Below are 132743 nucleotides of genomic sequence, written 5' to 3'. Positions count from 1 at the left end.
GGGTCTTCACACTCTGTGCATCTATGCAGCACTTCTCCGCAAACTACAGTGGCGAGGACTGAGGAGACTTGATGGCAGAACTTATACAGAAAGATCACAACTAGTCAGTACATACTGTATACACCAATACATACAAGCCTTTGACAGTGTCCTCGTAAAGATAAAGTCCACATTTTGGCTACATGTAAAAATGGGTTCTGCGGACAGATTAGCATTAAGCAGAGGAAGCACTAATAACAGTGACTTCTTGAATTATTTACACTTGAGATGATGGTTATAGTGCAAAGGGACAGGTCCTGTCCTGCCAGGTAAACACTAATAAGAACATAAGAACTATACAAACGAGAGGAGGCCATTCGGCCCATCAAGCTCGCTTGGGGAGAACTTAACTAATAGCTCAGTTGTTAAAATCTTATCTAGCTCTGATTTAAAGGAACCCAAGGATTCAGCTTGCACTATGTTATCAGGAAAACTATTCCATACTCTGACTACACGCTGTGTAAAGAAGTGCTTCCTTAAATCCAGTTTGAACCACGAGTTCTTGTATTTGAACTAATGCTGAAGTAACTATTTGGTTGAACAACATCCAAACCTGTTAGAATCTTATACACCTGGATCATGTCCCCCCTCAGTCTCCTTTGCTTGAGGCTGAACAGATTTAGGTCAACTAACCTTTCCTCGTATGACATTCCTCTAAGACCAGGAATCATTCTTGTGGCCCTACGCTGCACCTTTTCTAAGGCCGCAATGTCCTTTTTAAGATATGGTGACCAAACCTGCACACAATATTCTAGGTGAGGTCTCACCAAGGAAATGTATAATCTTAGCATTACCTCCCTTGACTTAAACTCCACACACCTGGAGATATACCCCAACATCCTATTGTCCTTTTTTATTGCTTCCCCGCACTGGTGAGAATGAGACATGGAAGCATCAACATACACACCAAGGTCTTTCTCATAATCAGCTACCTTTATTTCAGTAGGTCCCATAAAATACCTGTCTCTCTCTAATGGTTTCCCCTGCACTTAGTCTTGATGCATACAGTCCTGGCCAAAAGTTGTGAGTTTGAGAGAAATATTAATTTTCACAAAGTCTGCTGCCTCAGTTTTTATGATGGCAAATAGCATATACAGTAAAACCTCAGATTGCGAGCATAATTCGTTCCAGAAACGTGCTCGTAATCCAAAGAACTTGTATATCAAAGTGAATTTTCCCATTAGAAATAATGAAGAAACAGACGATTCGTTCCACAACCCAAAAATATTAATAAAAAATTATTAATACAAAATATTAAGTAAAAATACATAAAACAAATTAACCTGCCCTTTACCTTTGAAAAGAATCATGGAGGGTTATTTTATAGGACGACAATCACTATAACTATCTGTTGGCTCACTAGAATCTTTTTCTTTTTGTGTGACTTTAACAAGGAACCTATCCAATGACAGCCGCTTTTGCCTCCTTTTCGATTTTGCGGAAATGTGGACATTGCATTGTCATTAAACAGATTAATCGCTCGCACTGCTACACCCTTATTCGGGTAGTGCTTTTCTACAAAATTTTGACTATACGAGTGAGGCACTCCGACAGACCGAGCATGAGAAACGATTACCCACAATCCTGCAGCGAGAGAGAGAGAAGAACCATTGACTCAGTTGTGATTATGTGACACTAGGCAGACAAAGCGTATTCATAATACTCGTATTGCAAGCCCTCGCTGGTTTATCAAGTTAAAATTTATTTAAAATTTTTGCTCGTCTTGCAAAACACTCGCAAACCAAGTTACTCGCAATCCAAGGTTTGACTGTACTCCAGAATGTTATGAAGAGTAATCAGATGAATTGCAGTTAATTGCAAAGTCCCTCTTTGCCATGAAAATGAACTTAATCCCAAAAAACCCATTTCCTCTGCATTTCTGCCTTGCCACAGAAGGTCCTGCTGACATCATTTCAGTGATTCTCTCATTAAAACAAGTGAGAGTGTTGACAAGGACAAGGCTGGAGATCACTCTCATGCTGATTAAGTTAGAATAGCAGGCTGGATACTTTAAAAGGAGGGTGGTGCCTGAAATCATTGTTATTCCTCTGTTAACCATGGTTACCTGAAAGGAAACGTGCAGTCATCACTGCTTTGAACAAAAAGGGCTTCACAGGCAAGGATATTGCTGCAAGTAAAATTGCACCTATCAAATCAATCATTTATTGGGTCATGAAGAACTTCAGGGAGTGAGGTTCAGTTGTTGTGAAGAAGGCTTCAGGGTGCCCCAGAAAGTACAGCAAGAGCCAGGACTGTTTCCTAAAGTTGATTCAGCTGTGGGATTGGGACCCCACCAGTGCAGAGCTTGCTCAGGAATGGCAGCACGCAGGTGTGCGTGTATCTGCACGCACAGTGAGGTGAAGATTTTTGGAAGAGGCCTGGTGTCAAGAAGAGCAGCAAAGAAGCCACTTTTATCCAAGACAATCATCAAGGACAGACTGATATTCTGCAAAAGGTACAGGGATTGGACTGCTGAGGACTGGGGTAAAGAAATTTTCTCTGAATACCCTTTCCGATTGTTTGGGGCATCCGGAATGAGATTGTCCAGAGAAGAAAAGGTGAGAGCTACCGTCAGTCCTGTGTCATGCCAACAGTAAAGCATCCTGAGACCATTCATGTGTAGGATTGCTTCTCAGCCAAGGAAGTGGGCTCACTAATAATTTTGCCTAAGAACACAGCCATGAATAAAAAATGGTACCAAAACATCCTCTGAGAGCAACTTCTACCAACCATGCAAGAAGAGTTTGGTGACAAACAATGCCTTTTCCAGCCTGATCGAGCACTGTGCCATAAGGCAAAAGCGATAACTAAGTGGCTTGGGGAAAAAACATCAACATTTTGGGTCCATGACCAGGAAAATCCCCAGACCTTAATCCCATTGAGAACTTTTGGTCAATCCTCAGGTGGGTGGACAAACAAAAACCCACAAATTCTGGCAAGCTCCAAGCATTGATTATCCAAGAATGGGCTGCCATCAGTCAGGATTTGGCCCAGAAGTTGAGTGACAGCATGCCAGGGTGAATTTCAGAGGTCTTGAAAAAGAAGGGCCAACACTGCAAATATTGACTATTTGCATAAACTTAATGTAATTGTCAATAAAATGCTTTTAATTATATTTCAGTATACCACAAAAACTTCTGACAAAAAGATCTGCAAACACTGAAGCAGTGAACTTTGTGAAAACCAAAACTTGTGTCATTTTCAAAACTTTTGGCCACGACTGTCCATTTTTTGGCACAAAACTCTGCTAAATTTCAAATTTTATTGTCATGTCCTTCGAAGAACACAGTGAAATTCTTATGCTACAGTTGCAGGGTAGGACAATCAGCATTGGAATACAAACAGTGCAATATTGGAATGAGTAAGAACAAAGTAAAGAATATGTGCTACGTGGCAAATGCACCACAGTATAGAAGAATAAGGATAAGGTGCAGATAATGTGCAGGTTGAATTTTAACAATGGAAATATAATGCAGTGGGTATAGATGTGGGATATTGGCTTGGAGAAAGAAGCTGTCCCTGAACCAGATGGTGGGGTTGTTGCATTTCAGAGGGCAGGAGTCAGAAGAGGGGGTGAGCTTGGTAGCTGGTGTCCCTGATGATGGACATTGCCCTATTCCGGCAGAAGAAGAGGTTAATTGATTGGAGCTGTGGAAGACCTGTGTTGATTATCCTTGAAGCTGTCTAGACAGTCCTTCACAGTAATCTGAGGTCCTGAGCAGATAGGTTACTTGAGCAGATACCGTGATGCATCCAGTCTGGATTCTCTCAATGATGCAGCAGTATAAGTTCACCAGGGATTTGGTTCCAAACTCAAAGCTCTTTAGCTTCCTCAGGAAGAGCAGCCTCTGCTGGGCCTTCATGGGGATGCAGCTGGTGTTTAGAGACCATCAGAGAGAGTTGGTGATCTGGACAACCAGGAACCTGAAGCTGTTGTCTGTCTCAACTAGAGATCCATTGATGACAACTAGGGATCTCCAATGCTCATGTAGTATCCTATCCACCAGGAATATCCCTTCACCTCCATTCACTGAAACTTGACCCAAGTGACATAGGATCTTTCAAGATCACCCAACACATGAACCCAGTAACCTACAGCATTCAGCTGCCTCCACAGTATTGAATCTCCATAACCTTTCATGTTTCTTAGATGAATCTCGTCTACTATAGTCCTATGCATCCTTTCACTTCCATCTGTTTAGCATGATAAGCCACTGGAGGTTGCTGGGGAGCCTCTTAATTTAGCTGCTGGATTCTAGACAAAGGGGAGGTCAGCTAAAATACCTGGAGCATTGTGTGAATACAGCACAGATAAGCAGTCCTGGGTGCCAATGAGAGATATCTCAAATCTTTCCCTTAAGAGTCCTTTCCCTTAAGTTTCCCTATGTGTACTTGGATCATCTTACTCCAAGCTATGAAACTGGCCCCAAGGAGGAGGCTATGGGCATCGGTTGTGGTATGAGGGACATAGATACATTGGTGGAATCCAGGTCCGCTATCCAGCCCAGGACTTCCACTGTGCCCAGCTCAGCTCTCCTGTCCTCTGCCTCCGCTAAATACTGAAAGCACCTGTTCCTAATTATACAAGCATATAAACACTCTTCCTCTCCTTGAACATTGTGACGTATTGTGTGCTGTTTTGCTTGTCTGCCTGGTTGCTGATCTGTTTCTGTTGACCAGTTCCTATTTTGGATGTTGGTCCAAACCCTGTTTTGCCAGCCTTTTTTCTGATTTGGCCCCTGCTTTTCGGAGAACTTTATCATTAAAGATTCCTTTATCCAGTCTCTTCATCACAGTGTCTCTATTACTAGAGGGTGTAGTATTATAGAGTCCTTAGTCAATTATTTGTTCTATGTTCCAGCATGCACTTTTGTTTGGTTACTTATGGTTAGGGTTGTCATAGTTAGGAATAGGACTATGCTCATAAATATTGATGGTGAGTTCCCACAAGGATAATGTGTGTGTTTGTGTGTGTGTGTGTGCACGTATGTGTGTGTCTGATGCCCACCTATTATGTTATTTAAGATGGAGACATAACTACAGCTTCACGACTACACAGCTTGCTGTGGATCCTGTCCCTTAAGCATAGTCGCACACCAACGATTTGTCCTCTTTCCAGCTATGTCTCCCATTATGTTGGATGGATGGCAATAGTTTCTGTACAGCTGTGCTGTTGCTCTGCTAATTTAACCTTCACATTCTGTTCTTACTGATGTGTCAGTGAAGACTGACCACCAGGCCGCGCATATATAGGCATAAATCCTCAAACACTATTGGCCAGTGTTTCAGTTTCATTGTCTAACCCCTTTATTACTTCTATCATGAAATTGGTTTTCTGTGATGGAAGAAAAGGATTACATGTCAGAGGTCAACAAATGGAAACTTATATGTGACCCAGAAGAGCGCTCTGCCTTACCTCGATTGAAACTGCAAGTACATCCTCAACGGACAGCTTATAGGGTCCAGTGATGAACCTGAGCCAAGCTTGTACTTTCGCTTCACAGAACAACTGCTACTCAGACCAGAGCAACTGTAGGAAAGCACCAGTTGAAGCAAACTAAGGGTATGACCCTAATTCAAGGTCATTGTATATTTAATTATCAGACCCATTAAGACTATGCAACATATTACAGAGAAAGCCGGGTCAGCTAGTCCCTAGAGCAAGGGTGCTCAAATGATGGACTCTGGTTTGTATCTGGACCAACATACCCCTAAGTAGATTTTTAATTGTATTTTTAGCTGCCCGCAGTGGAGCCGAGGGGAGTGAACGAGTGCTCAGAGAGATGTAATGACGAATCCCTTATTGCTCCTGCAGTGTCATCAATACAGTTTGTTTGATCAGATATAGGGTGAAAACTGGTAAGTGGGACAAAAAGGTCAAATTTGATACTTTGATGTTTTACACTCTACATCTTTAGGTTTGTAGGCTCTATTAACTTAATCTCAGTTTTTGAGCTTTCAATAATATTTTTATCTTTTAATAATATTTTTTTCTTTTAATATTTATACTTAGCATCATATTTTTAAAGTGAGAGAGTAAAATCTCAAAAATCGACCTATTTTACCAATATAAACCCTAGTCAACTTGCCAAAGGTGGTTTTTTGGATCACCATCTGGCCACCAGATGTCACTGTAATGCGACGTTTTGGGCCTTTTATTAGAATCGGCCATTTCTAGTTGTTTTTCTCTCAAAATCCCGATGTATGATATCACGGGGGTCAGGTGACGATTCAAACTGCTAAGATAATTAAGAAAAATCAGAACATCATGGACAGCGAAGCACAGGGCAACCAAATTGATGGAAATTTGATGGAAATGAATAATCTGTACATCATAAGTTTGTTAAACCATTAAACAGATAATAAAATACATGTTATTCTCATGTGTAGAGCAATTGACATTACCTAAATTTTTTAGGTATATAAAACTTGTCATTTGTTGTTCTGATTTGATTTTCGTTACCATTTTCTCAAAATAGGAAGCCAAAAATTGCAAAACTAGATAAAATGTTTTAAAAATCAACATTATTGCATGTAACCAGGGGTGAAAGTAAGCCGGTACGCTCCTGTACGATGTACCGTTATAAGATTTACAGCCGGTACGTAGTACTGGTAAGAGTAGAGGTTCTATGCGGTCTAAAAAAACACATTTACAATGAGTAACGTCCGCTGTTTAAGTTGAAAATACATCTACCCACAAAATGTAATTTGAGACATGCATTCGATGAAGAGAATAGCGTTTAGGCTACTCGAAATAGCTATTAGTCTGTGGTGCACTTGCACGCGTCTGCTGCAGACAGGTCTTTTATTTGCGCTCTGTCGGATTTTGGCAGGGCGTTTGGTGTGAAGAATTCCCTCGATAAAAATGTGTTCCTCTTGTGGTGATTTGTGTTTATTCCGACATCACAGAGCGCTGCACAGGTGTTTTCTGTCAGACAAACTATTGTCATGACTTAAATGTTTCCTATGCGCGCATATTAGGCTACTTTGAAGGGGTGCGCTGCAGGGACGCTCTAATTCATTATACGAGGATTTCACACTACAAATTTTATTACAGTAGGGCCTGGACTTAAAAAGAAGGCTAAAAGGTACCAATTGTTTTTTAAAAGGTTGACAAAGCCAGCACTATGATCAATAGCTTTTAATAATTTCTGCAAATGTCTACTTTGCTCTTTCTGTCGGTGCGTTTTTGGAACTCCCCAGTCACCTCTCTAAAGTCTCGAGCTTGCGCTGCATCTTCCGCAGTTATTCAGCCAATAAAGTCTTTGTCTTTTATAAAAAACGTGTAAATTATATAATTGTTTAATTGGCATCTTTATTTCAAACGACCTGACCGACCGCGACCCGAATATTATTAAAAAATATATTTTTTTAGTGATTGCAAGTAAAACATTTTTGTCATTTCACGTAAGCCCACTTAAATATGAAAGTTTTTTTTCAGGAGCGACTGAAGAGAGATATAAAACGATAAAGTGATTAAAAGATTGTAGTACCTGCAAGAAATGAAAACTACTTTCACCCCTGCATGTAACCCATAATCCATCCATCCATCCATCCATCATCTACCGCTTATCTGGGTCGGGTCGTGGGGGCAGCAGTCTAAGCAGGGAAACCCACACTTCCCTCTCCCTCTGGGAGAATCCCAAGGCGTTCCCAGGCCAGTCGGGAGACATAGTCTCTCCAGCGTGTCCTGGGTCTTCCCCGGGGCCGCCTCCCACTGGGACATGCCCGGAACACCTCACCAGGGAGGCGTTCAGGAGGCATCCTAATCAGATGCCCGAGCCACCTCATCTGACTCCTCTCAATGCGGAGGAGCAGTGGCTCTACTCTGAGTCTCTTCCGAATGACCGAGCTCCTCACCCTATCTCTAAGGGAGAGCCCAGCCACCCTGCGGAGGAAACTCATTTCGGCCACTTGCACTGACGATCTCGTTCTTTTGGTCACTACCCACAGCTCGTGACCATAGGTGAGGGTAAGAAGGTAGATTGACTGGTAAATCGAGAGCTTTGCCTTTTGGCTCAGCTCTTTCTTTACCATGACAGACTGATGCAGCGCCCACATCACTGCGGATGCCGCATCGATCCGCCTGTTGATCTCCCGCTCCATCGTCCCTTCACTCGTGAACAAGACCCCGAGACACTTAAACTCCTCCACTTGGGGGAGGACCCCATCCCCGACCCGGAAAGAGCATTCTACCCTTTTCCAGCTGAGGACCATGGTCTCGGATTTGGAGGTGCTGATTCTCATCCCAGCCGCTTCACACTTGGCTGCGAACTGTCCAAGTGACAGCTGAAGGTCAAGGTCCAATGAGGCCAACAGAATCACATCATCTGCAAAAAGCAGAGACCTAATCCTGAGATCACCAAACCGGACACCCTCAACGCCCTGGCTGCGCCTAGAAATTCTGTCATAAAAACTATGAACAGAATCTGTGACAAAGGGCAGCACTGGCGTAGTCCTACCCTCACTGGAAACAATGCGGACCAGGCTCTGGCACCAGTCATATGGGGACGAACAGCCCTTAAAAGGAAGCCCGGCACCCCATACTCCCGGAGCACACCCCACAGGATTCCCTGAGGGACACGGTCAAATACCTTCTCCAAGTCCACAAAACACATGTAGACTGGTTGGGCAAACTCCCATGAACCCTCCAAAACCCTGCGGAGAGTATAGAGCTGGTCCACTGTTCCACGGCCAGGGTGAAAACCACACTGCTCCTACTGAATCCGAGGTTCGACAATCCGGCGGACCCTCCACTCCAGAACCCCCGAATAGACCTTACCAGGGAGGCTGAGGAGTGTGATCCCCCCTATAGTTGGAGCTTTTTAACCACCTCAGCGACCTCTGCCCCAGAGATAGGGGAGTCCACACCCAAGGCCCCATACTCTGCTTCCACGTTGGAAGGCATGTCGGTGGGATTGAGGAGGTCTTCGAAGTACTCCCTCCACCGACCCAAAAGGTCCAGAGTTGAGGTCAGTAGCACCCCATCCCTACCATAAACAGTGTTGATGTTGCACCACTTTCCCGCCCGGAGCCGCCGGATGGTGGACCAGAATCGCCTCGAAGCCGTCCGGATGTCGTTTTCCATGGCCTCGCCAAACTCCTCTCACACCCATGTTTTTGCCTCAGCGACCGCCGAAGCTGCATCCCGCTTGGCCTGCCGAGAGCTGTCAGCTGCCTCTGGAGTCCCACAGGCTAAAAAGGCCCGATAGGACTCCTTCTTCAGCTTGACGGCATCCCTCACCACCGGTTTCCACCAGCGGGTTCGGGGATTGCCGCCGCAACAGGTACCGATCACCTTACAGCCACAGCTCCGGTCAGCCGCCTCCACAATGGAGGCGCGGAACATGGTCCATTTGGACTCAATGTCCCCCGCCTCCCCCGGGACATGGGCGAAGTTCTGCCAGAGGTAGGAGTTGAAACTCCTCCTGACAGGGGATTCCGCCAGACGTTCCCAGCAGACCCTCACTATACGCTTTGGCCTGCCAGGCCTGGCCGGCTTCTTCCCCCACCAGCGGAGCCAACCCATCACCAGGTAGTGATCAGTTGACAGCTCCGCCCCTCTCTTCACCTGAGTGTCCAAGACATGCGGCTGCAAGTCCTATGACACGACTACAAAGTCGATCATCGAACTGCGGCCTAGGGTGTCCTGATGCCAAGTGCACATATTGACACCCTTATGCCTGAACATGGTGTTCACTATGGACAATCCGTGACGAGCACAGAAGTCCAACAACAAAGCACCCCAGCAGAACAAGAGAGTCCTCAGGCGGAGTGCTCTCCAACACCCCTTCCAAGGACTCCGCTTCGTGCATAAGTGCAAACAACAGTCAGGACCCGTCCCCCCACCCGAAGGCGAAGGAAGGCTACCCTCTCGTCCACTGCAGTAAACCCCAATGTACAGGCGCCCAGCCAGGGGGCAATAAGTATGCCCACCCCCGCTCGGTGCCTCTCCCCGCGGGCAACTCCAGGGTGGAAGAGGGTCCAACCCCCCTCAAGGAGACTGGTTCCAGAGCCCAAGCCGTTCGTCGAGGTGAGCCCGACTATATCTAGCCGGAACTTCACAACCTCGCACACCAGCTCAGGCTCCTTCCCCATCAGAGAGGTGACATTCCATGTCCCTACAGCTAGCTTCTGCAGCCGAGGATCGGACAGTCAAGGTCCCCGCCTTTAGCTACTGCCCAGCTCACATCGCACCCGACCCCTATGGCCCCTCCTATTGGTGGTGAGCCCATTGGAGGGGGGACCCATGTGCCTTCTTCGAGCTGTGCCCGACCAGGCCCCATGAGTACAGGCCTGGCCACCAGGCGCTCACCATCGAGCCCCACCCCCAGGCCTGGCTTCGGGGGTGGGGGGGGGGGGGGGGCGGTGACCCGCGTCCGGGCAAGGGGAACCGTGTTTCCAATATTTTGTTCATCATTAGGGGTCTTGTGAGCCGCACTTCGTCTGGTTCCTCACCCAGGACCTGTTTGCCTTGGGTGACCCTACCAGGGGAATAAAGCCCCGGGCAACTTAGCTCCTGGGATAATTGGGACACACAAACCCCTCCACCACGATAAGGTGTCGGCTCCAGGAGAGGTGTTACTGTCAATCATTGTCTAAATGTATTTTTACTGTCTAAATATATGTATTCAGCTAGTGTAAACATGCACGATGCTATCACAGCGAATGCGAGGCTGAGACTGAAGCTTTACCCTTTGTTTCCACTGAGAGATGTGCTGCATGACTCATTTCCCCACGTGTACAAGTTTTCTTAGGTCGGCGTTCACGGTTTGACTTCTGAGATCTAGGTTATTTTTTTTCGAATTGGTTGGTTCAAATTTTAAGAAAGTTCTAATGAGTTTGAGAACTGAGGTACCACTGTAAATACATTTTCCCCAACCAGCCTCGATTCCATTAATAAGTAATCAGCAGAACTTACTTTTTCCTACAGCAATGTAACAGACTGCTATCATGTAAAGCACCCTGCAGAAAAGACAAAAAGTTAATATACAGTCACTCTTCATAGTCAGCTTTGTAATGATAAAGCTCATCATAACCTTTTGCTAAGACTAACTTACTGTAAATTAACTCCAAAAGCCATCATTCAGCTGCAATGATCAAAACTACTGGGCATGGGCAAAACCAATTGCATTGCCTTTGGTATTATGCTGTCTATCTTCACTAAGCATTCACACGCAGAATACTTCACAGTACTGCCATTCCAGCCTTTAACTTTCCTGCCTCATGCAGTCTAATTAGAAGCAGCTGGTAACTGTGGCAACCAGCATGAGGCAAATGATCACCCTCAGGCCTAACAAATACTGAGAAAAATGTGATCTGGAAATGGAAGTTACTAATACAGTGGTACCTCAGTACTTGAACTCATTAGAACTCGAATTTCTTAAAAGTCGAACCAATGAGTTCGAAAAAAAATTACCTAGAGTTTGATCTGAATCTCAGAAGTCAAACCGTGAACGCCGACCTAAGATAATTTGTACACGCAGGGAAATGAGTCACGTGGCATGTCTCTCAGCGGAAACAAAGGGTAACGCTTCAGTCTCAGCCTTGCATTAGCTGTGATAGTTGGTGTGCACATGCACGGTGCTGAATACATATATTTAGACAGTAAAAATACATTTAGACAATGATAAACAGTAACAGTAATTATTATATAATACATTTAAAAAGAAAGGTTTCTTATTCATTATTTTAATATTAATAATACACCATTAATACATTTAATTATAATAATATTGTTGTGCCGAGCGGGGACGGAAAGGAGACAAAGGTGCAGATGTCAGGGTATCGGGGAATACGGGGTTTAATTACAGGTAAGGCAGGCAAAACGCAGACGGACAATACAATGACTGGACTGGGGAAACAAACTGAAACGCGGACGAAATACAGAGGACTAATGACAACAACCAGAAACAGCTGATCACATGGGGATTCCACACGGGGTTAACGAGGGGGCGTGGCACACGGAAGGAGCGGACGATCGGGGCAGGACACATTGTTTTTTTTTATGTTGCACATTGTTTGGATACATTTATTTTCTTACTTTACAAATGACTGTTTTGTGCTTAGATGTGTTTAGTACAGTATATGCTCTTCTTGTTTTATCCGGTTCATTTTGTGTTTAAATGCTAAAAAAAAAACATATTTAGGTGTAATTTTTTGGGGCCGGGAACCAATTAATTGGTTTTCCATTATTTCTTATGGGGAAAATTCGATCACAACTGGAACTTTTTAGGATTCGATCCGGAGTTCTGAACGGATTAAATTCGAGTTCTGAGGTACCACTGTATATTGAAGCAATGGTCTCAAAATGGGATATGCGAATGAAAGAGAAGATTTAAGTGACGGATTCATTCCATGAAAAAGAAAATGCTGAAGAACAGCACACTGTATCTCTAGACCTACTCAGTTTCCTGTCATCTGCCTATTCTACCAGAGCTGTGGTCTGTCTTTTACATCAGCATAGCTAATTTTAAGCTCCTTTGTAGTCCGTGTGACATTGAAAATCTAGACTTTACCACCCCATCCTCTCCTCTGGCTTTAGCTGCTGACGATGCAATGAAATCCACATTACTTTAATATTCAGGGTCTGGACATTGAAACGGTGGAAGAGTACAAATACCTGGGTGTTCACCTCAACAACAAACTGGACTGGTCTACAAACACTGAGGCAGTTTACAAAAAGGGTCTAAGTCATCTTCACCTGCTAAGGCGGCTAAGATCCTTTGGGGTGAACAGGACTCTCTTAAGGACCTTCTATGACACTGTGGTAGCATCTGCTATCTTTTATGCTGTGGTCTGCTGGTGTGGTGGAATTTCAGAGAGGAACAGGGGGAAACTGAACAAACTGGTGAAGAGGGCCAGCTCTGTCCTGGGCTGTCCACTGAAATCCATCGAGCAGGTTGGGGAAGAGAGGATGCTGTCTAAGCTGACATCCATTATGGACAACACCCCCCACCCCCTGCATGAAACTGTACGAGCTCTGAGCAGCTCGTTCAGCAATAGACTTCTACACCCACAGTGTAGGAAGGAGCGCTACCGCAGGTCATTCTTACCAGCAGCTGTCAGACTTTATAACACAGTTTTAGCGTGAGTATTTTCTACTCATATACTGTCTAACGGACATATCATATGTCTTTAACTGCTGTTACCGATTTGCAGCTTGAGTGTACATTGTATATTCACCAGGATCATTCACACCCCACCCCACCCCCACACTTGTGTACATGTCTCTGTACATTTTGTACATATCTCTGTACATCTTTATTTATTTCTAAATCTTTGGTTGTGTGTATAGACAACTGACCTACCTGCTCTTGTTGTTCTACATTACTTTTGTATAAGAGCTCTGTAACACCTACTGTAAATTTCTCATTCGTGGGATAATAAAGGTTTATTCTATTCTATTCTATTACTGTGGTTGTGCATTCTGTAGGAAATCAGGGAGAAAATGAAGACACTAAACTGCTGCAGCTGGTTTGTCAACACCTTCGCCAGATTCTGCTCGCAAAAGTATTTATTTTCCATTTGTGTGCTAGGTTAAAGACGTACTAAATAGATATGAAACTTAAGATGTCTCATTATTGTGCCATCTGGCAGAGATTTGTGTTTGAATCTGTAGAAATGATTTAACTTCATATCATAAAAAAAAAAAATGATAAAAATCTTTTTTTCAATCAAAGCTTCAGCTATTAGCACTCAAGGTTGCTGTTAAATAAAGAAAAGAAAACTGGGCACATATAATTTTTCTGGCTTCGGACAGTCAGATGTTTCTCACACTATTCATGTCCTTCCCCGGGCAACTGCTGTCCCATTTCTGCTCCACTGCAAACCAGCCATACCCCTGTTTCCAGCTCCTGTACTTAACTGTGAGCTCTGGATAATCCTGGTTGGTGCTTCTTATATTAAATGCCCAAGTAACAGTTACCGATTACATTCTAATCCATTTCTGTGTTGACGCATTTTTTTGCATTTTACATGATGTGCCCTAATATAGCATATGTGGCTTCTTGAAAGGAGTATTAAAGTGGATCTTCCAATGGGAGGTTAAGCATCTGTTGTGACGCTTGTGAATATCATGTGTATCATGTGTCTTCTTGGATGGGAGCGGCGGATATATGTAGGGTTAGGAGGAAGGAGGCCAGTCACTGGACAGAAACCCTAGACGTCAAACACACCATGACTGCAAATTGATTTTTTTTATTCCTCAGCTGGGCCTTGAACCATAACACTGCCTAGAATTCCTTTACCCAGGATAGTCGCCAGTAGCGGAAGAGGCAAAATTTCACTGAGTGGTACCCTACCCCTACCATGTGACCCCCCTCCCCACCCCTGATCATGACTAAGCATCTTCATCCAGTGTGTGGATCACTCCCTCAAATCCCCATGAACCCAAATAAGTGAGCCACATTGTTTTAGATGGTGTGCTGCTTGCTGAATGTTATGTTCACTCTGCGTCTGTAGCGGTACAGTAAGCTGATTGTGGTTAAAAGGAAAAAAAAACTTACATTGATCCCAAATGTTATCTGAGAGCTTGTATGCACAGTCAGAATCAGAATCCTTTTATTCCCCATGTATGTGGGATTTGTTTTGGTGGAGGCACGGGAATACAATAAAAAAACAAAACAAAAATAGAATTAACAAATACACAGATTCATAAAAGGCTGGATGTGTCACGCCCCGCTCCGTCCGCTCCCGATGTGTGCCACGCCCACCTCGTTACCTCGTGTGATTCCCTGATTGTCTCTTACTTGTGATTCGTTACCCTTAGCCTGTGTCTTGTATTTAGTCCGTGTCTAAGTCAGTGTACCCCAGATCTGTCATTGTAGTGTCCGTACCTGTCAGTCTGCGTGCAATAAACCCCGTTACCCTGACTTCCTGGCTGCTTTCGCCTGCTTCCCTGCTCGCCTTAAGCCCGAACGTGACAGAATGACAGATCTCTGTAGCAACACGACGCGGGAGACCGAGCACCACCGGCTCGGTCTCCTGCAAGACTTCGTGTTTTGGCGCTCCCAACCAACAGTACTGGAGGATCCTGTAGCCCTGGAGCTGGCCACCCGGGGCGCGGACCTCCTCGCGGAAGAGCGCCCGCCAGGACAGCAGTACCCGCTCGAGCGGGCACGCAAGCTCCTACGCCGTCTCAGCAAGCGCCTCGCACGGCTGAGAGGCGAACGCGTCGCCCGGAGCCAGGACGAAGCGTTCGCGGTGGCTCCGCTTTCTCCTGCCAGCGGCAAGAAGCGGCGGAACAGAGTGCAGCAGGAGGAGGCTCCGTCGCTCTTCCTGGGGGCTTGCACTCTGCTCCCCGCCTGGGAGTTAGCCAGGGAGCATGATGGCTCACCGCTGCCCTGGGATGACTTCGCCGCTACCCGCCTGCTCGGCGTACCTGGTGAGCTGCCGCCACCGCGGGAGGCATATCCGTACCGGCCGGAACGCCTGCACGGAAAAGGGATCAGCCCGGTGAGAGACGCGATTCCCCGGGTCTCTTGAGCCGGTGTGCCCGCGGCTGCGCTGCCGGCTGCAGCTGCCGCCGCTCTGCCCGCGGCACCGCCTGTCCTGCCTGTCCTGCCTGTCCTGCCTGACCCGCCTGTCCTGCCTGACCCGCCTGTCCTGCCTGACCCGCCTGTCCCATCTGACCCGCCTGTCCTGCCTGGCTTGCCTGCAGTCCCGGTGGCTGGCCGCGTGGAGGCTGCGCCCGCCGAGGCGCCCCCTGCTGGCCGCGTGGAGGCTGCGCCCGCCGAGGCGCCCCCTGCTGGCCGCGTGCTGGTGGCGCCCGCCGAGGCGCCCCCTGCTGGTCGCGGGGTGGCGACGCCCTCCAAGACGCCCCCTGCTGACCACGGGACGGCGGCGCCCGTCCTGCCGGCACCTGAACTGCCTGTCCTGCCGGCACCTGAACTGCCTGTCCTGCCGGCACCTGAACTGCCTGTCCTGCCGGCACCTGAACTGCCCGTCCTGCCGGCACCTGAACTGCCCGTCTTGCCTGTCCTGCCCGGCCAGCCCTGCTCCTGCTCGCCTGTCCTGCCGGCGCCTAAACTGCCTGAGGTGGCCGCGGTTGCGCCCCCTGCTGGCCACGTGATGGCGGCGCCCGCCGAGGCGCCCCCTGCTGGCCGCGTGCTGGTGGCGCCCGCCGAGGCGCCTGCAGTGGCCCCTGCTCTGCCTGCAGCGCCCCCTGCTGGTCGCGTGCTGGCGGCGCCCGCTGAGGCGCCCCCTGCTGACCTTACGCCCGCTGAGGCACTTCCTGCTGGTCGCGTGATGGCGGCGCCCCCTGTTGGCCGCGTGATGGCGGCGCCCCCTGCGGCGCCCCCTGCTGGCCGCGTGATGGCGGCGCCCCCTGCTGGCCGCGTGATGGCGGCGCCCCCTGCTGGCCGCGTGATGGCGGCGCCCGCCGAGGCGCCCCCTGCTGGCCGCACGAGGGAGGCACCCGTCCTGCCGGCACCGGAACTGCCCGTCTCGCCTGTCCTGTCCGGCCAGCCCTGCTCGCCGGTTCTGCCCGTCTCGCCTGTCCTGTCCGGCCAGCCCTGCTCGCCTGTCCAGCCGGCCCAGCCCTGCTCGCCTGTCCAGCCGGCCCAGCCCTGCTCGCCTGTCCAGCCGGCCCAGCCCTGCTCGCCAGTCCAGCCGGCCCAGCCCTGCTCGCCAGTCCAGCCGGCCCAGCCCTGCTCGCCTGTCCAGCCGGCCCAGCCCTGCTCGCCTGTCCAGCCGGTCCCGCCCGCGGCCCCGCCTGAGGCCGCCGCTCTGCCCGCGGCCCCGCCTGAGGCCGCCGCTCTGCCCGCGGCCCCGCCTGAGGCCACGCCCGCGGCTCTGGCTGTCCTGCCCGCGGCTCTGACTGTCCCGCCTGCGGCCACGCCCGCGGCTCTGACTGCCCTGCCTGTTGCCTCTGTGAAGGCCTTGACTCCCTCACCCTTACCCCGGCAAAGCCGACGCCCTTTAGGACCCCGCCTGTCAGTGTCCCGAAAGGGACGGGGCCATAGGCGTGGGGCCCGGTTCCCGCCCGCCCTGCCCCCTGGCTCGCCCTCGCTCGCCTTGGCTGGGGCTCCGGGGCCGCCTGCGGTTCCTCCGGCTCGGGGTCGGCGGTTGCCTCCGGGTCCCCCCCTGGATCCTCGGTGCCGGTCCTCGGTCCCGCCTCCGGCTCCATGTCGGTCGCCTCCGGGCCCCCCTGCTCCGGCTGGGCGTCGGACGGCGCCTTCGCCGGCTCCGGCTGCGCCTCCGCCTGCCGCGGCTTCCCCCTCCTGCCCGCCTGCACTGGTGTTCCCTCCTGCTCCCTCCGTGTCCCCTCCGTCACTCCCTCGTCCCGTTCCCTTGGCCCCTGGGTGGTCCCCTTCAGCTCCCTTCTCCCTCCCGCCTGCGGCCCCTCCGGCCGCTGCCCGTCGCCCGCCTGGGCTCCCTCGTGCTCCCCTTGTTCCTCCTCCCTTTCCGTTTGTCCCGCCTGTATCTGCTCCTCGTCCCTTTGTTCCTCCTCCGTTCACTCCTGGCCCTTTTGTTCCGCCTGTCTCCCCTTCTGTGTCTCCCTTCCAGGTCTGTCTGTCCGCTTTCCCTGTTCTTTGTCGGGTTCTGTCTTTCTTTTCGTCCCTGTTCCTGTTTTGTGTCTCGGTCTTGTTCCCTGTTTTTGGTTGATGTTTTGCTTTGTCTTCCAGGTCCTGTTCCCCGATTTCGTCCCGTCCGTCGCCTCCTCTCGGGCGCGCCCGGTGTGCGCGCCTTTGGGGGGGGGTTATGTCACGCCCCGCTCCGTCCGCTCCCGATGTGTGCCACGCCCACCTCGTTACCTCGTGTGATTCCCTGATTGTCTCTTACTTGTGATTCGTTACCCTTAGCCTGTGTCTTGTATTTAGTCCGTGTCTAAGTCAGTGTACCCCAGATCTGTCATTGTAGTGTCCGTACCTGTCAGTCTGCGTGCAATAAACCCCGTTACCCTGACTTCCTGGCTGCTTTCGCCTGCTTCCCTGCTCGCCTTAAGCCCGAACGTGACAGGATGGTCCATTGTAGCACTTATATAAGAATCTTTTCAAATAAGACAATATATTTCAATATTGATTTCGTTAAAAGGATGTTCGGGTAATAATCTTATTCTGACGTTGACAAAACCTTTGTTGAAATGTAGAATATGGAAATAGGGTTCCATTAATGTTGCAGTGAGAAAATTCCAGGCCAACTTTGAGAAGACCATTATATACCTGTAATGACCTAGGTTCTGGGAATGGTCCCTGTAAGCTGGGTAGGCATATAAATAAGGGTTAAAAGGGTTAGATGTGTGGGACACTATGAGGCACAGTGGGGGAAGTGTGGAAAGGTCCCGTCCCATGGGACTCTGTTTAGGGGGGCAATAGCCTGGGGGAAGAAGCTGTTCAGGTACTGAATCATCCTTGTTCTCAGACTCTGACTCAGAAGCGAGATGCCGGAAGAGGGGATGACAAGGTGAAAGTTATTATTGTTATTATTTTTTAGCCCTGTTCCGCCTACTTGAGTACAGGACTTCAAATGGAGGGAGTTGGCAGTCATTCATCTTCTCTGCACATCATACAGTTCACACAATTCAGGGCAGGCTCTAGCTACAAGTAGAATGGTTGCCTAGGACCCCTGCCTCACCTGCTTTATGGAAGAAGTGAAATGATCAGCACTTTTCTTGGTAGGGGAGCCTCCCAAGTAAAGCTTTTGCACAGTTCTTAATGCTGGGAAGTAATTAATAAAATCCATTATTGTAGTGTATCCAGGCCTTCGGTCAGATACATCAGACTTGCAAAGACTGCACTCTGTATGCATACATTGTACGATCAGAGCTGTATCTCTTCAATACACACTGTGTGTTGTTGCAAACTTGGCCTAAAATTTTACTAAAATGTAAATCCCTCCACAGGCTGGAGGGAAACACATGTAAGGGTTGAGAAGAATGTATGTAAAAAAAAAAGTAAAACAGAAGGAGATTTGTGAAGTCTAATAAAGGTTGTGATTGTTATATCTAGGTAGTCTCACACAAGAAAAGTAATTCTGCTGATATGTTTCCTAAGTAGGTTTGGAGGACATGTTGGAACCAGTTTGATGTTCCGAGCAGCTGGCTGTGAAGCCTACAATCAAAGATAACCCAGCCTTGATTGTGCCCCGTTAAAGACAATCCAGTCCCTAAAAAGCAACAACATGACCATGTCACGCACTGAGAAAGTTTAAAGAAACCCAAATTATTTGCCATTTCCAATGTTTAACACTCAAGCTCACCCGTTTCTTGTATTCTGAATCTGTCAGGACAGGAGCTTGTCATATGTCACCTACAGTAGCCATGGATATTGTCCAGGTGCAAGCAGAATATCAGAATCTAGGGACTGGAGAAAGCCGTTGCAGGGTGTGCAACACAAAGTTCTTCATTAGCTGCACAAACACAGTCAGGCAGGGAGAAGTGAGTGCAGGATCTCTGCCAGAAGAAAAAAAAGAAAGAGTAAAGCAGGACTGAAGTGGGTGTGGCGCCAGGAGTTGCAGCCATAGGAGCCTTTGGGGCATCTCAGTGCGTCGGTGATTGCGTCGAGGGGGTGGGGGTCGTCGGCTTGGCAACCATGGGAGGAAGTGGTGCGTGTGCACTCGGCAATCCTTGCTGCAGCCACATCATGGACTTTCTGATCAGGGGAAGAGCGATTGACAAGTTTGGCTCGGACTCACCTGCTTCCTCTCCTCCCCTACCTATTCCCCCCCCTTGCAGTTTAAATGTCCTCGGCAGTGAAACACGGGGGCAGGGAATCATAGCCAGCTGATTGCTATCCATGCAGCCGGCACTTGTTTCCTCCCTGCACACATCTGGCTGCAGTGGTTTGTGGGGCAGTAGTTCTGGGAGGAGCCGGTGGATAAGTGCTGATATGTTGGAGTCAGTAGGGCCTTACTCAGAATCAGTCTGCTCATGACACTGGCCTGGTCTAACACAGTGATTAAAATTGAATCTCAACATGAGCTCCAGCTTAAAGTCTTTCCCTTCTGAAATGTGAGTGAGCTCAGAACATTCAGCAGATTCAGCCCAGATACAATTTAAGGGTACATTTAAACTATCCAATCGTCAACACAATCAACTAAACAGGTATACACTCAGGGGTAAACTGAATACATACAACACGTAGAGAGGGTCAAAAGTGTGAATGGTAAAGGGACACACCAAATACAGCCTTCTAGGAATGGAAGGGCTGCAGTATGTCATACCCATTTCAGTTCTTCTTGTAATATCAACCACAAAGCAGACAGAACACCTCCAAAGTTATAAATGCCTAATAATTTGTATGAATGCTTTCCTAAAACACATACATAAAACAAATCTATCTCACGTGTCTGTGGAAGCACAGGTCCCTTCACTGCCACATAAGTAGCAGGCTGGGAACTTTTCTTATAAACTACTGCCCTCTGAATTATCAGAATTGAGAGCAAGGCTTTTAAAACATTTTTTAATATATTTTTTTACATTTTTATAAGCGTTTCTCTCAAAGTGTAGTGGTGCTTTTCTGTGATAAAATCAAGTGTGTTTAAGTTGGAGCACCTCCCACATTCTCTGTGTTCACAATAGAAATAGTTTCTGTTAACTATTACGGAAAGATCTTAAAACTCTGGGACTCTTGAAAGTTCTGTAACTTGCCCATTCTCCACTGGTTAGCATCCTAGCATTCATGCTATGCATTTTGGTGAAGATGGTACTGGAATCCATATCTAGCTAAATAAAACTGAACCATTTAATTAATGTGTGCAAAGACCAGCTGTCCAATCAAAGAAAGGAGAACAATGATGGGAGAAACAAGATTCTAAACCCACAATGTGTGGGGTTCCTGTGTGCTGCCAATCTAACCTCTTGACCAGCTCTATGTGCTGTATGTTATCAGTTGCAGCCATTTGTTTCTATAAGTAGACTCTTTGTGTTAACAAGCAGACGTATCTAATAAACTGGCCACTGAGTGTAGTGCAGAATGAATTATTGCCTTTTTAATACAAATGAAATAAAGTAGTTATTCACACAATACATATGTTCAGTAATCATATTTAATGCACCACTCAGGTTTTCCTTGGCAAATCTATACGATGGCAGTAAATATATTTTTCTGTGGTGTGCTTCACCTAATGTCTTGCTAAATGTCTCCTGATAAGTCTCAGAGGGTTCTGAAAGCTGATGTAAACAATGTGTTGCTCAAATACTGTGCCCTATATTCACGTTATCACAATATCTAGTGCAAAGGACAAATCTGCTAATCTGGGCTTGGATAATATGGCAACACACGTCACAATGTGCAGAGAGGAACCTGATGTTAAACAAGGTGCTGAGAAGTTCCAGAGCAGCAGGAGTGGGGTATGTTTACAAGTTATCTGCAGTGGCTCAGCTCCTTTGAGGGATCAGGGCTGTCCTTGATGTTATTCACCAATGCAATAACTGTCTTACAGACTTTTCTATAAGGAGTTTTAATACAAATCCTAAATCAATAACATTCATAACATGAAAATTCATATCTGTTAATTAATTAAAATATGTAAAAGATTTTCAATCAATCCATTCTCCATGGTCAGGGGTTTCTCTTCCTGCCTTGTTTACAATATTCTCTCCAACAAAAATATGTCGTTTTGTAGTTTTGGTGTTTCTAAATTGCCCACAGTGTAAGTTTGTATGGGTGAGTGTGTGCCCTGCTATAGACGGGTATCATCTCCGAGGTGTAATCTGCCCTGCGTTTCCTGAGATACACACCAGGCCATGCACTAGGTACCCACTAATGTCAAATACATGGCTGGACCTACCTAATCCAAACTACATGTGAAATTCTGTCAGATACGAGAGCTGAGTTTTTTTATTCAGCCAGTAGCTGTTCTAGGTGGCTGCTGTACTGGTGTCTGTTGCTTTTGTCCACCTACTGAGAGCAGTCTAATGTTGCCTGTTTCGTAGTAGCTTCATATATTTCCCCACGTACTCCAACAAACACGACAAATTAATTTACACACTTGTCTTTTATTGGTTTTAGTTACATGCTAATGCAGAGAACCCACTTCTGGCAAAAAAACTATAGAATCTAAAGTTCTTTCTTTTTCCTCCTAATATAATCTTACTTTTAAAGTGAGTAATTCATAGTTAGATTTAGGATTACCACCTAATCCATGTCAAGGAGGACACTTTTAGTTTTACAAACTATTTTAAAACTGAAAGGCTCCTGTGCTTGGCTAAATAGTTCAGTTCTTGTTCTTTGGCTGGTTTGTTCCTTTGATTAAAAGACTCATCCAGTTGTTTTACATTAACATTAGTGACACACACATGATTATTGGAGACTGACCAATCATCACACAGCAAGTACTCAGTGCTTAAGTGAAATCGGGGTCCTTTTAATTGAAATGAGAGAGCTGTAAGGAGCAGGTGCTGATACAGTATGTTGTCGCACCCACCACACGACAAACCACCTCAGGGATGAGAACCCGAGTGCAGCCATGCAGTGGGTGATACCTCAGCACCACACTAGTGCAAATGGACCAGTGTGAGATTTTCCCGGTAGATGGAGTACCAATCCTGCCACCAACCCCCAAATTCTCCCTGGAAGTTGGAGGACCTGCTTGCAGGGCTGGATGTAGGTCAACTCTTTCAACCCTATCCATTTTTGAGTGTTTTTCTATCTCTTTTAAGTTTATTATATGGTATATACATGTGTTAGCCACATATGCTGTATGTTTTTGTTTTGACATTCTGGGCTACTCAGATATGTCATAATTTGATGTGTAAATGCTGTCTTGAAATCATCTTTTTTATGAGAAAAAAAACTACTCGCACCTATTGAAATTTAGTCTCATCTAATACAAAAATTTGCAGGCACTATTTTTTACAGTATATACCTTATAAATGTATAAATGTTGAGATTAGAGTCTGTATGATGTGGGAATGCGGGGCTTCACTGGGGGCCTTTGTACGACTTAGAGAGGTGAAGGAATACATGGTTAGTGCCAGGCGGAAATTAACATCTTTTATTTAGCATCCATTTGGGAACTGCTTGTTGACATTGCCTGATAGACAGCAATGCCTTTATATATACTATATATAAATATATATATATAAATTTAGTCTCAATCAACAAACCAGTGCTGTGGCACCTCATTGTGTTTACATGTGGGAGGTGTTCCAGTTACACGATGGGTGCGTCCATTTCAACTGGTTTGATGGAGCTCGGCATTAAACATACATATACAAAATTTTGTGAATAAATATTACGAAAATATCAAGTAACTATTCCTAATAAATAGAAAGCTGTGTTGGTATAGGGCCAATCCAACTTCAAAAAGAGAAACTCTCCAGGTATGTCATCTTCTAAAATCTAGTCTATCAATGCTCTTGCTAAGCAACAAAAGCCTGGAACAGGCATTAGAAGAATTTCTCTGGTTACACTGAGAGGAGATAATCTGCATGATTTTCACAATGAATGTATTGTGTCCTACTATGCCCACAAAAATTGTCCTTTTGTGTCACCATAAAACCCTTTCCTGCTATAGTACAGAAACAAAAGTCAGTTGTCATGATAGTATATGTAGAGTTTTCTGTTCAAAATGTGCCTTTCCAAAATACAGAAGCAACTTTATACATTGCCATTATTTAAATCACTGTAGAGTTGATTTACTTCCTTAGTGAACGGGAGAAAAAGGGCATTACTTTTTTTTACTTAAAGTGTAACTGTGTAACAGTGAACAGTACTGTGAAACCTGCAGCACACAGCGATAACAATACAATACATTTTGGTTTGTCAATTACAACAAAACGAAGGAAGAAAGTTTGCCATACGGAGAGTATGCTTGTTCAAAAAAGCCTGTGGAGGTTCTTCATTTTGAAGCATATTTTGTTTTAGTTGTGTGTTATGCCATGGATGAATAGTTACATTATGCTGTATTATAACTACTCTTTATTGGTTCAGTATCAGGGTCTGTTCCAAACATAGGGCATAAGGCAAACATCATTCTATTTTAAGAAACTCAAACAGTGACACACAAGTGTGCCATGGAAACAAACATCATGTCGTCAGACTGCAGGAGAGTACTGAAGTACCCAGAGAAAACACAGAGGAACCAGGGAAAGACTGGAGCAGAATCCAGATATGAACACATGGACCCAGATACAAGAGTCACAATGCTGGCTGTAAATTATAGGTACTTACCTGTTTGATTGATCACTTTCTCTGTCAGCTATACAGAATGCATCACCGTTTATTTAAATGTCATCTACTTCTGATTTCATCCTCTGTCTATGCAAACATTTGTGAATATTAGCCATGTCCTGTTTGACTGACATTCAGTGACTTTTTCATGCAACACTGTAACCTTTTTTTATATACAATACATCTGATCACTAGAGATGTAGTAGCATTACAGACAAAATGCTTTTTGAAAATACATTTTCCCTTGAACTCCTGTAATCATTTCCGAGTTATTTGCAAGTCAGTGCCTGAGTTTAAGATGTTAACCTGCGTTGCAATCATGTTAAATAGCTTGGGTTCTGTATATGGAAATACAGCATATCACAGTGCTTGGTTCCAAGAATGCAAGCTAAGAACGATTTTCATATTTGCATATTCATTACTTAAAATCTTTCAGAAGATAATATTTGGGGGAGGGGTCTCTGATGACAAAATATGGAACACATTGGGCGAGGGGGACACAGCATTTTATTTTTCAATATAGGACAGGTGGCAAATCTATCTATGTCTGTGTGGGTTTTCACAAAGGCATCTGAATTAGGTGAGTTGCCCATGGTGTGTAATGTGTATAATAAGCAATCTATAATCCACAGATAACATTAACTGCTATTACTCACCAGCTCTATAGCTGTGAAGTATTGATATTCTTACCATGTTATACTATATGGAGTGAGAGAGAACCGGGACAGCCAATCCCAAGTGATCTGCTTCAGCGAGAGCTGACTCAGTCAGAAGCAGCTGGGCTCAGGCCTTGTGGAACAGATGTTCATGCTGGGAGGAAAAAAATGAGCTGCTTTGGGTCATATCTCAAGCACAGGGTCAAGTTCTGTTGGAAATTAGCGGTAACCAGCGTGTTTACACTACGGGACTGAGTTCTTCAGGCAGTATGAGTACAGCAGATGACGGATGACGTTCCATCCAACGTCAGGACCTGCAGTGAGATTCACATCTTTTCAAACTAGACCATCACAAACGATTCACACAGATACCTTATACATACTTACTGTTTACAGAGCTGTCTTAGCCAATGCTGAAAACCATGTTGCAGCTGCTCGAGGAGTAGATCCACCAGGTCCCAATATCGACCTGATTTATGGATGATAGGAGAAAATGTTCCAGAGACTGTAGGCATTCCAACAAATACACAGGGTGAGCCAAAAGTAGGTACAGTATACAGTTTTTATTTTGCAAAGTACATTTTCTATTTCACACAGTAAAGTTTTTATTTTCGAAAGTTACTTTTAAAAGTATGTATAGGTTTTATTTTAGAGTACTCTTAGGGGTTTGAAATGTCCTCCGTCAATGTTGATACATTCCTGGAGCCTGTCCCTGACACTCTTTAGCTACCCTAACAGCTGCATAGCAGAATTAGCTTGCCACCACGTTCACCCGACCTAACACCCATGGACTTTGTTTGGGGGGCATAGTAGAGATGATCTTGAGAGGAAGGCCCACACAGAGGATGAATTGAAGGAGTTCATCTTGCAAGCATTTGTGGACATTGATATTAACTGGGATTTGTGTGCTAAGATGAGTCACAGTGTCAGGGACAGGCACCAGGAATGTATCAACCTTGACGAAAGACATTTTGAACACCTAAGAGACAAAACATGACCCAATCAGTTCTGTCAAATAAAAACTGTGTACTTACTTTTGGCCCACCCTGTATAACTATGGGTCTGGATGTTTGATATGTACTGTATTTCCAACTCCTTAGAGACAGCACTGAAAGACAAATCCCTGCATTGGGGAAGTTGTCTGCATCGTAATCATCGTCAAAACTCATATACTAGTAAAGCTTAACTAAATGTAATTGCACTCAGTCTATGTATATAATTGCTTTTACATCAAGTGAACTGTCAGTGGCTCCATAACTTAGTTAACTTTGGCACTTTGTTGTCACTGATACAGTAGCAACAGAAACATCTGATAGGTCTCAAGCATTCCAGTTTAAGCCATCTGTGAGCAGAACAGCCTAAAAAGAAGTTTATAAAAATCCTTTTAACAAAGAAAATAAATCATAAAAGATAGGTCTTGAGAAATCTATATCCTTCTTAGCTTATAAATAAGAACAATGGATGATTTCTCTTTGATATAAACATGAGAATGAGTCCTCTGTGACAAAAGCCCTGCGATCCATAACAGAATTTCTAGGCTGCCGGGTCCCCTGCCAAAACTACTGCACTAAGAAGTCCGGAAGATTCATGCCGAACCCAAGCGTCAGACTATAAAAGGAAATAAAACATCGTCTTGGTTAACTGCTTCATTGCAGTGACTAAACTCTGCAAGTGATTTTTTTTAGCACACCTTACTTTTGTCTTTTAATGCATCATTAGTTGTACGCGGTCAGCATCGTACACTGCATAACAATTGTGCAATAGAGTAAAGTTTGTTGGGTGGTATGTGTCTCTGCAGGTTAGGACATTGATGGGAGGGTAGCTGGTGCAGCTCCTGTGGTTGGCAAAGTTGCTGCAACACTATTGTGTACTTGTGCAGGATGGTAAACCCCGAAAAATGCTCCAGGGTTATTAGATAAAAAGCCTGACCCTGCAGTCGACCTCAAACTTCATTCTCACTTGTATAAGTGTACGCCTAAAAGGGGCGTAAGATGGGATATGTGAAAACAAAAGCATTCATATGTCATTGTACTGATACAAATGGCCAGGAAAGTACTACAGCATCTTCTCACACATATGACAACAAGGACACTGCTTTTAGTGTATTCACATCATTGTCTGAACTGACAGTGGACATCTTCTCTAAATCAACATTATATTCATGTATGATATCCTGCAGTATAGATAATAATATTTTATTAATCCCCATGGGGAAATTCTCTTCTTTTTGCTTACTCCATCTTGCTCATACACTAAATGGACAAAAGTATTCTGACACACCTCTTAATCATTGAATTCAGTTGTTTCATTCAGACCCAATACCACAGGTCTATAAAATCAAGCAAGCTCAATGAATTGAAGTGTGGTACTGTCATAGGATGCCACCTTTCCAATGTCAGGTTGTGAAATTTCTTCACTGTTAGATATTCCACTGTAAGTGGTATTACTGCAAAACGTAAGTGTTTAAGAACAACAGAAACACAGCCATGAGGTGGAAGACCATGTGAAGTAACAGATCGAGATCGCTGAGGTGCATAGTGCGTAAAAGCAGCCAACTCTCTGTTGACTCGGTAACTGCAGGGTTCCAAACTTCCTCTGGCATTGACTCAAGCAAAAACTGTGCTGGGAGCTTCATGGAATGGGCTTCCATGTCTGAGCAGCTGCATACAAGCCTCACATCTCCAAGTGCAATGCCAAGCGTCAGATGGAATGGTGTAAAGCTCTGGACTCCGGAGCAGTGGAAATGTGTTCTGTGGAGTGACAAATTAGGCTTCTCTGCCTGGCCATCTGATGGATGAGTCTGGGTATGACAAATGAGACATGGGACAATTTTACACAAAAAATAAAATAAATTAAGAGAAATTAAGATAAATCACAACCAAAGGCCAGAGAGTATAAGTAGGTTTTTAAATTAAATTTAAAAGTATTGGTGATAATCTCACATGCAAAGGCATGGTCGCCTTATGATTTCAAGTGCGCTCATGGAATAAACAAGAATTGCTGACTGGCAGCTCTAAGATTCCAAGAAGCAGTGTAAGGTTGAATAAACTCTGAGATGTACTGAGGACCTGTGCTGTGTATTGCCATCAAAACAAACAAGTAAACTCTAAAGTTAACAGTAGCCAATGCAAGTAGTAAAGTAACGGATCCTGGGTCCTGAAGGATCAACATGAAGATATAGTTCCTGGGAATTCACCTGACACTTCTGCAACACTCTCTCACTAAACCTGATAGAGTTACCCTAAACATTACAGCCACAAAGTCTGGTAAACAGGCCAATATTCTGAAACTAATAATTTACACGATTGATGAATCATAGTTGTGATTAGTTGATGAGTAACAGGCTTATTTTTGGTTTTCTGACATTACTTGTGTAATTATAACTAAAATGCATTTTTAGAACAGTCTGCCCCCTCCCAGCCTAAGACTGGATCTGTTAAAGGGACTAATAACTCTGGACTCACAACTCTCAATATTAATCTGTTGATTTCACGTTCTGCTCCACGTCAAACTTTAGCATTAAGTTTGCATAATCCTTCCCCACCAATCTCATTGTCTATGTCGTAAAATGTCATATTTATATAATGTTTATATGTCTCAGTATTTGCACTATGACCAAAGAGAGTGATATTTCACCTCAGTGTATGATTCCAGCATCTGAATTCAATAAAAGATACTTTGAGGTTTCTAAGCACGTTGCATTGCTATTCCAGAAGTATGAAAACATGTGAACGTGCATGTATGTATGGTATACATTGGACAGCAGTTCTAGCACTGCACAAATCTGCTGTCCTATGGGACCAGGGTAGTGCTAACAGGAAAAACATGTGGGATCTAATCATAGCTATGGGATGACATCATGCCAAGAGAGACAGTGGGCAATTCAGCACACCCCTGAAAGACACAAAAACACGTTGCCCACTGCATGGAAATACAACCAAAGACCTTAGTTTCCTCTTTCCTACAAAGAAGAACACAATACATTCTTCCAGTCATTGTTGAGTCTGCACAGCAGCAGGCTTTGGTTGCCGCTGTACAGCCATTTCCTACCGTTGCCAAAGGAAATTCAGCTCCGCAACATGGCCATTTTTATATACTAATAAAAATTGGCTTTCTTATTTCAGACTGCATGCATAGGTGATACTTAGGGCTTCCAGGACTAACATAAATTTCGGTATGAAACGCTATTTTTCTATAATTATATTTCCATGTATATCCACAGAAATCTGATGGTTAAAATGCACGTGTCTGAATGTCCATATTTTCTGATGTGGAAAATACACTATAGAAAATACACAGGATGCATGGGCATCCCCACCATTAAATGTGAGGGGGACGTGTCCCCCTCACATTTAGCATAAAATATTAGTTCACCCAGCGCTGTTTACCAGTGTGTCCCCCCCACTTTCAAAATGCTTCTGATGACCCTGACAGGATGTCTTATAAAACAACAGCCACCCACAAATACAGCTTCATGCCAGAGCATGCTTCCGATTAACCAGGGTACATCGTAAAACTGTTAAGCATGTTTTCCGAAAACCAGACAGATACATTTGACCCCTGTGAAACTCCCTGCTTATTTGCAGACCACCCCATCTCCCTCAAAGCACTGGAATCTGAGCGTAGGAGTGTGGGGGACGTTAATGCCAAAGGTAATGAATTCACCTTGTTTAAACTGTTATCCTGTTTTCTATTGTATAACTACTGCTTCCATTGTCATTGTATCAGTCTAGTTTACAGAACCTGTTCTGAATGAGTAATATGCAACACAGACATTTTCCTTATATTGTGTTTTGTTTCTGTATACATCTTAAGTGCATGCAGACCATTGAGTGATGAACCATTGTCCAATATGGTCTAAGATTGTCTAACAAACGTGATAACATATCTACTGTGGATACAGACATGGCATAGACTAATGTTGCACAGAACCTTCTGTCATCTAAAAAGAGACTTATATGGAAGACAGACCTTTATTATGCATATATATGCATGTAGAATTTTTTTTTAATAATGCACAAAAGTAACAACATAATATTAACACACTGTAACGCTTATATATAACTATTATATATTTGTGGGGACATCAAAACTCTTGATTTTACTACCTGGCTGCATGATATCTGCTGTAATACTTTTAACATTTATCTTATATACCCTCATATGGATAAATTATGGGCTGGAGACCTGAAAATATAAGAACAAAAAACTACATTACAGTAAAGTATGGTGACAAAAACCCATTCAAAATGAAATTATACAGGATCCCTAATATAGGATGTTCCTTAAGCTTTTTACTGTCATCCTCTTCTGTTGCAACTGATTTTTATTTTCCAGTTTGATCCAAGGTGAAGTTTTCACCATTTTATAAGGCAAGTTAACTGGCAGGCCAAATTTGGGTTACATACCTGCCCTCCTATGTACTCCAGAAGAGACCTTCCATGAGTCCAACCTTAACCACTACACTACATACATTCATGCTTTTGTCTGCAATTATTGTGAGATGTTGCAATTTCTATTTAAAAGTAGTTATTCACTTAAAAATAACAACTCCCAAAACCTCACATTCTAAACACATAATTGGCACAGCACTGAGCATGGCAGATGGTGTCACAAGATTGTTATCAGAGAGGCCTCAGATTGGAGCCTTCAAATCAGAATTTACAAAGAAGAAGTTCTTAGCTTAATTCACCTCTTGTAGTGCATCATGCATTTATTTACATGTGGTTTTAATACTATTCAGGAAACAAATGTCTTCAAATGGAGGCTGCCAGACCATGATGTTTGCAAAATTAGAACAAACAATCTTACCTCATGTGAATAAAACTACGGAAGTCTGCTACAAGCTTCTCCACATAATTGCCTTTATCCTGAGATGAAAGCAGATTTTCTGTTTTCTTAGCCCAACTTTTATCAGTGGCAATTAAGTGATGACACAGAATAGCAGTAAGTGATACTTTAATATAAAAATCTTACTAGAAGATCTTACTTTTAAATAATGATACCGTCCATCAAAATAAAAGATATACAGCTCTGGATAAAAATTAAGAGACCACAGAAAAATTTTCATTGTGTCACTTCTTTTTCAATTTAGGAGTATGTGCCTGTGTTCTGGTCCTTCCCTGCTTCTCATTAATGAAGGGCTGCTTCCTTGCTTTATGGGTCTTCACTCCCGCTTCTAGGAGCCTGATATGAACTGTCCTAGCAGTGCACTTCACACCTGCACTTAATGTTTCCCATCCCTTTTGGAGGTCACTTGATGTCATGTGTCGCTGTCGGATAAGTTGACGAGCATCTCTGGCATTAGAGAGATGCTTCTGCCCTTTACCTGGCTGGTACTTGGCCATTCCAAGTGTCTCCTGCTTTATCTTGTTCTTATGTACTGCTGCCTTAGAAACGTGTACTTGAGCTGTACATCTATTATTGTTAAGGAGACTATCACTATTTAAAAGGCATTTTCTTCTAGTTAGATTTTTATTCTAGTTAGAATTTATTGATGGATAAAATTAGGAACCAGAACCTAAAAATAGGCAAGCAGTCAATAAGCAAAATACATGCACAGGTGTAACAAGAATAACAAACTGTAAGTAAATATGATGATGATGATGATGATGGTTATATACTTGCCATATTTTTTCCCACTGTCCAGCTTGCATTGTCTAGTCCGATGCCACTTTTGTTTTTAATAATAATGCTCCTGTGTACTTTGCCCTTTGCTGTACATGGTGACGTACGATATGTATGTTACACATTAATTTATGCAAGAAAATAAGTAAAAACTGCCACCATTATACAACGTAGTGTGGTTTAAATCTATATCCACGTCAGTGGGTATCCATGAACATCATTTGTAATCGTTGAAAATATTTAATTAGGATCCACATCACAATTGTAGTGATTTCCTACTAGAAAGCTGCATCTGACTTTGCTTTAAGCATTATAGACAACCTTGCCTTAAAAGATTAAGGGCAAAAACGATAGACAGCATTATTTATAAAGATATGTTAAATATCAAACGATAGCAATTAAAGATAATTATTAAATATTAAAGTAGAGATTTGCAAATGCTGTTTCCCAATGAAGCAACAGGTTTCTTTTCAGATTAATGAAAAATCCAAACGTGGAAAAACAAACAGACAAACAAGCAAACGTTTTAACACAGAAAGCATGCTCGGAATCGGACAACATAAAGACGATGCTGTCCCTTAAATATCAAGAGAAGAAAGTAATAGCTGCACAAGGTGGTCCTTCTGGGCTAAAAAATGGGTGGTCAGTCTTGCAACGGGGGGTGGAGTAAGCAAAAGAACTAGCAGGGTGGAACAATAAGTCTCAACGGCGCGACAAGAGCCAAAATGAGCGCAAGATGTGTGTCAGTAAATTAAATTATGTAACAAAAGAAGAGACAAAGAAATTATCAACAGCGTGAACTTTTGAGCGTTTTGCGCATTTTTAGACAAAGGGGTTAAGAGCGTCTCCCAGAATGTTCTCCAACAGCGCCTTGATTCTTGTGCTGGTCATGTTTTTCACGCATGAAGCGAGAGCTGAGGTAAGTTAATTCATTATCGTTTTTGTCACTATCTATTATTCAGCTCCAAATTGTCCAGTCTTTGGATCAGTTTAGAGGGACACTTCTGCCGGCAACTTTCGGTGTTGCTCAAAATGCTACACAGAAGATTCACAAAGTACAGTTTTAAGACAACATGCGCGTTGATTTTTTTCCATATATTAAATAAAGTGTGTCACGCCATTGTTTATGCAGTGGGGCGATGAAGTTGACATAAAAGTGATTGTTTATTCGTGAAGTGCGAAGAGAGGAAGAGGAGGTGAAACAATTGGAAAAAAATCAGGAAAATAATCCATACAAAGAAAAGGTTGCTTTATCGCATAGTATTGAACTTTATTCCAGTCTTGCGATTTTTAGTTAGTAGCCTATGTATGGGCTCTAAGATTGAAGTCACCCCGCCCAGCCATTGCATCCTCCCACGTGCCCCTAAACTGCATAGTCTGCATGTGCTCCACTGTCCAATGAGAAATAAATAAATAAAACACACAAACAATTAAAATAAATAAACAGCCGATCAGTCTATTCGAAGATAACTACGTAGTGGTGGATGTAATTTCTCAAAATAAACAAACAAAAAAATGTGATTAATTTAAAAAACACACACACGAGATTTACATATTCTCCTTAACTGAATGCGGGGTAATGTTCTTACTGTATATTTACTTAAAAAAAATTAATAGTCACAGGCTGCGTGTCCATTTTACCATACAATGTGTCCAGATGGTTATTTTGCACATATGTTTATATGAATAGGCATTTTGCATGAATTTTATATGAATAGGGATTTCTGGGATGTGTGTGTCTAAACAGTGGAGTTAGAGAACATGGTTGAACCCATATCCAAATGGTGGATAGTACACAGCTTGGGGTGCCCTCATAAAGTTGAAGCATTATGGGAATTTTAGGGAAGTGAGGCATCTGTCTCCTGTTCAATACAGTATGCCAAAGACAGGAAGTTCTGTAAATTACAGCTCAGTGATGGCTTTAAGAAAAAGAAACTTTCCCCAGGATGTGACATGTGTTTTCATGGTTAGGCCAAAGGCTCATGTATATCCTTTAAGGTAATATTCCTTAATGCAAATGTTCAAATTCAGCACTTTGACAAACTCCGGCACATTTCAACTGATGTCTCATGAAACAACCTAAAACAACTGAAGCCTTTACCTCTCCACTTTATACGTTCAAAAAGCTGCTGAAAAGAAGACTATAAGCACACAAAATATAATGAACTCATAACTTTATGGAAAAATTTCAGGTATGATGGATGAATTAATTGTAAAATTATATTTTATATATAATATCCGGTCCACACGATAACACTCTACACTATGCAGGGTTAAAATTTGAGTCTTGTTTCAGAACAAAATGTGTTAGATAGGGTACACATCATAACATTTTATGCATAATTTGGACAGATGAGCTTTTCTATATGAGTAAATTTGATGAACGGTATTTGTTCTTTGCTTGATTATCAGCATTTGGATATATTTTGGAAGTTGACATAAAAGTGATTGTTTATTCGTGAAGTGCGAAGAGAGGAAGAGGAGGTGAAACAATTGGAAAAAAATCAGGAAAATAATCCATACAAAGAAAAGGTTGCTTTATCGCATTGTATTGAACTTTATTCCAGTCTTGCGATTTTTAGTTAGTAGCCTATGTATGTTAGAACAGAATTTAGTGATACATGTAAGAGCACGAGGCTTTAATGGATAGTCAGGAGAGTATCATTTTATTCTCAAAGTCATTGTTTCAAAACAAATGATGCACTGAGTGAGCATATTTTAATTATATGCATCACTAAACTATTTTTTGTAAAGTTTTTTTTTTTTTTATTCCTACAGTATAGTGTCTCATCTAAGGCGTTAAACTGAATGTTGTTTCTGAACAGCCAATCCACACTATACATTCTAATTTAATGTACACTCTTTTATTTCTTTGATGTCATTGACATGACCCCTGCAGCTGTGTTTGAAGCTATGATGGGTCTACATACAGTAGGTGATGACTTTTAGTCTACTAAAAAACATCTAAAAGTTTGAAGTGTTTTCTGAACTACAAAGGTCAGCAGAAAGTGTGATAACTTGAAGCCTGTGCATTTTGATGACAGCGCTAAACTCTACTTTGCATGATATACTGTATCTCCCTGTCTGGTTCACAGCACATGTCCCTCACACGCATCAAATTCTAAACATTAGCTTGTGTTGCCATGCAGTGTGAATGACATGCAAAGAACTGTGTCTCTGAGTGTGTAGCTTAACAAACTAGCTAGCATACCTCATAGAATTTGTGGTCTTAAATAACGGTTTTTGCGCTTCTTCCATGGTTACTTTTGAATAACTGGTCAATGTTTTATTTTCTTCTTATGTTCTTTGTTGTCTTAACCTCTGTACTCTGTTTTAGGAGAAAAGCTACAACCCCTCTAGCCTATTTTGCAGGGTTTTGATTTTTTCCAGCCTGTTTCACATCCCTTATATGACTCCTGGGAGAAGCTACTTGAAACGTCTGGGGAAAATATTGAGCTTTTTGGGCTGTTTCTTTTAGAAATAAATCCAAATGTTGTTGCTAAAGCATATCACAGTAGTTTTAAAGCTGGTTGTTAATTTATTTGTTATATCCTGATTTAGGCCCAGCCAATGATAGTGTCAAATGGCAGTGAGAAATTCTTCTTGTTATGAATGACTCATAGCTACAGGAAGAAACACAGACATTCAGACATTCACTAAAAAGCTTTCATGGCAGGAATTGGGATAATGTCAACACAGCTAACCAGCATCATACTTAGAACAGAATACATAGAACTACATGTTTCAATGCACATCAAGGTTGAACTTCATCTGAAATGGACTGCAGTGGATCCCTAGACAAAAGGTTATGCTACTTTTGATGCATGGTTTTAATATTTTATCTTATTTGTATTTTTTTGTTTGAATGTTTGAATAAGCACAATAGGCTCGAGGAAGGGTTTTAAGGGTTTAGGTACGGATATGTGAACATTATGACAGAAGTTGTAATGGAAAAACTAACTTAAGTCACTAAACTCTACAGAGGTATGTTTGTATGACACAAGGCCTCTCTCCAAGTGGCAGTTTTATTACCAACATTGCAGTGCATTTGCGACCAGTCCCACTGGCTAATGTTGCGCCACAGACCCTGTCGATGCCACCCCAAGCCTTGTATGGTTCCAATGCCCATTATCGGCCACCTTTACAAGGAGATTGGCAGGGATCTGGTAAGGCCTTTTCTCCAGTCAGCTACAGGTCAAAAATACATGCTAGTGATCGCCAACCATGCCACCCAGTACCCAAAAGTAGTAAAATTCCAGAAGGCGATTTCCAAATCGGTAGTGAAAGAGCTCTTTCTGCTGTTCAGTCATGTCTTTGTGTGTGTGTATGTGTGGGGGGGTTTCCATAGGAAATTCTAATGGCCTCATGAACTCCTGTCTTGTCTTGGCTAATGGGAAGTTTCTGTGAAGTGCTGGACATTCAACATCTAGGTTCATAAGAACATAAGAACTATACAAACGAGAGGAGGCCATTCGGCCCATCGAGCTCGCTTGGGGAGAACTTAACTAATAGCTCAGAGTTGTTAAAATCTTATCTAGCTCTGATTTAAAGGAACTCAAGGATTCAGCTTGCACTACGTTATCAGGAAGACTATTCCATACTCTGACTACACGCTGTGTAAAGAAGTGCTTCCTTAAATCCAGTTTGAAATGTTCTCCTGCTAATTTCCACCTATGGCCACGAGTTCTTGTATTTGAACTAATGCTGAAGTACTGTAACTATTTGGTTGAACAGCATCCAAACCTGTTAGAATCTTATAGACCTGGATCATGTCCCCCCTCAGTCTCCTTTGCTTGAGGCTGAACAGATTTAGCTCAACTAACCTTTCCTCGTATGACATTCCTCTAAGACCAATCCAGGTTGCTACAGTTCCTAAAATACCTGTCGCTTTGAGCTTAAGTAAGAGCCTCTTGTGGGGGACAACATCAAAAGCCTTTTGGAAATCTAAGTAGATGACATCATAGGCCTTCTTATCATCAACTTCCTGAGTAGCTTCCTCAAAAAACTCCAACAGATTTGTTAAACAGGATCTACCTCTCCTAAAACCATGCTGGCTATCCCTCAAAATCTTATCTGAGTCCAGGTAATCTACCATTTTCTATTTCATTATAGCCTCCATAACTTTACCAGTTATACAAATTAGACTGTTTGGCCTATAGTTTGACAAATTACTTCTATCCCCTTTTTTGAAAATGGGAGTTATGTTGGCATGCTACCACACCTTCAGATAAGGTTCCTCAGTTTACCACCTTCAAATGATACTTAAATCAGACTCACCAAGGGCCCCATGCTTAAATAAACAAATACTCAAGGGTATTGACCACAGATGGTTGGAACTGGGACCTGCTGCTTCCTAATGTCCTGTTTGGAGTATGGGGGAGTGCCCTAAGCCTCCACTGGCTTCATGCCTTTCCAGTTGCTATACAGATGACAGCTCAAGGGTCTGGGAACAGCAGCCATGACCTACCTACATCACTATTAAACATGTCTAACAGATGATCGACCCGGTGATGTCAGCAGTGTGGGAGGACATGGAGCAAGACCAGTGTGCCCAGCAGAGAGCCAACACTTGCCCAGCAAAGCTCATAGAATTTCCACCATGTGACTGTCTGTTGGTTAGAGAAAGTAGGACGTGTCACCTGCAGAATAAATCAACCAGGATGCAGGAACCTTGAACAGCTATATCATATCAACCTGTAATAATGACATATAAACTTCTTTTACATACAAACTTGTATTTTCCATTTGTACTGGATGCCATCAAGCAGGCCAGCCTGACAGCCAGCCCCAGTATACGCCACCATCACCTCTCTGAAGTTCCCAATACCTGCACTACATAATCAGCCAGAGTCAGTCGTGGCCTTACAGAACTACCCAGGCCTTGTGTCTAAAACCGAGGAATGTGCTTTGTGCTACACTTCTCACTCACAGCTGCTCTTCATTTGGACCTGACCTGCAAGGGACAGTTAGATCGTTGCTGCTGAGATGGCCTTGCTGAAGATAAAGAAAACACTGACATAAATCACACGGAGCAATAAAAACGGCAGCACACCTGTCCAAAACAGCTGCAATTTGACATTAGATATACAGATGACTAATTTATTTAGACCAAAGGACAAAGCAAAGCTAAACAGTGAGATAATGGATGCAGCAGGCAATCCCTCATACTGTATGAAAGCTATGGACTGTACTGTACAGAGCGGGGATGTTTATGTGATTGTTGCCATGGAGATGAATTGGAATTTGCTGACAGGATTGAATCACAGATGAACATCCTGACACACAGGACTATGTTATATGCACCTACTTACTCAATGTGAAAAAGAACAGAAGATGGTCTTCATTCAAACACAATAAAGGAACTGTCTGTAGTCACACATATGTGTAGGACAATAACTTTTTTTTGTATGTTATTCGTGGTGTGATGGAAGAGAGAAAGCACCTTTATGTAGCAAATATGGGTACAGTCATGTACAGTATAATGCATTATAGATACCTTCATAATGCATTATAATCTAGCCATAAAATATTGTAAAGGGAATATAATATAATGGCTATAACTATTTAGAAAAAAAACATTTTAAGCCTGGTATAACACATTATAACCATGTTTATTATTCATTATGACATTATACCTTCATAATGCAGTACAAAGCATCCTTAATCCTAATACTGACTGTCATTAAGGTATCTATAGTGCATTATAGATGAGAGCTTCATAGAGCATTCATAATGCATAAGAAACATTGCTAAAATGTGTTGGGCCTTTTTATAAATAGTTATAGCCATGTTTATAATACTTTATGAATGCATTATGATGGTATCTATAATACATTTACATGGCTGCTTTAAGTAAAATGTAACAGTTTTTTTATCCACTGTTATGTTGCAGCTTGTGTTAGTAACTTGAGGATCTGACAAGCAATACAATCAAAAACAGTGTAGTCTCAATGGTCCTTAAGCAAAAAGACAACGTGGGAAACGAGTAACAGATGGGACTGTGGGCTGGTAACTGGTGGACAATTCTGGAAAAAAATGCACAGGAAGACTTATTTGTGGAGGACTGGTTAAGACAGGAAATAGGAACCAGAAAGGAGAGGGGAACCTGGAATCCATCCAGGAAACTGAAACCAGGAAACAGGAACCAGCCAGAGATGGAACATACTCGGACCTCGGAGAAGAGTCATGAATGGACTAGGATATAAGATATAAGAGATATAGGATATAAGAGATAAGACTGCAACATACTAAAAATAAGAAACCACAAGCAGATAGCTTTCCAATAGATGACAGCATAGCACATATATAGGGTGGCCAGTGCCATTTTGTTCAGAAAACCTTAAACAAAAATAAGCACTTAGCAAAGCTTTCATTGTATAATTTCTGGACCCAGTGCTTCTGGGTTGCGTCAATGAATACGGGACCACGCTCATCATTTTCAGAGTGGGAAAAATGGCAACGTTTGCAGTGATTTATGATTTGTTCACTGGTGCAGCATGACAAATATGCAGATATTAGGTAACTGGATATTTACTGAAGCAATAGTTTCTATGTTACATTAATCAGAGGCAATTGCAAGTGTAGATTTCAGGATTAAGCTATGAAGATAATATATCAATGTACATTTGCAAGACAGGAAGACAAAACTATCCTGTAGATAGAGACAAAACCCAGCCTGGTCCCACTCATCTGAGTGTAGATGAGAAACGTAACTGTGATCCTGCAGATGTGTTCAGATTTTGGCAGAGTGTCCCACATATGAGATTCCAGCTGCCATAGTTCCCAGGCTCTGACATTATCAAGGACATTGTTTTTTTTCAGAGGGTGGTGTGTTAAAGGATTCCAGCTGGTCCAGCACAAAGTGTAAAATTTGATTATTCCCATGGTTATCCAGTTGGAATATTTAATATCTTAGTCATTGCAAAAGCTGCCTCTGAAATTTTCTCAGATGTTGCCGGCACTGAGATACAAACCTGTCATATCTGCCCCCCAAATGCTCCTAAACATGTTTTTACGATTCAATCGCATGATAATGAGTGGTAGTGATACCCAGGGCTGAATTTAGGGGCATTGGGGGCCCCATGCTAAAGCTGCTGTTGGGGCCCTATCTACATCTTAAAATGCTGCTGAAATATCCAGCCTTGGTGACACCTGGTACAGACAAATGTTGAATCCATCTGATGTTGCAATAGCTATCAGAACACAAAGATCTGCAGCTTCCGCAGTGACTCCCCTTAGACAAACCTGGCTCAAAAAAGTCTTATTCGGACAGAGGTAGGCTACAGGCTGCCTGTGACCCTGAAAGATGGCAGGAAATTAATTATTTTATTTTTGTTCCGTTGAACACAGCATTTTACCATGTAGCTCAATGTTGTGTCCAGTAGGTCTCGACCAGCATATAAACCAGTTTGCTGATATTAATTGATATTATGGTTTCACAGACTTATTGACATTGGCTAATAGCCCATCAATAAAGCATCAATAATATCTCTTTAATTAAACAATTATGATGGAGAAAGTGCTTATAATTTGTCGCTGGGATTATCGGTAAGTGTTACGGATCAGTCTAGGTTTGAGCCGTGACAGAATGTATGTGTACCTACAGATAATAAAGACCAAAGGAAAGTGGTTAGACATATGAAACGTGTGAGACAGTCGACCAGCTTTGGACATATAGCTAAATCTGGTCATCATATCAATCAGAAAGGTACGGTTTAATGAATTCCATCCTTAAAATTTATCGGTAACAGATGAAATGTTCATGCTGGTCAGGTCCTAGTGTCCAATGCCCACATGTTATGTTGCTTTTTTGCATTTTAAGCAAATGACTCATAAGAGGCAGTAACAGTAAGTCTTCTTTCTCTAGGGGTGCTCAGGTTCATCCTGTGGCAAGTGTGACTGCAATGGCATCAAAGGGGAAAAGGTAAGTCTGTTACTTATCTTTAGTGTGAGAGAGGATCCCATGTCATCATCACTCATCTGTCAACTCAGCTCCATTTTCTTCACTTATGTCTAACGTTTAGCAAACATCTTAACCAAGATTAACATGAATCCCTGTAACATTGTGTGTCATGAATTATAGATTTGCTTTATATGTCGTGTTGGCTGGTGTAATGACAAAGACGGCAGAGCTACTACAGTTGGCACACTGATGATTTGTGGATAAGTGGACATTGTATCTTCAGCTCCATTCCTCTTTTTTATATACTTTAACAGTCTCCCAATAACTCAACTTAAATCTTGCCGCCACAATCACCTCACATAAAAAATCACCCTTTCCTTAGCTACATCTTATTGTAAGACCTGTTTTGGAGTTTCATTGCTGTACACTGGAAATGTCATTATGTGCCTCCGTACCTCCATTTGAAAGCATCCAGGAGCAGAGGGGGCCAATGAATAGAACAGAAGCTCTCCAAAACTTTTTTTGGTTTCCCATTCTGCCTGCCAAGTAAAACAGAGCAACACAAAAGGACATAGCCTGAATGAGGAAATTCAGAATAAATAAAAAGGACACCTGAACATTGTACATTGCATCCGTGTGTGTATGTGTGTGTATGTGTATGTGTGTTATTTATATATTATGTTGTGGGGACCAAGTGTCCCCACAATGTGATAAAAACCTGTTATCTTGATGTTGTGGGGACCATTTGTTTCAGTCCCCACAAGGGGTAACTCAATTTTAGTAAAATCTGACTGCAATCAAAGCTTGTCAAAACCTAAAAATGCCAAAAATCTTGTATTTTGTTTGGTTACTTATGGTTAAGGTTGTCATTTGTGGGAATAGGGTTTCTCCTATAGAAATGAATGGACAGTGAATACAAACCTGTTTATGTGTGTGTGTGTGTGTGTGTGTAAAATCTGCTGAAATAAGAAAATTTAAGATTGTTTTCAGATTTTACTTTTGTGGTTTTTTTTTCTGTTTGCAACATGAAGCAGACTTCTGAACAAATAAAATTAATGAATGAAATTACTTATTTTGTTAATGCAATTAGTACAGAATTATCTCATTCATAGTAACATAATTTAGCTGATAAGGGCAGAGATGAAATAAACAACATGTTTATGAATGTGCATCGATATGTCAGAGATGAATTTACAGACCCAAATAAGGAAACACTGCGGGAAACACCATGCAACCATGCAGTGAGCTATATCTCCCTCTAGTGGCAAGTAGAGGGATACAAATAGCTAAACTATAATATTATGCATTGCTCATTCAAATTTTTCAGTGTTAGAAGATATTGACTGACTGTCTAGGTAACAAAATAGCTGAAATGTAAATGACAGACTTTCCCAGGACACAATTATAATAGTTCAAACAATAGTGTACATTTAAGTGTAAGCCTTATATGAACAGCTGCAACAGCTGTTATTATTACCAAAGCTATAGGACCAAACCATCCAGTGTTCAACAGATGGATTTCAGCTTATTGCTCCAGTGGTGAGCTACTGCATCCGGGATAGTTTTTTTAACAGCTTTCTGGTTGTGAAATGCTGCCACAGGACAGGGAATTTTTTCATTTATTTATTTTTTTAAAGATCTCTTTATGTACTCTACTTTTACTAGTGTATAATATTTGTTTTGCAAATTTAAACTGGTACATACTGCTCTACTTGGAATGAAATGTAATATGTCATGTTGAGAATTTATGATAATTACACTTAGATCATAACATTTTAAAATGCCTGACCTGTAACTGCTGTTACGCTGGTGACAGGGTGCACAGGGATATGCTGGTATGCAGGGCAAGATGGGCTTTCCTGGACTACAAGGAGGGGAGGGTGCAGTGGGGCCAAGGGGCCCAAAGGTGAGTAAGTGGCACAGATTAACCCTAATACGACTCTACAAATTTTCAGTTGCCAGTTTCATACAGTTAGCATTTTACAGGTTCATCTATGTTACAAATATTTGCTGGTCCAAAAGGATAAGCACCATCTGGTGTTTTTGTCTTTGATTTGTTGGTGTCTCAAGTTTTCAATGCATATAAATTTAGATGGATACTCTGCACAGCTAAGGGTTTGCACACATTCGCTTCTGCGGTGTCGATCCAAAACGGCTAATGGCTACACAGCTGTCTACAAGTCAGAGGTCAGAGACAGTACATCTGTAGATGTTAAATACTACACACATAATATCAGTGAAATGCTAGTTTGCATTTCATTTGCCCTTAACCTACACTTTCAAAGTTGACAACTGTCATGTTCTACTTAACAGACTTTGGCAAAAAATTAAGTAATTAAACTATTATGCTGAAGTTCTAGAGGCCGGTATGGACTGTTTCTGTTACAAGGCCAATGAGATGTTATTGTTGTGTTCATCAAATGGCAATGCCATGTACACTAGTGGCCAAAATTGTGGAAACACGTCCACAATTTTTAGAGATTGCAGAACTTTATTTATTTATTTACTGTTGCTCCAGTGACTTGTTTGATTTTCTAATGTATGATATTTGTAACATTCTTCACTCGTTTATAAACATTACCACTGATATTTGTGTAGTACTTTTTAAAGTGTAATGCCAAAAATGCCCACAGTTTTGGCCACTGGTGTGTGTACTTATTTAGGATTGTTAGGTTTCTCTCTGTTTGTCTCAGTGTTTCAATTATATTGACAGGGAGATTCTGGCCACCCAGGAGCACCAGGATTGAAAGGAAGACATGTAAGTGTCTAGAATGATGGTTTTATTGTTGGTCTTTGCTCCGATTATGCTGACCGTCGGTGCATAAGACATACAAATCACTAATTTGCAGGATAGTAAGGGCCTTATAATTGATAACGAAATTGATATGGTAAACGAGTTTAATGATTATTTTTCAAGGGTGTTCACAATAGAGAACACAAGTAACTTACCACCAATTAATACGAATACAGCATCATCTATGACCAATATATGTATAACTGAGGTTGATGTGATACTAAGCCTAGCTAAACTCAAAATAAATAAATCGCAGGGGCCTGATGGCATCCTACCTTTAGTCTTGAAAGAGATGAGGGATATTATTAGCCAACCTTTGACTTTAATATTCCAGAAATCGTTATCTTCGGGTGTGGTACCATCAGATTGGAAGCATGCTAATATAACACCCATATTCAAAAAAGGGGATAGAAGTAATCCAGCAAACTATAGGCCAATCAGTTTAACTAGCATTACTGGAAAAATAATGGAAGCTATAATTCAAGTGAAAATGGTAGATTACCTAGATGCAAATAACATTATAAAGGATAGCCAACATGGATTTAGGAGAGGTAGATCCTGCTTAACGAATCTGCTTGAGTTCTTTGAGGAAGCTACAAGTGAAATTGATCACAAAAAGGCCTATGATGTGATTTACTTAGATTTCCAGAAAGCCTTTGATGTTGTCCCCCACAAACGGCTCTTGTTAAAGCTTAAAGCTGCAGGAATTTTAGGAACTGTGGCAGCTTGGATCAAAAACTGGCTAACTGATAGGAAGCAGCGAGTAGTTATTAGAGGCACTATGTCACAGTGGGCCTCCGTTTATAGTGGGGTACCGCAGGGTTCAATTTTAGGACCACTATTGTTCCTAATTTACATTAATGATATTGACACGAATACATACAGTAAACTGGTTAAATTTGCAGACGACACTAAGGTGGGCGGGGTAGCAGATACTAATCTAGCAGCAGAGAGGCTTCAACGGGATCTGGATTTAATTAGCGAATGGGCTGATACCTGGCAGATGAAATTTAACACAGATAAATGTAAGGTAATCCATGCAGGGAGCAGAAATATACAGTACAGATATTTTATGGGTTCCACTGAAATAAAGGTAGCTGATTACGAGAAAGATCTCGGTATGTATGTTGATGCTTCCATGTCCCACTCTCGCCAATGTGGGGAAGCAATAAAAAAGGCGAACAGAATGTTGGGTTATATCTCTAGATGTGTGGAGTTTAAGTCAAGGGAGGTGATGTTACACTTATATAATTCCTTGGTAAGACCCCACCTAGAATACTGTGTGCAGGTTTGGTCACCATACCTCAAGAAGGACATTGCTGCCTTAGAAAAGGTGCAACGAAGAGCTACGAGAATGATTCCTGGTCTTAGAGGAATGTCTTACGAGGAGAGGTTAATGGAACTGAATCTGTTCAGCCTTGAGCAAAGGAGACTAAGGGGGGATATGATTCAGGTCTATAAGATTCTAACGGGTCTGGATGCTGTTCAGCCAAATGACTATTTCAATATTAGTCTAAATACTAGAACTCGTGGCCATAAGTGGAAATTAGCGGGAGAACATTTTAAAACAAATTTGAGGAAGCACTTCTTTACACAGCGTGTAGTCAGAGTATGGAATAGTCTTCCTGCTATTGTAGTGGAAGCTAAAACCATGGGTTCCTTTAAATCAGAGCTAGATAAGATTTTAACAACTCTGAGCTATTAGCTAAGTTCTCCCCAAACGAGCTTGATGGGCCGAATGGCCTCCTCTCGTTTGTAAATTTCTTATGTTCTTATGTTCTTATAGATTGATCCCCTGTGGTGTCCGTTATAGTGATGTACCATATTGTTCTTTTTGTGTATCACAGCTTTGACTTGGTGTTTGTCATATTGCAGGGCAGCACTGGTGTACCAGGTTTCCCAGGCAACCCAGGACTTCCAGTAAGTGCTATAACAGAACAGCACTTCACAGGAACGGCAACATACAGTTGGACATTTCTGTGTGTCTAAAGGAATTAAAAGTCATTTTCAGATTTTCAGATCTGCATGGCTACCATAATGAGATGCTAAGCACATGATGTACTTATGTCTTTAGGGCCTGTCTGGTTTATGAAAGTGCACACTAATCACATTCTTTTTAATCCTTCAGGGTATTCCTGGCCAAGACGGGCCACCTGGAGTTCCAGGAATCCCAGGGTGCAATGGGACAAAGGTAATCATACGTCATTTGTGGTAATCATTGAGAAGGGAAATTTTTGCTAAACTATTTTTTATATTTTCAACCAGTTTTACGGGACTGTGCCATATCGTATTTTGTAGCACCTTAATTTGGGGAGGACAACATAATTTGGGGAGGACAACATAAGCTTCAGACAGCATGGCCCAGGAGTATCTGAATCGAAAGAACTGCATTTATTTCCTGGTTCCACTCAGGGGAAACCAGATGACCAAGCTTAAGGTTAAAGGTGCAGCCCTTCCTATGGAGACTGAACCTGCATCCTTCCTAGTTACCTTCACATATATCAAAGTGGCACCATGTGTCATGTCTTCCAGGGAGAACGCGGTTTTGATGGTGTCCCAGCACATCCTGGCCCACAAGGTCCACCTGTGAGTTCATCTGGGTAAAATTCGTATGATGCAGGAGTGAGGGGATCCCTGTTCCAATGGATTTGTGTTTGAACTGACATTAACTTCCACTGCCTGTTAATTGAACTTGTTTAACTCATACTATCCTTTATTCTGCAAGAATACGAGCATTTTTAGTCATACAAATAAAAACATAGTCATGTTTCTCATTTAATATCAGCGGTTTGCCCTGTAATCGGCGCATACAGTATATATATATATATAGTGCAGCTGAAGATTTATTGTGATCTTTTCTTCAGGGTATCCCTGGCACACCAGGAATGAAGGTAAGGAAAATGGAGTGGAATTGTGTTATATTCGTTCTGTGCTAACATTTCTCTGCAGCTACAAAGTGCATTTGAATGTAAATATGGTTTTCTGTGTTGGATCTTATGTGTCTTATGACAATCTTAAAGGGTGAAGCTGGTGGGATCATTAGAGGGACAATCCCAGAAAAAGGAGAGAAAGGATTTGCTGGGCTACCAGGTCAGCTGGTAGGTATATTTAACCAGAAACTCAATTGTGTCAGTTGGTCATAATCATAATTAACATGAATAAGTCCAAAAGCAACAAAAATGAAACACTTTTGACTCTTAAGTTCATAAATCTTAAACTAAAAGTCTACTTACTGAGGTTTATATGGATAAATGCTGTATATTATTTCTAAACTGGGAGCATGTTTTATAACAGCTGTCAGTCCTAGGCCAGAACAAAAAACAAATCTGTCAAGTAATCGAGATTCAGAAGAATTGGGAGCAGCCATGGTTTTGTTACAATGTAATCTGGACCGTTATGGTCCGGCACACCATAGATACATTCTGCTTATTTCAACAGGGACAACAAGGTTTTCCTGGAATCGCAGGACCAATTGGACCACCAGGACCACAGGGATCTGAAGTAAGCAGGACCATCATATTTAGTTTTTGTTTGGCAAATTTTATAAAGTATTACATAAAGTCTGCTTTTAGACATGATCTGTTAATGCCCTTGAGTGCAGTAGTACCCCTGAGTAATTCCTAAACCATGACATTTTTAATTACAGTAGAGGGTTTACTCATATTGAGTAAATTTGGATGAATCCTGAGTAAGCTCAGTAAACATGTGCCTTTGCATGACATTTTTAATTACAGTAGAGGGTTTACTCATATTGAGTAAATTTGGATGAATCCTGAGTAAGCTCAGTAAACATGTGCCTTTGCATATTGAGTAAATTTGGATGAATCCTGAGTAAGCTCAGTAAACATGTGCCTTTGCATGACATTTTTAATTACAGTAGAGGGTTTACTCATATTGAGTAAATTTGGATGAATCCTGAGTAAGCTCAGTAAACATGTGCCTTTGCAGGGACTTCCAGGGACTCCTGGCCTCCCAGGAGAGATGGTAAGCAAGCACATGTGTTTTTTTACTTCATGCCATGCTGTGTCAATGAGCATCTAACTATATCTTATTTTATTTTTCCTTATCGTAGGGTGACAAGCTGTCATTTTTAGGTGAAAAGGGAGAAAAGGTTGGTGAGTTATTTACTGTAGTTCCACGTACCTTGAGAGGTTTGATTTTCCAGGCCTTTCAGTTCATAGTCTTTGTTTGGTAGGGGCTGCGAGGACCCAGGGGGGAGCCAGGACCCCCCGCACGCATCTATCATGTGCAGGGTTCTCCTACTGAGTATATACTAGGACCCAAGGTACTGGCATGGAATAATAAAATTGTAATAATAAGTATGTCATTATACGTAGGATGACAATCATTTCTCTCAAAAGCCGTGTTTCAGTATGGATTAATATATACATTTTTATAGGGAGACAAAGGTGAAGTTGGTGACAAAGGAGAGAAAGTAAGTTATGACATAACCCTCAATTGCTCTCCAAGCAGCCAGTTAAAAATACAATACTTTCTTTAGGTGACAAATGCAATGACTGTTAGTGTACATACAGACTGCCCCCGACTTATGACTGGGTTACATAAGAAATTTACAAACAAGAGGAGGCCATTCAGCCCTGGGATAATTGCACTTACTTTTAGGTGTGAGAATGAGACTGGGAGATGCGTGTGAGGCTGGGATAGTCACACTGTCATACAGTACGGTGCTTTCCACATGGTGCATAGTACACACCAGATAGTTTAGAGCTGCCGGGCATATGGCCACCAGAAATGTTTAAATTTTTAAAAAGATAAACTGCAGTCGTATTCATTAACTTGAGTTCTACTATAAAATTTTGATAATGCATTGTTCATGTTACACATTTTACATAATGTTTTGGCACACAATGCTGTAATGTTTGCATTTCTCTGCAGGGAAAATGTCCAAGTGAAAACAAAGGTGAACCTGGCTCTCCAGGACCAAGAGTGAGTGATGCCTATCTGCAGAGCCTTTTAATATACTTTACTCTTAGGCTGTATATGATGTATGTAATAATGAAATCACCAACTAGTTTCTGGTTTTCTGTCATAAATTTATCCAGATGCTTGGCAGAAACAAAAAAATGCAGAAAATACAGTTTCTTTTTTCTTTCAGGGTAAACCAGGGAAAGATGGAGAGAATGGTGCAAAAGTAAGTCCCAATCATTTAACATTATAACACCTAGAACTGAAAGATGCAGAAATACGCCAAGGACTTCAATAAATATTTAATTGAGCTTTGCTTCACATTAAAATGGCGGGTTCTCCAGACAGTAAAATGTATTTGGCTCTTTCTAATAGGGATTGAGAGGCTTGCCTGGACTACCTGGAATTGATGGATGGCTGGTAACTTTCATGTTCTCTCACTCACATCAGTCATATCAAAATTACTTTGTGATTTCACACCAGAGTAACTTAGAAACTTAGAAATGTCGTTAACGTGTCGATGTTAAAATCTATATGACTAGGTGAAATGCACTGTATCCACCAGAGGCGGACAATTCAGGCCCAAAGAGGTAAAAATCCAAACCAGGATTTTATTTCAACCAACCAGCTGAGTATAAAGAGTAACAGTCACAGAGTATTCAACTGGTTGGTTGAAACAAAATCCTGGTTTGGATTTTTACTTTCTGGAAATGAAATGTCCTCCCCTGGTATCCATCCTGTTAACTAAACAACTGTCTTACACAAAAAGAGATTTTAGGGTTGATACCATTGGTGGTTCACTCATCCTGCATTTTTCATACATAATTTCAATATGAATCACAATAAATTTCTCTCTATCGATCTTTCAACTGCTTAGCCATTGGAGAGAAGCAGGTACCCAGGGGCCTCTCTACTTGTCTTTGGACAGTGAGAGAAAACCAAAGTACCAGAAAAACACATGGGGAAAACCTGCTCCACACACACAGAGCCGGGGTGGGTTTTAAAACCACAACCCACTTTAGGTATTAATATCTTTTATTCTTCTTACAGGGTGAAAAGGGTGACAGGGGACCCCCTGGATATGTGAGTAAATCAGGCTGCTTTTGTAGGACTTTCACGTCTTGCTGTTCAAAAGGAGAGATGTTTAAGTTTTGCTGAATGAAAATGCATGTTTAATATTGAAATGATTTTGATGCACATTTGACTGATGTGGGGCTAAACCTGATTGAAACAGATTGATAGAGAACCTGGCCCTCCAGGCAGCCCTGGGTCCCCAGGTTTAAAAGGAGAACAAGGTATGTACACTTTGGTAAGGCTTTGCAACCCATGGCTTTCCAAAGCAGTGCATTCTATTTTCATTTTTACATTTGCACTTTTTGCATTTCCATGTGTGGATTTTCAGGTGTGTGTAATAGGCTCATTTAAAAATATATTTTCTCATTAAAATCATATTGTCTGGTTTTTCCTGACAGGTGTCCCTGGACTTCTGGGAGATCCTGGCCCTCCAGGTAACTCAATCCATATAAATAGCAGTCATTGTATCTCAATACAGGGCCACAAAAAGACATGGCTGGGCACCTTAAAAATTCTACCAAATAGTGCCCCCTTCTCCAAACCAAACTTATCATTATCCATGGTCAAATACTCATGTCCCCCCACCATAGTGCCTGGGTCCCTGAAAATTTTCCCCTTTCTTCCTTCCTTATGGGAGGCCCTGTTTCTATATTTCAATCGCTTCATCTGTCAATGTCTGTTTCTTCATCTGTCAATGTTAGATAATATTAATTCAATGAATAGTCTTGGGATCTAGTATCATTTTGTGGGAAAAAATTCTGTTGGCCTTTTACAGGGGTAATTATTGAGGGTCCACGAGGCACTGAAGGGCTCCCAGGAGAGTCTGGTGAGAAGGGAGACAAGGGTCCTGGTGGGGAATCGCTGCCAGGACCAAGCGGAAAACAAGGGCCGTCAGGACCCCCTGGGCCACGTGGGCCTCCAGGTAAAAGTTGTCAACACGCACCGTATGACCCAGATTGGACATTCATGTGCAGTAATATGTCTTTATTGTGAGTTGAGATAATGGTTAGCAAAAGTATTAGTGTTGATATATGTTTTGATCCCCATGATGGTAACTGCAGCAACAACTTATTCCCTGGATAAATAGATTGTTTGAAACAATATAGGATGGATCAAAAGTAAAATGTATAATAGTTAGTCCATATATCTAACCATTACACCACCTGCTACTCATGTGGAAATTTTGATACTCAACGTTAGTTAGAAACATTGCTCTGAACAGCAGACTCTGCAGCAGTCTGACTTTTTATTAACTGGACACTTACCTTCTATAATGTGTATCTCTGTTGGTGCCATAGGTGATGAAGATTGCAATATTGACATAGGAGCCGTGGGAGATCAAGGACCTCCTGGCCTGTCTGGTGAAGTGGGACAGAAAGGTAGATTTCACCATTTGAGGTTTGACATTATCATTATAAGACTAGCAATGTTACTTTACCATCTATTCCTGTGTTGTTCTGCACAGGTGATAAAGGAGACACCTGTGTGCAGTGTGAAGATTCTGGGAGTCCTGGATCCCCAGGCCCTCAGGGACCAACTGGAGAGCAGGGTAAAATGAATAAACAGACGTTTAGAAGTAAAATATTGAAGCATAATATGCAGAAATGTAGTGACTTTCCTATTTAGAATGGATGATTTTGTGACCGTTATTGGGCTCAGGTTATTGATTTGTACTTAACAATGTCTTATAAGTACAATAAAGGTTATAGATAGGACTATTCTACATAGCTGATGTGGATGACATTAATCAAGTTTATATGATATATAGGTATCTGCCCATACTTGATATGCCAAAGATATACAGAGGATTTTTTCCATGTTGCAAATGTGCTGCTAATTTCAATGACAGGTGCTCCTGGGCTTGAGGGAAGTAAAGGACCAAAAGGTGAGCTTGGACCTGTTGGCCCTCGTGGGAATCCGGTGAGTTAAAATGATGGATCTTCTTCCACCTTTCCTTTCTGGAAATTTGGGAATGCAGCCATTGTCAGTTTGATTGTGTGCACCTGCACAGGGTATCGATGGCTCTCCAGGACTGATAGGTGCTCCAGGGGCACATGGTGAGCCAGGAGATATCTTCGTAGCACCAGGGCTAAAGGGCGAGAAGGGAGCCTCAGGTGCTGATGGCACCAGAGGACTGCCAGGTCCAGATGGAATCCCTGGACCAGACGGGTTTCCTGGCATTCCTGGAACCAAAGGAGACTCAGTCAGTATCACATGAGCTCATTATTATAACAGCGCTGTGTAGACTATGTAGACTGCAGCAATAACAACTACTCTGCTAGCAGTAGTTGTTCAGTTAGTGGTTCAGTCATTCTTCATTTTGCTTGATTTGTTTTTATATATTTCAGCCAATTGTGGGTATTAAGGGAGATCGAGGTTTAGATGGAGATGCTGGTGCAATTGGACTTCCAGGAGAAAGGGGTCCTCCTGGTATTCCTGGCTTTGGACATACTGGGGAGCCTGGTGAGAAGGGCAGTCCAGGGCCGGCAGGCCGTAAAGGAGTAGCAGGTGCTCCAGGTAGGTAGCTTAAAAAAAGTTATGATATTGTCAGAATTAAATAAAGGTTTATCCAACTACTACAGGTGTGAGGACACCTATCTCATCAATATTCATTGTGAAGGCCACTGACTTTGAGAGAGTGTCACTCTAAAGTGCTAACACTTTAGTAATCAAACCACATACAATTTCAGAATGTCACTTTCACCTATGTGTAGCCAACCACTGTGTCTATAAGCTTCAGAGCTCAAAAGTCTTACCTAGAAATGTCTATAATGTGATTTTTTACAATTTCTCAGCATGTCTGAAAATAGGTTTTTGAAAAGTATATGTTTAAAGTTGATTTTAACAAAAAATAGAATACTAACATTCTAAGAGGTCTCAGATTATTGGTGCTGAGTTTGTGCTGAATAAAAGCAAATGTAACACTTTGGGATAAATGTTTTTTAGAGAGGTGAAATATTTTAAAATGTCAAGGCATGTCAGACTACCCCGAAAGTGGCTGAGAGGCCTCAGACCCCAGGGAGTTAAGGGTCTGGTATATGGACATTTACTCAGTGGCCAGTTTATTGGGTACACCTATTTGTTTATGTAAATAATGTGTTCCTCTAAACAGCAAATAATGTGGATGCAACTGAACACATATAAAACACAGACAGGTCAAGAGGTACACTTACTTTTCAGCTAAGCATTAGAATGGCTAAACTACATGATCAAAAGGATTTTGAATGCGTGATTGTTGGTGGTTGCAGCATAACTGAAATGGCCACTCTCCTTCAATTTTCATCCACTACAGTGTGCAATGAAAAGTTTACAGATATTTGTGCGATAAACAAAAACCCCCAGTCAATGGCATTTTGGTCGATGAAAACACCTTGTTGATGTGAGAGGTCACAAGAGAATGGTCATGCTTGTTAAAGATAGGGAAGGCCACAAAGGCAAAAATAACAGTTCCATACACTTACCATTTAAGTGGTTTTGGAGGCAAAAGTGAATCCTACCAAGTAAAGTGAATCCTACCAAGTAAAGTGAATCCTACCAAGTAGTACCTACAAGTAAGTAGACCTAGTAACGTGGCCACTGAGTGTATGTATTTTGAAGTTGATTATGGATTACAAAACATTTAAAGATACATGGAGCAACATCTGTTCTTCATTTTAGGACCTAAAGGTATACCTGGATATGGCGTCACTTCACTTGGACCTCAGGGCCCACCTGGGCTGCTGGGAGAGGCAGGAATCCCTGGACTGCTTGGTGAGTTCTGATAGTCTTAAATATTGAATAGGGTTTTCCAGTCTTTGGGTTAAGGTCCTTGGCCAAGAACCTAATGGTAAAATCACTCTACCGACCACAGAATTTGAATTGGCAACCTTCCAAGTGTCCTAACCCACAGAGTCACACACTATCCCCCTTATAATAGGAGTATCTAGGAGGAACTGAATCTATGTGTGAAACAGATGAACATAGCATCCAGTAGTGACAAGTAAGACCATTTCAATGGAAGCACAAATCAAAATAGTGAACCGGTGATGGGTCAGTATTAGTGTGAGCTTACTAGTAGGTATTTCCAAAAGAGACAAGGCAATGTTTCTAGTTAAAAGTCTTTAGTGTAGATATTAAAGTCTGAGATTTTCCCTGAAGACCAGCTGAGTAATCATTTACATTTACTTGGCCCTTCCTTGGTTTCTTTTTAAATGAATCTTTGAAACTGGTAGTTCTGTGCAAAACTGGAACTTAGGCTTTCATGAGAGAAACATGACATTGTAGGGTGGCTGCAAATGGCCAAATATCTTTATTAGTGATGCACTGATAAGGAAATATCTGGTCGATACTGATAGCTAATTATTTTGAAAACTACCACCAATTCCGATTGTTTGGGAGGTTCTGCTTACATAAGTTTAAGCGGACACTCCACACAAATAAATAAAAAAAATATATAAATTACATTCCAAAAATATGAAAAAAGTATTTGTTTTTTGGTAAGAAAACACCAACTCTGGCATTAAACAACAGTCCCAGAGCACTATATTTTATAACTGTATACATCTTATATATTTATATCATTTATACCAGAGAAGGGCTGATCATCAAGTGTGATAAACTCCATAATTTTCCAAGTAATATCTTTTGGTTTCACACTGTCTGCACTGAATTTTCTTTTGCCATCAAACGCTTGTGTTACTGACAAAATAGCATTATTCAGCAGCACTGCAGCCATCTTTATTGGGACAGATTTGTTTTTCAGAATCTCTTCATACTCTTCACTGTCTCGCCTTAAGGTGAGCAGTCAAATTTGGTGTGTTGAAATGTTTATGAGTAGATCCTCCTTGTGAAATTTTAACAGAGCAATATTAGCAAAATGCATTTCTAACAACTTTAAAATAATTGCAGCAGTCATTTTTATGACTGTTTAGTATGTGGGTGTGCAAAGCGATATGGGCACCCTTTAACCATCGGCCAGTTATTGCTGTATCAGCTGATACTGATAGTTTTCTGACACAGTACATATCTAATCTCTATTTTTATTTTTTCTTTGTTGAGATCATAAAAAGGTATTAAAAAGAAATTAATGATTTAGTTGAAATCATGCATTAATCTTAAAAGATGGGTAGTAAGACTTTTGTTGAAGGTCGCGAAGAATTCTGCAGACTGAATGTAGTTAGGAAACATGTTCTAACATGGCGGAGCCATACATGAGGAACTAGTGCAAGACTTATTTCACATGATAGAGGAATCACCATCCGTCATTCTCTTGTTCACTGTAGAGGGCACGATGGGTCCTAATGTGCGACTTAATAACAGCACTGAAAAGAATTGCTAACGACTTGGCTTTGATGCAAGCGCCTGTAGGACGCCAAGGGTGGGAGACAAGGATGACTGTATATCACGCACACTACTGTGTGTAGAATCATCTGCAGTCGTTTCTCAGCATATGCTGGGAGCACTTCAGTAAAAGTTACAGTCATCGTGAGATGACAATGAGTTGAGCTACATATTCTGATAGATAAGGTCTCATCTTTCTGATATGCAGAATAAATCTACTTGATTTTCAATGAGGTCTGCAAAAATTATTGTGACATTTCTGTTACATATTTACTAGGTATGCAAGGACATCAGGGTGACCATGGACTGCAAGGTGTCCCAGGGCAGAAGGGTGATCACGGCTTACCTGGGACTGGGTTGCCTGGAATTCCAGGGCCTAAAGGTACATAATCTCTGCATGGTATACCCATTACCAGGGGAACTTAGAAAAGTTTAATGAAATATTTAATTTTCCTTGTGTTTTGTATGGTCTGCCATCGATGTTTTTTATATCTCAGGATACTCAGGAATACCAGGGGCTCCAGGTCTGCCAGGAGAGCCAGGACCTACAGGATTGGGCGGTTCAGCTGGGTTTCCTGGTGAACCAGGGCAAAAGGTATATATGACAGAGACACATAGCAAATTGATCCTAGATTCAAATAAATACACAAATGAAAGATGTGGCCTAGCTACAGTGCCCTTTAGAATGATCAGCAACCATGATAAAGACGTTTTATCAGCTTAAGTAAAGTATAGGAGGAATATCAGGTAAAATTATCTAATGTATGGAATAGTCTTCCTGCTATTGTAGTGGAAGCTAAAACCATGGGTTCCTTTAAATCAGAGCTAGATAAGATTTTAACAACTCTGAGATATTAGCTAAGTTCTCCCCAAACGAGCTTGATGGGCCGAATGGCCTCCTCTCGTTTGTAAATTTCTTATGTTCTTATGTTCTAACAAAATCTTAATAAAAACTACTTACATTTTTTGGCACCCATAGCTTCAATTTTTGTGATTAAAATATAGTTGTAGTATATACCTAATCAAATTAAATAATAGTTGTAGTATATACCTAATCAAACTGGAATAAAGTTGTAGTATATACCTAATCAAACTGGGCTTTTTAAGCACATCAGTCTTCAGAATCTCTTAAGTGCTCATCCATGACTTCCTGTGTCACCGGGGTGTGAATATGAAATGACACACAGGCTATACTCCTTCAGTTATCCACCAGCATGGGGAAGATATGGGGAAGACGTTACAAAAATTCAATGAACCAAAATGCTGTTGTGCTCCATAAAGCAGCCAGTAGCTATAAAACAATTAAGTTTAAAACAACTTTGCTGTTTATTGTTGAGATGAGCCTACATATATAGAAGTGGGTTCAAGTGTATTTTGCACACATGCACAGTGAAGAGGTACCTTCTCCAAAGATAAAACTGATGGTTTCTTGTAAATAAAGGTAATTTTTTGGGATTTTTTAACTTGCCTTTGTTGCGTGTGTATATGTTTTAGTTTCTAATCTGACAATAAGATGTTTCACTGGGTTTCAGGGTGAACCAGGGCTGGGCCTGACAGGGCCCAGGGGTCCGCAAGGGTCTCAGGGAGTCCCAGGATTTCCCGGAGAAAAAGGCAGTGTTGGGCATTCCGGAGATCCAGGACATTTAGGCCAAATAGGGCCACCTGGACCACAAGGGATTAAAGGTATGCTGCTGTTGGCACTGAATGAGCCCATGCAGCCTAAAATCCATCAGTGGTGGGGCTGAGCTGTTTATCAGTGTATTTTCAAATGAGATATAGGACGAGACAATACGTTTGTATCAATATAATTCTGTGATGTGTTCAAATTTGGACTGTGAGATTTAGGTCATTTTTTTGGTGCTAAAACTTCACCTTCTGTTTTGAGAACTATGTCATAAACCATTGGTGAAAATAATGGAGTGATAGAGATAACTTATTTTTGTCCTTATTTTTAGATGTCTATTTGAAATTAATATTTTTTTCTATAGATAATTTGTATAATTTGTATTGTTGTATATTTGCAAACAGGGAAGGAAACATTGCAATTGTGTATTGCTATTCTGCCTGAAAATACTGAGATATGGTTTTTGTTTCATCTTGCCCAGCCCTAATCAGAGGGTTACTACTTAATTCTTTATATTAATGTTATAATTATCACCTATTTTTACAGTGTAGACAAGACTTTGGTATGATAACATTATAGCATCTGAAAGAATGTGAACATTATGGAGAAAAGATTACGGAATGAAATTCTCAGTTTAATTATATAAGAACGTTTTAAATCTCAGAATAGACCACACTTTGTTTTTTGTTGCCAGGTGACTCTGGTCCCATTGGTCAGCACGGAATTGCAGGTCCACCTGGCCCTGCTGGGAGAGGTGACCCTGGGCCTGCTGGAGCTACTGGCCCTCCTGGTTTACCTGGACCTCCTGGTTAGTTCACTTGTCATCACAAAGACCCTTGCAGTGAGCCCAGAAACACTGGTCTGCTGTGGAATTAAAAACGAACAAACACATGACCACAATTAAAATGGGCCGTAATCATATTGTAACTTTTACACCGTTTACAGGTAGCACTGGCGAGAAGGGGGAGAAGGGCTATCCTGGTTTGCCTGGTTTAGACATACCTGGGCCTGCAGGAGAGAAGGGCATTCCGGGTTTTCCAGGACTCCTGGGGGCTAAAGGACTTCCGGGCAAAGAAGGTTCTGTGGGAAGAGACGGCTTTCCTGGATTCCGAGGTGCAATCACACTCTGATTTCAGCATCAGCAACAATTAATGATGTGACACTGGATATCGCTCTGTCACGTTCGCATTTATGGTCCATAGCTATTTATTTGTCATTCCTAGGGCATAAAGGAGAAATGGGATCAATGGGGCCCCCTGGTCAGCCAGGGAATCTGGGTCTCCCGGGAAGTCCAGGAGCTCTAGGACTTCAAGGTAACGCAGCTGCCATGCTGAATACAAATCAGCCCTTCGTCTCAAAAGATCAAAGAGGAAACTAATGCTGTCAAAGGACACTGTAGCTTGAATAATGGCATTCAACGTGCAAATATGTAGTCATAGAACTGCATAAAATCTAAGGGCAAATAAATTAATTTTACATAGGTCCATCTTGCAGATACTCATAATTATTATTATTTTAAAATTATTAATTATTATTATATATACTATACTATATATAGTATATATATGTATTTATATACAGTATATGTATATACATATGTATATATACATCAATGATCATATAATATAAACTAAAAAAAATAATTTAGACGTCACTCAACATTTTTTCATGTTATTCAATAGGAAAAGCTGGAATTTAACCATATATTCCGTATATTCTAGGCTGATACGTATCTACCTGATACGGAAATGGCATGTGTGCTTTGTGACACTTTAGAGTGATGACTGTGTCTGTGACCTCATCCAGGCATGCACAGCAAGAGCCATTCAGAGGCAGCAGAAACCATTCATGGCTTCAGAAATCTCTTCTGGTTAATTTGGAATTGTAAAACAATGCCCATAGCTTTGCGGAATTTCTTTGCTGCAAAAATAGAGGGGGAGAGTAGATGAATCCTAGGGCCTGTTGTAGGAATTTCAGTCAGAGATTTGATTCTTCTATAAAGAGAATATTTTATTTTCTACTTGGACTAACAAACTTTATCAATTCAGCTTTGCATACAATTTCTAATTCCAATCCCCCCCCCCTGCCCGGTACATACACATCAACAAGTGCTGAGGCAGTGAGCACAGGTGAACAGGTTCTCCAGACAGTTATAGGGCCTTCAGTAGGAGACCGATTGCTGCATAATTTAGAGATAGTATTGCCTAGAACTTTGCAGAACATTATACCTCTAGTTGTTGCACCTGGGCCAATCATTGAGACTCGTTATCTTACTAGTCGAGGCTGGGAAGGATAGGAGTACAAAGGAGGGTTTCATCTTGGTGCGCAAACAGGGTTATATGTCAGCAGCACACTTCTAGCACACCCTAGTGTATGTGTGAGCAAAGACAACTCTAATAAAAGGAATTTATGGTTCAGATACCCTTAGCGTTCAGCAATGGAATTACATCATACAGAGTCTATGCATTTAGCTGTGTTAATTCCCATTCCTCAGTTTCTGTTTGTGTTCTATAGGCCCCTGAGTGACAGGGGCCCTAAAACATAAGGGGCCAAATATGATATGCTTTCATGTTAGGGGCCAAAGATGATATGATTTCTTAGGATCCAAAATTTTTAGAGACACCCTCATCTGTGACATCCATCACTACTTTCTCATTCTGATAGGTGACCCTGGACCTCTTGGGCCAAAAGGGGAAATTGGCGAGATGGGACCCAAAGGAGAAAGTGGAGAACGAGGTCTCCAGGGGCCTCCGGGGAACATAAGTGCGACGGACATTCATCAAGTCAAGGGTGTGAAGGGTGACCCAGGGGACCCAGGTATAATAGAAACCTTTGTGTAAATGAGCTTGGTGCTGTTATGAGATATAATCTCTGAACCAGTTTTGGCTATAAATCATACTGCATCTACTCTCATGCAAAATTAATGCTTGTTCAATACGACTGCATTTCTTTGGGTTCTGATAATTCTGATGTTTGAAAAGAAGCTGTACATTTTTTTCTTAGGTAACCAAGGAGATACAGGGTTGCAGGGAATCTCAGGTCAGCCTGGAAGTCCTGGCATGCCTGGAAAGGATGGAGAGCCGGGTTTGCCTGGGCATTCGGGTACGTAGGCAGTAACATATCTTTCAATATCAGATTACAATTAGCACTAAGATCAGCATTTCTCATAGCACTGAGCACATAAAAAAATATAATAATAATAATAATAATCCCTCTAATGGGCTCACCACCTGTAGAAGGGGCCATAGGGGTCGGGTGCAGTGTGAGTTGGGCAGTGGCCGAAGGCTGCAGTGGTCCAATCCTCGGCTGCAGAAGCTAGCTCTTGGGACATGGAATGTCACCTCTCTGATGGGGAAGGAGCCTGAGCTGGTGCGCGAGGTTGTGAAGTTCCGGCTAGATATAGTCGGGCTCACTTCGATGCACGGCTTGGGCTCTGGAACCAGTCTCCTTGAGGGGGGTTGGACCTTCTTGAGTTGCTCACGGGGAGAGGAGCCGGGCAGGGGTGGGCATACTTATTGCCCCCTGGCTGGGCGCCTGTACATTGGGGTTTACCGCGGTGGACGAGAGGGTAGCCTCCCTTCGCCTTCGGGTGGGGGGACAGGTCCTGACTGTTGTTTGCGCTTATGCACCAAGCGGCAGTTCAGAATACCCACCCTTTCTGGAGTCCTTGGAAGGGGTGTTGGAGAGCACTCCGCCTGGGGACTCTCTTGTTCTGCTGGGGGACTTCAAGGCTCATGTGGGCAATGACAGTGAGACCTGGAGGGGCGTGATTGGGAGGAACGGCCCCCCCAATCTGAACCCGAGTGGTGTTTTGTTGCTGGACTTCTGTACTCGTCACGGATTGTCCATAATGAACACCATGTTCAAGCATAAGGGTGTCCATATGTGCACTTGGCACCAGGACACCCTAGGCCGCAGTTCGATGATCGAGTTTGTGGTCGTGTCATCGGACTTGCGGGCGCATGTATTGGACACTCGGGTGAGGAGAGGGGCGGAGCTGTCAACCGATCACCACCTGGTGGTGGGTTGGCTCCACTGATGGGGGAGGAAGCCGGTCAGACCTGGCAGGCCCAAGCGTATAGTGTGGGTCTGCTGGGAACGTCTGTTGGAATCCCCGTCAGAGGGAGTTTGAACTCCTGCCTCTGGCAGAATTTCGCCTATGTCCCAGGGGAGGCGGGGGACATTGAGTCCAAATGGGCCATGTTCCGCGCCTCCATTGTGGAGGCGGCTGACCGGAGCTGTGGCCGTAAGGTGGTCGATGCTTGTTGCGGCGGCAATCTCCGAACCCGCTGGTGGACACCGGCGGTGAGGGATGCCATCAAGCTGAAGAAGGAGTCCTATGGTGCCTTTTTAGCCTGTGGGACTCTGGAAGCAGCTGATGAGTACCAGCGGGCCAAGTGGAACGCGGTTTCGGTGGTTGCTGAGGCAAAAACTCAGGTATGGGAGGAGTTTGGCGAGGCCATGGAGAACGACTTCCGGACAGCTTCGAGGAGATTCTGGTCCACCATCTGGCGTCTCAGAGCGGGAAAGCGGTGCAGCATCAATAGGGTGCCCAGGCTAGATAGAGATAGGGTGAGGAGCTCGGCCATTCAGGATGGACTCAGAGTAGAGCCGCTGCTCCTCCGCATTGAGAGGAGCCAGATGAGGTGGCTTGGGCATCTGCTTAGGATGCCTCCTGGACGCCTCCCTGGTGAGGTGTTCCGGGCATGTCCCACTGGGAGGAGGCCCTGGGGAAGACCCAGGACACGCTCTCTCGTTATGTCTCTCGGCTGGCCTGGGAACACCTCGAGATTCCCCCAGAGGAGCTGGAGGAAGTGGCCGGGGAGAGGGAAGTCTGGTTTTCCCTGCTGAGACTGCTGCCCCCGCGACCCGACCTCGGATAAGCGGAAGTTAATGGATGGCTGAATAATAATAATAATAATAATAATAATAAAAAATATATAGTACCAGTCAAAAGTCTGGACTCACCTACTGAAAGTCATTTGTTCTCAACAAGATAATGACCCTAAGCAAACCTCCAGGTTATGTATAAATAACTATTATCTTGTGAATAAGGAAAGCTATGGAGTGCTTCGACAGATGACCCAGTCCCCATAATCCCCTGACCAAAACCCTTTAGAGCTGATTTGGGATGAGTTGGATCAAGGAGTTAGAGACAAATAGCTAACATGTACACAGAACTTGGGCAAACAGCTTCATAAGTGTTGGAGAAGCATTGCAGGTGGCTACATCTGGAAGTTGTTGCCTTGAGTCCTTTAACTATAAAGTGAGTAATGTAGCTGAAACAGAGACAAATGCATGAAAAGCAGGTGTTTCTAGATGTTTGACTGATACTGTACTTATAATGCAAGCAATGGAAATATAACAGAACTTTCACAGCTGCTATAAATGCCTCATAGGTGTGAAAGGTGACATTGGCTTACCTGGAGAACAGGGGGAACTTGGCTTACGTGGACAAAAAGGCGCTGCTGGAAGTATGGGCATGCCAGGTAAGGGTTAATACGATGTCATCACATACCTCTATACGTCTCTATTTAATAATATTTGTCAAAAATTATTTTGACAAATTTTGTCTTAGCTGTGTATGAAAAGGGATGTGTATGAGAAGGGATCTGTTAGAGTGAATATTTATGTGTGTATACATGTGTCCTGTGATGAATCCTGGGTATGGATGAACGGTGACTGTAAATGTATGGATGAGTATTTCACAAGAACATTTGTGGATGGTTTAGCACAGTAAGTCCTGTGGACTTTCTGGGGGTCCCCAATCACCAGGTTGGGAAAGATTGGTCTAGCTTATGTTAATGTGATTCTTCAGGTACAACTGGTTCCCAAGGGGAAAAAGGAATCACAGGAACACTTGGGCATCCAGGAATGCCTGGAACACCTGGGGAGAGAGGACAAAAGGGTGACACAGGTCTGCCAGGAATTGGGGTGCTGGGACCCCAAGGAGAAAAGGTAGGCTTTTTTCCTGCATTGTATAATGTACACATTGTGATAGATATTCTGTGTGTTTATTAGTGTTCTTACTTAAGCTTTTACTTTTTGGTTGTCCTAATCCCCCCACCTTTTTGCCTTAAGGTGAGAAATCATTTTGTTTTTCACAGTGCATTGGATCACTTACTAATAATCCCAAGCTAAAAGTGGTATAATATAATGGAGTAAACATATCTTCTCAGCAGCCTCTCTAATGAAAGAGCTCATCTGAACATCTTAATTGCTTAACGAGACATCATCATGCTTTATCAGCAGGTTTTCCACCAATGACAATAAATTTGTGGGACCTTAATATTGGATAATTTTATCGCCCATCCAAAACATCTGTCAACACCTGTTATGAACATAAGCATATGTGTGACCTGTGCTGGACTGGCATCCTGTCCAGATTTTACTCCAGTTTTATGCTCTATGGTAGTGTTTCCCAACCTGGTCCTCAGGGATCCCCAGACAGTCCATGCTTTTGCTGTGCCAGAAGCTGGGAGGGAGCAAAAATGTGGAGTGTCTGATAGGAAGCTGGCAGGGAGCAAAAATGTGGTCTAGGGGTCCCCGAGGGCTATCCTGATCTTGACCAGGATAACTGGTTAGAAAATGTATGGACATCTCATTTGGCAAATATGCATGTGAAAGTCAGACAGACATTCAAAATTCTATGTTTCTGCATCCAGGGGCATGTGGGCGAAACTGGTCCATCTGGGGACCCAGGACACAAGGGCCAAAAGGGCAGCATCGGCTTACCAGGAATGCCTGGAGTACCAGGACCCAAGGGAGATGTAGGGTTAGAGGGCACGCAAGGTGATCGCTCAGATAAGACAACATTTTAATTATCTGTGACTTTTCCAATGAAATACATCTGCATCAAAAATGATACGTTATCCCCGCTAAAAAATACAGTGAATTTCTTGATTTTTATGCAGGTATTCCGGGAGAGCCAGGGGAGAAGGGAGTGATTGGATTACCGGGCTTACCTGGAGAGCCAGGATTACAGGGGCAGCCAGGTACCAATCTGCCTCTTTCTTAGTCACCACTATAGTATGGTGCAAAAGCCATTGCATGCCAGAGAAAGTACTGTTTAAAGCTATTTGCCTGAGCATTATCAAAAAACACAGTTTAACACAAGAATATGTACAATTAAACAGTAATAGAAAAAATAAAAACAAAAAAAGTAAAAAAGTAAAAGTAAATCAAGTTTTTAAAAAAGTATGAAAGTAAATAATAATAATAATAATAACTAGAAACTGCAGGCAGTTACGAAAGGGTCCAAAGCGCAGGACGATCGGACTGGTAGGACAGTAGAGGAATAACGGCAGAGAACCGGCGGCCATGGTAGTAGAAAGTCAGACAGAATTAGACTGCCATAACAGGATAGGAGATGTAGGACAGAGCAGGACGGTCTCAGTAGTAGGCAGACATTACGATGTAGATGCTTTTAGTGCAGGTGTAACAGGCCAGTCAACATCAGAGAGTACACTGTGCACATCAGGATACCTAGCTGAAATACCAAAATACTAAGCTGGGTTCGAACCGGCGATCCTCTGATTACAGGCACACAGGATTAGCACACTGAGCCACCCGCTGCTGTGGGTAAGATGACTGAGATCAGTAGACACCTTCCCACCTGATCTGGTAACTCGTTTTAGCTCAATGAGCCTAGGTGGGTCTTAGATGTATATAGACAGTGGCGTAGCGCTTCCGATTGACCGATCGACACGAAATTTGGAGGTTATCTCTGCGGTACAGTCCTACATCAGTGAGCCAAATTTTGTAATGATTGGCTGAAGCATTCCTGAGATATAGCTGTCTGATTGAAATGGGCAAGACAACAGTACAGTCAGGGTGTGGCTGGAGGCTGTATCTTACCAAAAGTTTAAGTTTTTTCTCTAAATCTTTAAAAGGACTGTCTCCTGGTTTTAATGACATCAGATTTATGTATGTTGGGCGAAAATCGGAGGAGGTAAACAAAACAACCTGTTTTCAAACAACTATAAATCATGCAAAAAGGCAAAGATGTAGAACCAAGTTCTATATGCAGTTGAAATTCATCATGACATAGTGAATTGGACTGGCAATAAATTTCAACTGTTGGCTTGACAGGTCTGTAGATATAGGCAGAAATGCAAATCGGGGTGCTGTAGCGCCCCCATCTGACTGACTGGGACGGGTCAGTGAGACTGAGTAGTGGGTAGGAATAGTAATCTTGTTGCCAAATTTGGTCAGTCTAGGACTTACGGTTTAGGCTGGGCATTCAGTTTTAGGGAAGAAAAATAATTATTGTTCAACCCACTGTAGTAATGCCTGAGCACATCTAAATTAACAATAATAGAAGTTTCATTGATCCTCATGGGGAAAACGCCTTCACGTCTCCCCAGCTCACTTCACAGAGGGTATGCTGTGCACATCGGGCTGCCTAGCTCGAGTACCCACCTAAGCTGGGTTCGAACCTGCGACCCTCTGATTACAATCATACAAGTTTAGCCCACTGAGCCACCCGTTGCTGTTGTTAAAACAGGTGAGATCGGTAGACAACTTCTTACCTGATCTGGTAACTCATTTTACCTCAATGAGCCTAGGTGGGTCTTAGATGTATATTGACAGTGGCGTAGCGCTCCTAATTGACCGATCGACACGAAATTTGGAGAGTCTCTCTGGGGTACAGTCCTACATCAGTGAGCCAAATTTTGTAATGATTGGCTGAAGCATCCCTGAGATATAGCTGTCTGATTGAAATGGGCAAGACAACAGTACAGTCAGGGTGTGGCTGGTGGCTGTATCTTACCGAAAGTTTAAGTTATTTCTCTAAATCTTTAAAAGGACTGTCTCCTGGTTTAAATGACAACAGATTTATGTATGTTGGGCGAAAATCCTAGGAGGTTAACAAAATAACCTGTTTTCAAAACAACTATAAATCATGCAAAAAGGCAAAGATGGACAACCAAGTTCTATATGCAGTTGGATTTGTCATGACATAGTGAATTGGACTGGCAATAAATTTCAACTGTTGGCTAGACAGGTCTGCAGATATAGGCAGAAATGCAAATCGGGGTGCTGTAGCGCCCCCATCTGACTGACTGGGACGGGTCAGTGGGCCTGAGTAGTGGGTAGGAATAGGATTCTTGTTGCCAAATTTGGTCAGTCTAGGACTTACGGTTTAGGCTGGGCATTCAGTTTTTGGGAAGAAAAATAATTATTGTTCAACACTCTGGAGTAGTGCCTGAGCACGTCTAAATTAACAATAATAGAAGTTTCATTGATCCTCATGGGGAAAACGCCTTCACGTCTCCCCAGCTCACTTCACGGAGGGTATGCTGTGCACATCGGGCTGCCTAGCTCGAGTACCAACCGAAGCTGGGTTCGAACCTGCGACCCTCTGATTACAAGCATACAAGTTTAGCCCACTGAGCCACCCGTTGCTGTTGTTAAAACAGGTGAGATCGGTAGACACCTTCCTACCTGATCTGGTAACTCATTTTACCTCAATGAGCCTAGGTGGGTCTTAGATGTATATTGACAGTGGCGTAGCGCTCCCAATTGTCCGATCGACACGAAATTTGGAGGGTCTCTCTGTGGTACCGTCCTACATCAGTGAGCCAAATTTTGTAATGATTGGCTGAAGCATTCCTGAGATATAGCTGTCTGATTGAAATGGGCAAGACAACAGTACAGTCAGGGTGTGGCTGGTGGCTGTACCTTACCGAAAGTTTAAGTTTTTTCTGTAAATCTTCAAATTTACTGTCTCCTGGTTTGAATGACAACAGATTTATGTATGTTGGGCGAAAATCCGAGGAGGTTAACAAAATAACCTGTTTTCAAACAACTATAAATCATGCAAAAAGGCAAAGATGGAGAACCAAGTTCTATATGCAGTTGAAATTCGTCATGACATAGTAAATTGGACTGGCAATAAATTTCAACTGTTGGCTTGACAGGTCTGGAGATATAGGCAGAAATGAAAATCGGGGTGCTGTAGCGCCCCCATCTGACTGACTGGGACGGGTCAGTGTTACTGAGTAGTGGGTAGGAATAGTAATCTTGTTGCCAAATTTGGTCAGTCTAGGACTTATGGTTTAGGCTGGGCATTCAGTTTTAGGGAAGAAAAATAATTATTGTTCAACCCTCTGTAGTAGTGCCTGAGCACGTCTAAATTAACAATAATAGAAGTTTCATTGATCCTTGCGGGGAAAACGCCTTCACGTCTCCCCAGCTCACTTCACGGAGGGTATGCTGTGCACATCGGGCTGCCTAGCTTGAGTACCCACCGAAGCTGGGTTCGAACCTGCGACCCTCTGATTACAAGCATACAAGTTTAGCCCACTGAGCCACCCATTGCTGTGGTCAAAACGGGTGAGATCAGTAGACAACTTCCTACCTGATCTGGTAACTCATTTGAGCTGAATTGGCCTAGGTTGGTCTTAGTAATATAAAAACAGTGGCCATAGCCACTGTTTACAGGGTAGGCTGAGGGTCAGAGGACAAATGTACCAGCTAAATTTGATTTAGATTGGTCATGATTAAGCCAGTCAAATTGCTGCTTGATTTTGATTGGCCGATGGCGGCCACTGTTTCAGGACTCATGACTGCCATTGTACGTGACTGACCTCAGGCTGCATCCTAGTACATACCTTCCAAATTTCAGTTGGATTGGCCAAGGCAGTCAGAAGATATTGGCAGTTTTTAGTTGTAGCGCCCCCTATGGACGAAATGCGGCCCGCCTTGGACGGTGCCCCCAAAATGGTGTAGGGAGGTAGGATTTCAAATTTGGTCAATGTAGACCAAGGCACGGCCAAGTTATAGCCATCAGACCAAAACGGGACATATTTGGACATTGTTTCGGCGTGGCTAATGGCCGTACAATACAAAAATGTCTCAATTTTTTTAGAAATTCTTGATGAGCTCAGAGTTCTGATTCGTTTGACACCTCATTTGTCTGATTTGGTAGGAGAAGCTATGACTTTAAGAGATAAGTAGTATTTGCAAAATATGCAAATTAGCAAAAAATCTAAGTAGGCGGAGCTTAATGGTCCCATTGACTTTTTGGTAGGGCATGGCCGTCTGTATCAGCAGAAATAAGAATTTCGGTTGTAGGACAAACAGGACAGGAGATATTGACCGAAACGTGTTGGGGGGCGCTACGGCGCCCCCCTCTGGCTGAGTCGGACGGGTCGGACAACCTGAGTAGTGGGTAGGAATACCAATCATCCTACCAAATTTGGTCGGCCTAGGACTTACGGTTTAGGCTGGGCATTGAGTTTTAGGGAAGAAAAATAATAAAAAAAATAAAAATAACTAGAAACTGCAAGCAGTTACTAAAGGGTCCAAAGCGTAGGACAATCGGACTGGTAGGACAGTAGAGGAATAAGGGCAGAGATCTGGCGGCCAGGGTAGTAGAAAGTCAGACAGAATTAGTCAGCCATAACATGATGGAAATTTTGGCATAGGTCTAATGCGATATGACTATATATGTTCCTGCATTTGGTACGACATAGTAAATTTGACTGCCAATAAAATTTAAGTGTAGGACAAGTAGGACAGGAGATATCGACCAAAACATGTTGTGGGGCGCAACGGTGCCCCCCTCTGACTGACTGGGATGGGTCAGAGAGGCTCAGTAGTGGATAGCAATAGGAATCTTATGGCCAAATTTGGTCGGCCTAGGACTTATGGTTTTGGCTGGGCATTCAGTGTTAGGGAAGAAAAATAATTATAATCGAACCCTCTGGAGGAGTGCCTAAGCCCGTCTGAATGGCTGGGTTAATAACAAAAATAGAAGCTTCATTGACCATCATGGGGAAAATGCCTATATGTCTCCCCAGCTTGCTTTACAGAGAGCATGCTGTGCACATCGGGCTGCCTAGCTCAAGTACCAACCGAAGCTGGGTTTGAACCGGTGACCCTCTGATTACAAGCACACAGGTTTAGCCCACTGAGCCACCCGCTTCTGATGGTAAGATGGGTGAGATCAGTAGACACTTTCATAACTGATCTGGTAACTCATTATACCTGAATTGGCCTAGGTTGGTCTTAGTAACATATAAACAGTGGCCGTAGCGCTCCCGTTTGACTGATCGACACAAAATTTGGAGGGTCGCTCGGTGGTATAGCACTACATTAGTGAGAGAAATTTGGTAATGATTGGCTGAAGCATGCCTGAGATATAGCTGTCTGATTGAAATGTACGTGGCACCAGTATGGTCATGGTTTGGCTTTTGGCCGTACCTTACTGAAAGCATAAGATTTTTTCTGTAAATCATTAAATGGACTGTCTCCTGATTTTAATGACAGCAGATTTAAGTAGGTGCGGCAAAAATTCTAGGAGGGCAACGAAAAAGCCTGTTTACAGACAATTATAAATTATGCAAAAATGCAATGATATATAACCAAGTTACATATGTGTTTAGATTTGCCATGACATATTGAATTAGACTGGCAATCAATTTTAACTGTAGGCTTGACAGTTTTGTAGAAATAGGCAGAAATGCAAATGGGGCCACTGTAGCGCCCCCATCTGGCCTAGTGAGTTGTCCTTTACAGGATGTGCAGAGGGTCAGAAGGTGAATGTAGCAGCCAAATTTTGGTTTGATTGGTCATTGTTAAGCCTGTCAAATGGCTGCTTGATGTTGATTGGCTAATGGCAGCCAAGCTTTTATGATTGATGACTGGCATTGTATGTGACTGTCCTCAGGCTAGGTCGTAGTATATGTCAGCAAAATTTCAGTTGGATTGGCCAAGGCAGTCAGGAGATATTGGCAGTTTTTAGTTGTAGCGCCCCCTATGGACGAAATGCAGCCCGCCTTGGACCGTGTCCCCAGAATGGTGTCGGAAGGTAGGATTTCAAATTTGGTCTAGGTAGGCCAAGGCACGGCCAAGTTATAGCCATCAGACCAAAACGGGCCAAATTTGGACATTGTTTGGGCGTGGCTAATGGCCGTAGGATATAAAAATGTCTCAATTTTGTTAATGTTTCTTGATCAGCTGAGAATTCTGATTCGTCTGACACCTCATTTGTCTGATTTGGTAGGACAAGCCAGGACTTTAAGGAAAAAGTATGATTTGCAAATTATGCAAATTAGCAAAAAATCTAAGTAGGCGGAGCTTCATGGTCCCATTGACTTTTTGGTAGGGCAAGGCTGTCTGCATCAGGAGAAAAAAGAATTTCGATGGTAGGACAAACAGGACAGGAGATATCGTCCAAAACGTGTTGGGGGGCGCTACGGCACCCCCCTCTGGCTGAGTCGGACGGGTCGGACAACCTGAGTAGTGGGTAGGAATTGCAAGCACCTTACCAAGTTTGGTCAGCCTAGGACTTACGGTTTAGGCTGGGCATTCAGTTTTAGGGCAGAAAAATAATAATAACTAGAAACTGCAGGCAGTTACTGAAGGGTCCAAAGGGTATGACAAGTAGGACAGGTAGGACAACAGATGGTTTGAGTAGAAGGTAGAAATCAGGATGGAGATTGTTGAGTGTCCGTCTAACAGGTCAGGAAATGTAGGACAGAATGTAGGACCCTGTGGTGTAGTGCCTGAACCTGACTGAATGCAATGTTTTGGTCAGATAGTCTGAGTAGTAGGTAGAAGTCAGGATATAGATTAGTTAGTATCGGTCTAACAGGTCAGCAAATGCAGGACAGAATGTAGAACCCTGTGGTGGAGTGCCTTAGCCTGACTTAATACATGTTTTGGGTCAGATGGCCTGACTAGTTGGTAGATTTAGGGACCTTCATACCTGGTCTGGTAAGTGTAGATATTACAGAGTTGCTTTTTTATACTGCCTGTGTAAACATAGGCTGTGTTGCATATTCTTAACAAAGTGCTCAGTTGCAAGAGTGTGACATGTAACAGCAGTAATATCATGCTGTATGCTATTCTAGGTTGTATATTTAGACAGGAGAAAGGCTAAAAGTATTGAAGGCATTATTGAAATGGAGCGCTGACTCCACCTGCTGGCCAATTTATTATAAAATTGTAATTGCTGTTGTGTACACAGCCTGAAGAAAGATTGAAGTTTGAAAGATTTGTAAAAGTCAAATGGCAGGAAAATATAAGCAGATTAAAAATATGGACTTAGATGAAGGGAAAGGTGATGAATATTTTAATTTTTAAATAAACAATAAGCAGATTTCAGCTGCATTAACCAAGGTTGGTCTTAGACATATTAGGACAGTGGCTGTAGTGCCCCCGTTTGACCGATTGCCACCAAACTTAGAAGGTCTTTCTGAAGTCTAGTAACACAGATGTGCGTCAAATTTTGTGAGGATTGGATGAAGCATGCCAGAGATATAGCTATTTGAATGAAATGGGCATGGAAATAGTGTGGCCAGCAGGTGGAGTCAGCGCTCCATTTTAGAAATTGTATTCAATACTTTCAGGCCTTCTTATGTGTAAATTATGTCTGATAATGTTCTATGAGGCAAATGGGTGAAAAATGAAAGTGAATAAAAAATATGGACTCAGGTGAAGGGAAAGGTAATAATTCTTTCAAGGTTTTATGAGAAATAAGGACATTTCAGCTGAATTTGCTAAGGTGGGTCTTAGAAATATATGGACAGTGGCTGTAGCGCACCCGTTTGACCGATTGGCACCAAAATTGGAGGGTCTGTCTGAGGTCCCTTACTACATTAGGCCGTCAAATTTGATGAGGATTGGCTGAAGCACGGCTGAGATTTAGATGGTTGATTTGGTCAGATGGTTTGAGTAGAAGGAAGAAATCATGATGTAGATTGTTGAGTGTCGGTCTAACAGGTCAGGAAATGTAGGACAGAATGTAGAACCCTGTGGTGTAGTGCCTGAACCTGACTGAATGCATTGTTTTGGTCAGATGGTCTGAGCAGTTGGTAGAAATCAGGATATAGATTAGTTAGTATCGGTCTAACAGGTCAGCAAATGTAGGACAGAATGTAGAACCCTGTGGTGGAGTGCCTTAGCCTGACTTAATGCATGGTTTTGGTCAGATGGCCTGACTAGTTGGTAGATTTAGGCACCTTCAAACCTGGTCTGGTAAATCTAGATATTACAGAGTTGCTTTTTTATACTGCCTGTGTAAACATAGGCTGTGTTGCATATTCTTAACAAAGTGCTGAGTTGCGGGAGTGTGACATGTAACAGCAGTAATATCATGCTGTATGCTATTCTAGGTTGTATATTTAGACAGGAGAAAGGCTAAAAGTATTGAAGGCATTATTGAAATGGAGCGCTGACTCCACCTGCTGGCCAATTTATTATAAAATTGTAATTGCTGTAGTGTACACAGCCTGAAGAAAGATTGAAGTTTGAAAGATTTGTAAAAGTCAAATGGCAGGAAAATATAAGCAGATTAAAAATATGGACTTAGATGAAGGGAAAGGTGATTAATATTTTAATTTTTAAATAAACAATAAGCAGATTTCAGCTGCATTAACCAAGGTTGGTCTTAGACATATTATGACAGTGGCTGTAGTGCCCCCGTTTGACCGATTGCCACCAAACTTGGAAGGTCTTTCTGAAGTCTAGTAACACAGATGTGCGCCAAATTTTGTGAGGATTGGATGAAGCATGCCAGAGATATAGCTATTTGAATGAAATGGGCATGGAAACAGAGTGGCCAGCAGGTGGAGTCAGCGCTCCATTTTAGAAATTGTATTCAATACTTTCAGGTCTACTTATGTGTAAATTAAGTCTGATAATGTTCTATGAGGCAAATCGGTGAAAAATGAAAGTGAATAAGAAATATGGACTCAGGTGAAGGGAAAGGTAAGAATTCTTTCAAGGTTTTATGAGAAATAAGGACATTTCAGCTGAATTTGCTAAGGTGGGTCTTAGACATATATGGACAGTGGCTGTAGCGCCCCCGTTTGACCGATTGGCACCAAAATTGGAGGGTCTGTCTGAGGTCCCTTACTACATTAGGCCATCAAATTTGATGAGGATTGGCTGAAGCATGGCTGAGATTTAGATGGTTGATTCAAATGAGCATGGATATGGTGCAGGTTTGTTATAGCTGGTGGCCATAGCATACAGGTCAAGATATTTTTTATGAATTATCCATAATGCCAATGTCCTGATTGATGTACTACCAGAATGACCTACTTGGGCTGGACATTGTAGAAGTTACAGTAATATGTTATTTATTAAGTTTTTAAACATCACAAGGGAATGAAAATTACTATCATTGGGCATTGCATATGTCTTGATTTGGCATGACTCACAGAACTGGCAGTACAAAATATTTTAACCAGTAATATGTCACTAGAACAGAAATGAGATAAATGTAAGTTGAACTGATTTTCAAGGTTTATACAGACATGTTATATTGTTGTAGCGCCCCCGTTTGACCGATTGCCACCAAACTTGGAAGGTCTTTCTGAAGTCTTGTAACACAGATGTGCGTCAAATTTTGTGAGGATTGGATGAAGCATGCCAGAGATATAGCTATTTGAATGAAATGGGCATGGAAATAGTGTGGCCAGCAGGTGGAGTCAGCGCTCCATTTTAGAAATTGTATTCAATACTTTCAGGCCTTCTTATGTGTAAATTAAGTCTGATAATGTTCTATGAGGCAAATGGGTGAAAAATGAAAGTGAATAAAAAATATGGACTCAGGTGAAGGGAAAGGTAAGAATTCTTTCAAGGTTTTATGAGAAATAAGGACATTTCAGCTGAATTTGCTAAGGTGGGTCTTAGACATATATGGACAGTGGCTGTAGCGCCCCAGTTTGACCGATTGGCACCAAAATTGGAGGGTCTGTCTGAGGTCCCTTACTACATTAGGCCATCAAATTTGATGAGGATTGGCTGAAGCATGGCTGAGATTTAGATGGTTGATTGAAATGAGCATGGATATGGTGCAGGTTTGTTATAGCTGGTGGCCATAGCATACAGGTCAAGATATTTTTTATGAATTATCCATAAGGGCAATGTCCTGATTGATGTACTACCAGAATGACCTACTTGGGCTGGACATTGTAGAAGTTACAGTAATATGTTATTTATTAAGTTTTTAAACATCACAAGGGAATGAAAATTACTATCATTGGGCATTGCATATGTCTTGATTTGGCATGACTCACAGAACTGGCAGTACAAAATATTTTAACCAGTAATATGTCACTAGAACAGAAATGAGATAAATGTAAGTTGAACTGATTTTCAAGGTTTATACAGACATGTTATATTGTTGTAGCGCCCCCGTTTGACCGATTGCCACCAAACTTGGAAGGTCTTTCTGAAGTCTTGTAACACAGATGTGCGTCAAATTTTGTGAGGATTGGATGAAGCATGCCAGAGATATAGCTATTTGAATGAAATGGGCATGGAAATAGTGTGGCCAGCAGGTGGAGTCAGCGCTCCATTTTAGAAATTGTATTCAATACTTTCAGGCCTTCTTATGTGTAAATTAAGTCTGATAATGTTCTATGAGGCAAATGGGTGAAAAATGAAAGTGAATAAAAAATATGGACTCAGGTGAAGGGAAAGGTAAGAATTCTTTCAAGGTTTCATGAGAAATAAGGACATTTCAGCTGAATTTGCTAAGGTGGGTCTTAGACATATATGGACAGTGGCTGTAGCGCCCCAGTTTGACCGATTGGCACCAAAATTGGAGGGTCTGTCTGAGGTCCCTTACTACATTAGGCCATCAAATTTGATGAGGATTGGCTGAAGCATGGCTGAGATTTAGATGGTTGATTGAAATGAGCATGGATATGGTGCAGGTTTGTTATAGCTGGTGGCCATAGCATACAGGTCAAGATATTTTTTATGAATTATCCATAAGGGCAATGTCCTGATTGATGTACTACCAGAATGACCTACTTGGGCTGGACATTGTAGAAGTTACAGTAATATGTTATTTATTAAGTTTTTAAAAATCACAAGGGAATGAAAATGACTATCATTGGGCATTGCATATGTCTTGATTTGGCATGACTCACAGAACTGGCAGTACAAAATATTTTAACCAGTAATATGTCACTAGAACAGAAATGAGATAAATGTAAGTTGAACTGATTTTCAAGGTTTATACAGACATGTTATATTGTTGTAGCGCCCGCGTTTGACCGATTGGCACCAAAATTGGAGGGTCTGTCTGAGGTCCCTTACTACATTAGGCCGTCAAATTTGATGAGGATTGGCTGAAGCACGGCTGAGATTTAGATGGTTGATTTGGTCAGATGGTTTGAGTAGAAGGAAGAAATCATGATGTAGATTGTTGAGTGTCGGTCTAACAGGTCAGGAAATGTAGGACAGAATGTAGAACCCTGTGGTGTAGTGCCTGAACCTGACTGAATGCATTGTTTTGGTCAGATGGTCTGAGTAGTTGGTAGAAATCATGATATAGATTAGTTAGTATCGGTCTAACAGGTCAGCAAATGTAGGACAGAATGTAGAACCCTGTGGTGGAGTGCCTTAGCCTGACTTAATGCATGGTTTTGGTCAGATGGCCTGACTAGTTGGTAGATTTAGGCACCTTCAAACCTGGTCTGGTAAATCTAGATATTACAGAGTTGCTTTTTTATACTACCTGTGTAAACATAGGCTGTGTTGCATATTCTTAACAAAGTGCTGAGTTGAGGTAGTGTGACATGTAACAGCAGTAAATATCATGCTGTATCGGATTCTAGGTTGTATATTTAGACAGGAGAAAGGCTAAAAGTATTGAAGGCATTATTGAAATGGAGCGCTGACTGCACCTGCTGGCCAATTTATTATAAAATTGTAATTGCTGCAGTGTACACAGCCTGAAGAAAGATTGAAGTTTGAAAGATTTGTAAAAGTCAAATGGCAGGAAAATATAAGCAGAGTAAAAATATGGACTTAGATGAAGGGAAAGGTGATGAATATTTTAATTTTTAAATAAACAATAAGCAGATTTCAGCTGCATTAACCAAGGTTGGTCTTAGAAATATATGGACAGTGGCTGTAGCGCCCCCGTTTGACCGATTGGCACCAAAATTGGAGGGTCTGTCTGAGGTCCCTTACTACATTAGGCCGTGAAATTTGATGAGGATTGGCTGAAGCACAGCTGAGATTTAGATGGTTGATTGAAATGAGCATGGATATGGTGCAGGTTTGTTGTAGCTGGTGGGCATAGCGTACAGGTCAAGATATTTTTATGAATTATCCATAATGGCAATGTCCTGATTGATGTACTACCAGAATGACCTACTTGGGCTGGACATTGTAGAAGTTACAGTAATATGTTATTTATTAAGTTTTTAAACATCACAAGGGAATGAAAATTACTATCATTGGGCATTGCATATGTCTTGATTTGGCATGACTCACAGAACTGGCAGTACAAAATATTTTAACCAGTAATATGTCACTAGAACAGAAATGAGATAAATGTAAGTTGAACTGATTTTCAAGGTTTATACAGACATGTTATGTTGTTGTAGCGCCCCCGTTTGACCGATCGGCACCAAATTTGGAGGGCCCTTCCGGACTACTATTGTACAGGATATATTAAAGTTTGGTGATGATTGGCTGAGGCAGGCCTGAGATATAGCTGTCTGATTGAATTGGGCATGGCACCTGTATGGTTTGTGTGTGGCTGGTGACTATACGTCATGGAAAGTTTATGATTTTTTTATGAATTATTTATTAGGACTGTCTCCTGATTTAAGTGATACCAGATTTGTGTAGGTTTGGTGAAAATCCTAGGAGGTTAACGAAATGTCTTGTTTTCAGACCAATATGAATTATGCAAAAACGCAAAGATGCAGAAGCAAGTTCTACATGTTGTTTGATTTGGCATGTCGTACTGAATTGACCTGACAAGAAATGACGATTGTAGGCTTCACCGTTCTCGAGAAATAGGCAGAAATGCAAAAGTTGTCACTGTAGCGCCCCCATCTGGCCGAGTGAGGTGTCCTTTACAGGGTAGGCAGAGGGTCAGAGCACAAATGTATCACCCAAATTTGATTTAGATTGGTCATTGAGAAGCCTGTGAAATGCCTGCTTGATTTTGATTGGCTGATGGCGGCCACTCTTTAAGGAATAATTACTGCCATTGTAGGTGACTGACCACAGGCTGCTTCCTAGTACATATCTACCAAATTTCAGTTAGATTGGCAAAGGCAGTCAGGAGATATTGCCAGTTTTTAGTTGTAGCGCCCCCTATTGACGAAATGCGGCCCGCCTCGGACCGTGTCCCCAGAATGGTGTAGGGAGGTAGCATTTCAAATTTGGTCAAGGTAGGCCAAGGCACGGCCAAGTTATAGCCGTCAGACCAAAACGGGCCAAATTTGGACATTGTTTGGGCGTGGCTAATGGCCGTAGGATATAAAAATGTCTGAATTTTGTGGATAATTCTTGATCAGCAGAGAATTCTGATTCGTCTGACACCTCATTTGTCTGATTTGGTAGGACAAGCCAGGACTTTAAGGAAAAAGTAGGATTGGCAAATTATGCAAATTAGCAAAAAATCTAAGTAGGCGGAGCTTCATAGTCCAAATGGCAAGTTGGTAGGGCTTTGCTGTCTGTATATGTAGAACAAAGAATTTCGATTGTAGGTCTAACAGGACAGGAGATATCGACCGAAACGTGTTGGGGGGCGCTAAGGCGCCCCCATCTGGCTGGCAGGACTGGGTAGGACAACCTGAGTAGTGGGTAGGAATTGACATCATCTGACCAAGTTTGGTTGGTCTAGCTCTTACAGTTTAGGCTGTACATTCAGTTTTAGGGCAGAAAAATAATAATAATAATAATAAAGATAACTGCAAGCAGTGACAATCGGGTCCAAAGCAAATGGAAAGAAGTAATGAACTGAAATGAAGTGAATGGCATAAAATTACAAGTTCACTAATTATTGGAAATGAAGTACAGACTGTAATTGATGAGCAATGCATTTAAATTGGTAGAAAATATGAAATGCTACTATGAGATGATATCTAACATTTAAACATTACCTTTGGAAATGTTTATCAAGGTACGATAAAGGGAAAAAGGTAGATGAGAAACAGAAGGGAAATGTGGTGACAAGCTGTTGGAGAAATATTGCAATTGCTGCAGTGTACACAGGCTGAAGTAACATTGAAGTTTGATAGATTTCTAAAAGTCAAATGGCAGGAATTTATAAGCAGATTTAAAATATGGACTTAGATGAAGGGAAAGGTGATTAATATTTAAATGTTTAAATAAACAATAAGGAGATGTCAGCTGCATTAACCAAGGTTGTTGTTAGACATATTATGACAGTGGCTAAATTGTAAATGAAATATAACCTGTAACTGATGGCCAATGCATTTAAATAGTCAGAAAATAAGAAATGCTACTATGAGATGATAGCTAACATTTAAACATTATTGTGGAAGTGTTTATCAAGGTATGATAAAGGAAAATGGTAGATGAGAAACGGAAGGGAAATGTGGTGACTAGCTGTTGGAGAAAGATTGCAATTGCTGCAGTGTACACAGGCTGAAGTAACATTGAAGTTTGATAGATTTCTAAAAGTCAAACGGCAGGAATTTATAAGCATATTAAAAATATGGACTTTGAAGAAGGGAAAGGTGAATAATATTTAAATGTTTAAATAAACAATAAGGAGATGTCAGCTGCATTAACCAAGGTTGATCTTAGACATATTTTGACAGTGGCTAAATTTGAAATGAAGTACAGACTGTAACTGATGGCCAATGCATTTAAATAGTCAGAAAAAGTAGGAAATGCTTCTATGATAAGATAATACCTGACATTTTGAACATTGACTTTGATATGTTGATTAAGGTACGATAAAGGGAAGAGGGTAGATGAGAAACAGAAGGGACATGTGGTGACTAGCTGTTGGAAGAAATTGCAATTGTTGCACTGTACACAGCCTGAAGTATCTCTGAACTTTGATACATTTCTAAAAGTGAAATGAAATGAAAATGTCAATAATCTTTGAAGGTTTGATGAAAAATAAAGAAATTTCAGCTGCATTAACTATGAGAATATTTTGACAGTGGCAGAAGCGCCCCCGTTTAACCGAATGTCACCAAAGTTAGATGGTCTATTCATAGTCCAGTGCTACAGAAGTGAGTCAAATTTTGTGAGAATTCGATGAAGTATGAATGAGGTTTAGCAGACTTAATGAATACGGTATGGAAATAGTGAGGCCAGCAGGTGGAGTTAGCGCTACATTTGATAATTGGTAGTATGCAGTCCCTGGTGTGGCAGTTTGACTACTGCCATTAGCAGAAGCAGCCTTAGTACAACAATATAAGATACAATATATAACCATTTGCTGAAGTGCCTCAGCCCAAAAGAATTTGTTTTTTGTGTCAGATGGTCTAAGTAGACGGTAGAAATAGGCACCTGCATAACTAATATTTTAAGTCTAGATCATACAAGTTAAGCTTACTTTACAGTACCTCAGTGAACACATGCCGTCTTGTATATTAAAAAAAACAACTGGCTTACTGCATTTGTAAAGTATTCTTCTAGGCATGAGAAGCCCTGAAAGAATTTAATGCCATTAATGAAATACAGGACGAACTACACCTGCTGGCTAATGTATAAAAAAAAATCCAAAAAAACTGCAATATAAATAGAGCACCATCTCCACCTACTGGCCAATTTAATACAAAAAAGCAAAAAATCTGCAATATATACTGCCTGGCTTATAATTAAAATCTGATAATTTTCTATAAGTCAAATAGCAGAAAAATGAAAGGAGCTTAAAAATATGGACTGAGGAGAAGGGAAAGTTAATTACTTGAAAGTATTATGAAAGATATTTCAGCTGAATTAGCCAAGGTAGGTATTAGACATACTAGGACAGTGGCTGTACCGCTCCAGATTGACTGATCGCCACCAAACTTGGAAGTTCTGTCTGTAGTCCAGTCATACAGAAGTGAATCAAATTTTGTAAGGATCGGATGAAGCATGCCTGAGATTTAGCTGTTTGAATGAAATGGGAATGGAAATGTTGTGGCCAGCAGGTGGAGTCAGCGCTCCATTTTAGAAATGATATTAAATGCTTTCTGACCTTCTCATTTGTAAATGAAGTCTGATAATGTTGTATAAGGCAAATGGGTGAAAAATGAACAGAAATTAAAATATGGACCTAGTTGAAGGGAAAGCAAACAATTCTTTGAATGTTTGAAGAGAAATAAGGACATTCCAACTGAATTTGCTAAGGTGGGTCTTAGAAATATATAGACAGTGGCTGTAGCTCCCCCATTTGACCGATCGGCACCAAAGTTGGAAGGTCTGTCTGTGGTCTATGGTTACATTAGCTGGTCAAATTTTATGAGGATTGGATGAAGAATGCCTCAGATTTAGCTGTTTGATTGAAATGAGCATGGAAATGGTGCAGGTTTGGTGTAGTTGGTGGCCATAGCATACAGGTAGGTCAAGTTATTTTTATAAATTATCCATAAGGGCCGTGTCATGATTGATCTACTACCAGAATGACCTTCTTGGGCTGGACATTGTAGTAGTTATAGCAATATGTTATTTATTAAGTTTTTAAATGTCACAAGGGAATGCAAATGACAATCATTAGGCATTGCATATTTCTTGATTTGGCATAACTAAGAGAACTTGCAATACAAAAGATTTCAACCAGTCATATGTCACTGGAACAGAAATGAGATAAATGTAAGTTGTACTGATTTTGCAGGTTTATAAAGACATGTTATATTGCTGTAGCGCCCCCGTTTGACTGATCGGCACCAAATTTGGAAGGTCTGTCTGTAGTCCACTGATACAGAAGGGAATCAAATTTTGTTAGGATTGGATGAAGCATGCCAGAGATATAACTGTTTGATTGAAATGGGCATGGAAATCATTTGGCCAGCAGGTGGAGTCAACACTCCATTTTAGAAATGCTATTTAAAACTTTTAGGCCTTCTCATGTGTAAATGAAGTCTGATAATGTTCTATGAGGCAAATGGGTGAAAAATGAACAAAAATTAAAAATATGGACCTAGTTGAAGGGAAAGGGAACAAATCTTTGAATATTTGATGAGAAATAAGGACATTTCAGCTGAATTTGCTAAGGTGGGTCTTACACATATATGCACATTAGCTGTAGCGCCCCCATTTGACCGATCGGCACCAAATTTGGAGGGTCTGTCTGAGGTGCAGTGGTACATTAGTGGGTCAAATTTCGTGAAGATCATATGAAGTATACCTCATATTTAGCTGTTTGATTGAAATGAGCATGGAAATGTGGTAGGTTCAGTGTGGCTGGTGGCCATACTGTACAGGCAGGTGAAGCTATCTTTATAAATTATACATAAGGGCAGTGTCCTGATTGATCTACTACCAGAAAGACCTACTTTGGTTAGACATTGTAGTAGTTATAGTAATATGTTATTTATTAAGTTTTTAAATATCACAAGGTAATTCAAATGACTATTATGGACTATCTTGATTTAGCATGACTAACAGAACATGCAGGACAAAAGATTTTAACGAGTAATATGTCACTTTATCAAAAATGACAACAATGTAACTTGAACTGATTTTGCAGGTTTATACAGACATGTTATATTGCTGTAGTGCCCCTGTTTGACTGATTGGCATGAAAATTAGAGGGCCCTTCCCCAGTAATGTCCTACAATATATATTTAAGTTTCGTGATGATTGGCTGAGGCACGCCTCAGATATAGCTGTCTGATTGAAATGGGTGTGGCACCAGTATGGTGTGGGTGTGGCTGGTGGCCATACCACATGGAAAGTTTCAGATTTTTTTAATATTTCTTTATAAGGACTGTCTCCTGATTAAAATGATCACAGAAATATGAAGGTTTGGTGAAAATCCAAGGAGGTTAAGAAAAAGTACTGTTTTAAGACTTTTACAAAATAGGCAAAAATGGCAAGAGATATGATGAAGTTCTTTATGCCATTAAATTTGTCATGAGCTAGTGGATAGCGTAAACAACAATTGTCAATTTTATAATTAACAGTTCAGGAGAAATAGGCAGAAATGTGCTGTAGCGCCCCCATATGGCAGACTGACATGTCCATTACAGGGTGGGTTCAGGGTCAGAGTACAAATGTAGAACCCAAATTTGGTTTGGATTGCTCATTGTTTAGCCAGTCAAATGGCTGGTTGATTTTGATTGGCTAATGGTGGCCAGGATTTTACAACTAATGACTGCCATGATACTTGTCTGACCTCAGGCTTGTACGTAGTACATATCTGCCAAATTTCAATTAGATTGGTCAAAGCAGTCAGGAGATATCAGCAGTTTTTAGTTGTAGCGCCCCCTATTGACGAAATGTGGGCTGCATTGTATGGTCACCCCATAATAGAGCAGGGAGGTTGGATTCTAAGTTTGGTTCAGGTAGGCAAAGGTATGGAGAAGTTATAGCAGTCAGACTGAAATAGGCCAAATTTAGGTGTGATTTGGGCGTGGCTAGTGGCCATAAAATAGACAAATGTCAGACTTTCTTGAACAGCTTTTGATCAGGTCAGTGGACTGATCGGTTTGACACCTCATTTGTCTGATTTGGTCCAACAGTGTAGGACTTGAAGGCAGAAGCCAGTTTCACAAATTATGCAAATTAGCAAAAAATCTAAGTAGGTGGAGCTTCATAGTCCAAATGGCAAGTTGGTAGAGCAAAGCTGTCTGTATCAGCAGAAAATATAAATTCAATTGTAGGACTAATAGGACAGGAGATATGGACTGAAACGCGTTGAGGGGCGCTAGAGCGCCCCCATCTGGCTGACAGGACTGGGTCAGAGAATCTGAGTAGCGGGTAGGAATTGACATCATCTTACCAAGTTTGGTTGGTCTAGCTCTTACGGTTTAGGCTGTACATTCAGTTTTAGGGCAGGAAAAAAATAATAATAATAATAATAATAATAATAATAATAAAGATAACTGCAAGCAGTGACAATCGGGTCCAAAGCTAATGGAAAGAAGCAATGAAGAGGAAAGAAGTGAATGGCATAAAATTAGAAGTTCACTAATTATTTGAAATGAAGTACAGACTGTAATTGATGAGCAATGAATTTAAATTGGCAGAAAATATGAAATGCTACTGAGATGATATCTAACATTTAAACATTACCTTGGAAATGTTTATCAAGGTACGATAAATGGAAAAAGGTAGATGAGAAACAGAAGGGAAATGTGGTGACTAGCTGTTGGAGAAATATTGCAATTGCTGCAGTGTACACAGGCTGAAGTAACATTGAAGTTTGATAGATTTCTAAAAGTCAAATGGCAGGAATTTATAAGCAGATTAAAAATATGGACTTAGATGAAGGGAAAGGTGATTAATATTTAAATGTTTAAATAAACAATAAGGAGATGTCAGCTGCATTAACCAAGGTTGTTGTTAGACATATTAGGACAGTGGCTAAATTGTAAAAGAAGTATAGACTGTAACTGATGGCCAATGCATTTAAATAGTCAGAAAATACGAAATGCTACTATGAGATGATAGCTAACATCTAAACATTATTGTGGAAATGTTTATCAAGGTATGATAAAGGAAAATGGTAGATGAGAAACGGAAGGGAAATGTGGTGACTAGCTGTTGGAGAAATATTGCAATTGCTGCAGTGTACACAGGCTGAAGTAACATTGAAGTTTGACAGATTTCTAAAAGTGAAATGGCATGATTCAATAAGCAGATTAAAAATATGGACTTTGAAGAAGGGAAAGGTGAATAATATTTAAATGTTTAAAAAAACAATATGGAGATGTCAGCTGCATTAACCAAGGTTGGTCTTAGACATATGACAGTGGCTAAATTTGAAATGAAGTACGGACTGTAACTGATGGCCAATGCATTTAAATAGTCAGAAAGTAGGAAATGCTTCTATGATAAGATAATACCTGACATTTTGAACATTGATTTTGATATGTTGATTAAGGTACGATAAAGGGAATATGGTAGATGAGAAACAGAAGGGACATGTGGTGACTAGCTGTTGGAAGAAATTGCAATTGTTGCACTGTACACAGCCTGAAGTATCTCTGAACTTTGATACATTTCTAAAAGTGAAATGAAATGAAAATGTCAATAATCTTTGAAGGTTTGATGAAAAATAAAGAAATTTCAGCTGCATTAACTATGAGTATATTTTGACAGTGGCAGAAGCGCCCCCGTTTAACCGAATGTCACCAAAGTTAGATGGTCTATTCATAGTCCAGTGCTACAGAAGTGAGTCAAATTTTGTGAGAATTCGATGAAGTATGAATGAGGTTTAGCAGACTTAATGAATACGGTATGGAAATAGTGAGGCCAGCAGGTGGAGTTAGCGCTACATTTGATAATTGGTAGTATGCAGTCCCTGGTGTGGCAGTTTGACTACTGCCATTAGCAGAAGCAGCCTTAGTACAACAATATAAGATACAATATATAACCATTTGCTGAAGTGCCTCAGCCCAAAAGAATTTGTTTTTTGTGTCAGATGGTCTAAGTAGACGGTAGAAATAGGCACCTGCATAACTAATATTTTAAGTCTAGATCATACAAGTTAAGCTTACTTTACAGTACCTCAGTGAACACATGCTGTCTTGTATATTAAAAAAAACAACAGTGGCTTACTGCATTTGTAAAGTATTCTTCTAGACATGAGAAGCCCTGAAAGAATTTAATGCCATTAATGAAATACAGGACGAACTCCACCTGCTGGCTAATGTATAAAAAAAAATCCAAAAAACTGCAATATAAATAGAGCACCATCTCCACCTACTGGCCAATTTAATACAAAAAAGTGAAAAATCTGCAATATATACTGCCTGGCTTATAATTAAAATCTGATAATTTTCTATAAGTCAAATAGCAGAAAAATGAAAGGAGCTTAATAATATGGACTGAGGTGAAGGGAAAGTTAATTCCTTTAAAGTATTATGAAGGATATTTCAGCTGAATTAGCCAAGGTAGGTATTAGACATACTAGGAAAGTGGCTGTACCGCTCCAGATTGACTGATCGCCACCAAACTTGGAAGATTTGTCTGTAGTCCAGTCATACAGAAGTGAATCAAATTTTGTAAGGATCAGATGAAGCATGCCTGAGATTTAGCTGTTTGAATGAAATGGGAATGGAAATGGTGTGGCCAGAAGGTGTAGTCAGCGCTCCATTTTAGAAATGATATTAAATGCTTTCTGACTTTCTCATTTGTAAATGAAGTCTGATAATGTTGTATAAGGCAAATTGGTGAAAAATGAAAGGAAATAAAAAATATGGACTAAGGTGAAGGGAAAGGTAACAATTCTTTGAAGGTTTCATGAGGAATAAAGACATTTCAGCTGAATCTGTTAAGGTGGCTCTTAGACATAATACAACATTGGCTGTAGTGCCCCCATTTGCCCGATCACCACCAAACATAGATGGTCTGTCTGTAGTCCACTCCTGCAGGAGACAGTCAAATTTTGTGAAGATTGGGAGAAGCATGCCTGAGATTTAGCTGTTTGAATGAAATGGAAATGGAAATGGTGTGGCCAGCAGGTGGAGTCAACGCTCCATTTTAGAAATGCTATTTAATACTTTTAGGCCTTCTCATGTTTAAATTAATTCTGATAATGTTCTGAGGCAAATGGGTGAAAAATGAACAGAAATTAAAATATGGACCTAGTTGAAGGGAAAGCAAACAATTCTTTGAATGTTTGAAGAGAAATAAGGACATTCCAACTGAATTTGCTAAGGTGGGTCTTAGAAATATATAGACAGTGGCTGTAGCTCCCCCATTTGACCGATCGGCACCAAAGTTGGAGGGTCTGTCTGTGGTCTATGGTTACATTAGCTGGTCAAATTTTATGAGGATTCGATGAAGAATGCCTCAGATTTAGCTGTTTGATTGAAATGAGCATGGAAATGGTGCAGGTTTGGTGTAGTTGGTGGCCATAGCATACAGGTAGGTCAAGTTATTTTTATAAATTATCCATAAGGGCCGTGTCATGATTGATCTACTACCAGAATGACCTTCTTGGGCTGGACATTGTAGTAGTTATAGCAATATGTTATTTATTAAGTTTTTAAATGTCACAAGGGAATGCAAATGACAATCATTAGGCATTGCATATTTCTTGATTTGGCATAACTAAGAGAACTTGCAATACAAAAGATTTCAACCAGTCATATGTCACTGGAACAGAAATGAGATAAATGTAAGTTGTACTGATTTTGCAGGTTTATAAAGACATGTTATATTGCTGTAGCGCCCCCGTTTGACTGATCGGCACCAAATTTGGAAGGTCTGTCTGTAGTCCACTGATACAGAAGGGAATCAAATTTTGTTAGGATTGGATGAAGCATGCCAGAGATATAACTGTTTGATTGAAATGGGCATGGAAATAATTTGGCCAGCAGGTGGAGTCAACACTCCATTTTAGAAATGCTATTTAAAACTTTTAGGCCTTCTCATGTGTAAATGAAGTCTGATAATGTTCTATGAGGCAAATGGGTGAGAAATGAACAAAAATTAAAAATATGGACCTAGTTGAAGGGAAAGGGAACAAATCTTTAAATATTTGATGAGAAATAAGGACATTTCAGCTGAATTTGCTAAGGTGGGTCTTACACATATATGCACATTAGCTGTAGCGCCCCCATTTGACTGATCGGCACCAAATTTGGAGGGTCTGTCTGAGGTGCAGTGGTACATTAGTGGGTCAAATTTCGTGAAGATCATATGAAGTATACCTCATATTTAGCTGTTTGATTGAAATGAGCATGGAAATGTGGTAGGTTCAGTGTGGCTGGTGGCCATACTGTACAGGCAGGTGAAGCTATCTTTATAAATTATACATAAGGGCAGTGTCCTGATTGATCTACTACCAGAAAGACCTACTTTGGCTAGACATTGTAGTAGTTATAGTAATATGTTATTTATTAAGTTTTTAAATATCACAAGGTAATTCAAATGACTATTATGGACTATCTTGATTTAGCATGACTAACAGAACATGCAGGACAAAAGATTTTAACGAGTAATATGTCACTTTATCAAAAATGACAACAATGTAACTTGAACTGATTTTGCAGGTTTATACAGACATGTTATATTGCTGTAGTGCCCCTGTTTGACTGATTGGCATGAAAATTGGAGGGCCCTTCCCCAGTAATGTCCTACAATATATATTTAAGTTTCGTGATGATTGGCTGAGGCACGCCTCAGATATAGCTGTCTGATTGAAATGGGTGTGGCACCAGTATGGTGTGGGTGTGGCTGGTGGCCATACCACATGGAAAGTTTCAGATTTTTTTAATATTTCTTTATAAGGACTGTCTCCTGATTAAAATGATCACAGAAATATGAAGGTTTGGTGAAAATCCAAGCAGGTTAAGAAAAAGTACTGTTTTAAGACTTTTACAAAATAGGCAAAAATGGCAAGAGATATGATGAAGTTCTTTATGCCATTAAATTTGTCATGAGCTAGTGGATAGCGTAAACAACAATTGTCAATTTTATAATTAACAGTTCAGGAGAAATAGGCAGAAATGTGCTGTAGCGCCCCCATATGGCAGACTGACATGTCCATTACAGGGTGGGTTCAGGGTCAGAGTACAAATGTAGAACCCAAATTTGGTTTGGATTGCTCATTGTTTAGCCAGTCAAATGGCTGGTTGATTTTGATTGGCTAATGGTGGCCAGGATTTTACAACTAATGACTGCCATGATACTTGTCTGACCTCAGGCTTGTACGTAGTACATATCTGCCAAATTTCAATTAGATTGGTCAAAGCAGTCAGGAGATATCAGCAGTTTTTAGTTGTAGCGCCCCCTATTGACGAAATGTGGGCTGCATTGTATGGTCACCCCATAATAGAGCAGGGAAGTTGGATTCTAAGTTTGGTTCAGGTAGGCAAAGGTATGGAGAAGTTATAGCAGTCAGACTGAAATAGGCCAAATTTAGGTGTGATTTGGGCGTGGCTAGTGGCCATAAAATAGACAAATGTCAGACTTTCTTGAACAGCTTTTGATCAGGTCAGTGGACTGATCGGTTTGACACCTCATTTGTCTGATTTGGTCCAACAGTGTAGGACTTGAAGGCAGAAGCCAGTTTCACAAATTATGCAAATTAGCAAAAAATCTAAGTAGGTGGAGCTTCATAGTCCAAATGGCAAGTTGGTAGAGCAAAGCTGTCTGTATCAGCAGAAAAAATAAATTCAATTGTAGGACTAATAGGACAGGAGATATGGACTGAAACGCGTTGAGGGGCGCTAGAGCGCCCCCATCTGGCTGACAGGACTGGGTCAGAGAATCTGAGTAGCGGGTAGGAATTGACATCATCTTACCAAGTTTGGTTGGTCTAGCTCTTACGGTTTAGGCTGTACATTCAGTTTTAGGGCAGGAAAAAAATAATAATAATAATAATAATAATAATAATAATAATAATAATAAAGATAACTGCAAGCAGTGACAATCGGGTCCAAAGCAAATGGAAAGAAGTAATGAACTGAAATGAAGTGAATGGCATAAAATTACAAGTTCACTAATTATTGGAAATGAAGTACAGACTGTAATTGATGAGCAATGCATTTAAATTGGTAGAAAATATGAAATGCTACTATGAGATGATATCTAACATTTAAACATTACCTTTGGAAATGTTTATCAAGGTACGATAAAGGGAAAAAGGTAGATGAGAAACAGAAGGGAAATGTGGTGACAAGCTGTTGGAGAAATATTGCAATTGCTGCAGTGTACACAGGCTGAAGTAACATTGAAGTTTGATAGATTTCTAAAAGTCAAATGGCAGGAATTTATAAGCAGATTTAAAATATGGACTTAGATGAAGGGAAAGGTGATTAATATTTAAATGTTTAAATAAACAATAAGGAGATGTCAGCTGCATTAACCAAGGTTGTTGTTAGACATATTATGACAGTGGCTAAATTGTAAATGAAATATAACCTGTAACTGATGGCCAATGCATTTAAATAGTCAGAAAATAAGAAATGCTACTATGAGATGATAGCTAACATTTAAACATTATTGTGGAAGTGTTTATCAAGGTATGATAAAGGAAAATGGTAGATGAGAAACGGAAGGGAAATGTGGTGACTAGCTGTTGGAGAAAGATTGCAATTGCTGCAGTGTACACAGGCTGAAGTAACATTGAAGTTTGATAGATTTCTAAAAGTCAAACGGCAGGAATTTATAAGCATATTAAAAATATGGACTTTGAAGAAGGGAAAGGTGAATAATATTTAAATGTTTAAATAAACAATAAGGAGATGTCAGCTGCATTAACCAAGGTTGATCTTAGACATATTTTGACAGTGGCTAAATTTGAAATGAAGTACAGACTGTAACTGATGGCCAATGCATTTAAATAGTCAGAAAAAGTAGGAAATGCTTCTATGATAAGATAATACCTGACATTTTGAACATTGACTTTGATATGTTGATTAAGGTACGATAAAGGGAAGAGGGTAGATGAGAAACAGAAGGGACATGTGGTGACTAGCTGTTGGAAGAAATTGCAATTGTTGCACTGTACACAGCCTGAAGTATCTCTGAACTTTGATACATTTCTAAAAGTGAAATGAAATGAAAATGTCAATAATCTTTGAAGGTTTGATGAAAAATAAAGAAATTTCAGCTGCATTAACTATGAGAATATTTTGACAGTGGCAGAAGCGCCCCCGTTTAACCGAATGTCACCAAAGTTAGATGGTCTATTCATAGTCCAGTGCTACAGAAGTGAGTCAAATTTTGTGAGAATTCGATGAAGTATGAATGAGGTTTAGCAGACTTAATGAATACGGTATGGAAATAGTGAGGCCAGCAGGTGGAGTTAGCGCTACATTTGATAATTGGTAGTATGCAGTCCCTGGTGTGGCAGTTTGACTACTGCCATTAGCAGAAGCAGCCTTAGTACAACAATATAAGATACAATATATAACCATTTGCTGAAGTGCCTCAGCCCAAAAGAATTTGTTTTTTGTGTCAGATGGTCTAAGTAGACGGTAGAAATAGGCACCTGCATAACTAATATTTTAAGTCTAGATCATACAAGTTAAGCTTACTTTACAGTACCTCAGTGAACACATGCCGTCTTGTATATTAAAAAAAACAACTGGCTTACTGCATTTGTAAAGTATTCTTCTAGGCATGAGAAGCCCTGAAAGAATTTAATGCCATTAATGAAATACAGGACGAACTACACCTGCTGGCTAATGTATAAAAAAAAATCCAAAAAAACTGCAATATAAATAGAGCACCATCTCCACCTACTGGCCAATTTAATACAAAAAAGCAAAAAATCTGCAATATATACTGCCTGGCTTATAATTAAAATCTGATAATTTTCTATAAGTCAAATAGCAGAAAAATGAAAGGAGCTTAAAAATATGGACTGAGGAGAAGGGAAAGTTAATTACTTGAAAGTATTATGAAAGATATTTCAGCTGAATTAGCCAAGGTAGGTATTAGACATACTAGGACAGTGGCTGTACCGCTCCAGATTGACTGATCGCCACCAAACTTGGAAGTTCTGTCTGTAGTCCAGTCATACAGAAGTGAATCAAATTTTGTAAGGATCGGATGAAGCATGCCTGAGATTTAGCTGTTTGAATGAAATGGGAATGGAAATGTTGTGGCCAGCAGGTGGAGTCAGCGCTCCATTTTAGAAATGATATTAAATGCTTTCTGACCTTCTCATTTGTAAATGAAGTCTGATAATGTTGTATAAGGCAAATGGGTGAAAAATGAACAGAAATTAAAATATGGACCTAGTTGAAGGGAAAGCAAACAATTCTTTGAATGTTTGAAGAGAAATAAGGACATTCCAACTGAATTTGCTAAGGTGGGTCTTAGAAATATATAGACAGTGGCTGTAGCTCCCCCATTTGACCGATCGGCACCAAAGTTGGAAGGTCTGTCTGTGGTCTATGGTTACATTAGCTGGTCAAATTTTATGAGGATTGGATGAAGAATGCCTCAGATTTAGCTGTTTGATTGAAATGAGCATGGAAATGGTGCAGGTTTGGTGTAGTTGGTGGCCATAGCATACAGGTAGGTCAAGTTATTTTTATAAATTATCCATAAGGGCCGTGTCATGATTGATCTACTACCAGAATGACCTTCTTGGGCTGGACATTGTAGTAGTTATAGCAATATGTTATTTATTAAGTTTTTAAATGTCACAAGGGAATGCAAATGACAATCATTAGGCATTGCATATTTCTTGATTTGGCATAACTAAGAGAACTTGCAATACAAAAGATTTCAACCAGTCATATGTCACTGGAACAGAAATGAGATAAATGTAAGTTGTACTGATTTTGCAGGTTTATAAAGACATGTTATATTGCTGTAGCGCCCCCGTTTGACTGATCGGCACCAAATTTGGAAGGTCTGTCTGTAGTCCACTGATACAGAAGGGAATCAAATTTTGTTAGGATTGGATGAAGCATGCCAGAGATATAACTGTTTGATTGAAATGGGCATGGAAATCATTTGGCCAGCAGGTGGAGTCAACACTCCATTTTAGAAATGCTATTTAAAACTTTTAGGCCTTCTCATGTGTAAATGAAGTCTGATAATGTTCTATGAGGCAAATGGGTGAAAAATGAACAAAAATTAAAAATATGGACCTAGTTGAAGGGAAAGGGAACAAATCTTTGAATATTTGATGAGAAATAAGGACATTTCAGCTGAATTTGCTAAGGTGGGTCTTACACATATATGCACATTAGCTGTAGCGCCCCCATTTGACCGATCGGCACCAAATTTGGAGGGTCTGTCTGAGGTGCAGTGGTACATTAGTGGGTCAAATTTCGTGAAGATCATATGAAGTATACCTCATATTTAGCTGTTTGATTGAAATGAGCATGGAAATGTGGTAGGTTCAGTGTGGCTGGTGGCCATACTGTACAGGCAGGTGAAGCTATCTTTATAAATTATACATAAGGGCAGTGTCCTGATTGATCTACTACCAGAAAGACCTACTTTGGTTAGACATTGTAGTAGTTATAGTAATATGTTATTTATTAAGTTTTTAAATATCACAAGGTAATTCAAATGACTATTATGGACTATCTTGATTTAGCATGACTAACAGAACATGCAGGACAAAAGATTTTAACGAGTAATATGTCACTTTATCAAAAATGACAACAATGTAACTTGAACTGATTTTGCAGGTTTATACAGACATGTTATATTGCTGTAGTGCCCCTGTTTGACTGATTGGCATGAAAATTAGAGGGCCCTTCCCCAGTAATGTCCTACAATATATATTTAAGTTTCGTGATGATTGGCTGAGGCACGCCTCAGATATAGCTGTCTGATTGAAATGGGTGTGGCACCAGTATGGTGTGGGTGTGGCTGGTGGCCATACCACATGGAAAGTTTCAGATTTTTTTAATATTTCTTTATAAGGACTGTCTCCTGATTAAAATGATCACAGAAATATGAAGGTTTGGTGAAAATCCAAGGAGGTTAAGAAAAAGTACTGTTTTAAGACTTTTACAAAATAGGCAAAAATGGCAAGAGATATGATGAAGTTCTTTATGCCATTAAATTTGTCATGAGCTAGTGGATAGCGTAAACAACAATTGTCAATTTTATAATTAACAGTTCAGGAGAAATAGGCAGAAATGTGCTGTAGCGCCCCCATATGGCAGACTGACATGTCCATTACAGGGTGGGTTCAGGGTCAGAGTACAAATGTAGAACCCAAATTTGGTTTGGATTGCTCATTGTTTAGCCAGTCAAATGGCTGGTTGATTTTGATTGGCTAATGGTGGCCAGGATTTTACAACTAATGACTGCCATGATACTTGTCTGACCTCAGGCTTGTACGTAGTACATATCTGCCAAATTTCAATTAGATTGGTCAAAGCAGTCAGGAGATATCAGCAGTTTTTAGTTGTAGCGCCCCCTATTGACGAAATGTGGGCTGCATTGTATGGTCACCCCATAATAGAGCAGGGAGGTTGGATTCTAAGTTTGGTTCAGGTAGGCAAAGGTATGGAGAAGTTATAGCAGTCAGACTGAAATAGGCCAAATTTAGGTGTGATTTGGGCGTGGCTAGTGGCCATAAAATAGACAAATGTCAGACTTTCTTGAACAGCTTTTGATCAGGTCAGTGGACTGATCGGTTTGACACCTCATTTGTCTGATTTGGTCCAACAGTGTAGGACTTGAAGGCAGAAGCCAGTTTCACAAATTATGCAAATTAGCAAAAAATCTAAGTAGGTGGAGCTTCATAGTCCAAATGGCAAGTTGGTAGAGCAAAGCTGTCTGTATCAGCAGAAAATATAAATTCAATTGTAGGACTAATAGGACAGGAGATATGGACTGAAACGCGTTGAGGGGCGCTAGAGCGCCCCCATCTGGCTGACAGGACTGGGTCAGAGAATCTGAGTAGCGGGTAGGAATTGACATCATCTTACCAAGTTTGGTTGGTCTAGCTCTTACGGTTTAGGCTGTACATTCAGTTTTAGGGCAGGAAAAAAATAATAATAATAATAATAATAATAATAATAATAATAATAATAATAATAATCCTAAGAAAAACAATAATGGTCCATAAGCATTTCATGCTTTGGACCCTTAACTAGAAACTGCAAGCAGTTACTAAAGGGTCCAAAGCGTAGGACAATCGGACTGGTAGGACAGTAGAGGAATAAGGGCAGAGATCTGGCGGCCAGGGTAGTAGAAAGTCAGACAGAATTAGTCAGCCATAACATGATGGAAATTTTGGCATAGGTCTAATGCGATATGACTATATATGTTCCTGGATTTGGTACGACATAGTAAATTTGACTGCCAATAAAATTTAAGTGTAGGACAAGTAGGACAGGAGATATCGACCAAAACATGTTGTGGGGCGCAACGGTGCCCCCCTCTGACTGACTGGGATGGGTCAGAGAGGCTCAGTAGTGGATAGCAATAGGAATCTTACTGCCAAATTTGGTCGGCCTAGGACTTATGGTTTTGGCTGGGCATTCAGTTTTAGGGAAGAAAAATAATTATAATCGAACCCTCTGGAGGAGTGCCTAAGCCCGTCTGAATGGCTGGGTTAATAACAAAAATAGAAGCTTCATTGACCATCATGGGGAAAATGCCTATATGTCTCCCCAGCTTGCTTTACAGAGAGCATGCTGTGCACATCGGGCTGCCTAGCTCAAGTACCAACCGAAGCTGGGTTTGAACCGGTGACCCTCTGATTACAAGCACACAGGTTTAGCCCACTGAGCCACCCGCTTCTGATGGTAAGATGGGTGAGATCAGTAGACACTTTCATAACTGATCTGGTAACTCATTATACCTGAATTGGCCTAGGTTGGTCTTAGTAACATATAAACAGTGGCCGTAGCGCTCCCGTTTGACTGATCGACACAAAATTTGGAGGGTCGCTCGGTGGTATAGCACTACATTAGTGAGAGAAATTTGGTAATGATTGGCTGAAGCATGCCTGAGATATAGCTGTCTGATTGAAATGTACGTGGCACCAGTATGGTCATGGTTTGGCTTTTGGCCGTACCTTACTGAAAGCATAAGATTTTTTCTGTAAATCATTAAATGGACTGTCTCCTGATTTTAATGACAGCAGATTTAAGTAGGTGCGGCAAAAATTCTAGGAGGGCAACGAAAAAGCCTGTTTACAGACAATTATAAATTATGCAAAAATGCAATGATATATAACCAAGTTACATATGTGTTTAGATTTGCCATGACATATTGAATTAGACTGGCAATCAATTTTAACTGTAGGCTTGACAGTTTTGTAGAAATAGGCAGAAATGCAAATGGGGCCACTGTAGCGCCCCCATCTGGCCTAGTGAGTTGTCCTTTACAGGATGTGCAGAGGGTCAGAAGGTGAATGTAGCAACCAAATTTTGGTTTGATTGGTCATTGTTAAGCCTGTCAAATGGCTGCTTGATGTTGATTGGCTAATGGCAGCCAAGCTTTTATGATTGATGACTGACATTGTATGTGACTGTCCTCAGGCTAGGTCGTAGTATATGTCAGCAAAATTTCAGTTGGATTGGCCAAGGCAGTCAGGAGATATTGGCAGTTTTTAGTTGTAGCGCCCCCTATGGACGAAATGCAGCCCGCCTTGGACCGTGTCCCCAGAATGGTGTCGGAAGGTAGGATTTCAAATTTGGTCTAGGTAGGCCAAGGCACGGCCAAGTTATAGCCATCAGACCAAAACGGGCCAAATTTGGACATTGTTTGGGCGTGGCTAATGGCCGTAGGATATAAAAATGTCTCAATTTTGTTAATGTTTCTTGATCAGCTGAGAATTCTGATTCGTCTGACACCTCATTTGTCTGATTTGGTAGGACAAGCCAGGACTTTAAGGAAAAAGTATGATTTGCAAATTATGCAAATTAGCAAAAAATCTAAGTAGGCGGAGCTTCATGGTCCCATTGACTTTTTGGTAGGGCAAGGCTGTCTGCATCAGGAGAAAAAAGAATTTCGATGGTAGGACAAACAGGACAGGAGATATCGTCCAAAACGTGTTGGGGGGCGCTACGGCACCCCCCTCTGGCTGAGTCGGACGGGTCGGACAACCTGAGTAGTGGGTAGGAATTGCAAGCACCTTACCAAGTTTGGTCAGCCTAGGACTTACGGTTTAGGCTGGGCATTCAGTTTTAGGGCAGAAAAATAATAATAATAATCCTAAGAAAAACAATAATGGTCCATAAGGACTTCGTCCTTTGGACCCTTAATAATAATCCTAAGAAAAACAATAATGGTCCATAAGGACTTCGTCCTTTGGACCCTTAATAATCCTAAGAAAAACAATAATGGTCCATAAGGACTTCGTCCTTTGGACCCTTAAAAATAATAATAATCCTAACAAAAACAATAAGGTTCCATAGCACTACGTGCTTTGGACCCTTAATAAAATAGTAAAAGGTAACAAGAATTTCTTCTGTTCCACAAAAAGTGATCTAGCTTTGGATGCCTAGAAAACCACAGGATTGGTTCCCAAACCTCTCCTCAGGGGCACCCCAACCATTCAATGTCTCTGTCACATTTCACCGATGACTCAGCTCATTAATTAACTGAAGTAGTTAATTTTAATATTCCAGAAATCGTTATCTGCGGGTGTGGTACCTTCAGATTGGAAGCATGCTAAAAGCACCCATGCTAAAGCACCCATATTCAAAAAAAGGGGATAGAAGTAATCCAGCAAACTATAGGCCAATCAGTTTAACTAGCATTACTGGAAAAATAATGGAAGCTATAATCCAAGTGAAAATGGTAGATTACCTGGATGCAAATAACATTCTGAGGGATAGCCAACATTGATTTAGGAGAGGTAGATCCTGTTTAACGAATCTACTTGAGTTCTTTGAGGAAGCTACAAGTGAAATTGATCACAAAAACGCCTACGATGTGATCTACTTAGATTTCCAGAAGGCCTTTGATGTTGTCCCCCACAAACGGCTCTTGCTAAAGCTCAAAGCTACAGGGATTTTAGGAACTGTGGCAGCTTGGATTGAAAACTGGTTAACTGACAGAGGCACAATGTCATAGTGGGCCTGCGTTCATAGTGGGGTACCGCAGGGTTCAATTTTAGGACCACTATTTTTCCTAATTTACATTAATGATATTGACAGCAATACATACAGTAAACTGGTTAAATTTGCAGACGACACCAAGGTGGGTGGTGTAGCAGATACTGATCTAGCAGCAGCGAGGCTACAACGGGATCTGGATTTAATTAGCGACTGGGCTGATACTTGGCAGATGAAATTTAACACAGATAAATGTAAGGTAATCCATGCAGGGAGCAGAAATATAAAGTACAGATATTTTATGGGTTCCACTGAAATAAAGGTAGCTGATTACGAGAAAGATCTCGGTGTGTATGTTGATGTCCAACTCTAGCCAGTGTGGGGAAGCAATAAAAAAGGCCAATAGAATGTTGGGTTATATCTCTAGGTGTGTGGAGTTTAAGTCAAGGGAGGTGATGTTACATTTATATAATTCCTTGGTAAGACCCCACCTAGAATATTGTGTGGAGGTTTGGTCACCATACCTTAAGGACATTGCTGCCTTAGAAAAGGTGAACGGAGGACTACAAGAATGATTCCTGGTCTTAGAGGAATGTCTTATGAGGAGAGGTTAGCTGAGCTATTAAGATAAGATTTTAACAACTCTGAGCTTTTATTTAAGTTCTCCCCAATCGAGCTTGATGGGCAAAATGGCCCCCCCTCGTTTGTAAATTTCTTATGTTCTTATGTTCTTAATAAGTATTGATTAGCTAAACAAGGTATGATGGTGGCCACATTCAACAGATACATGTATATATTGGACATTAACTGCAAATACTGTAGTGACTTGGAGAGAGCTAAGCTAACAGGTTTTGACAGACTTTGACCAACATAAAATCATTGTAAACATAATTTTACTTGACCTAACATGACTGACATGCTCATCTGTCACTGGACATAAGAATCCCATGATCATCTGAAACAGACATGCATTTAGTACCGTGCATCTGCTAACATACTGTTTGCTTATTTCTTTTCTATATGTCTAGTTAAATTTACTTGACTGTCCACAAGACATTAAACAGGCTATACACTGTAGTTTTCTGATCAGAAACCTTTATTTAAACTGACTTAGCTACAATTTGTAATAATTTTACACCATTATACATGTAACTATTTTCAATAGGATAAACACATGTTATGCTTAGAGATTCCATAAAAGCAATCACCTGCAAGTAGGAGTAACCTACTGGTCACCAGTTTAGTCATTTTCTTCTGTCCTGTCTGCTGTCCACTCTGTAAATATTATACAGTCCTCACATATCAAGTTACATTTTTCTCAGTTGTATTATGTTTTAGATTAAGCATTTCAGCGTGAGCATGACCGATTTCCTGTTGAACTATGTTGTGTCCAGGTAGGCTGGGTACACAGGGCACGGTAGGGACACAAGGGGAGAAGGGTCTGCCTGGGGAGGACGGCATGCCAGGGTCTGTGGGCGAAAAGGGGAACTCAGGTGGGTGAAGGAATACAATCCTTTCGAACACTGTTTCCCAGTCCAGTCCTCGAGGACCTGCTGACAGCCCATATTTTACCAGGAGCTGGGAGGGAGGAAAAATGTGGACTGTCTGTGGGTCCCCAAGGACCAGGTTGGGAAATACTGCTTTAGACTGTTTTGAATATTAACATTATATAACAGAGCATTCATGTGTATATTTTGCCCATAAAACATATTAAAGATGTCTATTAGATTGTTACCAAATTCTTGCTATACCTAGCTTGGAAAAAGAGCTAAAATCTAACTCCAAAAGAGAATCATCCTTTGATTGTAACAGATGTACACTTAATTTACTCAGAACAACAATTATGTGTAAGAAGTATTAAAGCCGCAGTTGTCCTTGGCTGTGCCCGTCTCAGCCTTGTTGTTCTGACCCTTTGTCTCCTTGCAATCTCTTTGCAGGTGTACCTGGCAGAGGGTTTTCTGGTTCTGAAGGGCAACCTGGAAGCAAAGGTTAGGCAACCATGGGTATCAACCTTAATTCTCAATCATTTAGTCAGATTTTGTTTCTGAATAAAGAGCAGGAGCATCACTAGAGATTTATAAAACAAGGGGGGATAACCTTTTACTGGGGGGGGGGTGTGATTTTAATTAAATTGAATGAGAGCACAATGTTTAAACTAAATAGTGTACTTTTATTTGAATTTGCATGCAACAATTGATGATAAAAGTACTGACCCAATGACCTCCTTCCAGGCTCATCATCACGTTGTCTTGTTCCTCTCTTAAGGTGACAAAGGCAGTGCAGGTGTACCTGGTTTCCCTGGCATACCTGGTATCCCAGGGATCAAGGGGGATAGAGGCCTGCCTGGAAACCAGGGTGAACCGGGACAACCAGGTGATCGAGGTCCTCTAGGATCCCCTGATTTCGGGCCCAAGGGTGAAACGGGAGCCCCAGGAGAGCCAGGAGAGCCAGGTAAACAAACTAATTGGATGTGTACGTTCTTTGTAATGACGATCCAAGAAAAAAAACCCCAGAAATTTATTCTGTATTGCCACAGGTGAAACTGGAGATCCAGGCCTAATGGGAATTCCAGGAATTGCCGGATCCGAAGGAGAAAGGGGGGATCCAGGCTTTCCAGGGCCTCCTGGACAGGTTGGGCAAAAGGGGGACAGAGGTCTACCTGGATTACTGGTGAGTCCTAGACATAGAAAGGTTCTTCACATTAAACTCTTCCTAAGCTGCAGTGACTCTCGCTGATGGTTCTTTCATCAAACCAAGTTTCTAATGAATGGCTCAAACCAGTTAAATCATTCACAAAAGAGTTAATGTATTATGATTGGAACTGTATGATATTTATATGCTTGCACACGTTTGGGCTAGGGGCAATCTGGCCTGCCTGGGTTTCCCGGACTGAAGGGGGAATTGGGACAGCTGGGTTTCCCTGGATTTCAAGGTACAATTTGAAAGTAACATAAGCTGCAATAACTGGATGACCTGTAATGAAGTGGAATGTGCCAGTCTTGTGCTTTCCCATGTTGACTTATTGTGGGAGTCACCTCTTTTCTTCAGGAATGAAAGGTGAACCTGGTGTGGTGGGATTCAAAGGAGAAGCAGGAGACAAGGGTTTACCTGGCGAGAAAGGTAAGGAAGGATAGAAAATGGCCAAAATGGGGTTCTTTGAGAAAACAAGCTCAAATAAAGCCACACAAATGAGTCCAACTGACCCATGTAATATTTACATTAATTTAGGAAATGCTTTTATCTAAAGAAAACATACACTTTTTTGAGAAAGCAGCGTCAGGCCTCTGTCCTAACCAGCTGAGCCACACTTTTAGTGCAACTTGAAAGAAGCAATTTGCTTGCCTACCCAATTTCTCAGGTAGAGTTGGCCACCCTGGACCTCCTGGTCAACCAACTTTTACCAAAGGAGAGACTGGCTTTCCAGGGACTCAAGGACCACCAGGTCCGAGAGGACCTGAAGGATTTCCTGGTATTAAAGGCCTGCAAGGTATCTGCGTAATGCCTTTCATGATCCTAAAAGGCTATTGTATCAGTTCTGGAACTGAGGTGTTCACTTAAATACTACATCAAATACTACATAGAATCCCACTAACTCTTTAATCAGGTGTGATTGGACCATTGGGCATGCCAGGAGAAGATGGAGATGCTGGGTTTGATGGCACATCTGGAGCAAAGGGCGAACCTGGTCCAAGTGGACCTGCAGGTGAAAGACCTCCCATTCTAAATGGCTGTTTCTTTATTACCGCTATGGTCAGCTGGACTAAAATTCCACTTGGATGTCATCCCTGTATATTTAAGGCCCCAGAGGGTTCCCTGGTCCCGCAGGGCCTGATGGCTTTCCTGGCTCGATGGGGCCCCCAGGACTTCCCTCCATGGATCATGGCTTCTTATTGACACGACACAGCCAAACAGTGGACATTCCCACTTGTCCAGGGGGCACCCATTTCATATACAGTGGCTATTCTCTCTTATATGTCCAGGGCAACGAGCGTTCACATGGACAAGACCTAGGTTGGTGTTTGTAAACTTTAAAATTACTGGGTAATATCACTGTGTTCATTTTCTTTTCTTTTCTTTTCTTTTCTCCTGAACAATCCGAGACTGATGAGCTTAACTCTTTACCTCTCATTCTAAAAATGCCTTCCTTGTGTCACCTACAGGAACTGCAGGGAGTTGCATGAAGAAATTCAGCACTATGCCTTTCCTATTTTGTAACATCAACAATGTCTGCAACTTAGCATCAAGGAACGATTACTCCTACTGGCTGACTTCACCAAAGCCGATGCCCATGAGCATGGAGCCCATCACCGGGGACAACATCGAGCCTTTCATTAGCCGGTAAAAGCCTGAAAGGGGTGCAGCACCAACTGTAGGCTGGGTATTCCGAAAACATACCAGGCACATCCAGGTCAGAGAACAGACAAACACCTCTGAATAATGACTGCCTGTAGTACAGAAGTATATATTAATGGACCCTATAATGCTCTTATTACAACAATATTTCTTGGCTATCCAGTTAAAAAACTAACAAACAAAAACACAAACAAAAAAAATAAAAATATGTAAGATTTTCCCATGTGGTGTTGCCTTTTTTGGGCAATATCACTGTGGAATCGACACTACATCCTTGATCCATCTTCCAACCACTTATCCTGGTAATTGCAACAGATGGACCTTTAGTCTATTTGGGGCAGCACAAGGCATAATGCTTGGGGAGCAGATTCAAGATTTTTATTTGTCACAAGCATGATTCTACTGGTACACCAGCAGTGAAATGAAATCGCCTGTACTCTGTGTAAGACAAGGTAGAAGGATAACAAAATAAAAATAATATGGTAAGAAAATATGTACCAAAATACAGAAATATGTAAAAAGTGTATGTAGACTCCACGCGAACATGGAGCAGGAACAGGACGCAAGCTCAATCTCCTCCCCTTTGAGGTGGTGTACTCTGAACTCCCATGTCACCTATGGACAATGTGCCAACAAACTATGTCCAAAGGAGCAATATCTTTTCATGCAACATTTTTAACAGTTTTACATTTTCAATTGTTTGTGATATGTTGCGTAACTATATAGACATAATCAAACACTCTTGCCATGGTCTGTCCCACCTCCCTTACATGCATCATCTCACTATAGTGTTTGTTTCATCTGACAGTTGCTCTGTGTGTGAAGCCCCTGCCATGATTATGGCATTCCATAGCCAGTCCATCATGATACCAGCCTGTCCGGTGGGGTGGGAATCCCTCTGGATTGGCTACTCATTCGTAATGGTAAGATTCCTCTGTTTCCCTTGACAAAGAGGTAATGGTTCCAGTAGAATTATACAAATCTGAAAATTCTGTTCCTAAATTTTTGGATTATAGAGTTCATCTCAAGGAACACTTATTTTTCAGTTTATTCGAATAACCTTCAAGCATCCGTGTACATATCCTTCTCAAATTAAGACTTTGTATTCAGCTATTTTCAGTAAGAGCTTGTCCAGTCATGTTTGCAGTAGCCTGGAACCTCAGGAAGCGTAGAGTATTGGGTGGAACAGGACCTGGATGAGATGCGAAATCCATCAGAGGCACTCAAGCACTATTGTTATTATGATACCCACTGAGTTACTGCCATCCATTTTTAGAATCTTTCTGTAGCTACATAGTTTCCACACCTGCTGTCTCTTCCATGTGCAGGAATACAACTACAGGCTGATCATTCTAGCAGTGATAAAAAAATAAATATTCATTGACAGTTGCAGTGCATGAAGGACTGTGGTGACACTGCAGCAATTGAACATGCATTTAGTAAACATTTTCAACTTATGCTAAAAAAAATTAAGCAATGAGGGGCCCTTGTCTACTCACCCTGCAGCACACCAGTGCAGGGGCAGAAGGTTCTGGGCAGGCCTTGGCCTCCCCAGGATCTTGTCTGGAAGACTTCCGCAGTGCCCCCTTCATCGAGTGCCATGGTCGTGGCACCTGCAACTATTACGCCAACTCCTACAGTTTCTGGCTGGCTACTATTGAGGACGACGACATGTTTAGGTAAATCTGTCTATCTGCCTTGTCTGCATATATATTTCAAATATTCACTTTTTATATTATGCATATTACATATATTAGGTTATACGATTTTATATATATATATATATATATTTAATGTAGTATATGGATTACATATTTCATATATATTATATACTTTGTTTATTTTATCATTCATGTGAGTGTTTGTGTGTGTGTGCTCTGCAGCCATAAACACACTCTCTACGTCTATAATCCTTGTGTTTTATTCTATTTATGTTTATATTATTGTGCCTAACATTGTTTTTTGAGCTACTGCATGCCTATCTGTCTATCTGTCTGCCTCCCTGTCTGTCCATGTCTGTCTGCCTTCCTATATGTGTCTGCCTGTCTGTCTGCCTGCCTTTCTGTCTATGTCTGCCTCCCTATCTGTATCTGTTTGTCTATCTGTCTGTCTGCCTACCTATCTGCTTGTCTGTCTGCCTGCCTGCCTGTCTATGCCTGTCTGCCTGCTTATCTGTCTGTCTGTCTGCCTGCCTGTCTATGTCTGTCTGCCTGCTTATCTGTCTGTCTGTCTGCCTGCCTGTCTATGTCTGTCTGCCTGCTTATCTGTCTGTCTTTCTATCTTCCTGTCTGCCTGCATGTCTGTCTGCCTATCTGTCTGTCTATCTGTCTGCCTGTCTATCTGTCTCTGCCTTTTCCCAATATTTTCAATAAAAAACATTACAGAAAAAGAAGCAGGTATATGACTCTTTCTCTATAACTGTTTGCTTCAACCTTATGTCAATATGTCAGACCGCAACAACAGTAAAAGGACCAAATGTGCAGCTGCTGTGCCCTAAGGGTCATTTTCATCTCATTTCAGGAAACCTGCCCCGACGACCCTTAAAGCAGGAAATCTCATCACCCACATTAGCAGATGCCAGGTTTGCATGAAGAGGACATAATGCATCCAGTCCTCTGATTGAATTTTTTTTATGATGGTGCTGTTGTTTTTTTTTGTAGATGATGAATGGATTTATTGTCTTTGGTGTTATAACACAATGGATATTGTTCATAATAAGAGCAGTTGAAGAGCATTTGCTATTTTTCTCTAAACTCTGTGTGCATTACCAGAATGTCTTATTGAATGTTGTTTGTTAATTATGCACTGATTATATATACAAAGTAAACAACTAATAACTGTATGTGAACCAGATGTCATGAAGCACATTTCATTAGGTGTTCCCTTAAATGATAAATTTATTTAAAAATAAAACAACATATTTCTGTCAGAGGGTTTGTGGTGGTAATGGAAGTTATCTTTAAACTTAAAATGCTTTTGAAATACACACATATCTACATTATGTGTGGGCACAAATTAGTGGGAATAGTTTATTAGTGAAAATATGTTGAAACCACTACATACAGTATGACCTTTGGACAATGCAACATCACAACTCTCAATGCAGTTGGAACATTCAGGCCTTGGAAGTTAAGCATTCAGTCCACCCATCACCCCGCAAATAGAATAATGACACTAGCATGTCACAAATGCACATATGCAGACCTGTGTGGGGTCATTGCCGGTAACACAGTGAACATGGCTATCAGTGTATATAAATGACTGGGGCCAACCACCATGACCTGTATGTGGGGATACTACTAGGGGTTCAGGGACATTTGGGACAGAAGGTAGGAGTCACTGAAAGGGAGCCACTATTGAATGGTGACTATGACTGTTACACATGGTCTGTTGTCTTGTCTTACAAAACTAACTCATGACTTGTGGTATTTGTTTTTTTTCGTACTGAATGATTTTCTTAGGATTTTTAGAAATGAAATAAATTACATTCACATATTTCAGGTCTCTATGAAGACTGATTTTCTTGCTATTCTGAATGTATATATTGTTATATTTTGATCTTGTGGTAAAACCACACATTAGTCAGGTAACGGACAGATAACTGCAATATTATTCTATTTTTCATGTGCCTGTATGTACAGTACAGGGTAACTTGATTTTCTGCCGTGGCTCATTTAAGATTATTAATTATGAATCATAATTTAATAACAATAGAATTAGCATGAGTTCCATACTACGTTTGCTTTATGTTTTTGGTTATTTTGCAATTGGTTTCTAAAACATCTGTATAAAAAGGACTGTGGTTCAGTCATCTAACCAAAACATTAGTATTACAATAGTTTTCCAAATGGTCCAATAATAAAGCTTTTTGTCCAAGTTACACAAATTCAACAGTCTTTTGTATTGTGTTTCTGTAGATTTGTCACTTAAGCGGAAGGAAATATTCTGAGGCTGGAATGAAATTTCATTACAGCTAGAGAACCACTAGAGGGAGTACTAAGAACAGGAATTTTCCCGATGTTTTTCTGAGGAGTGGGAAATCCCTGTACTTTTATATAGCAGGGCAGTATACAACAAACCAGAAAAGTGCAATGACCCTGTTTGACTCTCAAATTACTGCTGCCTGTTTTATTTATTATTATTGTCGCTATTTGGCATGCAAATGCTGACAACATGACCCAGGGCCGTGAAGGAAGCAGCCGCGAACCGGAGCGTGATGGAGGGGAAGACACCTGCAGGTGGGTGTCGATGGACCAGGGCTATGAAAGCTACTCGTCTGGCAGAATGTTTGCTTGGGAACAGTAAGCTCTGTTCTCGACATAATGAACTTTCTGTTGGACGTGCTGCCGGTGTTCTGACTGTGAGACAGGTGTTAGGGAAGAGCACAGAGCCTTCCTAAAAATGTTAGCCCTCTGCACTACAGTGTTGAGAGAGTGAGAGAGATAGAGAGACAGAGAGAGAGAGAGAGAGAGAGAGAGAGAGAGATGAACGTATTATAACGTGCAGATCTTTAATAACAGAATCAAGCAGCATTGGCAACTGCATCTATGGGAATACAGCAAAGTGCTGTGAGGAGCCGTTCTGATAAACAACACCAAAAAATGACAGAACAAAGGGCAAAATCACTTTAGCAGGATGTAAAAGGTACGCCATCTTACATCTAAGGGCAGGTTTTGGCAGCTGTGCGGGGATTTCGTGTTCCCTGGCATTAAACACGCACCTGCTGCCAGGAAAGCGGATACAAGCACCAGAGACGCAGGAGACCTGCAAGGTTATATAAACATGGTAGCAGAGTATTCAGTGTGACTGGGGTCACTGGAGGCATGATGAGGTGTATAGAATGATGCTAGGAGAAAAAGGAAAAGCAGAACCATTTCAGACACACACACACGTTTGTAATTATATCTTTGTGGGGACTCTCCATTCATTTCTATGGAGAAAACTCGACGACCTTAACCCATACCCAGCCCTAACCTTAAACATAAGTAACCAAACAAAATACTAGACTTTTGGCATTTTTAGTTTTTTGATTGCATTCACTGGTCTTTGTGTGGGACTGATCAGATTAGCATGGGAAAGTAATTAGAAATGCAGTGAAAGCATCTTTGTATCCAGCCCTTCTAACAACATAATCCTGAAAATGTCTCAGTGGATTGCACAGTGCCACTCAGAAGAAGCATCGTAACCTCCAGTACTTTACAGGAGATAAATGCGAGGCATTCAGACTTCCATGCATTTACAGGTCTGATAGAGTTTCGAGTAAATCTGCAGAGATCATGCCACCATGTATAAGGGTCCAGCCTGACAGTGACTGATTGACAGGTCTCCCTATGATGCCCCATGTTTAATTGACAGTGGGTGATTTATGATGGTAGACACAGACTCCCCAGTCTGTAGGATGAAAGAGATGGCCAGCCCAAGCGCCATCCATCCTGCCATATGTTCCCACAGGCCAGAGGATTAATCTCCCAAATGGTGATCACTCAAGCCTCAAGACGGACTGGGCTGGCAGGGTCACTGCAGGGCAAGGCCAAAGAGAGATGAGCCCACTTGCCTTATTCCCAACTCCTGTCCTGTCCCAGCCGTGACTCCCTCATAAAATTCTGAAGCCAATCAGACCCCTCAGCATGACATGTCATTCACCAGCAAGGAGGAAATGCAAAAGGACATGGATATTGTACCTGCGTCATTTGTACCCTTGTAAGATCTTATTGTACAGGGACTGTAGGGTCACAGCGGACCAGTTCAAGCAGAGATGTGAGTTAAATGCATATATATACTGTTAAGGTATTAACATCATCTACCAGAAACCACCACCGTAGACTAAAATAATCTTTTCTGAGCCTGTCCATAAACAAGGGAAGCCAAGCCCACCGAAGAGCGTGGTGACCTCAGACTCGGCCTGCATTCCCAGGTACTTCTAAGAGTGAACCATGTCAAATTTATCACCACAACATCCCCAAAAATGCCACTAGATAAAGCAAAAAGATCGAAGATGTCTCACTGATAAAATATTGACAAAAAAGAAAAACCCGTCTTTGTAAAAGATACAAAGATTACAGTATTTGGCTAGTAATTAAACTGGTGGTACAGAGAAATCTATTATCTGCCTCTCAAAAAGTAGATATAAGTGTTATCCTTCCATACAATTTCACATCTGACTAATCTGAATCCATTCCATTCAATCCACCAGACCGTAAAAACCAACAGCCCTGTTTGCAGCAAACAAGATGCCAGAGGTGCTTTCAGCTGTTATTTTCATTTATAGATTTACTTTCTTCCAGTGTTTTAACTCTGCTGTCTTTAGAAGAATCTGCTGCATAAACAGTAACGTTAACTACAGTAGGTCTGTGCAAAAGCAATGCACTCACTGTGAAACTGAAGACAAATCCAAAAGCCTTCAATACGACAAATTATGAAGGAAAAAGTCCTTTGTAAGGAAGTTCAGTGTCAGAGAGCATAAAATAGCAAAGCGTAGAAGGAGAAGCTTCTGTCTTATCCCTGTTATCCTATTACATCATAGTATAATATGTTTTAGTGCATAATATTATTTCCTTATAGATTAAAAGAGAATTAGTGCAGAATGCTTAAAGCAACATTAAACCTGTTGACTAAATCCACCTTTAAATATACCACGGTTCTCCAGCCCAGGGCAGGTTAAAAAGAGAGATCAGATAAAAATGACTAATTATTAAGAGAACATCTTGATATGATTTATTATTATGGGAGCTGACGCCATTTTCATCAAAAAGTATCAACAATTTCTAACTTTGCCACTTTTTACGTCTCTGTTGCTTTGAGGGCTGCTAGACTTTTAGATTGTTGAATATAGAGCTGGGTGTGTTTGATGATGCCAACCCAAACCAGAAGAGGTGTTTACTACCAAGCTATGCATTTGGGAAAGGCCTCAGAGACAACAAACCGGCCCTTGTCCCGAATTTCCTTCTGGATAAATAAAATATCTATCATCCATCCATCCATCCATCCATCCATCCATCCATCCATCCATCCAATCTATATATCTATCTATCTATCTATCTATCTATCTATCTATCTATCTATCAGTCTATCTATCTATCTATCTATCTATCTATCTATCTATCTATCAGTCTATCTATCTATCTATCTATCTATCTATCTATCTATCTATCTATCTATCTATCTATCTATCTCTATCATTCACTTTTGTGCAGCCTCCAGAGAGCTGTTCTCAAGTATAATAGCCATTTGCTAGGTCTTTGGGTCACTTCCAGTAAGGGCAACTTTAACAGGATTTTTTCTGTGGAGATGAGGCCAGGATGATCCCCACCGGAGCTCATCCACAACTCGTCTCTCGCCAACAGCTTGTGAGAAAAGGCAGCTTGGACAAGTACCGACAGACAGCCTGTCGTCTCTTTCTTGTGCCCCGTTCATTCTTTTCATTTTGTCCTGGTAAAAGTAAACAGGGGTGGAGGTGGATTCATAGAACTATCTGCCAAACAGTTTCCCAAAAACGGAAGACATCAAAGGAAACATTACGCATAGGGGGCAGAGAATGGGGGGGGGGGGGGAGCGTGTGGCACAGTGGGGGCTTATGGACGAATGGGCCTGATTCCTGGAAACATTCACCTGAGAGTGCTTCTGTTTCTTCTAACCGCAACTGCGCTTGGAGATGCAGGCGAGGAATCGGTGTCAGTCAGCTGCCGCATGTCACATTTCACTCATAAGTGCGAAATAAACGGACGGATATATCAGGAAACTCCCTGAATTCAACAGATGTCAAATACACACACACACACACACACACACACACACTAAAGCAGAAGTAAAAGTTGAAGTGAGATATGTGAGCTGACATGGGGCCACACGACATCTGATATTGTGATATTGTGATATTGTGATATATGTCCTTCCACTTCAACTGTGTACAGCCTGACCCTGTTGATATCATGTGCGTTACCTCTTTTGTGGAACATTGCAATTTAGTCCTATTAAAATCATATATTTTTAAATCACATATCAAACTGTGAGTCATATTCTCTCTGTTATGTTTCACAGGACAATTCATGCTTTTGACTGTACTTAATATTTCTAACATTCTGTTGCTACACTTTGCAATAATATATGCAAGACTTACAAAGGCAATGTTTACTTTTCAAAAATAAAATTCATTTTTGTCTGGTGATAACTTAACAGCAGGCGCTGTATTTATTGTTAATAAAGTGTCTAAGGTCTAGCTGGCCTGCACTGTGGCTTCCCCACTGCGTGCTCTTTCTGTCCCCCTGCCAGGATCGTCTCTCCAGATTCAAGCCCAGCATTTCCTTTTGGCTCATCAGAAATGCATACGCCTCAGCAGCTACGACAGCTTCTGGGCAAGCTGATATTCAGCCACTGTAAATGAGTCATTTTCTTCACAGGAACTGTCAGTTTGACCATAATGAAATGCTCCTCAGATCCTTACAGATATTTTGATGCAATGGAGCGCAATTGTGGACTGCAACAGGTATGCTTTCAAAAAGACTGAACAGGCAATTCGATTACAAAAAGCTTTTTATGCAAAACGGCTGATCTTTGGGCTGTAACTGAAATCCTAATCCAGTCTTCAATCATTATGTTATTTTTTTTAACTTTTTATTTTACCATACAGTGAACACTTTTTTACCATTTACAGTGAACCCCTAATTCAGTGGTGGCCAATCATACCCGCAAAGGGCCATTGCATGAACTAATATAGTTTTTGCTGCTTTTATAAGATTTCATCTTGAAATGAGTAATATACAAATTGGCCAAATCTATATTGGGCATTTAGTGTGTTAGCAGACTGGTCCCCCATCCAGAGTGTCCCCTACCTTGTTCCCTTGTGCTTAATGAGACAGGCTCCTCAGTCACCTTGTCCCTGCACTGGATAAGCAATTATGGAATATGGATGGATGGGTGGGTGGATGGATGGATGATGGACATTTTGGCATGTCATCAATAAATAAATGTATACTGCAAATCAAACCATCAACCATGTGCAAAAAAACAGCGACCAATGTAAAGTTTTTACCCATTATGGTGAGGCACAACCTGTTCACATCTTCTGCATGGAAATCCAGCAACACCACATAAAAACATACAATCTACAAGCTATAGCACTGAGGGACCAGTCTTGCGCTCCGCCACTGATGTAACGATGACACCAACACATGAGTAGGTTCGATGTGGTTGGCAGGCAGAGATTCTCTGTGTGGGCTCCTTCGCATCCATACAGGCACCATCCCTGCATCGTGAGAGGAGGCGGGCTACCAGGAGAGAGGGTGGGGGGCAGGTACGGGCCTGCTAGAAGACAATACAATGTCCTTCCTAAATCTGGTTAGGTGAGAATCTATTTCTGTACAGTGTGCAGGTACCAACCCCACCTGCAGAAATAATTGCTCCTTTGTCAAAGCCATTTTTATTGTCATCTTCTACTATATGATCCATGGGTCATATGCTGAGATGAAATTACCATCTCATTGGTCATAGTGCAAGAAACTGAATATAAAAATGAATATGAAAGACATTTAAACTCTGACAATATGACAGCTTAAACACGACATACAGAGACATGGATATAAGACACTGACAGAAAAATACAATCAAAAATACAGTTTGACAATAGTTAAATTTAAAAAAAAACTCCCAGTTGCATGCATGCATTCCCAGGACTTTCCTCTGGGGGTCGTCAATCTCACTGCCAGAGGACTCTTGTTCCAACTGAAAATAACTGATGGGCCACTATTGTCCAGAAAGTGGCTGATTGGCTATTCATCCAGTGTCATGGTCACAATAAAGAACATCCTGGCACTGTTCAGTTTTGATCATTTCTGGCTTAGAAAACGGATTTTTCTGGCTTTTCTGTGAAAACACGACACTGTTGCTTGTATGGTAAGTTGCAGTCCATATTAGCAAATTCGGTCCAAATCACTGCAGGACAGAATGACAAAATCTTTAATGGCAGTTTAGACACACTCTGTGTATCATCTTTTTTGTAATGGATGTGCCCCTTTTTGCAAACAGACATTGTTCCAACTGTTCTGTGTGAAAGTCCAGTTAGATTGTGATGTAATTCATTTACATGCAGAGGAGATGAACTGGGGAGGAGCCAGCTGTTACCGGGGGGGAGGGGGGGGGGGGGTAAAGGGATGAGGTTGCAGGTGTCTTATAGCGGACAACAGAAACTTGGGTTATACAGTCAATTATTCCCATGACGAGCAAAAAGTCTCTTTGAAGTTTCCTGAAAGGAAGCTTTTGTGGATTTAAAGGCTCATAGGGCAGGAATTTTTAGACCATTTTCTCAGTAAGCCTTGACAGTTCAGTCATTGAAATGGGCTGTCAACAAATCCATTAGCACAAATATGGAGTATTTTACTTATTTGCCACTGAGGACTGCCATTAAACACAGGATGATTGATCATAGCTAGCAAAGAGGACGGACAACAAGCAAGAACTATGAAATATCACTACATGGAGTATTTGCTTATTTAATCTTAATTAACTGAACCTAAGGCCTGATAGAATGGTGTGGATGTATGAAGATATGAATTACCAAAAATATCACATTCCCTCAAGTGCAGGCTACCATGTAGTACTTTAATAAACAACCAATAAGAAGGAAAAAACAATAAAGAGAGCCACACTGCTATGTGACCTTGCAAGTCATAACCCAGGACAATTCCTGCCTCACAAAGACAGAGAGGAAACTTCCGGAATGGAAGCCCTTTGTGACAATATCATTAAGCACCATTTCTCTTTTGTTTGCAGTCATAAATTTCCAAATGTTAAATGAATACAGCGCATCCATGTATGCGTCCTCTCATGTATCTTCCCAGAAGGAGGGAAAAGGTCAGATGGTGTAATTGATAATCCATCTAGTCAAGTGTTTGCATCAAAACAAAACACTTCAGTTGAAAGTGGTGCATTAATTTCAGCGCTAATTGCAATGCCTTAGGGGTACGGGATACAGCAAGGCGGCAAACCGAAAACTGCAAAGAATGCCATTGCGTTTAAAATTAGTCATTCATAGTAATTCAAATTAAAGACAGACAGTCCGTAACCTCAACTTTTAAAGCATCTACTGCCCCTTTAAAAAAGAAAAAAAATCCACATTACCAAAGAGCAGCCCATCCACCAGCTAATCACAGCTTACTACGTTTATCATCTTGTGTAAATGCATAAATGTTTCATCAATACATCGTTGAAGAAGTGAAGAGAACTTGACCCTGTTGCTCAGGGTAATTACACAGCAGGCAGCACTGCGGTTAAGACATACAGCAGGAAGCTCCCTGGCTATTGATGGGAAAAAAATCAAATTTTTTCTCTATTAAAGTATAAATAATAAACTACAGTAAATCATATACCATACTAAAATGTAAACTCATGTAAAACGAGAGAAACGTCAAATTTAAAGTACTGACAGCTTGCTCATCTGATCTGACGCTAAACCAGGGACGCAGCTTCTCCTTTTTTTTCTCTTTATTGCAAAACCTTCAGATATTCCACAATGCGGGTAACCCCCCCCCCGAAGGCGAGTGCTGGGACAGCGCCCTCACATGGGGCGCAAGCAGGAAGATGCACTGCACAGTCATCTGGAACCCAATCAAGATGAACAGCAAATGTATGCATGCTGAGCATGAAGCATAAGCGGGAGAAGAGTACACAAACATAATCAAAGCCAAAGCGGTTATTTACTGTTATGAATCACAATTATGAGAGCAGAACAGACAGTGGGACGGCATGCCACAGAGCCCGGAGCGACAGGATAGCAGTATAAGTAATGGTACGGGTTCGAAGCACCTGGCCGGAAGGCTGAAGGCAGAGAAAATCAAGGGGCTTGAGCATGGCTGTACCTCATGGTATAATTTCACAAAGTTCCCTGCTCATGTTATGACAGCCCAGGTGGGTAAACAGTCAACCTTTTCAATAGGACTTATTGTGGTCACTGTTATCTGGAAAGAGGCCCAGGTAGTAAGAGACAAAGTATGATGGAAACTGGACAGGAGGCTGGTCAACCAACACTAAGACATATTCACATACTCAGAGTAATTTGCCAGTTAATCATCTAACCAATTAACCTTAACCTCATGTAAAATCTTTGCACATACAAAGCAGGGGCTAATCAAATGTGCAGCTCGGCAGGCAAATTTGTGAGCAAGTGGGAAAGTATGCGATGGTTCTGTAAGTAATAGTATTTTTAATCATAGCAAAGCAAATCTTTCATTCATCAGGAACCTTTTTTGTCTGTCTGTGCGACCACAAGACGTCAAAATAATCACTGCGGTAAAACTAGTATTATAGTAACAGTGATAGGACCCACTGTAGTTCTCGAGTCTGACCTGTAGGAACAGCGTGTCCTGTACTAACGGCTGTCTAGCCAATCACACGTAGTTTATGGCTCTCCTGCTCCTTTTTCTTCATGGCTGTGATTACTGGCAAATCTATCACTGCTCAAGTCACTGATCTCCTTGTTCCAAGAATTCCATCACGGTCCATGTCTAGAGTATTTATATGCCAAAGTTACTTCTGGACCTCAAAAGTTTCTATGGAAGTTGGGTCATGAGCCCTCGCAGTCTTGGAACAAAATTACCCAAGGCCTCGCTGATTATATGCCAAGATGGAAACAAAGAAGCAACAATTTATAGCATGATGAAAAAAAATAAAGATATAAATTCTGTCCTGTTTTACACTTTAATTAGATTGAGGAACACTTCTTGAGTTTGCCTGAAATGGCTAAATAGCTGTACAGATATAGGTATATCTTTTACCCAGTAACTTGAGCAGGATCAGATAACACTGTTCTGTTTCCGATGTGTCGGTTAAGTGAGACCACTTGTCAAATACGGTAATGACAACATTTGTATTGACTGGCATCAGACAATATGTGAAACACAAATATACAAAACCTAAATACGGCACTTTAAGGAATGAGAAGAATAGTAATGTTTTGTAACACTGAGCCATGCTAAAGGAAAATAATACAGGCGAAATAATGAACAGTGGAGACAAGCACTGACAGCGTGAAGGAGATGAATGAAAGGGAAGCCATGGCAACAGATTGTGTGTGGGCGCTGGGTGTTCTGTGTGATGTTTACCAGTGAGGGTCTCTCTCACCCAGCAGGCCTACGGTCTGTACATTCCGGAACACTTGCTAGAAAATCCCTCAAAGTGTTACAAACTATAACAAGACGTAAAATGCTTCCATCCCAAAAATGGCAGCACAAATACTGCTGTGTGCATGAAAGATACTGGGTTTCTGAAGCAAAGTTCATGGGCTCAAGTCCACAGCATCGCAAGGTGCAACACCTGATTTTGTTCAGAAAATTTCAAACACGTTTAGAACGAATGTCCCATTCCCAGTAAGTCCTCAGTTCAGCAAATATTCACCTACAGAAAATGATCAAGAACTGGAGTCATTTAAGATAAGTATTCATATTTTAAGAATGACTAATGAGCACGATATATAAAACCAGCAAAGTAATCATATGGTAACAGTACAGCTCATTGATGGGTGATGAACAAGATGCAACATACAATCTAGAGTGAAGCAGTGCAATTCTCACAGCTAATCAGGCTTGCTGGTTTTTGGACTTTATTTTAACCTTGAGTGACATGTTGATTGAACATGTAAATTGATTTAAATCATAGATACTGGTTTAAAAATCTGTTTTAATATTACAGTTGCTGTGAGATAAATCTGTATAATAGTATAAAGGTAGCAGCTTGTACATGTCATTGGATCCACCCCTTATGATAACACTAACAGTGCTCATTGAATGAATCAATAATTACTCATTAGTACATCAATCAAATAAAAATTATTCACCCATTAATCTTCCGTAATGACTTATTCAGTACTTGGTCACAGTGAGCCAGGAGTTGGTCCTAGGAAGCACAGGCTGCATTAGGATTGGGGGTTCACCAGTTCACCAAACTACAGATATTTGAACTGTAGGAGGGAACTGGAGTAACCAAAGGGAGCCCACATAAGCACAGGAAAAGCAGACAAGCTCCACCCACATACTTCTAGGGGTGGGAATCCAGCCCACAGTCCTGGAGGTGTGAGGCCATTGAGTGACATGCTGAGTCAACATGCCACCCACCTTCTGACAAAGTTGGCAACCCTGATCCCTGTACTGGATAAACTGCTGGAAGTTGGATGGATAACATTATGATATATATGTTAATATCAACATTGCATGTTACACACATGCAATTCTCACATTGCAAGTACCGCAACAATCAGCCGGGTTGAGGCCATCAAGTAGTTATGCTAAACCATTTTTACTCAGTCATAGGAAAGTCTGCAATTTCGGTGGTGGTGTGTTTTTTCAAGATTATCTAGCTTGGTGAAAAATCAGTCTGAAATTTGCTGCCACTGCTTTTGCAGGAGCCCTGCATGTGCTTTCCAAGACAATAATAATCATTTTCGTTGTTTATGTTGGACTCACTCATAGACAGTGTGGTGGGCTTCTGAGGATGTTAACAAAATGAGTGAGGAGGAGAAAAGCGAGCAAGAACAGTCGCCAAAAGACATTAATTTACCAGTGTATGAACCATCAACTGGTTTGACAGACTCTTTTGGTAGGTAAATTCTATTTGGCTGTTGGTCATGGTTGATTTTGGGTAAATTTCCGATTCCTTTTTGTTTCATAAATATTGCAGTGTTAATTGCAAATATATCAAATATTACAATGTGATTTTGTTTTCCAATATTGAGCAGCCCTATTAGTTGTATTTTATATACACTTACTGGCCATTTTATTATGTAGCTTTAGGAGAATCTTATTTGTAGCTTTCCTATTAGCCTTAACCATTCTCTTCTAATCTCTTTCATTAATGAGGTGTTTATGGCCACAGAACTGCAACTTGCAGCATGTTGTTGTTTATTGCACCATTCGCTCTAAATTCACTATAGTAGGCACTATAGTGTGTGAAAATCTGAAGTTGCTGAAACCACTACTTATGGAGCTAGCAATCACACCAAGTTTAAAAACACTTAGATCATACGTCATGCTGTTCTAACGTGCAACCGCACTGTAACCGAGGCTGTACCTAATAAAGTAAATACTGATCATAAAATTACCAAATTTTTTGTGAATTATGAAACATGAACAATGCAGCGTGTGGCAACAGATTTCCATTTAAATGACATCAAGTTTATTTTTTGTCAGCAGAGAATTTAGACTGAATTTTGAAATTAAAACATAAATAACCTTACTTTACTACAACCCAACCTTTCAGGGCTTGTGTGGCATACTGGGAATTCAATGATCAATCATGGAAACACACAGTAGATACAATGTGCCAAAGATTTGATCAGAACCATTTAATTTGGATCCATTGATTTGACCATAGACAAGTTTCACATTAAACAGGCTTAGAATCTAGGATGTATGGGTCGTAATACCATGTTATAAGACAGCCGCTTTTCCTGGACAGGGTCGCAGGTGTTACAAGATAATGGTCAACTAAATGTTTTTCAAAATACAAATTCATACAATACAACTATTGACTGATGGAACATGATATGTGTTATTACTTAGATAATTGCAACCCTTAGGGATTCAGTTGTAAATCTAAGGCTTTGTGCACAGATCTCACTGATTAGTGACTACTTAGCAAACACAACAACTCAATAATTATTTTTACATTTGGTTGATGGAAAATAGGGAAATCAATCTCAGTGGTGTCACAAGAGGTCTGAAATTCAGTACCAAAACAAGATGTTAGGCATACAAGAGATTGCACACTCTAGAAAATGTAACTTTGTAAATATTCCTTTCAAATGATTAATAGCATTAATGTAACTTAATTTAATTATATTTAATCCTTCTGAGTGAATTCTTGAAATTGGTCTAGTACAGTATGAGTTACAACAGATTTTCAAAGAAGCACTTAAAAGTAACAGGTCACCAATTAAATAATAGGTTTTAAATGTGCAATTGAAAGGCAGCAGACACAAGGACACTGATATCATATTAAGAACAATAAACCATAAATATTTTATTGCCTGCTTGTCCATTCTGTATTTGTGTTGAATCAGGGGCTCTGTAAGGCGGGGTAAAGTTTGGCCAATTCCAAGGGCCCATGAGTGACAGGGGGCCTAGAAAATTTGAAAAATAACTGGATTGGTCTGGACAGAGAGGCCCAATATGATATGCCTTAATGGGGCCCAAAATCTCTGGCAATACCCCTGTGTTGAATACATTTTAAGAACCAATACTCCTCTGCACATTGATATGGGCTTTTTAATGGTGTTGCTGCAGCTCATTTGAAAGGTTCTGAAATAACTTTGGTAGATGTGTCCCTAAGTTCAAGTTTCAAGATTCAAAGCCTTATTGACTTATACACAACGTACAGTATACAAACTACAATGACATTCTTGCTTGAATGCCTTCTCCACAGATTGCACACAATTAACAGAACAGTGCAACGTTGCAGTACAATAAGTAATAAGTACAAAATACCAACTACAATGAGATATCTGATAGGTCAACATTGCATTACAAAATACAATACAACATTCAACATGAGGTAGCAAAGTGATATGTGGCACAGCGATGCAGCAATATAAAGTGGCACAGTGGGTAGAATATTAAAAATTCCGCAACAGCAATACAGAATATGCCCAGATTCCCAAGGTTTGGTCTTATACACCCTATCGTATAAGAACATGTGAAGATTTGTTCTTCTTTATCCAATCAGTCAAGTCCCGGCTTCCTCTTTCTGCAAACTATTGGCTGCCTGAGTGTTTCAGATTAGGGTCTCACTGGTTGATTGTTCACAAACTTGTGAGAAGTTATTTCTCCCTCCTATCTTTTGCATGAAATTCCCAGTCTTGCTTCGGGGTGCTACTTTCATGTCATACGACAAGGCAAATTTGGATCTCCCACTCAGCATGACCAAAAACAAAGAGCATGGTGTCCACTTCTGCTATATCAAAGTGATGCTCCCTTAAGCTGAGATGCAGTGGAGGAGGTTCAGTTCAGGTAAGGACATTCCCCATGGAATAGTTATGCAGATTTTGGTTAGAGGACCTTTCAACTGGCTCACTGATGGACTCTGGCAATGACTACAATTTACAGCTAGCTTTTACTAAAGCAGGCACATTTTCTCTAATTTCCGTAATATTATCATGCCCGGGGGGGGGGGGGGGCTCGGGCAGCCAGTTGACCTTTGACCCCAGAGGTTTTTTTTTCTCCCTACTTGGGAGTTTTTGGTTCCTCTCCTCCATAGTTTACTGGCATTCCTTCTATCTTTCCCTCTTCTCTGTTTCATGTCCCATTTTGTATAAACAATGCAGTGATGAATTGTCACACTCTTGTCAAGTGTCTTGAGTTGACTCTGTAGTGAAAGCCACTATAAAAAAAAATACTGACGTTAGTGAGTCCAGACTAAAAACATAAATAAACCTTTTACTGGCCCACGTTATAGGTTGTAAGTCGCTCTGGAAAAGAGCGTCTGCTAAATGCTGTAAATGTAATTGTAAATGTTATAGGTTCATAAATGGAAAAAATTTATGTGAATATATTAGTGATACTGCTGTCTTGTTTGGAAAATAGAATGTGGACAGCTCATTAGTAAGGACTATGTTAAGTATTTGTCAATGGATAAAATATCTTAGAATGATAATATCATTTGCTTTAACATGTGACTCCATTGACTTTTCCTCTCTCAATATGTCTGATGGATACAAACAAAACATCTATTTTATACATGTTATATATATTATATGTTATTGCGGGAGGATGCAGATTAGGGAATCAAAATAAGAACTATGTTGGAAGTTAAACTTATTCGGATTATTCATCCCTAGTTGGGAATACTGTAAAAAGCAAAACAAAGCTCAGACTGCACACACCCATGAACAATATGGGAATAAACGATTGCAGATGGGCATGGTCAAATACTGCCACGAGGCGAGGTTGAACGTCATCATCAAATGTAAATACAGATCCCTCTTGTTATGGAAATATAGCATTGTCTTATAATTAAGTAAGGATCACTGCAGAAATGTTTGAAAATGATGGAAGCAACCCAATTTGTAGAGTATTTGTAGTACAAAACTGATTTGTGAGTGTCGAGGTTCATAATGGGTACCTTGGATGGGACACACTGGCTAATTTTTACTGATCCAGACAAGAAGGCAGATACAGGTTAGTGTGTTTAGGAAACACTCTGCAGAGTGTGTGAATAAAGGGTGTGCATCTGTGTGTGGATTTATGAGGTTGGAACACTGTGCACACATATTTTTAATCATAAATCTGTTTAGTAGTGATAAGACAGAAATTTTAGCAGTTTGAAATGCATTGCAAAATTATAATCAGAAATTGTTTGAAATAAAACAAACATCAAAAGGGTTCTACCATTAGACCTTTGTTTCTTTCTGAATTTGTTCCCTTTCAGCTGTGCATCCATTCAGCCGTGCATCCATAACAACTATAAGAAAAAGGCTTGACTCAGGAAGTAATAACCGATGACATGAAGACCAGGTAAGGCTACGAAGAAGGTCAACAGAATTCAGACGAGGGGGTAATCTCACAGGTAGAGGTTTTAAGATCTTATACTCTGTCAAATCCACCCTAGTGTGAAATATTGATGAGGGACCTGCACTGTGTTGGTTTTTTGAGACTTTGGGGCATCACATGCAAAAATGGAGAGGAAGGGTCCGAGATAGGGGATGCATTTTGGCATCGATCACTGTCCCTTTCCATGAAGGATTGTTTTGTAATGGGATCAGCTGACTTCCTGATGGATGACTCAAGACTCAGCTCGCAAACGGCAGTTGCCATGAACATCTTGGCTCCTCCTTCTGTTTACATTCAGCTGTTGTATCAACACCCTGTCATCGCCATTGTTAACAAGAAAGCCACGGCATCGGTCGTGGTGTGCAAATAACGATTATGCTGCATTTTAGCATGTTTACAAGTTTCTTTCAAAGCATAGCCTATAAATATTTGCACTGGTATCTGAATGCCAGGATGCCCACTAAAGTTTCAGCAAAGAAAGACTCTGTACCCTTGAAATGCTACCTATGACACACAACACCATAGAAAAGGGCAAATTAAAGGTTATGAAGTTTGTGTCACAATATACAAACATACAGGGCCAGTTCCCAACCTCTTGATCTGCTTCCCACAGCAAAGAATAATTACTTTTGAGAACCTTTGTGCACAAGTACCTGCTGACAAAAACCAAACCTCTTCAACCAATTTAAAGCTGAATTCCCATAATTGTATATAAAATAATATCTTTATAAAGTTTCCTCTAACAAACACCATGTACTAACCAGGATCAATTCTCAGTAAATTCTCCAACAGTGCTTCTTTGTACAGCCCTCTAAAAATACACGAGGTCATGTTGATAAGTACATGATGACGAAGGTCAGATGATGTCTCCTTGTGTGGCTTTAACTGTCATAGAACAAGATGAATGGGATGGATTCTCTGTTAAGAGTTCTTGTGTTTTGCATATCCTGTATGTCAATTCTTATACAACAAGACATAGCAGGATGAAAATGTCCTTTAAATATAATCTCTCAGGCTTTACTCATTACATACTGCCTGATCGCCAATTTTCCAAAGATCCATACAGTCTCCAACGCTGCATTCCAAAATAGGAAAAGATGATTAGCAGTGCACATAATTGACTAATTCTTATCCACAAGAAGATCTGTAATACATACATTAACATATCACTCTGTCTCCATGTCTATACTATATGGAAATTGTTGGAGAATGCTGGGCAGGTCTAAATTCAAATACGTAATGTAAACTCTACCAGTCTATCTGTCTTCAACTTTGTAATTCACAAAGGGTTCTGGATTTTATTACGTAACTGCAGTCGTATTACACCATAGCCTCTCAACACCTCAAGATCTACCTGTTCTAGAAATTCCTCTACTAGTCTGATGCTTCTCTATGTTTCCTGAATGTTCTTTTTGATGCATTAAATTGTCTTATTTGATTATTGTTTTGTTGCAAGACCTTGGGTAGCTCTTGCTTCTGTACTATTTAAACAGTTAACTGGGCACAGGTAACTGGGCATTCACTGGAAGCTCAGCAAAGCTGCACTTACAGCTAATCAGCTCCTCGACAGCACAATGAACATATATGTTTGTAATGTGCAATTTGTATCAAATGAATGTTGCATTTTTTGTCACCAGATTACACTGAAATAGTGTGAGTAAAAAAAACACAACTGAAACCATAACATATCTTAAGAGGGTTTTATGTTTGCCATTCCTTATGCCACAATTGTTAGTTTTTGTTTTTCATAAAACTTTAACTGGCTACACACTGACAAAAAAGACAGTGGTGTGGGCTGTGAGAGATACTGTGTGTTGAGTCTTAATATTTCAGGAAATGGGACTGAAAAGAAAAGGTCATCACTCTCACTTGGAGATGACACACACAATTTATTAACAGCTAAAAGTCATCACCCTTGATAGGGGAGGCAACTACTTCATATTCTTTCTGTTATGAAGCATCCAAATTTTAGCTTTAATTGGTAATCCATGTCTATATCTGCCAAAGAACTGATATTAATGTTTATAATAATCCAAAAAAGTTAATATGCTAATTCTTAAAATGGTTTGTTTGAATGGAAGGCATTGTGTGGTATTACTGTGTTCGCATTGGGCTATTTTTACTGATTTATCAGTTCCAAATTATCTAGTACATCAGACTCAATATGCAGTTTCCATTAGTAAAGGAAGACATTCAATTTGTCAAGTGATCATTATGCATCATCTGGCAAAGGGAATTCCAATTATAATAAATATGAAGGTTCGTTTTCCTGGGCTTATGGTGTGTGGATGAAATACATCTCACTAATAAAGAACTGAAGGGCCTTCACTTTGAGTAACAGTGATCACATCCCATAAAAAAAATGTATCAGTCAAACATTTTTTCTTTTTTTCTAGTGACAATAAGCAATTTGAATTTTACATAAAAGAAACCACAACTGGAGAGGAACAAGAACAGCAAATGAGACTAAGGTACAAAATACATGATTATTTTGTGACTGTCATCATTTGCAAGCACTACTAAAGCAAAGCAAATCAGTAGGTAATATACTAAAGGAGAGATAATGAGAGCTGAAAAATGGATAGAGAAAAAAACAACAACAACACGGTCCTGGGGAGGTGAAAAACGGTAATTAAGACAAGCCTGTGGTGCCACTGTTTGGGAGACACTGTATAGCAACGCTTCACAATAGCTGCCCTGAGAAGAGAGACATTTTTTTGCCCATCCTACTGTGTTCGGCACACCGCCTTGCATGCCGTAACTGGCCTGGCCCCCAGGTCTGAGCCTGTTAGGACATGAACCCCTCTGACTTGATTTTTAAACAATAGCATCGGTGTACTGCTTTGTTTTTCCTTTCTTACAATTATTAATTCAACACAACATGCCATCACAAAAACTGACATTAAAGTCATCGTTTACTGGCATCTTACAGGGTTGTTACGCAAAGCGATCCTTCTTGCCCATCCATACTTAACCACGCATTTTTCATCACACTTCATGTTTCATTGAGGATCCTTTGTCCATACAATGAGCTTTTGATCAGTCTGGGCTTTGATACTCCTGTTAGTCATCACGCGCCGTTAGACCATAAGAAAAACAGAGAAAATCAAGGTATACCACCATGGGAAAAAGCATAGTTGAGCACAGCTATTAGTAATCTATTCAAAACCAACCAAACACCTAAAGATTCATTCATTTCAAACTCATTATTCCTCCTGACATTTCCATCATTCACAACAACATGTTGGTATCTGGCTATTTGAAAGGAGGAGCCTCAAAATTAATTGTAGCCACAAAAACACTTAGTAGCGTCGTGAATCAATGACATCAGCACTCCGCCTGTTTGTAAAAATTACTGCACTCTGCCGTACAAGCAGCAACAGTCAATCACTGGTAGCGGCACAAAACTGACATAAGCCAGCAAGGAGAGCACAGTAGACTCAAGGTGAAGCCAAAGATCTCCGAGCAGCTTATAGGCCAGGTGATTTAATAGTGCTTGTGCGAGAAGCTCTTGAGATGTGTCTCCCAATCTGGTACTCAGGGACCAACTGTCGGTCCACGTTTTTGCTCCCTCCGAGCTCCCTGCCAGACAGTCCACGTTTTTGCTCCCTCCGAGCTCCCTGCCAGACAGTCCACATTTTTGGTCCCCCCTAGGAGCTGGAAGGGAGCAAAAATGTGGGCTGTCTGTGTGTCCCCAAGGACCGGATTGGGAAAGGATTGAATGCTGAGCTGAAGTTTGAGTCAGAAGTCTAACTTCAGATGATGTCAGAGAAATGATGTTCCCATTAGCTCCAGTACTGAATACTGCCTTTATACAGGCCAAAGGAAAAGCTCAGGTAAACTTACACAATTACATTTCAACAGCCTCTTGCTGGCTTGGGAGGATTTACAGGAATGTTTCACCAGAATTAATGTGGTAGGAAATGTCAAGACTAGTGCAATTTGCTGCTATCATGAAGAATTACATTTTCCAGCTACGTATATGGACTGCATTTATATAGTGCTTTTCTCCTCCTACGAGTACTCAAAGCGCTTTACAATTTATGCCTCACATTCACCATCCACACTCACATTCACACACCGGTGGCGAAGGCTGCCATGCAAGGTGCCAACCTGCACACCGGGAGCAATTTGGGGTTCAGTCTCTTGCTCAAGGACACTTTGATGGGACCAGGAAGAACCAGGGCTGGAACCTGGAACCCTCCAGTTGCCAAACGATAGCACTACCTCCTGTGCCACCATCTTCCCCACTGGAATACTGGTCAGTGTCACAGCAAAGCCTGGAGTATATCCTACACAGCACTGGGCACAGGTACATTCTGCACAACATGCCAGCCCTGTACAGGGCATTTATACCCTATGGACAATACAGAAACACCAATTAGTCTAAGCGCATATTTTTGACACCATTCCGAGCATGTCCAACTAGAAGGGAAGCCCAGGCCAGACCAAGGGTACAATGGAGAGATTATATCTCTTGGCTGACCCGGGAGTTCTTGGGGGCTATCTAGAGGAACTGGAGGAGGTGGTTGGAGAGAGTGAGGTGTGGGCATCCCTGCTCAGACTGTTGGCCCCGCGACCCTGTCCCAGACATTAGGCAGACAATGGATGGATGCTTATCTTTGGACTGTAAACAGGACAAAACCCACGCAAGACAGAGAGTGAACATGCACACGCACACACACACACACAGGTTTTTAATTATATCTTAGTGGGGACTTTCTGTTCATTTCTATGAGGAAAACTCTAATTGCAACATGACGACCTTAACCCCATACCCAGCCCTAACCTTAAGCATATGTACCCAAACAAAATGGATTTTTGCCATTTTTTGTTTTTTGATTGCATTCACAGCTCTTTCTCGGGACCTGAAAATGGTCCCCAGAAAGTCAAAATAACAGGTTTTTAATCACATTGTGGGGTACATATAAATATAATCCACACACACACACACACACACACACACGCACACACACACACACACCGAGCTGCAATGCTGATTGAAGGTCACCTGCCCCCTTTCAATCTTCAGAGTCCAATTTTACAGCTTGCTAAGTCAGCGCCCCTTCAGAAGATGGTGCCCTAGGCAGCCGGGTATGTCACCTAATGGGATGACCAGCACTGCATAGGTGGGACTCAAAACCTCAGCACTGGAGGTGTGAGGATACAGTGCTTTCCACTGAGGTACCAGCTACACAAAGATCTATTTTTATGAATATAAATGCTTGTAAAATTGCATTCGAATTATATCTGTTTGTGTTTTCTCACAAATGCCCTGCATATGCATATGGTCTTCATTACAATCAGTTACTGTTAGTTATTTGATAACTACTCAAATGCCACTGAGACGTGTACTAATGATGTCAGATTACAAAACAGGTTAGTGTTGCTTTAATGTTACGCCGCACAGGTAAGATTAAGAGCCAAAACAAAGAAAACTGATATCTATCTATGGATACCATTGTTGAAAGACTTCACAACTTCAAGATAGTCTTTCTACTGCCAATTTCAAATATACGTTGTATTTACATAGATGATATTTTCTGTAATCCCATCTGAATCACCGTACAGTAAGTATTACACCCTGACCGACAAACTGGGCTTTATCGTCTTCACTTGATCATTCTTTTATAAATGTAATGGTATAAGTGCTGGCAAGTTTATATACATTAGTGTACAGGTACATGTCTACAGATGGCTTTGGAATTTTTAGGGACTACCTATAAATAAAGGTCAGCCTGTCTAACGTACAGATTTGTGTCTGATAGGGTACACTTCTGGTATAAATTCCTCTAAGGAGGTTAAAATTGCTGTTATTGGTAATAAAAAAATAACAGTGGGAAGCAGAACAGCTCCAGACAGACAAAGACACTACACTCTCGGTGTCTCTCTCCTCTGGGCACACGACACTTTGGAGAGCATTCGATGCATGAGATCTAGTGCTGGAGAGCAGAATAACTCTTAGTCAATTCTTATGAATCACATTCATCAGCAGTGAAGCCTTCATGTGCAACACTGATTACAGTAATTCATTTAAGAATGGTTATCTATGACACATAGCAGAACCTATTACACATTCAGTACTGCATATCACACATGGCTATGTGTTAATTTAACAGTGCTGAGGGATTGGAAATGGAGGTTATAGAAGACAGACAGTGATAACAAAATCCAAGTGTGGACTACTGTATCCAGTTATAAACTGGCTTAAATGCAGTGATGAGAATTGTTCACTTCAGAGTCTGGAAAACTACTTTGGACCATACAATAATTTAAAACGTGTGCTAAACTTGGGGCTGAGATCTAGGTTATGGGATGTTGAAGGACGTAACTGGAGATGGCAGCACATACTGGAATGCAGCCCATGACGTCTGTGCTTTACAGACCTGTTGGTCACGAGACGTTTGTCTCTAGCAAGGTGAGAGGTGCATTGTGGGATGGCGGCTAAGAGGCATGTGACGCCAAAAGATAAGTCTGTCATGTCAAAGCCTGCCAGCTATTTCATCTACAGAGCAGCCAGGAGCACGTCAGTGAAATCTAGCTGTGTCAGCATACAGATACACAACACCATGCCTGTTAGAAAAGTTATCAGTGGGGATGCCAACAAATCCTGACTTCAAACTGTTGAGCAAATTTCCTAAACGCTGTCAGTTCGCGGGAAATTCTGTGGACTAGGTGTTATTTTTTTTATTTATTTATTTAATGAAAGTTCTTTCCTGGATTACGTAAGGACTAACTGAGTTTTGGTTCCCAGTACTGGAACATATGATGAGGAAGCCTGACTTTAGGTTATTGCTGGTCTCATGCACTGAGTTTAAAATATTGTGAAACACTAATCCACATTTAAGGTCTGCCTGGGAGTAGCTTTGATGCTGACTGGCCTGCATCTTCATTACGCATTCCTACTCCTCTAACCCCTTTTATTCTCTCCATCCCCAGATTGCTACTTTCTGTCCATACATGTTGAATAGATTTCCACAGCAGCTCAAATGCTAATTTGCAGTCAGCATCATCACAGCACTTAGGGAAATTAATGCACACACCTCACCTCCTTTAATTATATAAAAAAACACAAAACCAAAGGCTTCCCATAATATTTAAAATCAGGTGGTGGTCTGATAGCTGTAACAGACTACAATAGATGTCTCCACAGTTACAATAGCTGGTGATCCAGACTACTCATGTGCAATATATTTGAAGCCTTCAACATTACAATACTAAAATGACTATAGATTCTGTAAAATAAAAAAAAATCCATATAACCTGCCTTACATAATAGTCAATCCATTTTCATCTACAATTACACATTTCAAAGTTCCATTTGCATAACTAGGTTAAGTTAATTCACAGTCATGCAAAGCAATACTGGCTGTCATTTTTGCTGAGATTCTGAGGGGTGCAGTGGCCTACAGAAGCTGTTAAAGAGAATTTCTCTGCTTGCTGTTTCCTGCATCGCTCCATGCTAGATTGCACTCTGGCTGAGTGGGAAAACATGTATCCAAACATTTTCATTTGAGTGTCAGGTTTTGGCTGTTGGTATTAATGACGCTTCACTGCGGCTGCGCTTGTACCCACTTCACATACATATGTATTGGCAGCTATACTACAACTCTTGGATCGCATTTGATAAAAGATTTAAATAAATAAAATACCTTTTTTAAAAGCATTTGTGGTTAAGTGAACTGGCATCTCTAAATTGTCCGGTGTGTGTGTGTGTGATAGTGTGTGTGTGTGTGTGTGTGTGTGTACCCTGAAATGGGATTCCTGTTACTTGTGTGACTCGTGCTCTTTGATTCCTAGAATGGGCTCCAGGTTCTTTACATCCCTGCACTGGATGTATGGTATGGAAGGTGGGATGGATGGATTTATTTTAAATTCAGTAGCTACACAATGTTCAGACTAACGGTGCTTTTCCTACCGGACCCTTACTCAAGCTGAATCAATAAAAATTATTTAACTAAAGAAATATTAATAGGTCAGGGGGTGGTTTGTGGATCAGGGGGTTAGGCTGCGGTCCCTCTTATTGGAAGGTCATTACTTCAAATCCCAGCGTTGGCAGAGTGAGGTCACCATCAGCCCCTAAGCATGTCCCTTAATCCCAAATTGTGTCATGGGTTGTTGTGGTAAATAAGTAGATTAGAATCTGGTAAATAAGTTAAATTTAGGTATTATGTTGCTGTTGAATTTGGGTGTATAAAGAATTGTTGAAAAGTAATTAGGCAACAGCACTAACCACTGCACCACCATGCCACCTAAATGCAAAGATAAAATTAAAAAATAATTCACTAAAAACCACAAAATTCACCATGTGACATAATGAGAAAATAATTTTATCATTTGTCTTTCTCGAGCCTTGTCCTCACAGCTGAACATGTATGACGGTTTTCAGTCCAACCAAGCTCTTCATTAATTAGGCTTGATTGAGACATTAATGGAACATGTCACATTATTAAAATCACTTGACAGAATGTGTTATTTGCGGTCATGCTATCAGTTTATTTCAGTCAAATATATTTTTGTCTATTTCAAAACAATTATTTTGAATGTGCCATAGATATTAAAGAAACATAAATTTGTTTGATACCTTATAAAATTTAAAACTACACAGATGCTGCGTTTAGTGTGCACAAAGCAGTTCACCAATTTTTACAGGTAAGAAGCTTTTGAAGGGTATCCGATTCCAGAATGTCAATAATTAGTAATCACGTAGCGCCTATGTGACACAGGCCTAGCTACAACCCATTCTCATACTCCAGTAAGATAAAAGGCAGTTAGAAAACAAGACAAATAGATATAGATCATTTTCAAATATAAATAGCTATGCTTGAAGGTTTCATATGTGAAAACTTTCACATCTCATTTTACACTTCTGCATTTCATATAGAAAGGAGAAATTGGCGTGTAACTCGAAGCTACGCGGAACACAATCAGTCCCCCTAAGAAAGAGGTAATCGAAGATACGAGCATATTGCCTCGTCCGTCACTGACATAAAATACGATTTCATTAATAAATATGTAAATGTATCCAGATTCCGATTTCATAGTCTCTGGTAGCATGTTCACTTTTCCTCCACACAATATTCATTTAGCGTTATGAATATTTACCAGTCCATTGTTGTCACAAACGTATTGGTTTTAATCGCAAAGCACCGCCGATGAATAATCGTTTTCACGTTTATTTACACGAATAAACAATCAAAATAAGGCAGGCGAATAAGGAACTGCGCAGAAATTGGCATTTTATTTATCTGTCAGTCGAACACATTGCAAACAGGCAGTAAGTCCCGTGGTAAATGGCCGCACTCCGGCCGCCGATCTGCATCCGAATCCCCTCACGCAAGGGACGCCGAAAGACCACACGCGAAGCACCTGCTCCGTCGGCACATCTATCTCACGTAACGAAAAATGAACCGTTAGGACTTGCGCCATCGCTACTTGGCCGGAGATGAAACACCCCCGCTCAGTTCCGGTCTAAAGAAACACACATCCTGCTTCGTGCGGTTTCTTGAACAGCCACTGCATCTCGAGCATCATCAGTTTACTCACTCAGCTGCTTCTAATCCCATCGAGTCAAACTGAAGTTCTGCTCAGTAAGAGACAAAACAGGAAAATGAAGGCTATTGGACAGAGTGAATCAGATAGGGAGAGTCTGATACAATAGATGAAAGAGATCACACACAGAGATGAAAAGAGCATTGAACTAACATTTGATACTTTGTGGGGGCATGTTTAAAGATAATGTTCTTACTACATTGCTGGGAGAATTGCATCTGTATAAAAAAATATGACTTTGTGGTTGATTTAGAGGAATTTTATTAGAGCAGACTGCTGATACATCCAAGACTATTAAAGGTATGTAGATTTTTTTCTTGCCTTGTCAAAGTAATAGCAGTACGCTCTATACAACAGCATTTATCACCAGATAATATCTTCAATTACTTCGAACGCATGGTGTCAGTGATAGAACCACTTTTTTTTTCATCTGACGTGAAAACCTGTCTAAAGGCTCAGGATGGCTGGCCGGTGACCTTCTTGACCCAGTTCTATAGCTGTAATGTCCTTTGACCACAATAACGTTCAGGCAGCTGTCCAGTCAACATGAACCGTGAGTGACAAAGCAAGCGATGGAAAAAGCAGACAGCCCGCTGGATGGCGGAAGCGTCCCTTATTGCTCTATGTGACTATGTGCGTTATGCATTTGCTAATTTTGCTCCACTGAAAGACGTAGCTAGGATGTACGTTCCAGCCCACAGCTTCAGATATCACTGCCACACCAAGCTCTATCCATACTCCTTTTATTTTTATTTATTTATTTGCTTGTCACTGATTTACGATTCATAGCATGTGGCTCGGGCAGCATTGTGAGGCGTCTAAATATACACCCTGGCCTGGCGTGACTGCCAGTGCATCTGAACTTTGGGCTATGCTGGGACACTCTGTTCCCAGTCCACCCACAGCCCCACTGGCTTCATCTCCCACCTGTTTCTCAGTTTCCAGCAAGGAGTCAGCACTTCTCCAGAAACAATCCACACGACACCCCTGCCTGTGTCTCGAATGTCCCCCATTGTTAACAGCCTTGTAGATGCACCACTACATTATTTTGCTCAAGCAATAGATGGTACACTTACACCTTGAATTAATTCAGCTGAGCATGGCAACCATTTACATAACATGGCGTTAAGCACAAGATGACCTGCAGGTTCATCTGCAGCCTGGCTCTGAGCTTGCAGTGAGGTCAGCAAAGCAGTATGCAAACAGGGAAGTCCATAATACCAAGCTCTGTTTCGCAAAAAAGAGAGAAGGCTCTGGAAGAACTTACAGCAATCTGGAGGGGGGGGGGGAGATTAAATTTAACAATTTCATATGAATTATAGATCATTCAATTAGTAATCAATTAACTAATTAACTAACTATCTAACCTCAAATGACTGATTTATAACTTCATACTACAACAAAAAAGACCTGGAATTAAAGTTATATCCTTTTATCATTGTCTTTCTGCTAAATGTTTAACTTACATTATGGAGAAACTAGTATTTGGGTTATGTGACACATGCTACACTTTAAAAACAGAAACTAAGAATTAAGGGCCACAGATTTTTAAAATTCTTAATACAGAGCTGAGCATGTCGTGCTGAGCTCTTGATAAATTACACTTGATGGTACTGCTCATTGAATGAGCCACTGAAGCATTAAATTTTAAACATTTCAATAAAAATCTTTTTAAAACAAATGTGGTAGGTAGCTAAGGACTCACTTTAATTTTCAAGTTTATTAAAACCAAACCATTTGATTTAAATTTTTAAGATTTTAATTAAAATCATGTTAAAGTGCTAGCCAAATACTTGCTTCGACTGTCCTGTTCTGTCAACTATCCATCCATCCATTTTACAACCTGCTTATCCTTCTGGGTTGTGGGGGAGGCATCCAGAGCCTATCTTGGAAACTATGGGCATGAGGCAGGGAACAACTGAGGATGGGGGGCCAGTCCATCACAGGGCACACTCTCACACAGGCAATTCTAAGTAACTCCAAATACCCTCAGCATGTCTTTGGACTGTAGGGGGAAACTGGAGTACCCCGAGGAAACCCCACAACAACATGGGGAGAACATGCAAACTCCACACACATGAAACTAAGGCGGAGATTTGAACCCGGGTCCCAGAAGGTATGAGGCAACAGTGGTAACCATCTGTCAACCAAATATTATGAAAAAATGATCAGATGATTACACATATCTGGCTTTCCCTGTAAAAGTGGTGCATATAATTTTCAATTGATTACTAATTACTTGTGACCCCTGATTGATTAACTAAAGGACTCATTTCTCTAAATAATATAAATGTGTAAGTGTATAATCTTGGCGGTACAGACAGGAGTGATGTAAAAGGGGGTAAAGCCAGGATGATTCCAATGTCCCTTAAGAGGGTTGGGGGCCCAATATGATATGCTTTCTCAGGGGCCAAAGTCTCTAGCATCACTCCTTTATAGCGTAAATCATCTCATTGTTTCACATTGGCTGTCCTGATCATACCCCATCTGACCTGAAGAGGGAGGACAAAATGAGCGAGCATACTTTACATATTCCTTTGCAGACCAACATAAACATGAGACACTCACTGTTCTACATTGGCATTCTAAGCCAAAAGGATTTATATTGCACCCTTATGGTCAAATTAACATGTGCTACTTTACCAAAGCACACCTGGAAGTGTATGAAGACCTTAAGAGAAATGTCAAGACTGATTATACATTCAGACAGCAACACCACAGGTATTATTCCTTAAATTTACATAGTGTAAGGATTGGCAATGACTAACAACAGAACTTTTGTGAAGTGAAATATGGAACAAGATTTATTTACCTGCTTTACTTACACAAAGCACCTCAGGTGAAACTCAACATCCTCAGTGGCCTTGAGATGACTCTGTCACCAAATACACTAATTAATCTAAAATAAATTAACGGTTCATAGCAGAGTTAATTGAAGTAATCAAGTATCTAATTAATTGTGAACTGGCTCCATGTAAACATAAGCAGTCAAGTATGATAAAAGGTAACCCTTCTAAGTAAAATGTTTTAAGGTCATACTAAAAGCAGTACATCATACAAAACTAAGCAACCAACGAGGATATAGGTTCTTAAAAGTTCCAGAATAAATATCTAAATAATATGCAATATATACCGTAAATTAATATAAGAATGTTTTCCAGTTTGCTTACAAAATTCAACAGAAAATGAATGCCATATTTGATCTTTTTAAAGTTTTGGATTAATATAGTACTTTAATCAAATAAGTAAGATATATGGTTATTGGACTGGAAGATGTTTTTACATATTGACATAATAATAATATTATATAAATAGTAATTATTTGATATTATTTAATATTGATTTTAAAATCCTTCTGTACATTTTGTATTTTTCTTAAGGTCAGAGATGCCCACGATGTGAGAACGTTGTGGTAACAAAGATCTCACCACTGAAGTTGTTTTTGCAGCTGCATGAGAAGAGTAGTCTTTACTGTTAGAAAGCCATGATGTCATGAGCTTACATCTTGATCTGACACATTAGCAAATCAACAAGAAAAGAACAAGTCAAGATACTGGGACATGTGACCAAAAACAAACAAAAAAACCCAGGAATAATAAGGGAGGGGCCTTCATAGCAGTGAATGTATAATATCTGACTGACTGCTGCAGCATTAACCCCACAATTGGCAGCTGCTATTTAACTGGGAGGGGGGTAGGGGGAGGGGTTGTCACCTCCCCAGCTCAGCTCATCGCATTAGAGATTCTAATCCTTTATTGAAAGATTATAAGTCCAATCATGCACTCATTTGGGAATTTTCACTCTTGCAGGAAATGGAAAGAAGATCCAGCATCCAACATACTCTGAGCAATACCTCTGATATCCCTGATCCAAAACTGACAGATGTATGCAATGAGCTGAATCCAACAACAGCAACAACATTTGTTGATTTTCAATATTTTCTAGTACTCTGTATGCCCTGTGAAAATTTGGTTTTATAGGGAACAATGGTCAATATACTGGAGTCCAGTTTGCTGTATAGAGCATCCCAACTGGGAAAGCTGGGAGTCACTTAATTTCAGAGCTGCCGAAACAAATTTTGTGCTAAATTATTGGGGGCAGCACTAATTACACTGTGTGTTTATCCTACATCTTTACACGAAATTTATCAGTAGGAAACAAAGAGTAAGATGTGACCTGACCAATGGTTCCATTTTAGTCCTCATAAATAAGGTTTAATAGTCGTTTAATTAACTCCTAAATTGGTTCTCTACAACACGTAATTTAATTGTTAATGCATATGCAAATGCGTAATGAAGAATATGCAATGATAGCAGGAGCCAGATGGACGACAATATTAGGCTAATGATTTTGTTTTGCATTTCATGGGTAAAACAAAATGGATTAAACACCTTATTGCACTTTATAGACCCATTCATAGACAGCATTCTTTGATACGGAAGCTAATGAGTTAAACAAATACATACACCATTCTTCATTGGGGAGCTGTCTTGGCTGATTTCAATCTATGGCATGATGCTGCAAATAAGGTTGTAGTAACAGAGTACAAATTTGGCCATTTTTAAAAACGGCGCAAAGGATATTATCTGTAAAGTTAATTTTATGTCTATAAGAAAAACAACTGCTGTTCCAAGGCTCTCTCAATGCCGCAAATGCGCTCAGTGTAGCTGTAACCGAACGAGTAATAAGCATCTACTGATACATCACATATCAATGTGTTTCTTGACTCTAATATGTTTTCATAAAAGTTTAAATGTAAATGATATTTGATACGTTTTAATGTGAAGTATTTAAATTAAATTTTAACTGGAAAAAAATACAATTTATATAAAATGAAAACGTGCACTTCAGATGCATAGTAATTGTATGGAGATAAAAATTAAAATA

General features: G+C 41.1%; 1 protein-coding gene and 1 long non-coding RNA gene across 4 annotated transcripts; one reads left to right on the top strand and one right to left on the bottom strand.

Moving 5' to 3' along the window:
• Positions 1-23079: 23079 nt before the first annotated feature.
• Positions 23080-32012, bottom strand: LOC140578776 (uncharacterized). The gene is made up of 3 exons (XR_011983049.1): positions 30801-32012; positions 30623-30681; positions 23080-27611 (listed from the first exon to the last, which is right to left on the bottom strand). It is a non-coding gene; the product is annotated as an uncharacterized lncRNA (long non-coding RNA).
• On the top strand, positions 29322-103663 carry LOC111843663 (uncharacterized). Of its 3 annotated transcripts, XM_072700638.1 has the most exons (53): positions 29322-29463; positions 34338-34369; positions 40305-40361; positions 42157-42246; positions 43054-43098; positions 45010-45054; positions 45263-45325; positions 45667-45720; positions 45999-46025; positions 46155-46232; positions 46573-46635; positions 47083-47118; positions 47207-47245; positions 47330-47419; positions 47534-47569; positions 48031-48081; positions 48251-48286; positions 48436-48480; positions 49111-49143; positions 49295-49355; positions 49533-49568; positions 49910-50056; positions 50433-50513; positions 50600-50683; positions 50984-51054; positions 51146-51337; positions 51483-51651; positions 52792-52884; positions 54731-54835; positions 54951-55048; positions 55986-56136; positions 56772-56885; positions 57023-57190; positions 57301-57390; positions 58742-58894; positions 59081-59179; positions 61477-61566; positions 61896-62035; positions 62743-62869; positions 62992-63072; positions 96819-96917; positions 97362-97412; positions 97690-97875; positions 97961-98094; positions 98284-98356; positions 98473-98544; positions 98783-98911; positions 99029-99127; positions 99223-99435; positions 99585-99762; positions 100586-100700; positions 101284-101456; positions 102298-103663. In XM_072700638.1, exons 1-53 carry the CDS (start codon positions 29337-29339, stop codon positions 102377-102379), a joined length of 5001 nt encoding a protein of 1666 aa, XP_072556739.1. In that variant the 5' UTR covers positions 29322-29336; the 3' UTR covers positions 102380-103663. The 3 variants fall into 3 exon arrangements, with proteins under 3 accessions (XP_072556739.1, XP_023667175.2, XP_023667174.2); XM_023811407.2 differs by lacking the exon at positions 34338-34369 and having other exon boundaries at positions 29362-29463; XM_023811406.2 differs by lacking the exons at positions 29322-29463; positions 34338-34369 and adding an exon at positions 32079-32357.
• Positions 103664-132743: the final 29080 nt, after the last annotated feature.

The sequence above is a fragment of the Paramormyrops kingsleyae genome, chromosome 16, assembly GCF_048594095.1.
Source record: "Paramormyrops kingsleyae isolate MSU_618 chromosome 16, PKINGS_0.4, whole genome shotgun sequence".
In the NCBI taxonomy this organism is placed as follows: domain Eukaryota; kingdom Metazoa; phylum Chordata; class Actinopteri; order Osteoglossiformes; family Mormyridae; genus Paramormyrops; species Paramormyrops kingsleyae.
Note: the sequence above shows the minus strand (reverse complement) of the source record. Positions and strands in the feature narration are given on the sequence as shown.

What these genes read in the sequence shown, in the direction of transcription:
- LOC111843663 (XM_072700638.1), top strand. Translation starts at nt 29,337, where the DNA reads ATGTTTTCCGAAAACCAGACAGATACATTTGACCCCTGTGAAACTCCC. An exon ending in AGTATATACTAGGACCCAAG is followed by an intron (nt 47,420 to 47,533) that starts GTACTGGCATGG and finishes ACATTTTTATAG; the next exon opens with GGAGACAAAGGTGAAGTTGG. An exon ending in GGGTTTCCCTGGATTTCAAG is followed by an intron (nt 98,357 to 98,472) that starts GTACAATTTGAA and finishes TCTTTTCTTCAG; the next exon opens with GAATGAAAGGTGAACCTGGT.